This window comes from Bombus vosnesenskii, unplaced genomic scaffold, assembly GCF_011952255.1.
Source record: "Bombus vosnesenskii isolate JDL3184/JDL3185 unplaced genomic scaffold, Bvos_JDL3184-5_v1.1 scf7180000013368, whole genome shotgun sequence".
Classification (NCBI taxonomy): Eukaryota; Metazoa; Arthropoda; class Insecta; order Hymenoptera; family Apidae; genus Bombus; species Bombus vosnesenskii.
Window position 1 is genome coordinate 206,931 of NW_022883001.1, and position 144,179 is coordinate 351,109.

Consider the following 144,179-nt stretch of genomic DNA (forward strand, 5'->3'; position numbering starts at 1 on the left):
AGCACGTGGCAACGATCGCGGACGCCTAGCAAATGCATGGACGGTGGGGATGATGAGGGATGACAAAAGAAAGTAATCGGATCCGATCGAAAGTAAAATCATAAGAGTCAGTCTTAGAAAGTCACGCCTAGAGTTCGGAAGTAGATTGTAAAGTGTATTGATGTTAGAAAAAAAATAAAGTTTTCTTTTTTTATTTTTTACCTCAAATTCCTTTTTTATTTTGTTATTTTACGTGACACTAGCATCTTTTTCTAACCACCAACGTGGAAATTGACCAATTAACAGCAACGTCAATTTCCCTCACTTTCTGAACGAGGGCTATCCTCGACGAATCCGTTGATCTCGTGTCCTTAGACACATCCCATCATAGTTTTCCTCTGTGGCATCATCGGGACGGAAATTCTTTCTTTTCTTGCGATCTCATTGATGAAAAGAGTAACGCCTTACGATCGGTGAATATTACGCGTCTTATTAACAAAGAGTCCGACTTAGAGTTTGTAAGCACGTACATCTATCATCCCGTTGACCGCGGATTCGTTATTGAACCTAGGATCATTGTCATTAGCTTCTCGAGTATCTAATTACCACGGTTACTTGTCAAATTCTGTAATAATCGTATTTGCACTAGTCAATATCTTCTCTATTGCATAACGACAATGCGTAATACAAATGAAGATTTGTTTCACGCCCCTAACCCTAATTCTAATGTAAACTCCGACATACGTATATAATCTTTTATAACATATCATTTCAAATTCTTTTTTTTTCTATTAGGCAACAAGTAAGTTATTAACACTCATCATGGGACACTCTAAGATATTGTAAAATATCGGAAGACATCATGTATTGTGTACGCATGTAAGTTAGTTGCTTTTCTTCCTCTTTTCATGACCTTAAATTGTCTGTTTAAGTTATTTATAGATTGTGTTACTATTTTCTGAGTAGTATGTATATATAAGTATACAATTCAGTACTTCCTTTGCGATTATAGAATATCCCTTCCATATTTTATTTGTAATGTCTTAGAAGACTTTAGCTTTAATTTTAATTCAAGCCGCTACTATATCCAATCGATAACGTCGCATGTGACATAAAAATGGTAAGGACGTCAAGTGACCTCCAGGCGAAATACTATTGCCTGTCTTGTCTTTTCTATTCTTCGCCTGTAATGTCAAGCACGTGTTGCCGGTATCTCATCGGCGAGGAGTTAATGCGTATATGCATGTAGGGATTTTCTTAATTTTAATCAAGCAGTTTGTATACCTTGATACCAGTGTTTGATATTTGGACTCCCTTTGTATTAAGAAATATCGGCAGTTTACTGACGTAAACAATACTGACGTAAACAATACTGACGTAAACAATACTGACGTTTTAATTATAAAATACAAGCGATGGATCACTTTACTACACGAAGTGCAAAGAATCGTATGTATTACATACTAAATATCATATTTATGATATTTCAAATAAGCTTTGATAATTTTGTGTCATTTATGTCATTAAGTATACCTAAACTTACGTAAATTCAATATAATTAAAAGTTAGAAATGTCATAATATGGATCAATAGTAATAAATTATTATTCTAGATTCAACTCAAATAAGAACTAAGACTAAAACAGAAAAAAGGAAAATGTTTCCCAAAGAAAATGTGTATCATAATTTACAGTATATGAAGAAAGAATTAACTATTTCTTTGTATAATACATCTTCATGTATACCAAGTTATAAAAGTTATACAAGTTTGAAAGAATGTCTTTTCAACAAGGCAGAGACTGGAAAAGAAATATATCAGTTTATTGTAGAAAGAACTATGACAAATAATATCGTTGCTGATTATGAAGGTTCTATTCCACTTGTTTCTCCGATTTTAGAGCAATTTAAAAAGAGACATACAAAATTCCATTATTTTAGTGTTCTGAAGCATTTAACCCAGAAACAAGAATCTAGTGAAGTAAAGTCAGAATGCGAATATCAGGTTAACAAGAAGCAATTAAAGTTATTTTTTGATCTTATATTCTCTAAAATAATTCCTCTGGGCCTGTTTGGAAAGTTACGGAATTTAAAAAAAATAAAACTAGCTATGTTTCACTTATTGGACACACCGTGCTTTAAATCATTTAATTTGATGCCTTTTATTAAAAAATTAGATGTACGTAACAGCATCCTTTTAACAAAATTAATTACATTCAATGAATTTGCAGTATTAAAATATATGTTTTAGATCTCTAATATTACATGGCTGCAAGATATTGAAACTACTAGGACACAATGGTACATTATAGCAAAACTTGTAAAATGGCTTTTTGTCGGATTTCTTTTAAAGATATTGTACACTTATTTTCATATGACATTAGCTTCTAAAAATAATGAAAGATTATATATTATGCGTTCAACTTGGAACTCCATTCAAAGGAAATTTATTAAGAAAGGAAAACGTTCAAATACCTTGCAACCTGATATTAACTGTAAGGGATGGAAGCCACCAATAGGCAGATATGTATTAATTCCTAAAAATTCTGATGTGCGACCTATATTTAAGCTAGAGTACGTTAAACCAAGGTATGTAATCAAATTGTATTTAAACATGAGTATGTTGTTTCATATTCTAGAGAGAAAATTGATTAAAAAATTATGTTCTAGATATTATACCATTGACCATAAGAATCCTGAGACAAATCATTTGAATCTAATATTTAAATTTTTAAAACAATTGCATACTACAATATATGGAAACACTAATTTTAGAAATGAATGGGAATCAATTGTTCAACATAAACGTAATGAAGGAACAACACATTTATATTTTGTGTCTTGTGATGTAACAAATGCTTTTGGTTCTATAATACAAGGTATAATTATTCTCAATTTTAAATATTTAATACATTTACAAATAGGCGCTAACATTTTTATTTTATACTATAGAGGAATTATATAACATTATACAAACACTCTGCAAAGATCTTCCTGAAAATTTGATACTCAAGTATTATGCAGTTAAAAGTAAAAAATTTGTGGAGGAGATTGTATGTTATAAACAATATTTCTCTGATCCAAATTTATTATTACCTTTAGCACCTGGTACATTATATTCAAATACAAATATGAGATGGCAACAAGTAAAAAAAAAATGGCTACTAGAAAAAATTTCAGAAGTTATTTTTCAACAAAGAGTATGAAAAACAAAATTTTATAAAAATTATGTAATTAAAATACTATAAATACTATTTAAAATCGTTGTTTGAAGCTACAAAACATAATATTTTGATTTATAGGTAAAAATAAATGAGGAGGTTTATGTTATAACAAAAGGAGTTGTTCAAGGTGCAATTACATCATCAGTTTTATCAGATATATATTATAATTTTATATTACATAAAGCAATGTCAACATATTTAACAACTGGAAAAATTATAAAATATGTGGATGACATTTTATATGTCACTGAAAGTGAAAGTGTTGCAAGACAGTAAGATACAAAATCACTTAATAAGTTCATAATTAAAAAGTTCAAAAAAATATATTTTATTAATCATTTTATTTTGTGGAATAGATTTTTACAACTTACAAAAGAAGGAATCCCACAGTATAATTGTTACTTTAAACCATCAAAGACTCGTACTAATGTTGTGACTTGTGATGGAAACATAACGGTGGACAATATTACTTACATTGGCTATGAAATTAATTGTACTACTTTAGAAGTAGAATATAAACATTCACATACCAATTTTAGTCATACAATAAAAGTTTCTAAAAAGGATGATCTACCTCCTCTAGTGTAAGTAATTGTGTAAACACATATATTACGAATATTATGATAAAAAGTATACTACTACATAATTAGAATATATATATATTTTGTAGTATTTCATAGAGATTTTAACTGTAAATTTTTTTTCAGATATTTAAGAAAGCGGTTAAGTAATATAGCATGTTTAAAATTATCAAAATTTATTTTGAACAGAACAATTAATTCTGAAAACACTATAATGAGAATCATAAAACGAGCATGCTTATTACAGGCAGAATATACTTGCATTTTGATAAAAGAGTTATTTGATAATGAGCCAAGAAATATCCAAGGTATACTTTTAGTTATGCAAAATATTGATAAACGAATTGCAAGACACATTATAAAAACATCTTTAATAGGTAAGATATATTATTATGCGATGTTAAGAAATATTATTATCTATAGTTACTCACATAACCGATCAAACACTATAAAACAGAATAAGGTTTTAAAAATTGGAACAAATGTCTTGAGTTTTTTTGAAAATTTAGGAAGAATAGTCTACTAGATGACGTATGAAGAAAGTTTTGAAAACAATGTGATTGGTCGGAATCGCGAAGAAAATAGTAAAGATCTCTTTTTGCAAATTTTGTATTTGAACCTGTAATGAAATTTAAACCATACGTTAGCTATATAAACGTTAAATATATAATCGCAATCGATTATGGTTACGCCTTTAAATGTCTTAATTTTCTTCTCTATGATTTGTACAAGGTAAGCTGCTGCCTATGTACCGTTCGATTTAAGGATCCCTGTGTTATCCCGCTGTTTAGGTTAACCTACTTTCGTTCGTGTAAGGAGGTTTGCTCATGTACAGGGATATTTCGGCCAATTGTTAATTGTCAGTAATTAATAAAAAACAAACCTGATAATGCAATTTTTTTTGTTCTAGATTTTCATCTTATTTCAGCTTCAAGAAGCATCCCTTAAAATTTTTACAACTACATCCGAACACCCATACGTATACACGTACAATTGACATAAATTTAAAAAATCTGTAGTTTAAATATTCATTACAATTATTTGGGCAACCTCTACTTTGTACTTTGCGATTCTGATCGATTGCAATTTTTTCAAAATTTTTTTTACGCGTCATCTAGTAAACTATTCCTCCTAATTTTTCAAAAAAGCTCAAGTTATTTGGTTCAATATCCAAAACGTTATTCTGTTTGATAGAGTGTTTGATCGGTTATGTAAGTAACTGTACATAAATATCAATGTTTATTTTAGGTGAGATAGAAACAATAGATAAATTAAGTTTCAACAAATGGAATCGCAAAATTTTACACATCTTATGGATGTCTTACAAAACAGTCTTTATGAAGGACAAAATTTTACAACCAAAATTTATTAGATACTTTTCACAACGTAAAAGAATACAAATAAACAAATCTCATAAATTATAGTATTATTCCAATATATCTATATATTCTATATTTCTATTTTTATAAAATTATATGCACAGTATTAAATATATGAATTTACGAAATATATTAAATATATTAAAAAATTATTATCCAAAATCATCCATAAATTAGACAGCAGGATGCATATGAAAATTTATACGCTCCCGTCGATTCTTGCGTATGTGACATCAATCACATCTCAACCTACATCAGTGATAAGACATCGACCGCCGACCTTCGGACACTTTTGGACACATCACCACCTTATCATCATAGCATACACCAAGGCTGTGACGCACCTTAGTCCACATCAGAGATAGGATATGGACACTTTTCCACATCATAACCTACACCTTGCCCCTCAACATCCTAAAACCAAAACGTATGTCGGATTACGATTCGAATTTTGGGCACGCGACGACTCTTCATGTGGACTAGCCATCGTTTCACAAAGCCGAGATTTTATTTACACGTATATACAGGTCTATCACTAAGCTTAACAAATAATAAGTACAACTAATAATAAGTCTAACAAACACTAAGCCTAATGAATAATACGATCTACGAATAATTAAATTAAATAATACTATTAGCAATGTTTGAGTTCAAACGAATCCACGGTCACCGGGATAACTCCTTACTAAGCGAAACTAACTTAGACGCAAATGCGATCGTCGAAAATGCTCGATGTATCACTCTCCAAGGCAATCGCAAGAATGCCAGCCTCGTGGAGATTTTTCTCCCTGTACGATTGCACTTGGTTTTCTATACCCGTTTGGAAGCATCGAGAAGGTTCCAAACGCCGTTGCTAGGCACACTCGTTGGAAGCATCGAGAAAGTTCCAAACGCCGTTGCTAGGGAGTTTCTGCCTGGAGTTTTGATTACTAATACAATGTATGTCCCATTGCATCGGCATCTCCGAGGCAACATCACACGTGGCTAGGCCCGCTCTCGAGGCCGCATGCCGCCACAACCACATTTCTCGGAAAACACATACAACCACTCCAGACCTCCGTTAGATAAAACATCCATCCCGTGACCGTGGCTACGTTCAGCGACCGATTGTCACCTCGAACCCAATTTCGCTTATTACAAATCTTAAACAATTACAACTATAATAAAATCTAGGCTAAGGTACTAGAGGATGTTCCCAAAATTTCCAAGGAAAGCCTTCGGTTTTCCTTTCATCTCCGACACGTATATAAACCGAGACTTTACCCAGCTCGGGCAGTTCTTGTACGGGGCAGTACTCATACAACCCCTTTTCTCCGGTTCGGTGTTATTTTGTAAGTAACATTTATAATAAAGTTTTATAAAGGAAAATTAGTAGTTGGGTTACGACTCAGCCTTCTTACTACAACCCAAGTACCAACTTTACGTGACATGTACATCGCATCTGCATAGGTCCAACTCTAGAGTATCGATTTGCTATCTATGACAATGTCGTCGATCAATATATTATTATCAAATAATTATGATTATAATATATGTATTATTACTATAATTATGCTGCGTTGTTGCAACGTCCACGTGCCACGTGATAGTCTGTCTAAAATAAAGTTTCTATTAAAAAGAAAGTGTAACATCAGTCCACATCAGAGACCACGCCACACACCGCTGGCAAGATGGTAGCCATCCTTGGCGCGTACTATCAATAGTCTTAAGGACCCAGCATGGGTCTTGGCATTTTCATAGTTAAGGTCCTTCAGACCAAACAAGTATCTTTTATTTTAAGTGCCCCTTTACATTTATTGTTTACTACGGGTTGACACGGGAAAGTTGGTTTTTCTCACGTTCGGTATCTTCCGTTAGCAACTTTCTCTCGAGGGCGGCTAAAACCCTTCCTGGTCCATCAACTTTCTTATTATCGAATCGGAAGCGGTGTCTACTATCCTCACTTTCCTAACCAAAATTGTCATCAACAAATCCGACGGTCCCGTGTCCTTAGACACACCCATCCCTAGCTTTCCTCCGCCACAACATTGTCACTAAACTTCACTTATTCTCTATCTTTAGAATAGTCAACATATCTTTACCGGTTTCTACCCTTAGACCAGTCGCGTACTTGATTTATACATACCCATCAGTGTAACTAGGTTCTGTATAAAGTTGTTGGAGTGAACTGTGATTGTGATTATTGAATTCATAATAAAGTTTAATAAAAAAAGAAAGTTAATAGTTGTATTACGGCTCAACCTTCTTGTTTTATCATCTAACCCTCAAGTTTACGCGACAAAAGCATCGTTTTAAGCCGGCTTCTTTTGTTTCTTCGCGAAATTCTTTGACAGAGATCCGCAGCTTGCTGGTTCAATGATGAGGGCGGGGATACATCCATATGAGTCACCCTGTTTAATGATAGGCATGCAGTGAGCGAGACCCTGATCAGCAAGTCAGGGATAGTGGGAATCAGGATCGAGAATGTATATTGCGTCGGTCGGTACTGTTCCCCTAACATGAATAGGCACGACTTTGATGCCTATATAAGGGAGCTCGAAGAAGTATTGAAGAACGGTAGGAAAAGAGCTCCGGCGTTGATGGTGGTTGGGGACTTCAACGCCAAATCATCGGCATAGGGAGGCAAGAAGACGGAGTCCAGGGGAACATACCTACTAGAAGTGATAACAAAAAATGAATTGATACCGATTAAGACGATGGAAAATTATTCCTTCATGAGAAATGGAAGGACTAGTTTCCCGGATATTTTAAGCGTTAATCGACGAATGAGGCTGAGTTGGAGGAAGAGTACGGTGTTAGATTGGTACTCAGCCTTTGACCATTATTATTTATTACACGTGTTTGTAAATAATGTCAAGCGGGCGGTAGGAGGGAATTTTAAATTGTGACGAAAGACATGATGTGGATCGATTTTTAGATAAATTTGATAATAATTTTAATTTATTGAATATTGACGAGACGGCATGCGGCGACCGGCTGCAGAAGAGCCTGGAACGTACGTGTGTCGAGGATCTAAAGAAGACGAACGCAGTAAAGATGAGTGTTCGAAGGGGTTTTGTGCTACCCTGGACCAGGACCCGTGAGGTAGGCTGTATCGAGTAGTGAGAGCAAAAATGATGCGGACGATACCAGCTGAGCCCCTTGGGAGGGACAGGGTCGTAGGGATCCTGGAAAACCTCTTCGTCACCAGACAGGAATCGCGGCCGGAGATGTACCAAGAATTACAGATCCCACCTGGGACAGCCGACGGAGAAGTGGACCTGGACATCGGCAAAAAAGATTTGAAGATAGCCGTCGGTAAGTGTGATCCCAGGAAAGCTGTTGGCGTGGAGGGGATTTCAGGAGGAATTATAAGAATAGTCGCGGAACAACGGACGGGAGTGCTCCTGGATGTGATCAACGAAATAAATAATACAGGAAGAATACCGGCGGTATGGAAGGTGGCTAGGGTTGTCCTTATACCCAAGCCAGCCAGAGACCCGCTGATTTCATCGTCGTATAGACCGATCAGCATACTGCCGGCATTGAGCAAAGTTTGGGAGCACACACTTAAGATGCTTATTGAGAGGAGCATCGGTAGGGATTCCTTCCACAAGGATCAATACGGCTTCAGGAGAAGGAGAGGAACTCTGGAAGCCCTTGATAGGACGGTTGCGATTGCCAAGGAATGTAGAAGGAAGGGTTCGGTGTGCGTTCTGGTCGCCTTGGACGTGAAGAACGCCTTCAATACCCTGAGCTGGGGGAAGATAAGAGAGGAAATTAGAAGAATGCAGCTACCAGGAAGACTGCAGGAGCTGATTTGGGATTACCTGGTCGAGAGGAAGATTGTCGTACACTGTCGGGATGGCGTTGTAAGGAGGAACGTGTACGCGGGGGTTCCGCAGGGGTCGGTTTTAGGACCGTTGTTGTGGAACCTTGTGTATGACGGGCTCCTGAAGACGCTGGACCGTTATGGACGCTGGATTGCATAGGAAAGATACTGGAAAAGTTATAAATAAGAGATTAGTAGACGGGACAGTAAAGAATAAAGTAATGAATGGAGAAACAGGGGCACAATGGAAATCTATGTAATAACTGATGGATTCTTAGAGTAAGGACAAGTAATGATGGTAGGCTCAAAGTTTAATGTATTTTAATAAGTGATATTCAACAACAAGAGGACCGACTACAATATCGTCGCACGTCGATGCACACTCTGCGTCCGCTCAACTCGCACTTTACTTCTCGACTAACTCTCTGGCCGTTGTAGCATTCTTGTGTCTTTTGCTAGGCCCACCGCACACGTGTTCCGCAGACGCTCGTAGCCAGGGTCACGTAGGTCTTTTCGGCGAAGCTATTTATTTGAAGGACCCGATAACGCATTGATGGAGCCGACAGCGCCTCGGCTCTCGCGACATTGTCTGCAGTTAGCTCGACGTTTCTTAGGCCCTTCTCCCCGATACTACACTCGGCCATCCTGCAGTAACATCTGCCCTCAGATGTTGTGTTCATTCTCGCTATCGTCGGATGCGTCATCTTCGGCGTTCAGGACCCAAGGCTTCATGAAATCGGCAGTCGTCGAGGTGTGCGCGGGTCCCTCATGCTCTCCTACTTTCCCCACGGTGTAGCGGTCATTCCGCATAGCTCGCACTACCCGGTACGGACCCAAAAATCTACCCCCGAGTTTTAACCCTGCGCCGAACTGTGTTCTCTTTATGGCGACAAGGTCCCCCCTTCGGTACTGCTTCGCACTCTTTCTTTTTTTATTGTAATTTCGCCGATTCTCCTCTTGAGTTGCGGCGATCTTCCTTTTCGCGTCCTCACGTAGCTCGCGGCGTTGTTCTTCGAACTTCGCGGCCCACTCTTCGTCAATCAGGCTTTCTAACTTGCGCATCTTCCTTGACTTGCATTTCGACCCCGACCAGTAGCTGGAAAGGAGTTTTCCCCGTGCTTCTGTTTACGGTGGAATTCAGGTATTTCTGAACCTGGTCGATATGTTTATATCAATCATCGAGTTTAGGGGCAGTCAGTTTAGTTAGTAATGGGTATGAGAGTCCTGTTTACCCTCTCTACCTGCCCGTTCCCCCTCGGCGCCCCCGTCGTAATTAATAAATGCTTTATATTTTCTCCTTCGCAATACTTTCGGAAAGCGTTGGATGTGAACGCTGTTCCCCGATCGGAGATGATTCGTCGTGGGTTCCCAAAAATAGCCGCTTGCTTCTTCAGTCGGTCGACAACATCCGCGGTATTAGTAGACCTAGTAGGATAAAGCCACGTGAACTTCGTGAACGCATCCACTATTACAAAGATGTGCGCGTATCTCTTCTTTGTAGCTATCATGGGGCCCACATGGTCAATATGGTAAGTATCTAACGGCGTGTCGCCTTTGTCCAGCGGATTAAGATATCCCTCTTGCTTACCTAATTTTCGTTCGGCTAGGATACAGTTAAGACAGTTGGATACCACGTGTTCGACCTTTTCGCGTAGTCCCTTGAACCAGGAGTCCTTTTTGACCATAGCCTCTGTTTTGGTGACCCCGAAATGCCCACGCTCGTACGCTTGCCTGACTACTTGAACCTGCATCGCCTTCGGTACTACTATTAGCACATCGTCCTTACTTATACAACATATTGTTTCTTATTACATACCCATCGGCCTGACTGCACGTTGCGGCGTCCAAAATCCTACGGACTTCAATGTCCTTGTTCTGTGCCCTTCTCAACCGTGCAATCAGCCCGTCTTCACTCTCTGTTACATACATAGTGCTCAGCAGGGGGTTCCTACTCAGAGCATCCACGTGCTGCATACTTTTCCCCGGCCGATGACACACCTGATACTTAAACTCTCCCAGTAACAAGGCCCATCTAGCCACACGCACACACAAGTCTTTCTTTCTCATCGTCATGGCGAATGCTTGACAATCCGTAACAATAGTAAACGGCACACTTAACAGATATACCCTGAACCTTTTCAACGCTTTTACTATTGCTGGCACCTCTAGTTCGTAGCTGGTGTACTTCACTTCCGCGGGAGTTGTTTTTCCACTGGCAAAGTAGACCGGATGGAATTCACCGTCGTTTAGATCTAGTTGCATTAATATTGTTCCGTCACCCTCTGCGGACGCGTCCGCATGCAACTCGGTCTCTGAACCTATTCTATAAAGTGTTAACACAGGCCCGCTGGTAAGCGCTGCTTTCAAGGTTTCGGAAGCTTCTGATTCCCGATCCCCGAACCTGAAGTCTATCTCCTTTTTCAACAGGTCGGTTAAGAGTTTGACAATCTTCGCGTAGCCTCTAATGAATTTTCGGAAATATCCCGTAAGTCCCAAGAAACTTTGGACTTTTCTAACCGATGTTGGCTTGGGAAAGTTTGCAACGGCCTTGGTTTTATGAGCGGACGGCTTTGTGGTGTTTCCCGAGACTATGTGCCCCAAATACTCGATTTCCCTTTGCATAAAACGACATCTCTTCCAATTTATGACTAGCCCATACTGCCTAGTTAATTCTACGACCATCTGCAAGCGTTCCCATGCCTCCTCTAAATTCTTTGCAAGGATAATGATATCGTCCATGTACACGATGACAATACCCTTATCCATCAGTTCTTTGTAAATCTTCGATATATACTTTTGGAAGACAATAGGGGAAATTTTCAGACCGAACGGCAACTTCAGAAATTCGTATTGCCCCGTTGGCGTCACAAAAGAAGTATACTTCTGGCTATCTTTGTCTAGACTTACGTGGAAAAACCCATTTTTTAGATCTGTCGTCGTAAAAAGCTGGGCGCCCTGCAACGCATCTAAGATGTCTTCAATTAAAGGCAACGGAAAATGTGGACACTCAATGAGTTCGTTAAGCTCACGAAAATCGACGCAAACCCTGATGGAGCCATCTTTCTTTCGGGCTACCACTATCGGACTCGCATACTCCGAGTCTGATGGTTTGTTGACGCCCTCGTTTGTCCACGCTTCCATCAAATCGTCTACCTCCTTTCTTTCCGACGGCGCCAGTCTTCGCAGTCTTCGTGCTACGGGTTTGTCGCTCTTCAGAACTATTTTTGCGGTTATCCCGACGTCTCGCTTCTTCTCCGGCCTATACCCTTTAATGATATCGCGAATGGCTTCACGGTAATGAGGTTCTCGTACATGCGACAAGTCTATCTCGTCGGTTTGTTCTATCGCGTTTACCCTCAGTACATCCGGCGCGTCCTCGTGACTGTCAGTCTGACTGTCGAGTCGTAAAAAGGTCACCTCGCCCCGTTTGACTCGCAACTCTACCTGGTTTAAGAAATCAGTACCTAACAGCAGGCTGTGTCTTGTCATTACCTCATTCGAGACAACATGCAGGGTGACAGTAAATTCGTACCCGTCGACCGTTATTACCTTTGTAAACTCGCCCCAGGTACTATTGCCAGCGGAACCAAAACCATCTGCAACTAAGTTTGCAGTTTCCCAGAGGTGGTGATCCTAACCTCGCATACTCATCCGATCGTATAAACGTGAGGTCACTACCTGTATCCACTAACGAGGCAAACCTGCAGCCATCTATCGACACGTCCTTCAAGTACTTTTTCCTCTCCGGTCTTGAGATTACGTAAGTCTTTACTTGTCGCGCTGTACAATTCGCCGCCACATGTCCAAACTCGTTGCATTTGAAACACTTCATACCTTTTCCTTTCTCCGGACACTTAGCACTTAAGTGATCCGCACTGCCACAATTGAAACATCTTCTCTTATCACTCGCTGTTGGCCTCGGCTGGCTTCGCACTTCCGATCGTTTTCTTTTATCCTCCTTGCGTCCCCCAAACTTTGTCTTCGCCTTCATGTCCCTCCTCATCGCTTCATACTGCTTCAGGCGTTCTTTCGGTTGTTGCATGTTCTTGGCTCCATACAACACGGCCTTGTTCGCGACCTCGTCGGGGATGCCTTGAATGATATAGCTGATTTGCGACGGTATATCGACTGTTCCCTGTCCCGCAATCTCACGCATACTGTTCATGTACTGTTGCAGACTCTTATCTGGTCTCTTCATTCTATTTGCTAACTCCTGGTGTATCTGTTGGTCACTTACTGTGTCTTCGAACTCATCTTTTAACGCCTCCCTTAGCTTTATCCAGGACTTCGTGCATCGTTCTCGCTTCACGACGGATTGAGCGGAGCCCGTGAGCAGTTTCTTAGCGAAAGCTACCATGTGGATGTCTGACCACCCACACACTTTTGCCATTTCTTCGAAGTCCTCGATCCATCGACTTACACTCGGCAGACCGTCCCCGCTGAACTTCTCTAGCGAGTCCTCTACGTCTCTGAACGTTAACAGCATGCACCTAGGCTCGTCTTGCCTCGATCGTCTTAACACTGGAGTTACCCGAACTCCGTCGTCTTCACTATTGAGATTGCGCTTTCCTGGGCCGTTAACGTCCAAACGGTCCCCAACCACGTCAATCTCATCGTCGTCGTCGTCTTCTTCTGAATCGTCGTCGTTGTCATCCTCTGGATCGTCTTCTCGTGCACCGTGTTCCCGTTCTACGCGTAACGCAGCAAGCAATCGTTCTACCAGCTCGCGTTTTCTGCCCGCTAGTCTCAGCCGTCGTCTTCTCAGTTCGTCTTTTAACTCAGATGTTCGCATCTGGGCCACCTGCTCGTCGGTCAATCCTGCTTCTCCTGTATTGTAGTCAGCCATTGTTTTCAAATACCACTTTCACGTCCACCCGAAATGCCGCTGATTGGAAAATAGAAATTAATTTAAATATAGTCATTATAGGTATCATTTTGTTCATAAGATTTTCGACAATCCAACTGAAACTATCTCATAACAAAGAAGTAAAAAATATAAAAGCTCTGTGTTTCTCTTATTTCGGCTACTTATTAATAATTGTGTCATCGTTGGTACGAGTCATAGGTAACACCGGGAATTGTTTCGCGCAATCAGTTCTATGGAATAGCCGCGATAGCTAGCAAACCAAATCGTTTAAAGAAATTTTGTATTTGCTGAGTGTGTATGAGTATAGAAAATTACGACCTCAGACAGACTTAGATAAAGTTGAACGATCTCGATCGAGACGAAAAGAGCCGAAGGGTAGGGTTACTCTAATTTGTATGTCGTAAGTATCGGCTCAAGACCGCCTGACTTTTTCCAAGTCCGTCCAATACCGAGCGGTTCGAAATAAATCTTTGAGATGACCTAAAATGTTATTATTAAATATACATCTGCAATGGAGATTGTATTGGGCTGTAAGTCTCATTACAATGAGCAAATAATAGTAGTAATTTTATATATATTAAACTAGATTTTTTTATTACTTGAAAATGTTTTTGTTTAACTTACAATAATAGTTTTTCATTTTGTGATAAGATTCAATTGTAAATGTCCCATAATGCTATGTATCCATCTTTCGCAGCTGTAGCCATTATAAATTTATTATCATATGCTTTTATTCTTTCTATAGAATAACTAATATCATGTACAGTATCCTTATGTTGATTTAAAACAGCTAATGGTTTCAAAGTTTTCCAAGAATATAGTCTAATTCGACTGTCCCATCCTCCTACTGCCATAATTTTAGCATCAGGTCTAATTGTAATTATAGAAGTGCCAGGATTTGTCATTGTTATTTTGTTCTTATTATGCAATAAATGATCAACTGATAAACTAAATATCTAAAAATGTAAAATTTATATTAATATAAGAAAAACCAATCTTAGTTAGCCTTCTATTTATGAAAGTGTTCAATGAAAATAAATATATTTCCAATTCAATTACTTATATATTTTATGCTTATTTCTTAATTTGTACCTGTATATTATTAGTAGGACCAGCAATAGCACCCTTTGATAAAGTAGTATCAAAGTCTAAAGCCATTGGACATGTCTCTACTGTTAAAGAACTTAATACTTTACTTTGTCGAACATCCCATAAGATTAACTCTCCTGCTTCATAAGCAACTAAAACTAATTTTTCATTTTTTAATGGTTTGATAGCCATTATTTCTCCCAAGTTCTTGAAATTGCAAGAATTCAATTTCAATTCTACACTAAAAGTATTTAAAGACAATATTCCAACAGTGGATTCTTTAACCGGCACGAATATTTCATTTTCAGAAAATATTTTAAACCTGTTACAGATATTCTATGAATAATTTATTTTATACAATAAGTAGAATATATATCAAGTAAATGTAACTAATTTTCCATAAAATATTACATTTAATATTTTATGTATACATATATACCTGCAAAAATGACAATATATATTAATGGATTTATATGCAGTCCACTGAGTTTCTCTTTTCTTATATATTTTCATTAAACCACATTTGTGTTGTACAAGCAAGGTATCATTTCTTAAGTTTTGCAAATTTAAACAAGAATCTTCTTCTGATTTAATTTGGTACAGTTCTCTGTTTGTCTTTAACACGAAGAAGCTGCATTACAAAAATATCAGAGAAACTTTATCCTATTACCTATACATTTATGTCATAGTATCTATATCTGTCTTGTTTCAAGCTATAGCAAATTTAGAAAGTCATTTGATAAAGTGTGAGAAAAGTATCAAAGTATTTTATTTACATTTAAATCCCAGATATGAACATTGCCTTCAGCAGTGCCTGCATAGAGATTTTCCACATTAGGCGCCATTTGAAAAAGAATACAATTCACACAATCCATATCACCCCGGAAAACATATTTTGGATCCGGTGAAGGTATTGCCATTGAAATAAGCTTTATATACTTTAATGTTTGTGATACAGTATAAATAAAGATTTTAATTACAAGTTTTATGTAGGAACATGTATAAATACACAAGCGAATAAGATAAATACATAAATTTATCACATTACAGTAATTTTTACAAAAGGATATTTTTTAAGTTAAATGTTTATAGCAATAAACTTAGTTTATATATTGAAATAACCACATAAAAATTCACAATTTCTGGTAATGAAGAGGAATATATTAATCACCAAGTTTTTAATAATGTACGTGTTTCTACATTAACAATAGTAGAGATAGAGAGGAAATGAGAGTGCTCACGCTTTAGTTGTTCCCGGACTAGTGCTGCACCATGCGGTTAAATGTTGAAGGCCTTCCACGTTAGCATATATAAGAACTTATAAAGCTAGGAATCTGCCCTGTTTAATTCTACGCTAGCATATACAATAACCTATTTAATTCTACCACAAACAAGGTATATTCGCTGTGGTTCTACGCTACAAAAGCCTATTTCATTGTAGGGTTCGACGAAGAAGTTCATACTTTTCTATATGAAATAGACAAATATGAGAATAATATAATCGCGCAATAATTAAACTTCGTTGCTTAAGAAAAAGAAATTGTTTATTATATTTTTTTAAAAAAGGAAAGAAAGTCTTGTATTTCAAACGATAATAGATCAATGGATTGATGCGTGAATAAGTAGCTATGCTTGTTATTAATATAGAAAGAGGACATTTTTATTCATTTTAATGCCTTCCTTTCATTTTAATTCTATTACCACATATTCAGATATGTATATATATACATATATAAATACATATACCATATATATGTGCTGAATAATGTAATAATGTTAACAGGCATAAAAAACGGCTTAATAATCCCAGAATACATCCAACGTTTCTATAATAATAATCCATACATTAATGTATAAATAAAAACACTGATTTATGAATTTATCTACATACACATATATACATATCCTAACTTAAACCTTTTTAAAATTTAGTAGCTACATCTGACGATAAGATTCAGCTATCATAATCTGTGTAAGAAAATATAAAAAGTGAAACTAAAACAAAGATTAAAATAAAAGTCAATTTAGTAAATCTTGAAAAAGTTAAAATTTGAACGAAACGTAAATATATACACTTATACTTATTAGAAATACGTATTAGAAATTGTTTCTAAGTTGGTACTAGGCATAAAAACTAGATTACGGATATTTCTGCAATTATGATAAATACAAATATACAAAAATATGCAAAGTATGCTACATATTCAAGAATGTACGAAGTATAAAGACGAAGAATTTTATAAAACTATAATTTTGCATAAATATCAGCAGTCTAAAACTCTTCATGCGTTATAGTTACTTATTTCACCGTGACACATAAAAAAACCACATATGTATATATAGAAGGATATATTATAGATTTCATAAATTTCGTAATCTAGAATTGCTCTATAATGCCTGTAGAACATCTCAGCTGCCGACCTAACCAAATCGAATCCTTACGAATTTTGTTTGTAGAGTTAAATAGACCATATCTTTCCGATGTACAGCACATTCGTTTTAGATAAATCAATTTAGATATATTTTATTTATAGCTTTAGATACAATCCTAAATAATTTATCCAAAATAGACGTTTCACTGCGTAGTGCCGGATAAAAATAATCGAATATAGCATTTGTAACTTTGAAAATGTTATAAAAGTTATTAGATGGCACTAATAAATGTCCGAAAGTAATCGCATCATTAACAACATATGCGCGAAGGGCTATTACTGTTTGTTCATCACGCGGATGTTCTCCACTTTTACCAACAAAATAATTAAAGCACCGATTTATTATTATTTAGATGTTTATTATTATATTTATTATTATATAAATTTTTATTATTATATTTATTACTATTTAAATATCTCAGTGCTTTTTTTGACAATATATCCGACGAGATATTCTATAACGCACATCTTTAAAGAGCACGTTGACATCGACAATACTGCTAATTTATTGTCAATTTCTAATTGTATATTTTCACTTTCGATGTCAATGTTCTCTTTTTCCATTTTATTTAATGGAACATCGTCTGACGTGGACGTAATGAATTGGGACAAGATTATATCCTCTTCTAATAAAGTTGTGTCACAATCAGGTTGACAATTATTGTTATAAGAATTACTATTCAAATTCAACACCATTTTTTCTGATGGTGGGGCGCACTGCTTCTACAGGATTCCGATGGTATGTGTCACCATGCATTCTAAGAATTAAAACAAAATTTTTTAAAATATATGTATTGAAGTGAGAAATCATTAAAAACATTACATTTTTCTTTTTTAAATCATGACAAAGCTTACAATGACATTTACTAATTCTTGCAATCTTAAGAAACGAGGCGGAGTTTTTAATCCAGAAGATATCATTACTAACCACTATATAACCTAACATTAGGCATACTCCGTAATTGTGTTGATATACATCACGTGGAGATTTGCTATTTAAATTATCAAACAAGTTATTGAAGGTTTCGAAAAAGCTGGTATGATGCTCGGTTTTATACAATTAGTTGAACATGCAGTGAACAAAGTAAAAGAAACTCTTTTGTTGAACACTTGGAATTCGGGCTTACATTTCATTTTATCAAAATCACCTGGCTTTTTGTTTTTCGGTTAATTTGTAAAATGCTCTTGTAACTTCATTTCGTTCTAAATTCTATAACAATTATTCTTGGCGGTTTTAAGCAAATGTAAATAATCGAATAAAAAGTGAATTTTTTTATTTCTAATAAAATAAGGATTTTGAATATTAACCCGTCTTTTTGTCATTCTTTAATTACTTGTATTTTGATTGGAAACAATAGCTCTAAGTTTCTAACCTGTGCTGTGTAAAACATCTAGAATAACATTTAATATATTTGGTAATTGATTTGTTCTAATTCCATTCTTTGAAACATTGAGTGTTATTGGATGTTTTCAATTACTGGAATTAGAAAAATTGCACTTGTTTAAATTATAATGTTTCCTTTTACCTTTTTCATGTTTCATTGTATCTAATACTAGCTTATATTAACTAACTACTATTGTGAAATAAAACAAGCAAAGAGAAAGAGATTAGTTAATTAATTGCAAACAAAGTAATTGTGGAAACTAATTAAAAACAACCAGAAAATTGGAAATTTAACCTACTTATCTCTTTGCCTGTATCTTACTGTTGTTCCAAATAATCTTAGATTGCAAATTATTTTGTAGATTTTTATCTTTTTAAAGTGGGTATCGTTCATGTGACAATTTGTAATCCTTACTACAGTAAGCGGTACAATCTGTTTTGTATTCTGTTGGTAATGTTGGGAGTGACACGAATATGGTAATAACATAGATGAGCATACAGCAATACAAGAATATCCTATTTTTAGTCAATGGTAGTAGGGCTCTAGAGTTTCAGGATTTCGGGCCAAAAAAATATATTGCATGATTGGTCTATCCTCATATCTCGTCTGTACCCTAATTTTATAGGTTCTTATACATACTAATGTGGTACAACACTTGGCTGTATGGTGCAGCACCTGCATTGTGAAACAACTAAGCAATGGATGGGAGGACTCTCATTGCTTCTTTGTTAATACTTAAAATCAAATATAAACATCAGTCGTGTGCTACATGCTAGATAGAAAACAGCAAAAATGTCTGAAAATTCGGTATATGATATGGCCTACCGCGGCAAAACCACAGACGTTAAAAATTTATTAAATGAAGATGAAAGATTAAAAACAGCTAAAGATGGTGTAAGTGCATCGTTGTTTATATGAAATATTTTTTAAGGTTATGTTATTAGCCAAATTTATTTCTTCAGAATAGTCGAATGTTAATACATTGGGCAGCACTTGGAGGACACGATGACTTAGTAAGATATTTATTATCTCTTGATGTACCGGTAGATCCTACTGATGATGTAAGTAAAATAAGCCATTAGTAAGTAATTTGTCATATAATTTTATGGTAAACTGCAAAATATGCTTTCTTATATCTTACTAGTTTTATTGAGAGTTACCTAACATTTATTTTAACTATCTATTATTTCTAAATAAACCACGATATATATTTACTTATTAGTATGTTACATATAATAGTACATATAATAGGCAATATTTACCTAAAGCAGATTTTCTACTGAATTGTTTTCAGTAGAAAAGTAATAAACTAAACTAAACTGTTGAATTGTTGAGGGATTTCTTAAACTTACTATGTGAAAAGCATTTTAAAGTCGTTTAAATTTGATATTATATGATATCTTATAGGAACTAAAATATTGTTTTCAATTTCATTGAACATGTTATTTCCTAGTATATACAATAAATATATAGTTTATAATATATATAATAACATATATATATTATTTTTATATATAAAGTGTTAATGTTATGATTTATTACATAAAAACATATTTAACCGTTTGAATCCTAGGGGTCATTGAAAAAATAGAGCGAAAAAATCCCGAACAACACGATAGCGCTTGTCTTAATCGATTGCGAAAAGAAACAAGCGGCACAATAGCGCTCGTGATATTTATTACTTATCTATATTATTATATATGCGTACTATTAGTTTATAAATATTTCAAGTTTTGTTCAATTAAAAGTATGGAGAAGATAACAATGAGATACAAAATACCGTCAGCATGGGACTCTTCGACACAAAATCTAAACAGCGCGATCGCGCTGCTTGGAGCTCAAACGGTTAAAAACGATATAAACAAAAAAATATGTTTCTATGAAATAAAATTTTGGTCGTTTAAAATTAATATTTGCACTGTTAAGTAATGAAGCTTATACTCTTGTTTTATATTTATAATTGCCTTTATCTCTTCTTTTCTGTGAATTTTAGTGATACGCAATTTATATAAATCTAAACTACTATACATAATTTGTAATTTATGATATATGTTATTGTATTTTCGAAAAGTGAAAAATGATAGAAATTAACAGATATTGATCATGTATATTATTATGTATATTATTATGAAAAATAACAAAAATTGGCAGATATTAATCTTGTACTATTTTGTAAAATAATATTTGTTTACACCACAGTTATTTCATAAGAAGAAGATATAAATTTTAGGTCATTGAACTTATTTATGAAGTCAATATTTTGTCTACCATATGTAACTTTTTTTGTTAAATTGAAATTTGTGAAGAACACTGTTTTGAATAGCATACCTTGAAATAAATTTTTATATATTAAACTTTTGATAATGTAATAAAAGTACAAAGAGATAATGATTTAGAAAATAATTATTTTTTTATTATCAAGATTTCTTGCTTTTCTAATGTTAGATACAAAAAATGCACATTTTCAACTTAGTATGAGAAATAAATACCTATTAATAATTGTTTTATGTACATATGTATATATGATGATATTTAAGACATGAAATGTATAATACTACATTTAATTAGCCTGAATCTTTCACGTAATACACTATGAAATGGTTAATAATAAGTAATTACATATTTATAAAAACAGTCATACAATTTCTAGATCTTTATATTATCTTTTTATATAATCCTTTGTGATGAGGACATATTTTAGGCATTATTTGAATTTAGATTGTTTAGATTTTAATTAATAGCAAGATTCATTTTATAACTCAAAAGATATTATAAGAAGATCTCTGAATACAATTTGAAAGATTAAAATTTATGCTACATATCAATGTGTATATACATGAGACATCAGATGCAAATTTGATACTTTAAAATCTACAAGCACGACTAATATTTGTTGTCTTTTATACCTTAGGCCTTAAATGAGAGATTATTTGCCACATAAGTATTTTGCGACTATTATTATTATCTAGTCTGAATTAACATTTAGGAATGTAAGCAAATATTTTAGCAATGATTTCACTTATGAAATATCGCTTCATATCATAAAATATAGTAATAATAGAATATAATATTTTGTATTATATAGAAAATACATGAAATTATAGTATAACTAAAAAAAAAGTTTCTTCATGCAAAGTTAAAAATATAAGATAAAATTCGTCTTATCTCTTTAAAAAAAATTGTAAGGTAGGCTGACATATGTTAAATACAGCTTTCTTTATTCATCTAATCTAACTATTGTTAGTTCCTGTTTGTATTTATAAACAATTTAGAATAAATTACTAACTCTATTGATAATGTAATTTTACTTCAAAAAGAAAACCTAAAAAATCAATTTCATATCAAATATATCATAAGTAATAGTTTAGAAACATTCAAAACTAGATATTATTCAAAACTACACTACTTATTTTTACTACTACTTATTTTTAGTTTTTCAAGTTCTAATGTTGTCCAAAGGCTTATAAAAATATTGTAGGGTAGCACCTAGCATCAACTCATTTTTACATGAGGAATCATCTACTCCTTAATTGCATCATGTTAAATTAATTAAATATTTTAATTGTGTTGTTTAGATGGATATGACACCATTAATTTTGGCAGCATCAGCTGGTCGTGAGAAAGTTGTTAATACCTTACTAAATGAAGGTGCAAATGTTAATGCCAAAACTCAAGAAGGCCATTCAGCATTGCAATATGCGGCATCAAAAAATTGGAAATCTATTTGTGTTGCATTACTAGAAAAAGATGCTTATATTAATATTACCGACAAACGTGGTGCTACACCACTACATAGAGCCGCATCTAAGGGCAATATTGCTATTGTGAAACTTCTCATAGAATATGGACGAAATTTAGATATCGGTAGATTTTTATATTAAAATCTTTGTTTAATCAATACCTATTTCATCTAATTTTCTAATAATCTTTAAATAGATGTTTTCATCTAAAAATAGTAAGCTTTCAACAGCTTAATTTCTTAACAATTATGAAGATTATTATTCTACATTTCTCTGAACATCAATTTAGATGTTGTGGTTTTTAAGTAAATGTAATTAAATTTATTTTTTGAATTATTAGATAATAATTTGTATGAGTTATAAATATTAGTTCTATGATGTATATATTTTACCTAGGAAACTTTTTTTTCTAGATAGTAAAGATGTTGATGGCAATAGTGCATTACATTTAGCATGCGAGGAAAATCGTGTTGATGAAGCTAAGTTGTTAGTGAAAAATGGTGCTACCACAACACTGATGAATAAACAAAAGAAAACGCCTCTGGATTTAGCAAGTCCAGGATTAGTACGGCAACTGAAAGAACTACAGGGAAATTGACCTTTAATAATAAAATGAAGCATCAATGTCATTGGCTCAGTGATGTTCAATCTGCGTTTTTTTAGCGTTAATGCAAACTTAATATTTGATAATATGAAAGGTGTGTTATGTTAATTTATTCATACAAATTCGTACAAATAATTTTGTTATGTTAAAGATAATACAGATATGAGATATATATGAATGAATTCCTATATAGTTTTTAAATAACAAGTATTCAAAAAGAGGAAGAAAAACAAGAACTTACATTAATTATAGTTAGCATCTCAATGTACAATAATTTTTATAGTTGTAAGAGATACAAAATGAATGAAAATAACATTAATGTTTTCTTCAACTTGAAGATACAGCGTTCTTCCATACTACATGAAAATGTTATCAAAACAAATTGTTTATATGGGATAATGTTCAAAATGTCAATATTCAAAATAATATATGGCATATAACTAGAAACTATTTTATAAGATTGTATTAATTAATTTGCAAACAAAATTTAACAAAATCATTTAATCTAAAACCGTTGAAACTATTTCATCTGCTGTCTATCTGATATAAATAATTTAACATATTTATTTGAATAAAAAAAGTCAAACGAAGGTGAATATTTCTTATAAAAGTCTTCATCTTCGTAAAAATATGGATACTAAATGGAACAAACGTTTCTCAATAATGTTAATATATAATATATAAATCTCATTTGCTTTTTATATATTACACAAAATTAAAATCATTTATTATTATAAAACTTCAAAATCATGTGTAAATAGTTTAAAGAACTATTAATTTAAAGAATTAGTTTCCTAGCTTAAAAAAAATTCTATTATTCAAAAATTTGTGTGTTTATAACATTCTTTTCATATCTTTCATGTATGTTAATTTAAAAAATATATTAAGCAATAATAACAAATATATTACATAATTAAATATTCGATGCTCTTATATCAACAAATTTCTCTGAAATTCAACTAATTTTTTAAATTACAGTTTTTTAAAAGGATGCTAATAATAATATAAAATTATAAAGAAATAATATACCAATCATTAATTAAATAACAGATTGAAAATCACTGACCATAACACTTTCTTATTATTCTCAGTTTTCAGCATTTATTATGCTTTCTCTTTAACATACTTAAGTGTTATTAATATTTGATTTATACCTATATAAAATGTATCAAAAAGATTCATTATTTAGCTGGTCAAATCCTATTATCGCTGTCTCCCATTTTTTACTCTTCCAGTTAATTTATTTTTTCCATACTTATCTGTTTCAACCCCATTGGGATTCATACTCTTAAATAGAGATAACATTTCCAATTCCAAAGTTAATTGCTTAAATAAAATGCACCACAGTTGAAAATTATTTTCTGTGCTTATTTACACAAATTCACAGCAGTTCACAGATAACATTAGATGGTCTAGATTTCCTTTTCCTTCAGAGAAATTTTGGATGGTTTATAAAAAATATGTTATTGAGTTTTTAGTTTATTTTTATATATAAATTTTTTTAATAATTTGTTATCTTAGATAAATAATTTGATATAAACAAATTTTCAATTTAAAAAGTATATACATATTATAATTTCTCCTACTAATTCTATATTAAATTTACACTCAAATTAGAAACAAATAAGATAATAAGAGTTATCTTGAAATATTAATTCTTTTCAAAATGTTGAATGTATTACTTAAACATCTTTGATAACGGAATATCAGAAAATTTGGTATTTTTAGAAGATATATATATATATATATATATATGTATATATATGTATATATGAGTATATTAAGAATAAGAAATAAAATTCTGTTTTTACTAAGTATTGTAAATTCATTTCAATAATTGAAAAAGGAAATAAAGGAAAAATTAACAAAATTTTTATTATGGCTATATTGGAGATATTTTAGTATAATTGTTATGTTGATTGAATTCCTTTTACATTATTTATTTGTTATATCTCTATTTATTATTTATAATAAAAATAATAATTATTATTATTGTGGTGTGATTTTGCACAATTAAAGATGTATATTTTTTACAATCATCCAAATTTCCATCAAAAAGAAATGCATTTGATGAAAAGGTTGTCGACGTTTCAGTGTTCGGTATTCAAGCTTTCTATACTTTATAAAAGATCCTGAGGTTCAGAGCTTTCACCTATGTTTCCAGACCTAAAAAAAGTACAAATATGTATATGTATCCTTTTACATTTCATTTTTGTATTCTACTCACACATCGTCGACATTTCTATTCAATAGATATAATTGAATACAATGATTCTTTTTATGTATGAAATTATAATTTATTTCTTATTAAGTAAATTCGTCGAAAATGTGTATAAGTTTATTAATTTAATCAAAAGATTTTCAAATTTAATTCATCATCATTATGTGGAGAAAATAGTCCACGATGGTGTGAAGTGGCAGTTCAATTGCGAATTTGAAAAGCCCGCCTAAAAAATCACTAGAAAGTTGTTTAATGTAAAAAACAGGCCGGTTTCGTCCAGACACCAATCACTTTGCCATATCAAAAAATAGAATATTCCGGACATATATATAAAGTATGCAATAAAGTATGTTGCACTTAGGAAATAATATTTTTGTACAAAGTATATTTTGTTTTTGCTCCAGCATCGGTTACGAAGTAATCTAGTTGTTTTCAATATCGAAATTGATAGTACACGTTATATATTAGGTACTTTTATCGCAAAAAATACATATCTATTAAGCTTTTTTTATGTTTAATTGAAGAATGAAGTAAATCCGTAGAAAATAAATTGATCAAGTAGTATCATTCAATTTTTTTATAATAATTTTTTTCGGTATAAGACTTGTTTACCAAATACCCCATACTTTACGATACTCTGTATACGTATACATATGTACGTGTAATACATATGATCGCTCATTAACCTCCTTTTATCTTTCATTCCGGGTTGTAAATACCTTTAAGAATATTTATCTGTGTAATCAAATAATGAATATCTCAAGGTAACAGGGAACATCGCAAGTACATATAAAGTCGTTTGCCTGCTTTAAATTCTTTTCTTTGTTTAAATCTTTACAAAAGGAGGTTAAAAATGCGCTTTTTCTAATGCATGAGAAATGCACATGTCATAAAAAATGCATATATAAAAACATTGCTGGCTTTCTCTTCTTTCTTTTTTAAATTTTGTTTTGTGATTTTCGACGATTCAATTTTAAATGCATAAAGAAATTCATTAGAACATTGCTTTTCTACCTAAAAACATTACCGGTAGAAGTAAAGTAGTCCTTCGAAACTGTTTGAAAAAGTTTAATATGTATATATAGCTGTAAAAAATTGACGTTTATTAGTATGATATTTATAAGTTCATGCAGATGGTAAAACAATGATATGAAAACATACATCGACTTTTCGATGCATTTAAAATTGAATAATACGAAACGAAAAAGTTCTCGATCTACGATCGACCCTAAGTACCAATTGATAATTCTCGATCGTCGATTTCTAGTTCGTTCCGTCAGACGAGTTGGAAACAAAAAAATTGACTATACAATGATTATTTGAAAGAAATCAAGAAGAGCAATTATTAACACATTCGACCGAAACATAAAGAATAAAATTTTTCTTAAAAATAATAATACTACTTTTCTTCGCTTTGAAATTTGATATCCGAATAAGATATCTTTTTCTGTGCAAGGTATTTAGACATAAAAAAGCAAGTTTTCTTAGACGTTCTTTAGCTTTCGATCGTTTCAATCTGCTTTAATTTCCTTTAGAACTGTCCTTAAACTTCTGTGAAACATAAAAGCAATTTTTCTTCAGAAGTTTTAAATTTACTTTTTATTCGTTTGATTCGATGCTGTTAATATATTATTTAAAAAACAGTTTCTTTAAACACTTTGATTAACAAAAAGTAAGTTTCAGCCTTTCGAAAATTCTATTAATCTCACATCTTTCGGAACGATGCTAGAATCGTCCGCCATTGACTTGATTATTAAAAATAATTACAAGTAACATATTACGATATTTTTCGCGATAAAAATAAAAACTGCGGCAATATAATAATTAATAATAATAATAATAATAACTATAATATAATTATAATAGATATTAATGCTGCCTAAATGCGGTGTTAATTCGTTATCGATTATGCAGCCCCAATAATATATTTCTAGTCTGAATCTTACCCGACTATGTGGTAGCATTTTCCAAAAAAATGACGAACATCTTCATTGTAAGATATAATTGAAAGAATGTCAAATATGAAGTGTGTATGGCATTCAAGTACTGTTAATGCATTATAGCATTAATATACATATTTCGTAAGCGTATATTTTGCACATTGAATTTATCGCAAAAAAAGGTCGATTAAATTTACTTGTACAACCTTCTTTTGCTGTTTGCTTATTAACATTGAAAAATGTTAATAAGCTTGTTATAAAATATATAAGAAAGACTCGCTCATATCAGGTTGACCAGAGAAAATTCGTCATTTTCTGTGGAGTTCCGGAAGAAACGGAGATAAAATACTACTTAATCGGCCCTGTCGGGTTTCTTATGTACAGAAGAAAGCCGCCGCCCTCGTGTAATGGCATCGTTGGGTGCACTGGAATCGACTTCTGAACTCATACAAAGGAGTTCTCCGATTCGAACTTAACTTTGATCGAAACGGATCTTGCACACACTTCTTGGACCTGGATATTTTTATGAGTTTCCTGCGTTGTGAGGGTTCAATAAGTGGTGTGTTTTCTTGTTCAGTTGACAGTTTCCTCACCATCGATGCTTTCATCCTGTGTCGTCGAATCGTCGCCGGATCCACCGGTTTGAACAGAGCCGCGTTTCAGACGCGTCGAACTAAGGCTTATTGGAGGACCACCTCGTCTGTGCAGACATTTCATACAGTTTTAATCAAATACCCTGCTATCTAAGAAGGACGATGAATAGTTTCATAAAAATAAACAAAACGATTTTTAAATTATCAAAATTAAATGTCGTTTTTCAATCTACAGATGCTTGGTATACCCTTTTCCCAGTCAACCAATTATATACGCAAAACTAACAAAGTAATAACAAATTATATGATAAGCATTTTAAAACAACTATTTTAAAGTCTCTTAGTATGTTTGAAGATGTTTGAAATTACATAAAGAAACAGAAAACGAATAAGTAAAGTTAATGAGAATGTAACTAAAATTATATATGTAATACACACGTATAAGATTAGTGATATATCTTTAAGAGGGAAAATAGATTTTGGGATAAAAGAATCGTTAATAAAATTAATCAAATAGTCAGGAAGTAAGGATGCACTACAAAATAATATACAATTAATAAAATAAATAAATGGAAAGTAGTAATAGTCACAACTCACATAGTATAATGGAGAAAAAAGGAAGTAACAAGACAAAGGAGAAAATTATTTGAAATATTTGCAAGAAATATTCTATATAATTGAATATTTTATAGTTCAAAAATATATCTAAACTATATGCATATGTATAAATGACATGATTCGATATTAAAAGTAATTTAATTTATAGACTAACCAAGACTCGAGGAATGCTTGAGACTTGAAGAAATTCCGCTTTTTTCACGTGGGGTATGAACTATTCTTTTTCCCTCGACGCCTAAATATTTTAATATGTATAGTCATTTCTTATTTTCAAACCAATTTTCAGTAATTTAAATAAAAGGCAAAGAATTAGAACCTTTTGTCTATTAAATATCTTGACATATTTATCTTTCTCATAAGAAATAAATTATATAATAAAATTTTGCAACAAGTGCAGAGAATTGACTATTGTTTATAAATATCAAACGGTTTTTATATAATCGATATATATTTATTTATATTTGATTTCACGTTTATATGAATGCCAGAGAGTAAACACCTCACATTCTATTTAAATTCTATTCTATTATAAATATAAAACGAATAAAACGAAAGATATAAGTATTTAAAAAATTGAACGACTAAAACTTACCTTAATTTATTTTTAAGATTTGCAACCTCTCTGGTTAGCTCTTCTTGAGATTCAAGCATATCATCCATTTCTCTTTGCGCTTTCCTTTTCATTGCTTTATGCCTGCTAATTTCTTCTTCAGCTTCGTCAAGCTGTCTCTTCAAAGCTTTCATTCTAGCATTCACTTTTTCTGCTTGTTCTTTATATTGATCTGAATTTCTCCTTTCGTCTTCTAGCTGTAAACTTAATTCCTTTAGCTTTTTCTCCAATTTTCTATTAATCTTCTGCTGTGCAAATCTTTCTTTTGCTTCAGTTTCTAATTGTTCATCAAGATTATTAATCTTTGATTCTAATTGTTGAATGGTAGCTTTGGTCTTTGCTCTTTGAGCAGTTTCTAATTCTGTGAGTTTCGCCTTCAACTCCTTATTTTGCCTTTCTAATAACAATTTGTGCGATTCCAATTTCTGTGTAGTTGATCTCTCAGTCGTTAAATCATTTGTTAGTTGTTCGATAGTTATTTGCGCTTTTCTAGCTCTATCCATTAGCAGTTCACCATTTGATTGCTCTTCTTCTAACTCTTCTTCCAATGTTGCTATTCTAGCTTCTAATCTACGTTTTTCATCCAACATTAATGTACCCTTATTAGCGTTATTATTGAGTTCTTCCTGTAATTCGTCTCTTTCGTTCTCAGCAGCTCTTCTAGCGCGTTCACTGCTGGCATAATCTTCAGTTAATTGCATCAAGTCTGCTTCTAAACTCTTTACCTTTCTCTCAGTTTCTTTAGCACTTGCTGCAAGTTCATCTCTGGCAGCTCTAGCTTCCTCAGTTTCTCTAGTGCAATCTTTTATTTGGGCTTGAAGTTTTTTCAATTGTTTCAGTGCATCTTCTTTTACCTTATTGTGCATTTCCAATTGCTGTTCAATATCTTTATAGTCTGCTTCCATTTTTTTACGTTGTGCAATAGCGGCAGCTCTTTGTTTTCTTTCATCCTCTAATTCCGCTTCAAGATCGCGCAATTGTTTCACCAATCCTCTTCGTTTCTCCTCAGCTTGTTCTTCTTTAGCTTGCAAGTCTCGCTCGAATTGGGCTCTTAGAGCTTGCATATTTACTTCTAGACGCAACTTTGCATCTTCCGTAAATTGTAACTCATCCTCGAGCTCTTCTACTTGAGAACGTTGCTCCGCTAATTGTGATTCAAGAGCACGTTTTGCTTTTTCTAGTTCATGCACATTTTTGTCTGCTGTTCCTTGATTGTTTACGAGTTCGTCCAATTCTGATTGGAGACCTCGACGAATTCGTTCGAGTTCTTCAACTTTCTCATTCATTTCGTCAAGTTCTCGAGTTAAGGATAAGACACGAGTTTCTTTTTCACGGGCCTCACGTTCGGCAGCATCACGTTGCTCTGCATACTGTTCAGAGACCGCTTTTTCTTCAGCCAGCACCTTAAAAATAATAATAATACTAAGAGAAAGAGAAGTTTTAAAATTGATCATACTAATTCTACTATTACTTTTGAAACTTATTAAATGTTTATTATATCTAAATGTAACGTAAAAATGAATGATATTTATATTACTGGTAATTAACATCTTATAGACCGTGAATAATCTGTAAGAAGCGTGCAAAAAATCATACTGACGATTACACATTGTGCTTTAATAAACATCTTTGTGGAAGTGGAACTTTTGAAGCCATATAATGTTATAATAAATTATATCATGATATATAATTATAAATAGAATTACTAGATAATATATACAAATAATTATATCCGATTAAAAATTTGTGCATAAATGGTCCATAAGATATTCAATATTGCGTAAAAATAAAAAATGGTTCAGTGTAAATAATTTTTATATTGTTATTGGATACCAAATTTTCTACATTAAATATTATGAATCATTAATAATGATAATTGAAAAACTCACAGAAAGTTCCCCAAACTATCGTTAATAATTAAAAAGAAGTAACAATTCTATTAATTGCAAATTAATATAGAATTAAAGAATAAAAATTAGTTATAGAATAATAGAACAAGAATATATCTAATTATTCAGATATCGTTAATAATAGAAACAAATAATCAGTATAATATGAATATTAAGAATTTATTTGCTAATACTAACTAATAAAACTAATAAATTGGAATTTATTGTACTGTATATAAACTAAGAATTATTAGTATTAAATTAAATATAAATTAAGAATTTTAATTTTATATTTTTCCAGTTAATAATCAAAACTGCACCCACAGTTACCTTATCGAAATTTTTCTGTTTCTTCTCCAATTCCAGCACCTTTGCTCTTTGCGCTTCGAGCTCAATGATACTATCTTCTAATTCTGCTTGAATCTTTTTCTTTGATTTGTCTAATTTATCATTAGCAGCTTGTAGTTCTTCAACTTGTCTTTGAAGTGCTTCAATGTCTTTCATGCACCGTTTTCTTGCTTCTTCCAATGCTGTAGCAGCTTCAGTTTCTTCCTCAACTCTTTTCTTTGCTTCAGCCAATTGTACAGTTAAGCCCATGACCTATTTTAAAAAACAAAGCTGATAAATGAAGGTTTCATTTTTGTGATTTTTTAAAAGCATACAAAATTTTTTTGATTAACACCCAGATATTGAAAGTAACGAACTTTATAATAAGCAACTACAATTAAAATTAGTTAAGTGCACCTACATTTAAAAAGTTTTAAATCATCAGTTAATTAAATAATTAGAAATCACACCTGTTTATCTAAACATCTCTTTGCCTCCTCTTCTTCTTCTAATTGATCATGCAGACTTTCCTTTTCACTTTCTAACGCTCTCAATTTTGAACTTAAAGCTAATTTTTGTCTTGTTTCCTCTTCAAGTTGTTGCTGAAGTTCTGTAAATTGAGATTCGCAAGTTGCTGAAGCTTTCAAGGCTGCAGAAGCTTTCAACTCTGCTGCCTCTAATTGTTGCATAATACTTTCCGATTCTTGTTGTAATTTTGTTACTCTTTCTATCAGTTCCTGCCTGTTTCTTTCCACTTCTGCAAGTTTTGCATTTACTTCAGCAAGTTGTTGTTCAGCCTGTTTTCTTCTTCTATCTGATTCTTGCCTGCTCGCACCAACAGATCTAAGTTCTGTAGCTAAATCAGCATTTTCAGCCTCCAACGTTCCCTTTGCTTTTTCTAAAACAGCTTTAGTTTTCTTCAATGCATCCATTTGTTCATTCAAAGCAGTCAATTCCTGCGTGTGCTTATGACGCATATCCGCCAATGTTGCTTCATGTATTGATGTTTCTTCTTCTAAATTCTTCTTTAATGTTGCTAATTCCTGTTCTCGTTTGCTTCTTAATTCTTGCTGTGCAGCAGTTGTATCTAAAGAATCTAATAATTCATTTTTCAATGCTTCTAATTCCTCATTTAAGTCTCGTTTTAGTTTTTCTGCTTTTCCCCTAGCAGCCTTTTCAGCTTCTAAGTCTTCTTGAAGTTCGGCCAATTGAGACTCTAATTCACGAAGTGCCTTTTGAGCTTGAGCTTTAGCTGCTCCTTCTTCATCCATTTTTGCCATTACTTGATTTAATTCTTCTTCACGTTTACCAAGTTGCAGTTGAAGTTCTTCTACCTATAAAAATTTATATTATTACTATTGTTTTATACATTTACTTAAAAATATATTTCTTACTTCAGACTAAAATTATTCTTACTTTTTTCTAATGTGCTTTTATTGACAGAAAATAGGAAAACAGAACTTATAAAAATCACTATACCTGTGTCTTCCTTTCTGCAAGTTGTTCCTTCAAATCTGATACTTCAGTTTCTATTTTCCGTTTTGATCTATCTACTTCCTGTCTTTGTTGATGATCTTTCAACAACCTTTCTTCAAGATCTGCAATCGTTGCTTCATGTTTTGCTTTTAATTTGGATAAGTGCTTCGCTTTTTCTTCTTCCTCAGCAAGAGTCTGAGATAAATCATTTGCTCTTTCTTCAAGGATCTTTTTCTCCTTCAACAATTTTTGATTTGTATCCTCAGAAAGTGCAAGGTCTTCCTCAAGTTTTTTGATTTTTGCATCACATTGTACTTTCTCCAATTGTAATTTCTGTCTAGCAGCTTCCTCCTCCTCTAACTGCTCTTCAAGATCACTTATATTTAATTGCAATTTCTTTTTTTCTTGAGTCAATCCAGCACTTCTTTCTTCTTCCTCTTCAATTCTTGTTTCCAAATCATGAAGAATCTCTTCTAGTTCTTGCTTTCTGGCAGCTAATCTCGCTCGCATTTCTTCTGCTTCTGCACATAATTCGACTTCAGCTTGTAATTGTTCTGCTAACATAGTTTTTTCTTCCATAGCTTGTTGATATTTTCGTTCATATTCTTGTGCAGAATGTAATTGCATTTCTAACTTGTCCCGTACTTGTTTCAATTCATCTTCTTTTTGAGTCAATTTTTCCTCTTGTTTTGTCACTTCCAGAAGTGGTTTCACCTTCGTATACAAACGCCACCATTGCCAATTTCTAAGTTTTAAATAAGCAGCACAATTTCTTTGTATAATTCTAATAGCATTTAACTGTTGCAAACGTTTCTGATAATTTCTGCGAGCAAGAAAACCACGACAGAATGCTTGGAAATTAACAATTATGTCAGTAATTTTATAATCACGTTCTTCTTCAAGATGAGCCAAAACTCCAGCACGGAAGAAAATTTTTGATTGACCAACGCGATAAAGATTAGGGTCAAGTTCAAGAGCTTGAATCTGAAATATAGATTTTGTGAAATTACATATACATATATGTTTTAAATTTCTAGAACAATTAAGAGCAAATAATAAATTATATTATGTATATGAATACATATATATATTATTGATTTATATATGTATATATAAATTTTAAATCAATATAATCAATATTTTACCAATTTAATATTTTATTAATATTGAATATTGTATTCCATCATCATTATTATTATTATTGTGATATTCATTCGTAGTAAAAAATGCAATATATAAACAAGATTACATTTACCATTTTCTCACAAGCTTTCTTTCCATCCATAAACCCTTTAGGAATAGCATTTGGTGTTAGAAGTTCGTATCTTTGTCTGAATTCTTGAAATGGTATTCTATTTGGAAATCCTTGTCGGCAAATTCGAATTCCTTCTAAAACTCCATTACATCTCAATTGATCTAGTACCAATGGTGCATCAATTTTTCCAGCCTTCTTTTCATGATTTGGTATGATGCATCTTACAAAATTAGGATTTGTGTTTCTTAAAGTAACCATTAATTTTGCTAATTGTTCTTTGTACAGTTGAGAAACTGTTCTGAACATGCCTTTTCTTGTTCTTGCACCAAATTGTGTATCAGTTAATGCTTGCTGAGCCATTCCAACAATTTCTGCGTCTTTCCAAATATGACAAACGAAAGGATCTTGTGAATTTTGTAAAAGACTAACAACATTTTCATTCAAAGGATCCATATTTTTCATTAACCATTTGGCAGCTGAATAATCAACTTTTCCAGCATAATGTATGATAGCAAAATCTGCCACACCTCTGAAGTCTGTTTTCATGAATTTTGGATGTACACTATGTGCACCTACTAATTTTTCAACAAATGTTTTATCTGTTGCTTTAGGGAACCAACATTCTTCATCCAGTAAAGCCATGATGCCTGTTTTAAATTAAAATTTGCTTAAGTTATTGAAGAAGGATTGACGATAAATAAACATAATTTGTAAATAACAAAGTTTCCAATAGAAACAAAAGTAATTTAATTTTAAAACATTGAAAAAGTAATATTAAAATGTATACAATGTATTATTTAAATTTACTAGCATGTTACTTCGACCGACTGACTTCAGAAAGAAAATGTGGAATGTAGATATGTATTAAATGTACAAGCTACATTAAAAAGGAGCATTAAGTAATTTGAACATACCCATCGGTTTGTCAATCAAATCAATAGTTGGTTGCAAATCTAATCCAAAATCAATAAACTTCCATTCAATTCCTTCCCTTTGATATTCTTCTTGTTCCAAAATGAACATGGTATGGTTGAATAATTGTTGTAACTTCTCGTTAGTATAATTAATGCATAACTGTTCGAAACTGTTCAACTCGAATATTTCAAAACCAGCCATATCTAAGATACCGATAAAACTTGCTCCTTGTCTTTTTGTCCGATCCAATGATCGGTTGATTCGGTTTACAAGCCACCTAAACATTCTCTCATAGCAAGCTTTTGAAATTGCTTCTACAGCAAATTCAACTTGCTCTTTTGTTTGTGCTTTCGTTACGAAGTCTCTACCCACTTTAATTCTTGGTTTTAAAAACGCTTTTGTCATTTCTGTTACGCTCAAACCGAGTAAATGAGAAATTTTTTGAGCAACAGTATTGTCTGGTAACGTGGCTTGATCCGAATTCCTTTCTTGACGGAACTGCATAGAACCAAATAACATTACCGCAGACACGATACGAAAGATCGAAGAAAAATCTTCATTTGTCATGCCCATGATATGCATGGACTTCACGGTTGAGAAGAACTCAGCTGAATCGTCCACTCCTGGAACTGGTAATGCGCCATTGGAAAGGAATGGATAGTGTTTCGGATCCTCCAAGATAAATTCCTCTGAAATTTTTTAAATATCGAATCATTTTTGTGTTCTTTTTTTAAATATATTAAAGGGATAATTGTAGAGCACAAAAGAGAAGATAACTGTTATTTATTATCTTTAATGAACTTAATGAACTACTATTTTCTAACTATAATGAAACATACAATATAGATAATATTTAGTATTTCCTTTTTTTGAAATATATTCATTTTGAATAACTCAGAATATAATAACTCAAAAATTTGAATTCACTCAGAATAACTTATATCATTGAAATTGATATAATAGAAGTCTACTGATTCTTTTCTCTACTTATGATTTTTTGCTCATACAGAAAGAGTTCATGCTCAAGTAAGTGCACTAAACTGACAAGAGTATTTAATCTACTGACTACAATTTTGTTGAAATAAATAAAGTTCATAAAAACGGAATTCTACTATACTTTAGTTTGCTCTTTAACAACAATAAGCATGACAAATTATTTGTCCCATGATCTTGTATAATCAAGATCCAGTATTATTGGAACTTATAGAGAATGAAATATTTAATTGCATATAATTGCATTTATTCTGAACTTATGCTAACTCGTGCTTGAACTCGTGATGAACTCGTAAACGAATAAAGATCAAAATTTAAAGCCTGAATATATACTCAAATCTGTATTTACAAAATTAATTTTTTATTTCAATTTCTCCCTTTTCTAGAAATTAGATTCTAGAATTAGAATTAGAATCTAGAAATGATTCATCAAAATATGTCATTTTCATCCTCCATCTGCAGTGTTGCTCCAAAGTGCACAATGAACGGAGTACAGCTGAGCTTTACAGAATGAACGATACACTCATAGTGAAACGCCACTGACAAGTACATATAAACGCATGTTGAATGCATAATCGAACGATCAGTTCGCATTTCTATGATACACATCGTACAAAATGAATATGGAAACGAATGCGGATAAATCAGAATTTTGATTTTTTGCAAATTAGTGAATATAATTATTATGAGTATTTGCTTATACAAAATGTTTTGCTAAGGGTAAACGAAACTTTGCAAGTTATTTTGTGGTGTTATTCTAAGTAGAAAATATCTAATAAGCATATCATTACTCCTAGTGTGCTAAAAATGCCTCTTAATGCAATAAAACTAATTATTTATCCGCAGTGCTCATTTGGAGTCTTCATCTGAAGCATTCATCCAGTGAAGTTGTGTAAATACTCTGGCTTTAATCCTTCATTTTCTCTATGGACGAATCATCGCCAGTGGTTCTCCAATGTGAAACAGTGTAAATTCGGTTTTACTACAATTTAGCCATTTGCATTTTGTCTCATACACAATTAAATTTCATAACCGTTCTATTTTATACGTGGCTTCCATATTGCATCAATTCCATTTGGGATAATATATTCTTCCAACCTTTAAGACAGAGATTTATATATGCCATTTCATAAACAGAAATTTAAACAGGAAATGGAGAACAAGGACGTTCTAAATTTGTATTTTGACGAATGAAGAAACTGATGCATTCATCATAGCGTTACGTTATTAAACGACGTCCAAAATGATTCGTTGCCTGACATTCCACGCATGAATAATTGAACTTCAAGTCAGGTAGCACAGCTGAGTCATCTATGAAGAAGGTTGTTTCAATTTGTTCGTATCCTGAAAGAACGGGCTTAATCGGAGAATAGATTCGGCTATGGATCAAAATATCCCCAACAAGTACAACACATAATGGGCGGAAACGTTCAGTGTCTCGAAGCGGGAATATCGATTCACTTCTCCGTTGCGAATAGTAATAAACAGTACGTCCTATGGGCTTGGCCTGAGTCAATAACATTTTACACGGCATAAACGTGCACAGAATAAACCTATATAAGACAAGTTGAACTGATAATGAACTGATAATGAACTGATAACATATATCATCATTTCCATGAATCTCAATCTCATATTGTTATTAAACAAATAAATTCTAAAATACTTCTTGCAATCTATTTACGAAGTTATTCGTGGAAATGAAGCTGTTCCCTCAAATATCATTTATCTTTACAGTTAACATATTAAAGCGAAAGAACTGAAAGAAATTTGTGTCATAAAAGGAAAATTATGAAAAGTGTAAATGATTTTTTTATTACCAATGACAAATCTCGACTTACTTTTTTGATCAGCGGAGGCACCCGCTAGGAGTTGATAAAATATGTGGAAGGTTCTCTCATCTTTCGCTTGTCGAATTGCTCTTGACTTTTCCAGAAGATAAGTCTCTATGTTCGCACCGGCAATGTAACCCGAGGCATCGAAGTTTATTCGAATAAATTTACCCTGTTTCATAAATTGTCAGTTATTAACATTATTAATTATCATTAAGGCAAATTGTTTGTTAGGTACAATGCACTACTTAATATTTTCTCCTTTTAGATTTTTATTTAAAAAGAATATATATAGATATACTTTAAAAATAAAATATATATTTTTATATAATATATATATTATAATTAATATAATATATAAGTATATAATTAATAAAACAACAATAACAAATAAAAAATATAATTTATATAATATATTTAATAATAAAATTTAAAAAATGATATATATATATATATATACACGTGCGTATATTTTTTCTATTTTCTGAATCACAGTAGAAAATATTAATTTCATTGTATTATATCTGTTAATAAGTACTTATAAAAAATACTTGTAATAAAAATAATTGTTTTTTATTATGTAACTTTAGAACAGTATATGCAATCAATTTATAGAAATAATTAATTAATAGTGTATTATGTTTCTTAAAGTAAATATTTTACCTGAAGAAACAAAAACGTTTTTGTCGCATAAAAGGTTTAATTGAAGACGAATATTAATTTTGAGAAAATGTTATAAGGAAAAAGAGCAATATTTGTTGAACTTACAAATCGGGATGAGTTGTCATTCTTCACTGTTTTAGCATTCCCAAAAGCTTCTAAAATTGGATTCGCTTGTAAGAGTTGCTGTTCCAATTCACCCTATCATCAAAAATTAATCACATTAGTAAACATAAAAATTGTTAATTTATCTCGCAACGTATGTATCTGTTTATGTATTGTTTTTAGCAAGATTGTATTCTCTGATTTTATATTGTCAAACGCATTTCATAATACTTTAAAAGTTCGGTGGAGAAGTTATAAAATATAGACGTATCTAATCTACGAAGTTACTGTTAACTGACATTGATAGAAATAGAAAAAAAGCATTTCCTTCAAATGGATCTGCAAATAATAGTAAAACTGTAAAATGTAAAAATGTTTTCAAAGCACTTGTAGAATTGTAGATAATTTGTAAAGATAGTCATAACTTTATTATATAAGCAATAAACGCTTCTTATAAGTTAGTAATATTTAAATAAATAATACGTCGTTAAACGAATTTACAGCACGTGCGCAAATACAATAAATTTTTAATAGAACAATAAATTCATTTATGTACACTTTAGGAAATTTGCAAAATAATTGCGATAAATAAAACATGAGCAATGCATAAAATGCAACAAGAATTATGATATAAACAGATATTTTTTAAAGAAATATTATATCATAGTTTGTTTCACTACAACTATACATGTTGCTAATTAGCTAATAATTGTCTCGTCTAAATCACCAAACAACCAAAATAATAATGATTATTTCAGAACAATTAATAACGTAAAAGCGTAATTTATTACCCATTGTATCTAAAGGATACAGAACGTTGTATATTATCTTAAATTGAAGAGTGCTTGGAAAAAATACAATGTTTGTAAGAAACAAGTATTAACGTGGACCAAATTTATGAAAAAGAAAAGCGTATCTGTAGGAAAACCTATGTGTGCCACTTTTTAGTTATAAAGAAAAATCAATGTTTGATTCAATTAGATAAATGGCATAGACAAAAGCTAAGGAACAATTAACTAATGTTTACTGGCACTATATATTTTTCTGTAAAGGAGACGTTGTGACACCATCTTCTAGCATTATGGATAATTATTTAGTAAGGGAAATTGCACCTAAATTCTATGCTATGGCTTTCTCAGTGGTACGTGGAATATTTTCCAATAAAAAATCCAAGTTTTTCAATCTTGGCACCTACAGTATTTTTTACAGGCACCTTTCAATTAAATAACAGAATTTATAAGTTTCTATTTAACTTAAGAATCAATATGAACATTTTAATAAATATAGCAATCAATAGGAAAAAATGGCATAAAGCTAATTTCTCAGCTTGATTTATCTATTTATAAAATCTATGTAATCAAATCAATAGTTGATAAAATGGCTAAATTAGTTATAATCGTGTTTAATGTTTAATATAAAGAAAACATTGATCTCCGATATTTACCATTTCCATTATTATAAAACAAAGAATATCGTTACGTTATTTAAAACTTCATACGATTAAGCGCAAAGTAAAATATGTGGCAAGCATACAGCACACGCACACACATACATAAACACGACAGCGAATATATTAATAAATAATTTAATCAATCGACTCTCACGTTAATTACCGCAAATTTATCCGAAACATTTCCGGAACCCTGAATCCAGCGAGCAGCAGTAAAAAAAAAAGAAAAAAAAAAGAGTAAGAAGAACATGTTAGAACTTCGAAATACTTTGTTTCTTAATCGACTAAAAAGCTATCGTGTTAAAGACAATATTTTGAAATTAATTTTTAATTAACTCTCCATTTTATTAGTACGTAGAATAAAATACGAAGGAGGAGAGAAGGACGAAAGGGAAGAGAAGGTGAAAGAGAGAACAAGCCAGATTACGTTTCTATTAAGATTGGTAATATTAAATATAGTTAATTTACATATATCATTAGGTAGAAATAAGTATCAAAAATACCCGATAGATGAAACGAAGACGCAATAACATATATATATTTTTACGTGCATAGAATATACGAAGAAGTTAACAAAGTAATGGGAACAAAACTTCCAAAACCTGGGAATACAAACTGTTAGTGTTAACCAAAGCTAAAAACAAATAGATATTACAAAACAGAAAGCAAAAAGAAAAATAAGAAGGAAATATAAAGAAGGCAGACAGTAGCGTATATATCGCGTGAGCGGAATGTTGATCATTTTGTTGTTGACTTACTATGATTAATGCCGGACTTGGTGTCTAGGTATGTTGTAGCCGCCGAAAGTCAGCACCGGGAATGAAAGAATTTATAAAATTAAATTCACGAGCCTTAGTTCACGAATCTAATTTTCATTCGAAGTTTTGGCAAACTCAAACAACTGAAACACCAGCAAATGTATATCCAGAATCGCTCGGAGTGAATCAGTGAAATCCGAGTAAAATTCAAAATATTTGAAAGTTCGTCACGAGTAAGACTACGCAAAAAAGAAAAAAAAAAGAAAGAAGGAAAAATCCTGTTTCCATTTGTAATTACTTGTTTGATACGTGTCATTGAAGGTAACTCGAGTTTGATTCACAACAAGTATAACGTGGATTTTTTTTTCTACGTTCGTAGAAAGATAATGTTTCCATCTAAACGCCATACACAAGCTATTTTGAACATAATTTACGTTAAATGAGGATATTCAATTCTTCAACTAAATATTCTGACTGTGGCGTGTCACGCATTATAAAAGCTCTCGGGACTCCTTCTTAATGATTTTGCAGTTTAAACGAGATTCGTGCCGTTGTTAATGTCGAATTATGAAACACGTGAAAAGGGAACGACGATAGTTTTTTCCTATATAAGAACACAAGTTTCGAAGCATACGGTGACTCAGAACAGTCCGACGAGAATGAGTCAAAGCCGAGTTAGGCCGATAAGTGGATCGTTTCACTGAAAAAGGAAAGATCCTTCGAGAGCCAGTGATCTACGATGGCCTATCATTATCTATCGCGATCGCAAAACAGTCGTATAGTATTCGATGATCGAGTTTTTAAATAGTTCACGTAACCCTTGCACAATCAACATTTACTGTACGTATTTGTCCTTTGTTTCGTTTTCTTTTTTTTTTTTTTTTTTTTCTTTACTATATCACGTGTAACAACACGTTGACGACATTTTCAGTAAATCACGTTCGTTTGATTATACAATTATTAGTATGTAAATACAACTATGTATATACTGAATTCTTAGTACTATATATAATACATTCTTATTATATGTAAGATTATTTTGAACGAAACATATCTCTGAGTAAATATTGTTTATGAAAGTTGTTTACATTATGTAATCAGACTGGTCAATGTTTTATTTTCTACAATTCATTAATCAGTTTTTCAATAAAGATAACTTCCAATTTAATCGAGAGTACTAAAAATATATCTCTCCATATACCAAAATATCACAGTGCTTTCCTTGCTTTAGGAAGTTCGGTATATTTTATCTTCGTAGTCAAATTTTATCTACTACAACTGCGGAAACTGAGGCTGAATTTCCTTCCTGTGTCATTGTTCACGATATCGTACATGTATTAATTTGCACAAAATTCTAAGATTATTACGATTACATTGATATTTTTTAATATTAAAAAAATGTACAAAATACGATTATTGGAGAAAATTTTATCGACAAAATTTTTGATATTTACATTTTTATTTACTGGAAAAATTCAATAATTCATCATTAAAGGTCAATTTTAAAATAACTTTTTATATTATTTTAAAATAAATGTTTGAGATAAATAACAATTTTTTGAATAATTGAGAAAAGCTTCACCTATTTATTAACACATGGATTCATATAATTTTTATTTCAATTGCTTAATAATAATTTAATTGAGCTGAGAGATTTCAAACTTCTATATATATGTAAATATTATTTTCGTATTATATAAATTTCCTTTTGTATAATTTGGTTTGATATGTGCATTACGTATTTGTTTATATTCGTATGAAATTTACGAAGCATCATGCACGAAAAAAGAAAAGGAAGAGTATTTACAGAAACTTTCATGCACCGGGTGAAATTTACAATGCTCTCAATTACTATGTAAATAAACTCTTTCTAAATTTGAGTCCTTTTGAAAAACATTCATTGGAATATATGGAAGTCAGCTACTTTCCTATATAATCCAAACAATTGTATAACAAATTTCAAAATAAACCGTCTATCTAATATAGAATCATTATTCCAGGATATATATTCGAATTATGAAACTGAAAGTAAAATTATTACTGAAATATTCACCTATAAAACCAAGATAAGAGTTCCATACATGATATAAATTTTATAATTACAAGTACTGAATGGAGCAAACAACTGACATGGACAATAGATTATTTGTAATCATTTGCTATTGATATATCTTTTATAACTAATTTTAACATTATGATTTTTGTTTTAAAAGAAAAGATATAACAATGTATTTGCATGTTCTCGATAATTAGTTTCAATGAAAATAAATGTGAGAATATTTATATCATATACACAATAAACAATATGTTTATAAAATAATAATTACATACTACTTATATATATATATATATATATATATATATATATATATGTGAAATCTTTTATCTCAATAAACTCTCTTTCATGGAACATTTCATACTTTTCAATTGATATAAAGAATTTGATTATATTACTATCTATTTCTAAATAAGATGTAAACATCATATAAAGATATGACATAAATCCCAATAAGCTTATAAAACAATTTTCACTATCCACGATATTAAAGATTAAATAAAAAAAATAAGCAGATTGACTTTGTAATATCAAGTGTATTGTCGATTGTGATGTCATAAAGTTAAACGTGTATACATGTATATTATTAATGAATAATTCATAACATCTATTACACATCAATTAAAATTGCGGAAAAGACACTAAAAAGTAAAGATTATGTTGTTTGTTGAATGAAATAGTATTTAAACGTAACAAGAAGATTCACAAGTCTATCAGTTTATCAATTCTTAAATTACAAGAAGTTATTTAGAATGATAGATATAAACATATCTGTTTCTTCTAAGACTATAAAGATATCATTGAAGACAAAAATATATAATCTAAGATATAAAATATAATAACATGAGCGATAATATGTACTTTGAAATATCTTTTTGAGAGTTTTCATAATCACTAATATTTTTGTACAAACTCAACTAAATAAAAAATAATCCTAGTAGAAAAAACATATCAGTTTATACTTATAACGTATAATTTAATTAATATAAAATTAAGGCTACAATATTTTGCTCGATATTACGCACTGAAGTTCTTTAAATTTTTAAGGATGTAAAAAAGAGGAAATATATAATTTCATTTAAGAAGAATCGAATAATTTATGAGAGTTGCGAACTAAACGAGTATCTGTAAACGATTTCCCTCCAATACCTATTCCCTTTTATCACCAACAAAACAGTATATATTCTTACAGCAACAAAAATATCTAACATCTTAATGCTAACATTGAAATGCTGTACATTGCAATAGGTTTCGTTTATTCTACATAAACATAATAAAAAAAGATCAGTGTACAGAGAAGAATGTATCCCTTCTATCAGTATACAACATATATACAGTTATTTATTTTATCTTGTCAATGATTCCTTTTCTTTACTGGAATATTTTAAGTGCTGAAAAATTCTTTTCACATCGAATCTCACCAAACATCGAGATATTTAGTTATTAACTTACCGCATTTGATTTTGGTTTCGAAGCAGCGACGTATGCCAGGTATTGAATTACTTTTTTCGTGTTCTCAGTTTTACCAGCGCCGGATTCACCGGTGCATAGAATGGACTGGTCTTCGCGATCTATAAACAAAAATACGTACAAAAGATCTGGTATTTCGAAGTAATAATACACAAATACGCCTTACCTTCAAATTCAATAACAAAGCATAATCAATTACATACATTTTATTTTACGAGTTGGCCAGTAAAAACATTTAAAAGATCATAAAATAATATAGAATTACCGATTAATTACAAACAATTAAATAGAAGACTAAATGAAATATCAAACAACCAGATGTCTCGATAACGCTTAATGACCAAATAAATTAATGGATGACTGGTCAAATAAGAAAACTAATTACCTTGAAGCATAGAACGATATGCAGTGTCCGTAATAGCAAAAACATGAGGTGGGACCTCGTGTCTCTTGATACCCTTATACCTCTCCATTATCTTTTCCGTGTAAATTGGCAGCCTCTTGTATGGATTTACCACCACGCAGAATAGTCCTGAGTATGTCTGCAATCATACCAACGAATCGATGAGTGGCCTGGCTACGAATCACAGAAAACGAATTTCAATCACGTTGATTTCTACCTCGAATATCTTGAAAATCGAATAGCACCGTTCCAACAATATATTTCACAGACAAAAGTTACAGACAGCAGCATGAGTGCAATTTGTAACTGAATAATTGATTTTTGTTCTTTTTTTTACAGCCTAAAGGAATTTATAAAATTTAAAATAATATATTTATAATTCCAATGAAAACTTTTTAACGTTTTCTACGAGAGTTATATTTTTGTAGTACGTATTTGTATTACGTACGTAAAAAACTAGGCTATTGAGTGAACTATATCGATAGAAACGAAGCTGGACAAAAATTTAATCGGTTAAATTTGTAAATAAAAGCTACCAATGAGTAATACTTTCTGCTGTGTAATTCGCGTAAGAAATTTCTTTATACATCACATTTAACGCGATGGTTTAAGGTAAAAGTGATTTGGTGCGTTGGTGAATTATAAAATGAAACTGCAGTTATACTGTTCCTCCCTCAGCCAGACATTTCTGTATAATTCCAAGCGAGTAGCATTTCTCTTGCATTTTTCACGTAACGAGTTCAAGGTTAACAAGCAGGCACATATAAATTATTACTTAGAGAATATACTATAAAAAAGAATATTTCTTTTTTTCTCTTTCAAGTTTTTAACGTGATCTAAAATATACAATGAAAATTAAGAGCTTCAGTACTTTTTCTGTGCGTCGTTTATCGTGAGAATATTCTCCCTGCGCGAAAATATTTCTCACGCCTTTTAAACAGCAGTGTTTAGTCGTTATTTATACAAAAAATGGACAAAATCGCTATTGTGATTTTTTGTTTAACGTATCAGACGAAAGAAACTGACGATCGAGGAATCGACGAAACGTAAAAATAAAATAGCGCGAGGGGAAGAAACCAGTTGCAACTAGTTTAACGAGAATAGTATCGCGTTAAAGTTTATTTGGAATTCGATTATCAATTAACGAGAAAATCACACGCAATGAGCTAATCAATAGATTCCACTGGCGTTAATAATTCACGTAACAAACGTAATATATAAATCGCAGTTATACCGCAGGCTAACGTATAATCAATATCAGAAGAATTCCACTAATCCAATGATATCGACGTCTCAGTCTAATTTTCATCAAATATTAGCTCTTTTGTTTCAACAACTGCTTAAGCGTTCAATTACAATGCATGTAATTCATGCGCCAGACACTTATAGAACTTACGTAGCGTACAAACTTGAAGCGATTTGCTACGCACGTGTTGTACTTTAACCATCAATAACCCCATAAATTGATAAACGGCTATACTATGTAAGCAGATAAACGAACGGAAGATCGATTTACATATATTTTGTTGAAAAATCTGAGCAGGCTAGTGTAGCGGAAAATGTGACTCGTATTTGTTGTTATTTCTATATTCAGAGATAAGATCACAATAGTTATTATTTTATTCCTTGGATAAATCTACCACTCCGTTCTGAGCCAAAAAATCCTTTATTGCACATTCTTACATGGACTAGGGATAAAAACAAAAGACCATCTTAAACCTATCGATTAAATCTATTGATTGTAACTAGAACTATCTTCTAGTTACTATTTCTTGTAACTAACGCATCTGCATGCGAATGGCGAGCACGAACTCACGTTGTCGTTTTCAACAGTATTCGATAAAGGGCTGAATTATAAGCCACATTTTGCAGTACGTTCATGTATTTGGTAATAGTTTCCTTTTGATAAATAATTTACAAGTTAAACGGAACGAGAAGCTGAAGGTATGCGTCACCATTCGGGAAAGATGAGCAAGCGGGTCGGTTTACACTTTCCACAAGTTCATACCGATGTGTAATCATGAAAAAATGTCAAGTAGGAAAGAATCTTGGAGATTTTTGTAGCCAGACTTAAAATTGTAACTTTCTATATGTTGCCGGTTCATTTTTCCATTACTGTCGTATAATAGAGCTACATAGAGCGTAAGAAATATATTCGAATGAAGTCTATGTTAACGAAAATGTTGCAACAACTCATTTTACGATATAATAGTACCGGTAGTTGTTCGATAAGAGGTTAAATAACTTTGCTCTGTTTTAGTATCGTTGATAAGAGGATGGCGGTGGATTTGCGGTACATTCACTGAAATAATGAGACGATGACCTAATAATCGATACAAACAATCGTATTGTTATGTAATATGAGTCAGACAAAAAATCATATAATAAAAATCGCAGGCTTGAAAGATTTTCGAGAAAAGAAATTAAGAAGTTTGAGCTAAGAACATATACATTGTCAATACATTGTATTAAAATAAATTTTTAATTTAAATTCTACAGATTTCCAATTTAAATTTTTCTATTGAAGAAGGAAGAAAAAAATGATTCCAAATGTTTAAAATCATAATAAAGAAAGGCATATCCTTTTTTTAAATATTTTATGATATTTAAATATATAATATATCTGTATTATAAAAACCTAGACTTTGTCTCATCATTATTTATTCATTAAATGTTGAAAGTAAAACGTTCATCGGACATTAATGAATTAATAGCAAGAGCAATGTTAATAATAACATCCACTTCGTTAGAACGTTAGCAATCCTTAATTCTGTTCAACAAATGTAAAGCTTTTCGCGCATAAAACATTGTACATTAAAATTTATTATCCTCTTCTTTATTGTTGAAATTGTATCGTCATAAATTCACTACTTTCTGGTCTTCACATTTTTTATAACAATTTCGCAGTCTACAAGTTGCAACTTCATATTTATATTGTTCGTTAAGGTCAATTGCAGAAAAACATTTACAGTCTTCCCTTTTTTTCAAAACAGATGAATCTAAACTAAAGAAAGATGAACAAAGTCTCAATGCAAAGTAAGGATCCACGGCTATTTTGTTCCCTTTTTTTTTTAAACAGAACTCTCTCCTCGAAGGTCTCCAAAACCGGTCTTTGAGAGTGTCGTGTCGTCGACCTGCCTAACATTCCTGGTTATCGCTCACTAACAACCACTGACTCTAACTCCCTCTAAAGGAAAATTGCATGTCTTTCTTGACTTGGTGACGTAGGATAAAGCTAACATCAGTTTTCATATCAATTCAGAAGAAATGAATCATTCACATTGATCTTCTTTGAAGCAGCACAAGGTGATCACGCTGTTTCACTTTGTCTTTCGTTTAATAGCTGACTTTTTTACTTTTCTCGTTTTTAATAAAAAAAATTTGCCAAAAAAGAAAATAAAGAACAAGAAACCAAACAAATATGAAGACTGAAAAAATCACGATAATTGCACGACTAATAAAAAGGGAATGTTCTTTGTTATGCTCTTTCATGCGCGGTATATATATTATTTAATTATAATTATTACGATATTTATAAACGAACATGTTTATAAAAATACAAAAGGCATATATCATGGAAATAATTCTGCATTCATTTTGTTGATGCATATAAGAAAACATAATAGTGCTGTGTTTTCATATAATTAATAGTCATCAAGCTCTCAAGTTGTTGACTATTAAAATTGGTTGCGCGTGCAGAAATCTGTAGTAATTGAAGCATATTAAAGTGCGCCGTTTTCTGCACAATTTATCACGAGTTTTAGACACACGCATCAAGATCACGACACGATGCTATTATACGCGTATACAGATTGTCACGAGAAAAAGAAACGTATTTATTATATTTTCGCTGTTACGTGTCACTTTTACTATCAGAATCATCGACGAACATATCATGTACTTTCTATTTCCTAAAGCTTCGCAGAACTGTAACGCACAATAAGCATTTATGCTTATAATTATAATGACGCATAATAACAATACATAATATGTTTCATACCCAGTCGTACGAAAATCGGGTATTAAAATCAGACTCGTACATATTTCAAAACAATATTTCCAACCATTCTTCGCTTTAAACCCGTTAGAGTTCAGAATAGAAGAAAGAATTGGAGTTAAAGTTCAGATAAAAATAAAAATAAAAAAAAAGAAAATAGAAGAAACGATACTGTTCACGTGAAATAAAATAAAAATCAATTTAATGTTACATTATACGAACTTCCATTATACAAAGTTGTCTGTATGAAAATAAAGTATCCCGGTTTTCAATACGCTCCGAATTAGTAGACACGTAGGCATTTTTTTGGTATGACTTTCCGATTTATATTCGAGTAGAAGAGAGTGAAAAAGAAGAGGGAAACAGACGAAAATCAGAGAGAGGGAAAGAAAGATATAAAGGAGCGCGGTCATAAAAAAGAAGAAGGAGAAAGAGCAGGAGGAAGAGAAGGAGAAGGAGAAGGAGAAGGAGAAAGAGGAGGAGGAGGAGGAGGAGGAGGAGGAGAAGGAAGAGAGGAGGACAAGGGTATATGACGAAGCGACATGTTTAATCAATCCCGGAATCTGTACGGTTTCATCAGAGTTCGGTTTCTTTCCTAAGAAGACCGAAACTGCGTCTTGACTATAAAAGGCACGAAATCTTCAGCGAAACTGGCTCTTTCTCTTTTCCTCTTTAACTCGTCACTGGTATATTACATCGGGACGTTTACGGTACCGCGAGGAAGCAGGTTAAGGACACTCGTCCTTATAAGGACTCCTCCCTGATCGTTCTCTTTCTCTTTTCTCCTTTCCTAAATTCGATAGAGAAGAAACGCCAATACTTCATATATAAATTTCCTTTCTCGCTCGGTCCTATGTTAATAGCTTTTATCACGGTATACTTCAATTTACTATCCTTTTATGGCAATTGCATGAAAATATAATCAAAGCACATATAAACAGGATCGAATGTTCCAACAGCGAACGAATGTTTGCAATAGCACTAACAAGTATTTAAGAACCAGACGAAATTACGGCTCAGTTTGGTATATGGATTCATTCGAATTCTTATAATATACCATAGATGTTGATAACAGATTTTATTTATTGCGCAAGGAATAGAATTTCTTGTTTTAGTAGCAGTACGACGATTACGATCGATTGTGAGCTGAAAGATTTTGATGATTTTCGGAACGTTGCACGGAATGTAATATACCGCGGATTGAAAGAAGAAAAATCAGCACGTACGAGGCACATGCATGACGTCATTCTCTCGTGTCCTAGAATGCTTGCCATACGTAAGCAGATATTTCTATATCGTAAGGCCCAATAAAAACCGCAATTCTTTTAATTAATATCGACCGATAAAAGCCAGCACGATCTTCAGTTACGATTCCGTTGAACTGTTTATCGAATTATTAACGAAGAGAAAATTTGAGCGAAAATGCCTACAATTTTCATACGTTTACGTCTATGTCATCTATGGGGAAACAATTTTTGAAATTTACTTGCCGAATTTTTATTGAAATATAAAACGCAAAATGTTTCTTGTCTTTTGCTTCATTTTTTTGTTCTAATTATTCGAAAATTTCCTATTTGTCAATACTGCGAATGACAAGTAATTAATGTTACATCTTAGCAAGCGAAAACATTCGTAACATAAAATTAAAAGATCATATTATCCATTAATTTGTATGAATCGGTCCACATTTTTCTTGTTTTGATTTTACAACTTGGTTTCACAAAATTTTGAACGCAACCTTCAAAGTATGCTAAAAATTACGGTGAGTCAATGTGCCACACGTACGTGGAAATGAGGTATGGCTGTTATCAGCTTCAGATAAGAGTCAAGAATGAACTACAGTTGTGCTATCTATTAACATTGGAGTTCCAGCCTTCTTTGAAGTTTCGAGATCCTATAGCTCTCTCTGTGTCGATTAAATTATTGTTTTCCAATTTTATTGAGTTTATTCTTTATTTCTATATAATACCAAAATGAATAAAACCACGTATAGGGATTATTTTTTCTTCCATATTAATAATTTGATAATGACAGTAAATAAAGAAATATTATTTACACTGGTTCAATAAACGTTAATCATATATGGATAAAATTCAATGTAAAATAAAACGATTATTCTTCTAATTTTTTATGTATTAGAATATCGTCCATTTTATATTATAAATGATATAATGTACGAAACGACGGTATGTTTTACCATAAAACGATAATAAGTTATTAAATAAATAAATGTATCTTTAATTATACTGTTTATAATTTCTTCTGATTTACTTTCATAAAAGATTTTATTGTGATAAATATTCTCACACAAATACTTTTCACTCTCTTGAAAAGCAAATTATGCAATCATTTATACAGCGGAATATTTATAAAATATTTCAATTTAGATATACATCAATTACGAATAAAGAAATAATGTTTAAAGATTTTCGACAGAGATAATTATCAGCTCAATACCATTTTTTAATTATTCTGTTTTTATATCATGTGTTCCTTTACAATTAAGTTTTTCTAAAATAGTAATGTTAATTCATATATGTTTATTATTTTGAGTAGGAAATTTGAGAGAAAAGTAAATGCAACGGTTCAATGAGAGTAATCTCAGAAATAGAATACTTTTGTTTATTGTTAGAAACGTACGAGAAAAAGCTTGATCACAACACTGTGAGATAATCAAATTCAGCGAGAGCCTTGGGTTAGGTCAGTGTTACGTTTACAAATCCTTTTGATTTATTTTGGATGTTTAGCTCGTAATACAACAACAAAAAAACAAAACAATCGAATGTAACATTAAAATTTAATAATAACAATTGCTCGCGTTAACTTTCAATCAAAATGAATGTTTGGATTGATTTACTTTCTGTATTCTTCCGGTTCATGCAAGAAATTTGTTAACTGATTTGTACTAACTAAATTAGATAGCAAAAACATAATTAAAAGAAGCTTTAGCCATTTATAGCTTATAAATATTTGTTAAAGATATTTTTCGAATTCGAAAGACAAAAATATTGTAAAAAAATAAATATTTGGTATAAAGAAATTAAATTTTGATATTTTGATAATTATGTAATTAATATTTGTATAACTGTTTATGGTAGTATTAGTATACATATAATGGCATTACATGATTTATATTAAAATAATCACAATTTTTAGTATAGACTGCATATTATTAATTCAGTATACTGTTTCCAGGTAATATTTCATTATAGTTCAATGCATACAATCTATATTATATACTAAATATTTGCATATATATAAGAATATTATAATATTTAAACAAAAGGAAGACTAGAATTACTTTAGACATAAAGTACTATATATCCAACTGTATAAATGACATAAAAAGTTTGGGCCACACCTTAAAATTAATTACACAATTAATATTAAAAAACCCCAATTTATGCATATGAAAATACATAAATTAATATGATTGTTATTTATATCAGATAATGCTAAATGTATATGACTGTTGCACAGGCCATAGTCTTACAAATTTCTGTCCAATAATCCATACACAAATTTGTGTGTGTGTTTGTGAAATATATTAATATTTATAATTTATTTATATACTTATATACAACAAAATGAAAATTATGCATTCTTATTATTTGCCTTAGCTGTACATTCCAGTTCAATCTTTTTAAATCAAAGCAGAAAAATCTTACAAAAATCACTTCTAGTTTAAATTTAAAAGTATTATGCTAACTTTATACTTTGTATGCATGTATATGTGTGTACATATATATATATATATATGCTCAGTTCTTTGTTTACAATATAATTTTCCATCTAAGTGATAAAGAAAAAATACTTTTTTAATTTAAATAAAATCTACTGAATAGTATCAAGATAATGATAACTTAATTTTGATATCTGATACAATTAATTTTTCTTTTTTCCCATTGATATTAATCTAATGAACAAGTAGATTGATAAGATATTTATAAAAAGAAATATAAAAATTAATTAATATCAGAAGCAAATCATAAAGAATTAATTATGAGCATATTTGCATTTGGAAAGAATGTTACTTACCATACAATTCAGAATAATTATACTTTTTATATTATTGTTATAAACAACAAATATATATTTATAAATTAAATAAATAATTTGTAAACAAATAAAGATTGCATAATGATAAAATAAAATTTTACTAAAAGCGTTTATACGCTGACAGACTGCATGCAAAAAAATAAATATAGCATTTATAGTAACTCTACAATTAGTACACAGTAGTTTAATAGTAAAAAATTAATGTTATCAATAATTATAGAATTGGTTTCTTTGTAATTGATCTTAATTTCTGCTCCATTTGAAATAAAAGGATGAGAAAGAAAACTTTATCACTAAGGCTTATCATCAATCTTTTATGATCTATTTGTTATATCCCCCTCAAGAAAACTAATCAAAAAATGAATCATTGGCTTTTATTTGACAGTATTAGTAATGGAAAAAGATAAAATCTATCAAACTCACGTAAATGAGGCCGGAGTAGTATCTGTCTTTGAGGTTATGCAGTACCGAAGCTTCATTTAGGCACGTTAATTCAGCCATGTCTTCAACTTTATCAAATTTCGGTGGATTCATCTTCTGAATATCATCTTTCGCGACAAGGACCCGTTTTCCAGTTTCGGCAATCTCCACTTCGACCTCATCACCCCGTTCACCCTTTATCCCGGCTGCAACGAAACCCTGAGTTTCGTGAGGCACCCAAACCAGCTTTTTCTGCGTCCATTCCGCCTGAGTTGCAGGATCATTGAAATTATTCCTGTCAACGGAAAGGAACCGCAATTCGGGATCCGAATGATCCACCCTCGAGTCGACGTCCGCCATTTTTGTTTTCGAGATCACTAGCTCCTCGAGCCGGCTTCAGGGACGAGCGATTCCAAGGACGATCCTCGACAGACTGACCTCTTCGTAACAAGGACACACATGTAACTATTCAACACTCGTTTTCCCGTACTTTTCGAGTGTCTATTGTCTAGTGGTGGTTAAGACAATCTGAAGTTGGAGAGTTTTGGACGATTCGTAGTTCGTTCTCCTTCGAGGCACCGTGTTCTTCTACCACCTTTAACGCTCTTCGAGATTGTTTTCTTTCTCGCTCCTCGCGGCCATCTTCTTTTCTCCTTACCATAAAATGATGGTGGGGTTCTGTTTTCAAGGTAGACTGCGTAGTAGCGCTCATGTCGCTATATGACGCGTCTCAATAGAAAATTGATTGGTTAGCAGGTAAATATATTAATGCAGCAACCAATCAGAAATATTTCGTATACCATGAAAAAGAGTATTGGTTTAGACCATAGGTGAGGTATCCTTATTTCATTCTTTTCTATGTCCTGATTTTAAATATACACCTGACGATTCTTAACCGACAACTCATAGTAGCGCAATTGAAATGAAATATAAATATATCGATGATACACAATTTAATTATTCCCAAAATGTTTTTATAGAAATTTCACTATTCGTTTGTTATGTAAATTATATTTTTATTTCCTAAGTTTACAACATAAAGACGTCTAATTATATCATATAATATATTAATTTACAGTGTTTTCCAAATTAAATGATATTTTACTTTTTATGTAAGATCCGTATTTAATATAAAAATAATAATGGTGAAATAATACATTGTTTTTTACATATAAAATTTCTATTCGAAAGTTACAATAAAACAATGTAATATTTTAATAGAATCAGTTGATAATTGATTTAATTGTTAGGGATTCTCTATTATACGTATTTAGTATAAAGGAATCTTGTTCATTTAAAATTATGTAGATATATTTTTGATGACATTTTTTATATACGCCTATATATATATGTACGTAAAATGTAAATTTATTAAAATTCTTTGAAAAATTATTTACTTTCCATGAAATTTAGACCGTAATTAGATATTTTTCAAAGATATATGATTTACATATATTTTTAATATTTAATAGCAAAAATAATTTAAAGAGATGACGATTTTTAAGATTGAATTTCTTTTCTTTATAGTCTTCTTTAATATATTAACAGTAAATATTCTTTTTATTTCTACTTTATAAAGTGACTTATGAAGAAATATATTAAATTAATAAATTATGTAACTAACTTTATTTATTGCAATAGATAGACTTCTTGCATGTTTTGTTTATAAATTATATACATATATACACAAATAATTTGTATAAATTTAAAGAAACTATAAACAAATAAACAAAATTTGTTTATTAAACACAGGTATATAATACTTTTTCAATTTAAAAGTTCCTATAATTTATCTAACGAGACAAGGGAATAAACGTAAACAAAATGAGATTACTACGGCTGCAACTATTGGTCAGACTGATGACTCTCGATTGTCACTAGTTGGCGACCAATAGTTGCAACCGTAGGAATTACATTTTGTTTATAGTTGCTGCCTTGTCTGGTCGGAGCAACTGTAGAATATTCCTTATTAATTTTTTTTTGTATGTTAATAGGAATACAAAAGAAGGCACGATCGGAATGGGATCGCACGATAAAATATCGCCTGTGTGCGTTCAGGGTAACGTTATCGGTAATAGTCAAATATAAATGAATTCATGAAGTCATAAAAATAAACATATTTAATTTTATGTTTTACATAATGCAATATGTAATCTTGTGATAAATATTCTTTAACTTTTCTAGCAGGAAGGTAAAGTGCCAAAAGTGTAATAAAGTATTCTACGCAGAAACATTGTGTAATAGAACGTGAAACGTGCACGATCAAATTTTTGGCTAGTATAAAACGATATTAATAATATCAACGATAGATGTAATACGTTAAAGTAAGGATATCATAGTGGTTTTTATTGTTCTGTATTTTTTGTTGTAAATTTAATTTTCTTTCATATCTAATTTTCAATTTGCAATTAAATTGTGTTAACTTATAAAATTTCTTCAATATAATAATTTACACAGCAATATATATCTATTTGAAAAAGTATATAATTTTATAGTTGAAACATGTATTATGATAAAGGTTATTCATATGCAACTTATGACAAAGATAAGGTAAGAATAAGTATGTATATAAAATTGAATCAAACTTTAGGGGATCAAAAATTATTGATTTCTTTTATATGCAATCCTATAGTTTTTGATGCATAGAATCTACTGAAATGTAGATTTAAAATTATGGAATAAAGTGGTCCAAAAGCTAGGAATCTATAAAACTAAGTATTTTAGGCTATCTTAAACGTTACTTTGATGCTATATTGAGCTATATATCTGTTTTCTCCAATGAGTGAAATCTATTGAGGCACTGAGTGAACGTGGTTGAGTTAAATCATATGTGTTTGGCTACACGTATTTTGAATATGTTTGGTTTTTTGCTCTGACATGACTCAAGGCAAGCGCATAATAGTTTTTAAATGTGTCCAAAGTATTCACTTTTTCTTTTTGTATTGTTACGTTTCATCTGGTTTAATTTCTTTTTCCTGCCATTTTGAAATTTTTCTTGTTTTATTTTTTATTACTCTTTATTCCATATAGAATAGTCAATCACACCATGGAATTTATAGGTAAGTGAGGTTGATTATGATTTGCGATAGTATCTATTTTCTAACTATTGCGGCCAGTTACGTTAATACAAAATAATTCTTCGCGAATTTAATTACAACAAATACCCTAAAAAGTTTTTAGTTATAATTTTTGATCTAGTGGATTCTGCAATTTAAGACTTGCATTTTCAGATTCCATGCATTGAGAACTATAAGATTACAGACAAAGAGGTCAATAATTTTTGGTTTCCTAAAGAACAACCTACGATTCTTTCAATTTTCTGTTTGATAAAATATAATAATCAAATCTTTTCCAGGTAGTAGTTGTTGATCTTCGGAGTGATACTTTAACAAAACCAACCCAAAAGATGAGAGAAGCACTATCCAGTGCTGAAGTTGGTGATGATGCTTTTCAGGAAGATCCAACAGTGAAAGGTATGAAAATGTTGTTCTGAAATATTATGTTTAGTATTAACACATACACATACATATATATGATTTTTTATTTATAAATTAAATATTTTAATTGCTTTGTAAAGTAACTGTAAGATAATACATTAAATAACCAAGAAAGTTTATGCCATTTTAATTAATAGAGATAAACCTAAAAGTGGCATAAACTTTTTTGCCTACATGATATAATTATTAATATCAACAATATAATTGTTACATACAATATTATTAACAGTAAATAGGTTTTGTAAAGAAGTTTTTGGTTTTCAGTATTACAAGAAACAGCTGCCAAAATGGTTGGAATGGAAGATGCATTATTTGTATGCTCTGGAACTATGGCAAATTTAATTGCAAGTAGGTATAGCAGATTATATGCACATTAAGTTGTACTTTTATTCAAAGTAGTACAAGTTTTATTAATTTCATTACTTAGCTTAAAAGGATATTAATTCATAAACAATACTGTTAATTCAAATTGTTATGTCTTTAATGTAGATTTAAACTTTATTAATAAATAAGAAACATTGAGTGGTATCTAATTGTACTTTCTTAAGTATCTAACATAAAGAAGATTTTATATTTAATTTTATCAATCAATTTTAATTTAATGATTATTTTATATTTAATATTTTTCCATTTATATTTTATTTCAATTTTATATTTAATGATTATTTGTAAAAATATAAATATTTCCAACTCTTTAAATGATAGGTATATCATTGAATATGGAGCTATAGATCATGGATGCATATAATATGCATGTAAACACTGGGAATGTTTGAAATTTTATTTGATTTTTATATAGTAATATAGTATTATAAAAAGCTAAAATTATAATTTAAGTATAAACTTTAGATATAATTTATACCTTACAAATATAAGGAATAGAAATTTATGTTCTACATGCTGTGTTAGAATCTACAATGTTTAGCAATTAAAGAATTCCCTATATTGCAACATAAATATTCTCTTTAATAACAGTAGCTAACAAATTAATTTTGGTAAATATATATCACATACATACACATTGCATGTATATTATAATCATGTTGATAGTAATAATTGTCTACTATATTTTTTACTATTTTCTATGCAAATTAATATTTAGATTATATACTCATCTCAGTCTCTGTGTTGTATCTATTATTTCCTCCACTTAATTAACAGTCTAATTAAACTTTAATCTAATTGTAATTTCTCCAAGAATGTTTTTATCTTTAATTGCAATGAATACTTTTGTTTTCATACAAGATGCTTTATTTATATCTTATAAAGGTGTTGGTATGTAGCTATATTGGTAGAATGAAAAAAAGAGAAAAGGGCTAGGATTGTATATTATACTTTTTCTTTTCAAAAAAAGCATTATATTTTACACTACTTTTAAGCTACGTATGATATATTTCCAAGACTATTCAAATAATCTTTCTATTTTCATATTGATATATAAAAATCATCACTTTTTGTTTTACAACATGGTGTTAGTATCAGTTATATAATTCATGACAATTACATATATAATAAACATATTATAATAAAGATAATAAATGAACAATAAGTAAAGATTTCTTTTATTTTATTAGAGATTTTATCAGAAATATTGTAATTAGATACATATGTAATTTTTTATTCCAAACGTATATTTTTTAATTATGAATCTTAATTAGAATTAATTAGAAGATTACTACAACTTTTTAAATTGTAATATGCAGAAGTTAATTACAAATAATTGTTACAAGTATTTGAAAAACTCTAATAATGAGATATCATTGTAATACTTGATCTCACAACAGTTCTTAGGGAAAGATTTATATTTCAGAAGATAAATGGAGAAACTTTACTCTTAAACTATTTATCATCTATTCCTGAAACTAGATATAATTAATGTTTTTCAATCAATACTACTGTGCAGTTCTATCAAAATGTTAAAACTATACTTTGAGAGTTCTTCTTAGGAAAACAGTTTTTACCTTATGACCAAATTCGTTCTCAATATTTTGTTGTTAAATATTTGATTAATATATATAATCGAGTTTAAGAGAAATTGGAATCTTTATCCTTTTATTCATGTTAATTTTTCATAGAATATAAGTGCAATATTTATAATACAAATAGAACTACAAACATAATAGAAATACAAAAAGATACATAATAAATATAATAGTTAATTTAGAAAAAATATATGAGGCAATATAAATAGGTTTGATGAGTACTCACGTATTGATCAACCCATAAATTATACTAGATAGCATATATTTTCATAAAGTATAAGATGATATGAGAAACCCGATAAGCTTCGAGTAAAGCATTCAAGGCAATGAAGCATGAATCAACAGCCGTTTGTAGTGACTCAGAAATGCAATTTTTTCATAGTAAAACATAGTCAAAGCAGATAGTGTGAACAAAAAAGGCACGATACGCAATTACGTGCTATTGAATTAATACTAAACATTGTTGATTCGAAGATTAAGTTCGTTGAGGACGAGACAGTTATGCCAATTGCAATATTTTCAATATTTTTTTTGCATGTCATCTAATAATCTAATGTTTCGAACTTTTCGAAAAATTCAAGTCGTTCAGACCAATTTTAAAGCGATTATTCTATTTTAAGGCTTGTTCGAATATTGTTACATGAGCCACTGTAAGTCTAATTGTTCTTAATCGGTGATCAAGATGGTGTGATATATACAGGCTGAATATACAGGGTGATTCGATTTACATGATTGTCACTATTTTCAGCGATAAATGTTTGGATAGATGTTGAATGGTTTCGAAGGGTACATATTCTGATACTATTAGATTTTTTGTAGATGGACGCATTAAGGACCTATAAAGAACAACTTTGATTTTTTAACACGTTGATTGCCATGCGTGTTTTCAAAGAAATCTCCGCCAGGCCACGCGTACAGCAGTACCAAGCGTTCTCTGCTAGGTGCTCCCATCGATATTTTAGTAATGCGAATCGCTCAAGTGTTGGTCTCAAGAATGATCTTTCGTTTCATTTGTTCGCAATATTAAAACCACTAGCTGTTGTTGAATATAATGAAGGAAAGTGTGGTATAGATTGTTCCGACCAAATGGTTTCTTATGCCACCACAATTAGAAAAGGAAAATCAAATGGTACAGAAAACTTGGCATTTAATGCTTTCTGGGAATTTCTGTTGTAAACGCTTTGACGGTTTACAAAATTGCAACAAGAAAACATATAAATATTAGAATATTTAGACAATTGTTAGTTGCAAAATTATTAGGGTTGTCTGAAAATACAAAAAATCCTTGTCTTTGACGGAGTCAGCATAATATCGTTCGGAAAAATGATTCTGGAAGAAGCATTTGACGCGCATGCAAACTATGTTATGCAAATAAAAGACGTCGAATGGACCGAACAAAGACACAAAAGAATTTGAAGAAAACAACTTTGCTGACACCCGAATACGGGTGTCGTGGCAGAGTCAACGTATTAAATGGTATTATGCATTTTTTTAATGCACTAATATATGCAGCTTGTCATTTCCTATACGAAAGTATTAGCCTATTTGTATCGAAAAGTTATTAGTTTACCAGATATTTTAACCTCAGGTTGTTAAATTTAATGCGTGTGTATATCGCTTACATTGCTTTATCAGAAGAATATTTAAAACGGACAAAAATGTTGCTTGAGACTTTTGCATATGCTTGAGAATGTATAAAATAGTGATCAACACAATTAAATGCTATTTTGTAAATTAGTGGTAAAATTTTTTGGTTATTTGATGGTATGCAAATACTACTTAAGAAGCAATTAGGACATCATCAACATGGACAAAAAATATAGCTTCTGTATGTAAGAATTATCAGTTAAAATCTTAAATCGTTCCATGATTCTTATAATTACATCAAGATTATAGTCTAATTATTACTACTAATTTGAAAAATATCTTAACTGTGATTTTATCAAATTTAGTGTATGAAAGATAGGAAGCACATAAATAAAAAGTATTGCCTTGCATTTTTCCCTATAAGGTTCAAAATCATAGAAACATACTTTTAACAAAAATATGCTTTTAAAATTACTGATTACAATTTTTTGCAATTTAATAATTATAAATAAATTTTCAATCTCAAACTCCACCTTTTGTGTGAAACATCTTTCATAATAAAAGTCAGAAAAAACTTTAACATATTCTCAAAAAGAATGCTGTTAATATATAGGTTTTTATATGCGATGTATTTAGAAATTAATGCTGTATGTAATGAATCATACATGAGTTTCTGCAGTTAAGGTGAAAGATCAGTTGTTTTATTTGAACAGTTTTATTTGAATATAATATATTTTTTTTATTTTGGCTTCAAAGCCAAGAAAGGAGTTGGTTTATAATACTTTTTGCAATGTTACAAATATCTCGTCCATTCATTCTTTCCTTCTTCTACAAATTATTTCTTATTATTGTCTTACCGTTATTTGTTCCATTTCTTTATGTTTCCACATCTAATCTGCGCTATTAACTTTAGCCTTTCGCTCCTAACTTCTTTATTCAGGTACTCCGGTATCACTAACATCCTAAATATATTTGTATTTTTTGTTAGTACAGTAAAACCTTGGTAATCCTAATCTTAAGGGAAGAATTTAAATCTTCTATGAAGATTTCCACTTACCAAAATTTTGATAGAAGCATATTGCCTTTTGCAATGAAGAAGAGAATGACATTGGTGATTTTCCCTGCTCTCTTGCCTCCTTTTAAAAAAGTATGCATTTTTGCGCTTGAGTTTGATAAAATTTTAGTTTTTGTTACTAAAAAAGAAAAACTTCTATGATGTAGTATGCATCCATGAGGAGCGTAAGAGGATATAACTTCATAATTTTTAAATGTCTTGGTTTTAACTTTGTTTGGTAAAATGATTCTTCAGGAAGACCAGTGTCTTAATAACGTCTTAATACTCAATCGGCTGCAAATTTTTGTAATAGTGTTTCCTAAAACAGAAAAACTCTTTTGCAAGATATTGATGTTGGTCTATATAGTCAATAAAGCATTGCATAAAATATCCATATTGTTACTTCTCTTTCCTTCCTTTCCTTCAACACTTTAAAACTCTTTGTCTATATCGAATCTTCTGCATTTGATTTGTTTTAATTCATTTTAACTTTTGATGCTGTTTTGTAAGTTTTCATATTCTTTTATTTCATCTGTTTTTATTTCACTCTCTGATTCTGAATCACAATTAACAATTTGATCTTCATTTCTTTCTTTCTCAATGAACAATCTTTTAAATAGCTGTTTTGCACAATTTTTCACTACATGTTTGGATGAATAACTCAAAATTCATTTGTATGGAGATATAATCACCAATGTAAAAATACAAAGAATGATAAAATGTTTTTATTTCTCCGTTTCTCAATTTCACTTTTTACTACTTCTAATAAATTTAGTGGCAGTTTAGTATTTATGTATTTTAATTTATTGAAAACATAGAATTGTTCCTTCTGTAGTCATTAAATTAGCACTTTCTTTACTTAGTTCCTGAACTGTTAACACTGTTGGCTCTAGAACAATTAATATATGATTCTACATACAATATAATTACAGTTAATATAATAAGAACAGTAATGTAATTTTTGGCAAAACATTGCAAACGAAGATCGATTAATTTTTTATTTATGCAATCAATTAATTTTGAAAATCTATTTATAGTTGATGCAAATGTATTCCAACGAGTTCTTACATTTAAAATTAGTCTTAAATTTTTTTCTTCCTTTTTGTCTTACCATTTTTAACATGTTTTGAAATGTTTAACGGCCGCTGTCCCGTATACATGACTTCGCTGTGTCATCTGTTGTTGGTCGCTGTTACCTTTTCGTGACCCCAGGTTTTTTATCCTTTTAGTTTGTTTAATCGATACTTACACCTTAGACAAATGATTCCTATATTCGAAAGTGTTCTATTGAAGTGAAATGATTTCTAAATGCACTGAGAAGCGGCAGTTTGCGAGTCTAATGTTCTAGTAATAACGAATAGTCAGAAAATGATTATAATATCTGTAACTGTATGGATCAATCAGAACATAAATAAATAAACTCATATATGCATAAGTGCACAAAATAAATTAGGGCAACACGGCAAAAATTCAATAATGATGATGCATTCAATGCAATTTTCTTAAAAAGTGTCATAATTATACTAATAAATATAATAATAATAATGATATACTAAGCGAAAAATGCCGACGATTGGCAATAAGATCTACGCGAAACGTGTGGTTGAAGTATTAACAGGATTTCAGGTCGAACTGATAAATTTAAAAAAAATTTGGTTAATTTTCGCATTGCGTTTAATGCAGGTTTTATATAGCAAAGTAATGCATAATTATCAGAATTTTCTTTGTCTATTAGATTTTCGACTTTATTGTTTAGGACAAGAATTGTTAAGGCGTTCTAATTTTGGAAGAATTTACATATAAGAACTATATCGGGGTTTTTGCCTCAGTTCTTTTGTTTTCGGTTTTTTTCTTGCGTTTGTTTTTCTAATATACTGGTGGTAGCCAACGGCTTCGTTCGGCAATTTTCGGCTTTGTTGACTCCGGTGTTATCGCCCAATCGGCAAACTTCGCACGGCCATTGTTCTTCTACGGGGCGTCTCTCTATCATAGCGAACAACGGCGGCTGCTAATTGTTTACGCTTCTATGTCCGCCGTTAACCTTCTGTACATTAGCCGTTCAAACGGTTTTGACCTCTGTGTTCAAAACAATCACAGATGCACGCAGTATAAATCGACGAGCCGCGTTCGGCTGCGTCATTGTTAAATTACTCAGCCTTTCGGCAAATTACTCGGTTTTCGCAAATTTACTTAAGAAGATTTAAGTGCGTGTTCGCCTTCATTCTTTTGTATTCTATAATACCTTAACTTTGAACCGTAAGTCTTGCTTGATTCACCATTATTTCTAATTTCATGGTTTTGTTGATATTTCCCGGTAACGAGCACGATTTTTTCTCGTTTATAATATTTTCTGGTGTAAAAAATCGGCACTCGCTGAAGTTACCGGAATACATAGAAACTAGAAGCTTTCTGGCTAATTGCGAAAATTTTGAAAGTTATTACTTCGTCACGATTGCTACCAATTTACGTGGTCAAGATTATGTCCAATTCCTGATTTATCTCCAACTCGGTAAGTGATGTATCTTCAGTATTCTGTGTTGAGTGTTGAGTAACAAAATCTAAAGCTGTTTCTCTTAAATTTGTTTCATTTTGCGAAGAAACCGCTGTATCATGTAGCATCTTATTTACTTCTTACCGTATTTCATATCGACATACAGTTACTCATATTACTATACTATCTTTATAATTATTTCTATCTTTAAAATTATAGGTATCTAAAATTATAGGTATTAAAAATTTATAATTATTGCTGCCTGTAAGAGGAAATTTAGATATTATACACTAGACTACTATATAAAGCGAATTCCTATTTGCTATGTGCTAAATAGCAATATACAGGATTTAGGAATTAAATTTGCTTTATCTCAACATTAGATTGTTTTCTTCATCATCACCAGCTACTTATGTGTTTTCTTAAGTACATACCGGTTATCTTGTTGGTGGCGTGGTTGCTATTAATATTGTATTTGATAAAAAGGATGAGTGAAAGTTGGCTTACCAATGATCACGTTACGAAAAATTAAGATATTAATATTTTATCGCATGCCCGTTTTGTTTAACGACCTGAAATAACAATTTGGGCATATTAAAAATAATTTTTTGTAGATATTCTGAAGAACTAGTTGCCCATTCTTCTTTTAGTCTCGTTCGCAATTCAAATTTTGAATTTATTGGAAATTCTCTAGCTTCTCCTCTGGTCTAATGGAACCCATAGATTCTCTATGGGATTCAAGTCCGGAGATTACAGAGGTGGATGTAAAACTTTAGGACAATTGTATAACAAATATTCCTGTACTATTCTCGCTTTATGTTTTATATCGTTGTCCTCATAAAATTTGAAAGTACTTTGTATTCTCATATTGTTTGTACTTTTTAGCAGATTGTTTTTTAGAAGGTCTAAATATTTATTCTTATCTAATATATGTTGGATAAACACCAGTTCAGCCACACCGGCGTTCGAAATCCGCCCCATATTCTTCTTGCTACACGACAATTTAAGCTATTGCATCTGATTATTCCGCGTGCTGTTTCAGCACTGACTCTTTTTCCTAATTCCATGACAAATTTCTGAGACCAATTGTGTTTCGCTACAATGCGAATTTTATTTAACTCTCCATATTATTCTTCTTACCACCTCTGCATAAAAAATTCGATTTGTTTCTTTCTGTTTCTTAACTTCAGCACGGTCTTCTTCTTTATATCTCTTACCTCTTTGTGATGGCTCTAATTGTGCAATTTCATAATAACTTTTACTTTTTTCTCTATGAAAAATAACAAGTTGTCTATTATTAAAACTGCTATTCTGTACTTTTCGTAGCGTATCAGATTTTGAATATTAGCACTGAAATATAGCTCTGTATTGAGATAGAGTTATATTGTAGCAGTTTGTATATAAAACAAATCTATTTTGCACTTTACCTTTTTCTGAGGACTACTAGATTACACAACATACAATACAAACATTAATGTAACATGAAAATGTGACAATTTTTATTGTTTAAAAAGTAATATATAATTAAATGTTATTGTTAGATTGGAATAGTTTATATATTTTTAATCTACAATAGTTTATTCTTTCGTAAAATAAACAACATAATATTTGAATCATTCCCGCTTACACACGGCAATAATTACAAAAATAATATGGTGTCCATTATTAATGTGTGTAACTGTATAAAATCTAAAGCTGCTTCTCTTAAATTTGTTTTATTTTGCGAAGAAGTCGCTGTATCATGTAGCATCTTATTTACTTTCTCTCGTATTTCATATCGACATATTTCTATTTTAAAGTCGAAGTTCTTACAGTGAGACATAAATACAGTATTTTTTGCATAATCGATAGAAAATCGAGGTTGTAAAAATCGATTATCGTGTATGATTGCATGTAATAAATACGGTTCGCCATTTTGGTGGACTCAGAAAAATACAGCGCGAGTAAAAGAGAAAAATGTTCGGGAATGGGCTTGATGAAAAGAAACATGTCGGCTAAGCAATGTTTCCAACAACGGAACTTGTTTATTTCCAAGTTTTATTGAATAAAACTTTGACCAATGTAATTATGAAGCTTTTCTGATTAAAACAAGACCAAACACAATGTAATTAAAGAGCATATTTTCTTATTTAATGATATAAACTTACTTACATAATGACATAGTAGCAATAATTAAAGAATTAGAAATTTAAAGATTGTTATCATTTTGAAAAAATCTAATATATACATTGGTAAAAGTACGGTTTCAAGGAAATAAAAAATAAAGAAATATCATTATTGTTTCACGAATAATCAATATTTTCATGTTAATGTTACGAACATGTTAGCTTTTGTGTTACAAAATATGCGAATTAACCCGAGTACTCAATTTAATTATCCGATTAATTTTATTTACTATTATCTACTATTTACTATTATTTAGTAAATTAATTTAAAACTCGGATAAATAACTTACTTGTCGGATAGTCGAGTATATGAGTATTCGGGTTGGAGAACTTACGTATAACGTAATTTTTTCCTGGAAGCATCTGAATATCCTAAAATGTATGGAAAATACGAGAAGAAAACTGTCAAAGCACAGTTTATTATAAGTAAGTAGTCATCTATGAATTGAAAAGCTATAGCTGTTCATTCTCATAGCAGAAATGATAATTATAATTTTAACACTTAATATGTATTAATTTGATCTTTAATTTCATTTTAGTTTTTAAAATACAGCAAAAGTAAATTTTCAGTTATTCAGAAAATTTAAATTTTCAGTTATTGTTATTTACATATATACAGGTTTTCACTCATAAGAAAATCACTGAAATCAACCATCACACTTCATTATTTTTAGCAGATTTTGCCAAATGAATTAATTTCTTAGAAATAATAAAGTGTGTAGCCGATGAATGTGTGAATTTTCCTTTTGTCAAAGGAACTCCATTCATCGACGGATTTTGTAACTGATCTTTTATTTTAGTTTTATTTATTTTTATTGCTGGATGCTGGTGGCTGCTGATAAATGAGGTAGGCATAATAAAGCTTTAACTAATTTTTTTTACATTGGCAAATATTTGTTTTTGTTTTATATTTTTCATTTTAAAAACGTTACTGCAAAAAGCCACGAGTTCTTGATCATTCTCTAATGTTTCTGTGGCTTTGAATATTTATTCGCATTGTCCTTCAAACTTTCTTCCAAAGTTTTCAAATATTTCATCTTATTCAAAACCCCATCGATTGATACGAGATTTCCAACGTTATTCGCCTGCCATGTAATCCGATGCCATCGTTGATCTACCACCATATTTTACCGTGGCACATAGATTCTTTGAATTTAATTCTGTATTTCATTCCTCTATACAGATTTACGAACGTAGCTTTCAAAAATGTCAAATTTATTTTCATACAACAACAGATACTGTGGAGAAAAATACCATACTCCAGTGAGTATTATCTTTGTTAGTAGATTCATTAGCATATTCTAAATGTAATATTTTATTCTTCTTACTGTTATGCCGCGGCTTCTCAGCAGAGGTAGTTTGAAAAATGTGAAGATTCTTCGTAAGAAATTTACGACATTTCTTAGAGACAGAGTCCCTTCTGGTCAAAGTGGTTCAGAATTTCGAAGACAAATGTTAAGAACTTGGGTTTTCGGATGTGTATTCTTAACAAACTTGGTACGGATGAATGAACGAACGAATTATCGCATTTACGAACTAACGAACTCCTGGCGACCTCACTAGTGGTAACTTTATATCAACGTTCGCTATCTGTTTTTGGGACAACAGCTGGTAACAGAGTTGGTGTTTTGCTAGCCTTGCGAAACGCTACTAACTCCAGTGCTTTGGAACTAGGTTAAAAATGTGCCGATACTGTGGTATAAGGTGTTTCCAGGTTAGCGATTCTTTCCAGCATTACATAACATTATTAATAAACGGTCTTTTTCTCACAAGTCGTACATTTAAATCGCGTTTTCTTAATAATCTCCGATACAATTCTGTATGTACTTCTTTATCGTACTTCTCGTATTATTATTATTATTATTCTGTATTATTCTCGTACCTCTGAATTTCGCAAATTATTCATATATATCATCCAGGACGACCTTCTTCCCTAGAATATAATAAATTGTAGAAATGTTCCTCTCTAGGAGCTTTGCAGTTTCGCTTGTAGATTTTCTTTCCTCGTACCACTATACTAATAATTTTCTTTCTGTTTTATTCGCTTCCAATTTCTTCTAAAATTTCATTATATGGGCACTCGATCTTGGGGAAACTACAGCGTGAATTCTACGCAGTATTTCTTGCAGACTAGCTGTCTGTAAACTAGCCAACCTTTGTTTACGTTCTCTGACCCACCGAAACGAAATTATTATGAAGATCCTATACAGATTTTCAACACTTTTGCGATTGATGTTCTGCTACTAATTGCAATAAATCATTCTATTTTAGATGTGCGTTTCCCAATTTGAATGAAACTTATACATAGATTATCCTCACATTTATACCCATGCATTATACATACGGAAATTTCAAAATATTTATTATCCTTGTTGGATTCCAGGATCGTATGGATCGAAGAATTGGACGGTTTTGATACGATTTCACGTGTATCTAAAATATACGCGTACACGTGTAATTAATATATCCGCGTTTTAATCCATGTACTTCTCAATACACGGGTACACGTGTATTAAAATACAGGAACGCACGGATCATATCTATACATGTAGTTGTACATGTACTAAGGTTCACGAATACACATATCGAAATGTATAGTTTCACGTGTATTAATACGTACTTTATGTTCTATTTTATAATTAAATATCAAAATATTTAGATATGTAAATTGTTTATGAGATTTCATTTTTTGGTTTGCAGGTGAAAATAAGAAACATTATGGTTTTGGTTAATAAAGTTTAATTTATTAATTTTCTGCTTCGAGATAAGGAAGCTAAAATATTATCATTTTGTGCAAGTAAATGGTTTATTTTTTTTGTTACAATATTTTCAGCACATGAAAATATTCGCAAGTTCGGAAATTACTGGGTATTTGTTTGCGCTAGTCTTCCATCATTCAACTTAATTTAATTAAGTCAAAGCGTTACTGTGGCTCGGTCATATATGTTTCTTTTTGAATATAAACGTTATTCTTATCGCTGATTTCGTCATATAAAAATTCAAGAGCAGATTTTTCGTGCGTCTTCCTTACATTTACTGTGTATATTGCGTTTATTATATTCGAGTTTTGGAGAAAACGTTTGACTTCTGTACGAATTATTTCTTTTACTGTTCACTCAAGTTTGAAACGTCTCGTAATATCCGAAATTATAGCTTCTTTAAATGTATGTGTTCGCTGTTATCGACTGTCGGACACCTTGAGATTTTAAGACAGTGCATAATAGACCTCAGTAGTAAATATGTATCTATTGTTTTTCTTAACATGTTGACGCCGGTGCGACCCATCGGCAGGTCACACGTGTCTGTCTATATTATTTTATCTCAACATTATAAGCAGACATACAATAGTAAAAACATAACAATTCAATATTATAAACTTAACATAACTACATAACTTCCTTTCTTCATACAATTTTTTAAAACAAGTTAGGCGGAGTACCGGCTGGCTCTTACAACGATTACAATATATTTTTTGATTCCTTTCACGGTATACTCTCTACCTTTTATTCTACAAATGCGTTTACAACTTTCTTTACACCGCCGTTTCGTTTTGCTCGCAGGCCCTTGGTATGACTGCAGAAAATGTGATCGTTTTTTTGGCAGTACTTCATTGTCACTTGGCATTTTTTCTTTGTGGGGATTCACTATATTTAAAAGGTGATAAATAATTTCTCCGAAATTTAAAAATTTGTATACTTTTAGTATCCCATTTTCTATGTGCCATTGCCACGCATTTATGAGGCAAGTCCCACATATTAATTCTATTACAATTTTTTTATACCATTTTATGGTTCTGCGCAAACAACTATAATAGGATGACGTTTGATCGGACAGATCAACCCCCCCTTTTTAGCATTATTATAAAAAAACAGTGTCTGGCTTTAATTTACTATTTTTCCCATGAACAATAACACACCTATGATTTTTGGAACTAGCTAGCATACATACTGGCTTTTTGTCAGTCCATTTTGCGTAATCTAACGCTATTTTCGTTGTTCATGTTCCTTACGCGCGCCGTTGTTCTCCGACGGACATGCATGACTATTGTTTTTTCCTGTACGGAATTGAAAAATTTTTTGATTCGCGCAATGAACGTTTTTTATAGAAAAATGTACACAAAATTACGTGCGATGGTCAGAATTCACGTCACATCTCTACTTTTTAAGAAAATTCGGAAAGAGTACAGAATTAGGGCCAAAGCTGGTCCCGTCAGCTTTACTTAACATTTATAGATATATGCAAATTGATATTGACAAACTATTGTATATTAATGTATTAGTTGAAGTCCACGGAATTCAATGAACCCAACAGGAATCATATAACTTTCTTAAATGTCGTATAAATTGAGGTCAAGGTTGAAAAATTGCAGTCGTGTCGACAGGTTAATGTGACCCAGCGCGGCCCCACGAAGCAGACAGTGAATTCATCAATGTGTCAACAGGATTAGAATGCCCCGTTCTCACACACATATCACACACGATATTACAAATAAATATATACATATGCAACCATGACTCAAACCTATGTACACATACTGCCATAACTCAAACACACATATAATATTTCCTACCCTAAACCTGTATTAACCAAACATTATCTCTACCTCTATCTTTTATTGCCTTCACCTAATCCCAATCCGTGTTTTAATTCTACCATACTTATAGTTAGGACATTACTAATCAACTATGCTATTTTTTTGGTCTAACCACGTCAGTTTCCAACGCTTCATCCACTCACTACGCCTTCTTCCTCCAGATTCTCTAGCTATTTTTCCTAGACCTTACTGGTACTCAGTAGAATGTAAAGACGACCGAGTTAGATGTAGAAGCGGGTATTTAGGGAAACGAAGAGAAAAGGGCAATATTTCGCATAGTTTGAATTGTGGTCTCAACTAACGGGATTTCGATGCTGAATATTAGGATATTGTTGTTATAGGCGATTATTTAATTTATACAATTTAATCGTATTTGTGCATGCCGGATATGATAATGGAATGGACCAACTCAGCCCCCTCCTGGAGAACGATATCGCTTAAGTCGTTGAAAAGGATTCGGGAAGATACTATCTGCGTGTTCGAAGCGAGTCTTGTCAAAGTAATGGAAGATATAAATAACAGTATTTATCTGGTTCCGAGAACATCTGTGACAGGGGCAATACTTCTTCGGAGATAAGATATCGTTTGAAGATTTCGTTCAGGTAGTTAGTAACAGTAATGGAGTTTGTAAGACTATTACACGCTTCTATATTTTCCTTAAGTTTATCCTCGTCCTCTCGCAGAGACTACGGATGGGCGAGCTAAAATTTTGAATTGCATCTTTAGTGATTGCAATTTGTTGTCTCATTGGTATTTGAACATTCCTATCTTTGAAGAGAGTCGAGTCGATCGTCTTCTTATGAAATTTAGCGTCTTCGGTATCGGGGGAATAACCAAAGCAAAACGTACGATGCGCCGTCAAACGCGCCCTCTTTTATTTATTTTATTTCCCTTGTTCGATTTATGTGGCTGTCTTGTATTTGATAAGTTTGATTCTATTCACAGTTGCGTGAGAACGTTCAGATGCGTGACTGTATATTTCGAAGACAGCTCTGACCAAAATAGACGTTGTTACCGTATACCGCATGTTCGATCTTGTGTGTACACATATTTACGGATCTTGAGTGGCATTTGGATAATCGGTCGAGTTTTTCGCCTGCGATGGTGAGATCGAGGTAGGTTAGTAGAATTTCCAGTTTCGCGTTGCCTAATTGGTTGTGATGTAATCCTACTTGATTGTTTAAGCGGGAGATTTTGTAACAGGATTCGATAATTTTATGAGCATGGTTAAGGATGGTTGAGACGAATGTTATTAGGACAAACCGGAATCTATTATCTTTGTGTTAATAATGTCTATTACTCGTTATTGTCGCCTAAAACAAAGGGTTTCAGAAAACTGGCGTGATAGGCTGTTAACTTTCCGTTCTTCAAAATTTGCACGGTATTATTGGAATTGATTTTGATTATTTTGTAAAGAACCTTTGTCGTTTGGTGGCAGTATTTTTATTTAATCTCGGCGTATTCTGTTTGTTTAGGATATATACTAAATCATCGCCTTAGTTGTAAGTAAATTTTTAATCGAATTAGGTTATCTCTAACTATTTTTTCCGTATAGCTTAGTTTCCTTTTCAAGTTGATTCTATAGTCCTCATAATAATAAGTTGTTGTAAGACCCTTGAATTATATTACTAGATATGCTTTAGTTCCGAAAAGCATTTCATATTTAAGATTATTTCAATTTAAACACGCGTACGTAGGCTAACGACGCAGAGGTTATGAATTCTAGTAGTTATCGTTACCTCATGCACCTTATCGATCTCGACGATTTTCGAATATGTTGTAGAAATCTATATTACCAACAGCTTTTCCCTATTCGTGTAACCACCGTTCGGCATTAGTTTCCGAGATATTGAGAAAAAGTTGTCAGTATTGCTATAAAATTCCGAATTCTGCTTGTAATGGTGCGTCTGTGACAGCGCATGTGCTGGAGTATTGGTTAACATTAGACAAAATATCCAAACTTATATAAATTATGAACGAAAGATAATAAATAGGTTTGGATTAATCTCTTAGCTATTAATGCCACTGTAGTGCCTTTCGTGTAGATGATCTTTTCGACAATCTATATAGTGACTTTCGCTTATGGCATCTTTTTGAACGAGACGTCACTACAGTGGCTCACCCTGTCTGTAGATATGTGTAAATTATCGCACGACCGTTATTTGTTTAGTTTCGCATTTTTTCGCTCAATACACGTTTCTTAACGGTATATAAGCGAATGTAAAAAAGTACTTCTGCTAGAGATGTCAACAGGCCATACAGTATTTACTTTTGAAGACACCAGTTATGAGTACTGTTTTTTTATTTTGTTATGTGTACCATTAGTCGATAACCTTTTTAACATTCCGCTTCGTATATTTATAATTTTGTAGAATTCTTAACCTCTAAATTCTTGAGTATATCAATACAAAACAGAAAGCAGGGAGCAATTAGTGATGGTCTCGAAGTGGACTCAGGATTTAGAAAGGCGTCGAACAAAAATATAAACGATAGGAAACGTGTAAGAAAATTGCAAAGAAAGATACTGAGTTCAAATACGTAGATTTAACTCGATTAATTCTGGAATGAAAATACAAATTAGTCGATTTGCTACTCCGTTACGATTACTTTGAACTATTCTATTTCTGAAGTATTAATATCGTTTATTGTGGAATAAATAAATCGGTATTGTAAATACAAAAGGGAAAATTCTATGTGCTCTTTTGTAAAACCTCACGAAGGAGAAACAACTCTGAGTGAGATGTATTGCTTTTTTGCAATCAAGTCACTTACGTCGCCAGTAAAAGAGTTACATTATTCCGAATATCGAACAAAGGTTAAATTTTTGCGTACTGATATTTTCGGACGCATAATGAATAGAGATAGATATCCTTTTTTTGTTACGAATGCTTTATTTTAACGAAATTACGACAGCTAATTCTGATTGGCTAGTAGAAGCAAGAGAATTCTGTAGTAAGTTTCGTTTTTCATTTGAAAATTATTTTAGCCCATTTAGTAACTTATGCATAAATGAAGGTTTATCATTACATAAGGCGAGATTATCATTCAAACAGTATATTCCATCCAAACGGAGTAATAGATTTGGCATCAAATCTTTTATACCGTGTGACTGTAAAAGTGGATACGTATTACGTTTTCTTGTGTATACAGGAAACAAAAATAAATGAGAAGCCTCTGGGAAAGTCAGGCGAAATTGTAATTTCATTATTAGAATGATATTTAGCATTAGGAAAATGCCACACTTTGTTGATATTTGGTATACCAACCTGGCTTTACCAACCAGCACTTATCTCCAAAAAAACCTCATGTGGTAAATTGTCAGAGGAAAGGTATTCCTATCACGAGTGAAAAATTAATTGGATGTGAAATGTATTTCGATCTTCGCCAAATATGTTCGCAGTCAAATGGCAAGACAAACGCAAAGTGTATATGCCGTTCACTTGTCCCTCTGCGGATTTTATAAATACAAGAAGACTAAATTAGTGAACGAAAGAGGTTATCCAAAAATCGTCTTGAACAGTAAATTATATTGCAAACATGGGTGCGGCAGATAATCTGTCCCTATTCATTATGTCGTAGATATAGCAGTACACAAAATATTTTTTCCATCTACTTGATGCAGTCATTCAGAATGCGTTTTGTTTGTACAAAAAAAAAGAACATTTTAGCTTCAATTAATTAAGGAAATCGTAAAGAAGTATAGAGAGAAAAATAACGATTTTAACAATCGGCATAAATCTATCGCAGGCCAACTTTGCTGGAAGACATTTCCTGTCTTTTTGTAAAACAATAAATGCACAAAAAGAAAAAAAAAGAAAACGTTGAGAAATTATGTTATACGCACAAAAAACGATATAAGGCGAAGGTCACGCTACGAATGTTAAAGTTGTGACGCTGGACTCCGCGTAGTTCCTTGCTTCAAAATATGTCATACAATATTGTATTGATTTTTTAAAAATTTGTGTTACTACTTAATAAAGTATACGTGCCCATATTATCTTACTATGTTTTCTTCAAACTCTTTGCTTGAAAATATCTAAATAAATTATAATCTGTTCATCTATAATTTTATTCGTATGTAATTTCATAGTTACATACACGTACAGAATTTTGCAACTTTCAATGAGCGATTCTTGTAGAGCTAAACATTTTACGAGTTAAACACGAATCTGCCAACCGTCCTTTCCTAGAACCTACAGTTTTTGAAAAAATCAGTTTGAAAAAAGATGTGAAATTTTCAGCTTTCGAGATGTTTTTTGATTTTTACTGTAGTAGCTATCGAGTTGCTGCCAGTTTGTTTCAAAAACTATAGTAAAAAGCATAATACGCGATACAGCAGACAGTTTTATTGAGAAATACCGAGAAAAACTAGAAAATTATGTTTTGATTTTGATGTAAAAGCGATATAGTTTGACAGAACACGTGGCAAACTTGTTGCATTTGTTTTAACACAACAGTGTTATGGGCAGAATTCATTGTAGTAACATCGATAGCTTTTCTCAAAAACTAAGACCGAGTGGCGATTATATGTGTAATAAAAAGCATGCTCGATGGATAACGAAATCATAAATCATCAAGATCGGTGAAGTGGCTGAGATATCGATAATTACCTGAATTCGTCACAATCCATCTGTTTTTCACTAATGTAATGTTTTAGTTAATGCTGTAACCTTAGGCGACCTCTCCATTTGTTTGAAGCTGATAAGGGAAAAATAACACATGTTTGGTGTTGAGTAGTTCCGTTCAATCAGTTATGCATTAACTTTGACATAAAATCGATTCTTTGATCGCTGAACGATCTTGTCATATTTTATTCACTACGTACGAAAATTACGTACGGTTAATTTTACGAAAGTTCAATTTTTAAAGTAATAATCTTTATGATTCCAAGAATTGGTAATGATAACGACGATGCAACACTGATTTGAGTAATTCGATATTTGAACATTTTTTTACTAATTATGTAAATGAATTCTGGAAACAAAAATAATAGACACGTCTCCTTTTTTTAAATATTAGTAATAAAAGTGTTATGAGCAGTTCGAAATGAAAGAAGTCGAATGTTTCCGACCGCGCACCGAATGTACACGAAGTTCACGTGACGTCACAAGTCTGCAAGGGCGCTACATACTTTTTCTTAACTCGCTATATAAACCCGATAACCGACGCGTTCACATCAAAATACGATCGTGTATCTACAGTGGATCACATAGGAATTCACACTTCAGAACAGAATAATTTTGATAAAACTGGACCAGGCGATTTTGACTTTTTTTGAGAAGTTAGAAGGACTTATTGACATTGTGTAGAAAAAATTTCGCATTAATTATAGCTGGTCGGAATCGCGAAGAAAATGGTAAAGTTTATGTTTTATAACATTTTTATCTGGGCCTGTAATGAAAATTTAAACAACATGTTTTTAAGTTATACCAGGTATACACATGCTGAAAATTTCATTGAAATTTGATGCAGAAACAGACAACAGACACCAAAAAATAGAAAATCGTAGAAAACTGTTATTTTCATCACTTTCAACTTTCGTGGCTCATAGCAATGTTAAACGATTTCAGTGAAATTGAACGAAGTTGGAAGAACTGACCTTTACTTCTTTCTTGACGATTCTGATCAGTTGCATTTTCTTCAAAATTATTTTTTACATGTCATCTAGCCAACTGATCCAGCTAACGTGTCAAAATAGCTTGAGTCGTTTGCGCCAATTTTAATTTTAATACAGTTATTCTATTTTGAAGTTCGAATATCTTCGTAAGTCACTGTGCATCGGAGAGACAGAGCTATGACGTCACAAAGATGGCGGCTAAGAAACGCGTGTTTCTACGCCGCTCAAATATCAGCGACGTTTTGATTTAATTATTTCGATTAATAAGCAAACGTATGTAACGGAAATATTAATTAACAGTCTCTAATACACCGAACTTTTGTTTCCAGTAATTTTTCTATTTATAAAAAGATGTTCTAATACCGAATTGACACCCTCCTGTATATATTTTTGAGGATGTTTCATTCGTTGCAGCGGTCCACAATAATCGATATGAAGTACACCAAAGAGATATCTATCTCTTAACCTGATTCGCCATGGTTGTAAATGTTATGCATTTGAGACAATTTGAAATATTCTTCTGTATTTTATCTTTCGTAAATGGAAACCGATATACTTGACTTATATATTCCATTGTCTTATTAATCTCTTGATAAGCGAATCTCTTCGTGGCTTGCGCATATAACATTTTCCGTCGTTGACGAAACATAAAACAATATTTTCTCAGTTGCATTACGATGTACTAAACCATTGCTTAAATCCAGTATTATTCTCATTATATTTATTCTCATTATATTTATTCTCATTTTGTTCCAATTTCGCTTCAATTCGACAAATATTCGCATCTAAACTTCGTAATATTTTTACGATTTAAAAATTTTTAGATTCTATTCAAAGCTTTTTTTGATGGCAATTAATGTACTATGTATTTTATCAAATTCGCTACTTGGATGTTCCAACACATAATTATAACGAGTAACTAACTAAATATAATCGCCTTTCTATTAACCACGTGTTTCTATACTGAACTTCTACACAAACATATGTAGAGAAAAAAATTGATAATATAGCTATTGCTAATTTTTTTAAACGAGCGAAGGATTGGGGAGTTGCATTCCAAATTCACATTTCCTCTTCCACATTCTTTTTAATTTGCGCTCAATAATGGACCATTTCCACTTATTGGGTTGTTCGGAAAGTACTTTTGTTATTTTTTGATTTAGATGTCGTTAGTCGTATCTTTAAGCAGCGATCTTCATGCTAAAGTTATTGAACAAGTCATGACACGTCTATAAAATCGTTATACGCTTTGATACTTGATATTTCAAGCTTCATTTAAAAAAGAATTATGTCTGAATCTATCAAGATATGTTTGTTTGTTGTCATATCGACGATGGAAATCAGGGTAAACATTTTTATGGTTTGCTCTTTTATTACTGTAAGGGTAAACTTCACTAATCCTTATATAGTTCAGCTGAACGATCCTGTCTTGTGGAATTAGTATTACGACCTGTATAGTTTTTACTATTCCGGCATTCTTAAATAAATAAATTAGTAGATGTAGAGATGTCTCAGATAGATAAAGTCTTCACCGCGATATGCTGCGATTTTTGCTTGTCCTTCTGATGTTAAGGTTTTGTCTTGTGATATTTACGTTTCACAGGAATTATTTTAAATATCACTGTATATATTTAACCCTTTGCGGACTACCGCGTAAACCATCAATTTGGCCGAGGAATTCATATATGCGTTCGGTGGAAACAACTGATAGAACTAAAAGATTCACATGTATGTCCTTTTATTTATCCTGTTGAGAATTTGTGCATGTACATATGTCTACAATTTGACATCTTAGAGTGCCCCACAGTACGACTTCGAACTGTCCTGTCCGTAAAGGGTTAACAAATACGATATTATAGCAATGACAATACCGATTCTCTTGAATGTCTGTCGCATAGAGGTTCAGACGGAACTAAGTAAATAACATCCTTCTTATAGAATATACGAAATGACCGCAGCCTACAAGCAACCTTTCTATAGATAACATCAGAAGACACGAAGCTTTGCTTATACAAACTGTTCCACAACAAAGAGATTTTAGTGTTCGTAAGGTTCCAGACCTGCAACTATTACAATTTTCGTTCACTTCAGCGCACACCGTTACAACCACGGTTGCCAACTCCAGCGAACTTGATGATTCTCCCTAACATTCCCAAAGAGGACTGGTGTGCATTTTAACTGTGTTTTTTGTGGGAAAGGGTGACGGGGTAAATCAACTCGGACACTTTTTCTATATATTACTTAATATCTTATTAATGCTATAATATTACAATTTAATGTCAATATACAAGGTCATCCACTTAACTTACGCAAAATCTTGAACCCGCGCTCGCGAGAACATGAGAATGGTAACAGTATAACACATATGCTTATTACTACGCTCATAGGATTCAGGCTATTCACTGCTATGCAAGTGCTAAATTAAAGCAGTATTGCCAAATTAATTTCTATTTTTTCAAACTGGTCTGTCTTGTTTCGTTTCAATTGTCTTGCTTGTTTCTCATTCTTACATTCGAAGCATTCACAACAAAGCGATAATAGAAATCAGCTAATAGCGATCAATTTGCAAAAAGTTATCGTTTATACATTTTGAAGTACGACGTAGAAAATAACATTCAATGCCTTAGAAATGAAAATTACCAAATATAGAAAAAGAGAATTTTTTTTTATGTATTATGCACAATTTTATTGTAATTCGTTGATAACTGGCAGTTGAATACAATTTTAAATAAAGAAAAAGTTACATAGTAATTACATTTAGGCGGGCCTAACCTCAAGAAAGGGAAATGAAGTTACATGTAGAAACAGAATAATTGGCTGCGCTTGTTTCCTTCGAAGCTTCGGGAGCACGCAAGAACATGAAGTCGTTGCACGAAAATCCGAAGCTGGCCTTCTCAGTCATCGTCTTCTCAGTCTTGTAACGTACAATGTAAAACATTCGGTGACTATCAAACTGCTTTATGTCCTCGCTCTATATTTCTAGCAACAGCTCATAGTTGGCCAGCAACGTTTGATTGTGGTAGTATATGGTAGGTCATATGTTCTCACCAGCGCGGGTTTCGAGTTGTGTGGATAAGCCTGTATAGACCTCTATGTACACGTAACATTCGTCTCAACTCTCAGCCATATTCCGTCATTTTCACATGAGTTCATACATTTTTGAGATGCATTCTCAATAAACACAATAGCACACTTCTTTCATATATTTCCCATCACTGGAAGACTCCACGTGTTTGGTAATTACATTTGAAGCAACTATTGGCGTGGCGATTCGCACATACATTACCGCGGCTATGGAAACGCATCTGCAAAGCTGTCCACCTCTACATTTCGTTTGCTTATAGTCATCCCTGCCTCAATGGCGTGAGATTATGTGTCGGAAAATCGGCAGATTCTCTGCCATGCCTTTCTGCTTGCTAACTCATGAAGAGCGAGCTAACTCATTTCAAGCCTTCGTACGATCTATACCTAGGCATAAAATAGATAAGAAATTAAACGTCATTTCTGTAAGAATATTGACACGAGAGACACTGCTCGAAGCGTATTAGCGGGACATCAAGTGCTCGGTAAGAAAGGAGTTCAATCCGAACAAGGAAAGATCGTGCTGTTTCAATTTTGATAGGTGGAATACCTGCTGTGACTGTATTGTGGTGACACATTACTCGATGACACTAGATGAAGGTTAACATGGTTATCAGTGTGGGCGATTTGCACATACACTTCCACGGTGTGCGGCTATTCCGTGGCATCCGCGATTCTGTATTTCTTTGCATGTTGTATGCTTACAGTCAAGTTCGTTCAGGGGATGGCTGATTATCGGCAGATTCATCTATCTTGGAGGAGAGGAGGTTAGCTCCCAGGCGATTTTAGGTGTACACAGCTCCCGCACGAAGATCTCCATTATCTGATAAACGTGCCTTAGGAGCGAAGTCATACTCGTTGGAATTAACTGTCCAACTTGTTCATTGTGCAGTTCAAAGTGCAAGGTGTCAATTTCATCCACATAGTTGCGGAATTTGTGGAGGAATAATATATTAAATTATCACGAAAAACGTAGAAATTATAATATTAAGAACATGTAGTTCTACCATTACGTTTAATCACTTTGAATATTCGATTCTCCATACTATAAATTAAATTCTATAATCTTTTGGTCTCGATTTTGCTCCATTCAGTTCTTATTGCCTATCCGATCACCTTCCCATAGCAAGCACTTTCTAATATTGCTTATCGTGCATTACTGGTGATAAATCGTAAATGCTTTTGTCAAATTCACGGGACTGTCATTTTTTGAAGTGTGAATTGTCGCGTTGTGTCGATAAATGGCTTTTTCTTTCTGAGTTTCTTTGACAAATGTAATGAAGTAATCTTCTAATAAGTCTGCGTATTGTTCCGAATGCATTCATGTAGAAATGTTACAAATTGGTGTTTTTAAGAAACAACTAAATGCTACTCATAATATCAAACTTCTTCCATAGAAATTTCCATTTATGATATTGTGTCTATTGATATTCTATCTGCGCGTATGTCGTATCAGTGATAGTTAAATCTGCCTAGATGGACCTTTTCCATTTCTTACGCTGAAACATGCTATCTCGTGCGAATTCCAATCTTGTCCTTTTATGCTCCTGCATATGTTTCCACGAGGTTTTGTTCTGTGTACCTCTACACTTTGTTTGTTCAAAGTGTACAACTGAATTCACACGTCCTTAACGAATCATTGTCCTGCATTCCTCGATGGGTACACGTACCCTTGTGGGCGAAGTCATTCTCGCTACAATTGACTGCCCACCTTCTTTGCCGTGATGTAGATGGCGTTCCGATCTTTTCAATGTCTCAAATCCTCAAAAGTGTCCTATAGTATAGGTCCGTTTTTTTCAGGCTCACGGATGAATCTTGATAGTTCAGGGTGTCAACTTCATTATGGGCTTCAAATTAGCGACGTCCAGATTCGCACGAAGTTCTTCTTCGTCACGTGGTTGTGCCAAACAGAGCGGCGGCTTTGCCTGTGTTTTCTTTTTTATTATTTAATTTATACTTTACAATTTGTCTATTTGGTAAATTGCCTGTGTTGATGACAAGCTTTGTACAGCCTTGTTGCGTTAGGTTTTCTTTTCGTGGCGTCGCATCGATATGCTTTGGGTATTTCGGCCCAATACTGCGTTTGGAGTCGAAAAGGTGTTTCGCCTAGTGAAGGTTTTCTACATTTTTCGTAATTGAACACTTTGTACAATTACCTCTGTTCCACGGTTTTTCCACAGTATCAGGATGAGGTCATTCGATATTGACGGGGCGATCAGTTTCTTCAAGTCCTTCTAGAACTGGGGCGGTTTCCGGTGTCTCATCTCTCGTGCTGTGCGAATTGGCCAGTTTTTTTATTACTTCATTTTTCAGCTTCTCATATCGTCCTGTCGCCCGCGGTTTTACTACTATGTTCCCGACTAGATTTACGTATTGATACCCGATGTTCGCGGCGAGGGTATTAAATTTCGCATTGTCCGGTCGGAAGATCAGTTCGAGTTGGCGCGCATCAGAAGCGTTCAAGCGCTTGACCTTCCGACTAGACGAACCACAGCAATATTTTTTGCGGCTCTAGTGGAGGTACGCGGAAGATTTGATTAACTATATCTTCGCCGTCAATGGCGTTCGTTGCACGCACTTCCTCGTTAGCGTTTCCAATGATGTCGATTTTTAATATGCAGATACGGCGTCTATGTGACCCAAACACCTTCATCTCTTTCGCTCAGATCACGTCGGGGCCATCAATTTGAGGTGGTAAGGACGTGTTGGGTGATATCAAATTACTCCGGTGTAGAGCTATAACAATGTTTATTTTGGCGTTAATTGTGCGTCGTTTTAGGTCGTAACGGACGTGCGTTGAGCTCGGATGAGCATGACACAGAAGTGATACAAACACGCTATGTCTATCTTCCCGATGGACCAAAAATGTAGTTACCAACAACTACTGTAAACTGTTATGTACTATCAACTATGACGGGCTAAAACCGACTATCGAAGCCTGCTGTTCCTCATTCCCCTTTTTATAGGATGCCAAGGTCCTCGGAACAGAGAGTTTTCATCCGAGGTGGGGATGGAAAAATCCGTAGGCGATAAAACGATAAATTTTCCTTTCTAAGGCACATGGGTTTTTTTACTGAGTCCTAGGATTTATTCTTTTACGTCCTGTCCTAGGACGTCGTTTCGCGGGCCACGTGGCCCGGGCCATGTGCTTTTCTAATCCAAACTCATCGTCACGGTTTAAAACTGGAATGTACTTAATTGCCATCTTTTGCTGATAACATAGTCTGGTATCGCGGTTCATTGTAGTCTTGATATTCGCATCAAGGTCAAATATCGTTTCGGCTGCGCTTGCTACAGGTGCACGATCCCTATTTCTTGATTTCGCGATTTTTTTTTGTGGTGTTAGTTACAAATTCAAAATCTTTGGTCATAATTGTTTCTTGGCTTTCTATAGCTAGCTTTAGTTCGGCAACTGTTTTTCTTGCAGTTCGATTTCTTTAGCGAGGCTTTCTCTTCGCTTGTTTGTTTGGTTAGTATTTGAATTCGTTGTAGAATTTTGGCGGTAGTTCTCGCGTGAATTTCGTTTGTTTCTATATTGCTTCTAATACCTGCTTTAGACTAATTTCCCTGTTTTCACTTGTTGATACTTTAGACATTTTCTTTCGAAAATTGCTACTTCGTCTGAGTCTTTGCTGTCAAAGCTAGAACGTCTATATTGAACAAAAGAATCAAACTTTACCTGGTTGTGAGTTTGTCGTTGAGGATGACCCGAAACCCAAGTTGAATCCTTTTCTACGTACGTAGGATATCTCGTTTTCCTAACGAGTACTTTTCACAGTCCGGGCAATGATCGGCAAAATGTCACGTAAAATTTACGATAAATTTATCTTGACCGTGTTTTTATAATTTTCTGGGCTTTTATTAAGTACCATATTACAATGAAGTTCAAATCACGGCCAAACTGTACACAAGATTAGACTCAAGACTAAAAAGACTGTTCTTGGTCGAATGCTTGCATCTTTTATAGGTTGAGTTTGTAGGCGTTGAGGGGAAGGGGCGAATCCTAATTGCCCTTCGTAATGGGGAAAATGTAATGTTAGGCCATATGCAGAGGTCAAGTCAAAACCTAACGGTCCGCTGTTAGGTAGTGTGGAATGACGTGGATTTGAATATAGTTGTGGTCACACCTAGGACGTCGTTTCGCGGGCTACGTGACCAACACATGTGCTTCAACCCTGGAACTTCCTCTACGGCCATGGGCCGCTGTAACATTATCTACAACGTAGCGTATGATTTTGTTGACATCCGAATCAATTGAATTTTTATAAATGTTTAAAGTTAACTTTTGTCAGTGAAAGTAAGATCTTGTCCTTAACGGCACCTTCAATGTTCTTATTTTCCAAAATTATCGGAAAACCGTACCTACGGTCGAAGATAATCTATTTTTGTATAAGTTGGCATAAAAACTTTCTACTTTGCAAAATCCAATCACATTTGCCACCATCCCACTATTTTGAAATTTTATATAAGAAAAAAAAAGATATGAACACAGAGTCAAGATGTTGCTGAAAGGTCTCTACAAATATCTTTATCCTTCTCCGAAAATTTGTAGGCAAACAAAATGTTAGACTTATCGTAATGTTCTAGGCCTCGAGAGTTGCATATTTATTTAAATCTTACTTTGCATGTTAATTTTCAAGAAAACTTGTTTGATTATTTTCTAAATTTTCAGTAATGAACCATTGCAACGATCGTGGATGTGAGGCATATTGTGGCGATTCTGTTCATATTTTGTTACATGAACAATGCGGCGCTGTTCAAATCGGAGGAGTGAGTCTTAGATCGTTACGCAATAATGACGATGGCACTTTCGATCTTTCTGAACTGCGATCAAAGCTGCGCCATGACAGAAATTACGAGCCCATTTCTAAGCTGGTAATTGTGGAAAATACAATTAATGGAAAAATTGTTCCTCTAAGCTGGATTAAGGAATTAGTATCACTGTGCAAAGAACATAACTTGAAGTTGCACATGGACGGATCCAGGCTATGGAATGCAAGCGTGGGATCAGGAATATCCGGGAAGGAAATTGTTTCGGGCTTCGATTCAGTAACATTCTGTCTCAGCAAAGGCCTAGGTATATATTCTTTTACTATTTCTATGTTTAGAACGATATTTTCTATGTGTTTCTTTAACAACAATTCTCTTTTCTCACATATTTCATTTAACATCCTTTAACAATTTGAATGTTAATTATGTCTCACATAAATTGATTGGAATACGATTACATTTTTTAGATATATTTTACTTTCTTATTTTTTTTTTTTTTTACAAAAACTAACATAACTTAAGAAAGCATATCTATATTATCTTAACAACTATGGACTAATTAGCATTGCAAAAAAGCAAATTTGGGCCAGTGGTTCCTCAATTGTTCAGTTGTAGTATTTAATGATGTATATTTTCTTTGGACGAAGTAAAAACGCGTTTACTCATAATCTTAATTTGCTCTTAATGTTAATCGAACAAAACGTGTGCTATTTGAATCTGCACACCTTTCTCAACCCTACGATATCGTTAATTTTACACTTCTGTATTTTCTACAATTTGCAAGAAACATACCTTCTGCCACTTCTTCTTTGGGATATTTATTTTTCAAAGGATTATATGTACACGATATATATGTCGAGTCACGATTCGAGTCCGGGCTCGAGTCGCTATCACTGTGAGGGCTTGGGATAGGCAATGATTCTTCACTGAAGCTATCCATTTTCTTACAGCACGGGAGTGATTTTTATTGACACAAATAAAAAGATTACAAAGTTGACGCAAACCCACAGCGGTCACACACTCGCGACACTAGTGACAATGGCCTCAGGGTTCGATAACGAATCCACGGTCAATGGGATGCTAGATATACTCGCTCAACAAGCGGACTCAAATGTGTAATACTCCCAGGTCGTAGGGCACATATATACAACACGAATTCGTTCTAAAACAGCGTGAGAATTGGGGAAGTCCCGTACAACGAATTGGTGAAATTGGAGAAATCCATACACAAAGCAACGTAGCAAGAATTTTTATGCGCGAGTCTTGTCATTCGATATTTCTTAATCGACCAGCGTGATGTGTCGCTTCAGATTTCCGTGTGGAATTTTTCAACATCGAAATTTTGTATCCGTTTTTATATCTTGGGGCATCAATCGTTTGCTCTCGATCATTTTTTCGCTGTGGGGTAGTAGCAACTTCAATCTTTTCAGATAAAAAGTTGGTGACATTTTTGTAACGCGAATAATATTAATATCGAATAATTTAAATTAATTATCGATTATTTTAATCAACATATTTCTGTTAGTTACGAAAAAAACAGCATATGTACTTTTCTTAACTGCTATAATTTAACCACCGTTTTTCCATTAATTTTTCGTTTCATATAACGCGGTTCCGCGTGACATTTTTTCGTAACTTAATTACCCTGTTCTGCGCGGGAGATATTTGTATATAATTATACGCTATAGAGGTGAAAAGATCTGACATTTCTAGACATGCTAATGAGCATTTCTAGGGCCGGCACTACCCAGCGCCCTCTTCCTGGAGGGCGCAGAGCGTCTATGAAGGTTTCCTCCACGAAAAAAACAAAACGGCCACCAATCCAATAGAGTCCGAGGCTCCATCAGATGAGTCATTTCATATCTGTCCCCATTATACGATGACTCATCCATATTAGTCATTGATAAAGTATTATATCAGTGAGATTTCGGATTGTAATCGCAGAATTGTGATAGCTCCGCTAATTAAATTGCAGGGGAAAGTAAAGTAAAAACGAAATTATTTTCAAGTTTGAGGTGAAGCAAAAAATGAATATTTTATAACTTGGACAATTAACATATTAAAATGTATTAACTATGGATAATTAATCAAATAAAAATAAAGTAGAATAATAAATTAATATGTTATAACCATGAAAACATTATCGGTTTTTGGGGTTAATTTCTGCTTTCAGTGTATTAACACGTTCACTGTTCTGTGCACTGTACATGTATGATCACATGCATATGCATCATATTTGATGCACGCACGCGATCTATGTTCAGTGAGTTGAATTATTTCGCATATGTCAAATGAGATAAATTATTTCGCATATTTTCTTTCCAAGCATTGTAAACGTATGAGGCTTTTTACAAATTGATTAAGTACTCTTGTTTAACTCTCTTCTCTTTCCTTTTTACATGCGTTTTCATCATATTTTGTCAAATTACCAAACTGCAGAATGTACTGGAACAAACTGCAACTGCAGAACCGTACTATGTCGTTAATTCAGTTTTGACCAAAATGGATTAGACGCTTATTCTCAGTTGGTATTCAAGTAAACAAAGATAGGAGCGACAAAAAGAAAAATGAAACAAGGAGCAGTAATAGTTACATAATATACAATACAAAAGCTAAATTTAATGCAATTACAAAAGTTCTATAATTAAAAACACGACTGAAACAGCACGTAAAGCTCTATATAAAGATGTCTTGACACAAAATAAGTAAATTACAGAATAAATCGATCTTATTCGTAAATGTATTGGCTAGTTTCAATATTCGATTAATTGGATCATTTGAACTATATTTAGATTTTACGGCAGTGGGCATAAAATATGTGACTTTTTCTAAAAGTTTCTGAACGAAAATACAAATAAATTAGTTATAATAATTGCAGAAGATGGGACTTTGCTATTTATAATTTGAAATAAAAAAGGAAGACCATTGACAATTCTGCGTTCAAGTAATGAGATCAAATTAAGCATATTTAACAATGGTTTATAGTTGCATAGATAGCATAAAGTTGTTTAAGCGAAAAGCTATTTTTCTAAGAAATTTATGCTGCACTCCCTCAATCATCAGGTTGTGTTTTAACAATTGAAAAAGCCATTAACAATTGAGAAGCATACTCTAATTGACTATACTATATACTATAATTAAAGGAACTAGCTAAAAATACAATGACTCAATAGCAGCAATGTATTTAAAATTAGTAGAAAAATGAACGATAAAACCTAACAATTTAAGAATAGTGCACACAATGTTATAACAATTTATTCGGTCTTTACCAGCCTCAACCGGCCTTTCAGAACGTGGCACATTTGTAACGACGAAATTACCTTTTAATTTCTGCATTTTCTTATTGGCACTGCATTTACGTCTTTACGGTAATGAAGAGCACACGATGAAAACGCTCACTTTGGTTTTCCATTTTTAATACAACGAAACAAACAAAAACGACTTGGCACACGCAAAATCAATTCTGTTTTTAAATGAAGTTTGAAGTATTATTTGTGAAAACGTGTAATGATTTTATAGGTTAGGACGAAGTTGGCTGCTTAAAGATATGACTAGAGACATCCAGCGACATTTCCGAACAATGCAATATTTCACGTATCCTTGAACAGTCATATTGTCGGTATCTTCAGCTCGGCGACTTCGAGTCTGATATCGACTTTCCAAACATTCATACACGCACGCTCAGTGATAAATTATTGTAAGGCTAAATAGCGGCAAGCTATTCGCCATAATAACATTACGAAAATGCGTTGCCACTAAGACATTGCTTTTTCGCATGGATACAACATAGAAATATACTGATTGTAGATTTACATTACTTCCAATTCAAGGTGCTGGTCTTTCTTATAAACGCAAGATTGACACGTATAGAAAATTGAATATATTCCAACATGAACTACATTGAATTTTTTACAGATACCAATTTTGTGTTTATTTATAATTCTAACTTCATTACATTATTACGAATTACTTACTAATTCCCCTTAATTTTAACGCATGCATTATGAATGCTTTGTATTAATTTTTAGAACATACATTAATCCCTTAAAAATGGGGTGAGAAGTCGTTCGAACAATATACGAACTGTGTGCACATACATACTTATCGTTTATCAACAGCAGATAATGCAATAATAACGACGTGTAAATTTGATAAAAGTAAATTTGGATGAAATTTTATAAATGGCACGTTCAATCTTTCACCGATTCCCCGCCTCTTGATTAAAGTTGACCGGCCGACCTCGATCAGATATTCTTCTTGTTTATCCTGTGTGTATTGTCTCCTGAGCGCGTCAAAACTCTTCTTAAATGATTATTTTTTCTCCCGCAGCCTGGCCTTAATAGCTATGGGCATACTGCCCGTCACAACACATAGGGCCGCGTGTGACACTTTATCTTAGCTATTGTCTTGATAGCTCAGCGCAGATGCACATATTGGTGCAGCGTAAAACACCACCGACTCTCATACTCCATAATGCAACTTCCTAATGGAGTTTACGTTTACGTCCGTTTACGTTCGGCAACAGGTTTCTAATGGGGCCAACGAACGCCCTTACCTTGCCACACACCTGCACCATATGAGGAGAGTACTTCCTAGCGTTGACCAATAAAACATCCAAATATTTCACTGTATTAATGCTGAAATTGAAGGAACGGAAAAATAAATCTAAAGGCACATTTTCGGGACGCGCTTCCCTGTCAACAGTATAATTTCAGTATTACCTTGGGCCCGATAAGGGCCCGTGTCTGCGCACCATTCTGTGATGACCTTCGCGGCTTCCCAAATCCTATCATCGATGTCTTCCAGCTTTCTCATCGTAATAACTAGGACCAAGTCATCGAAAGCTATGCCGCCCAAGTCCTTTATATGGTGCAGGCCGTCGTAAAAGTTATTCAGCAGCAGTGGGCTCACGGTCGATCCCTTTGGGACTCCTGTGTGTATATGTGTTCTGACTATATTGTCGCCGCAATAAGCTAAAATTCTTCTGTCCGAAGGTAGTCATGTAATAAAATGCATGGATTACTTATATAATCTTTTTTCATCTTAAAGTGTTGAAGGCGTTTCTGACGTCCATGGCGTCAAGAACGCACATCAGGCTCCGTTTCCTATATGAATCCCCAATCCAACAAAACTCTACCAAGGACGTCTCAATCGTGCTCCTCTTTTCTCTGTATCCAAACTGCTCCACATGGAAGGAGTCTCCAGAGACGCCCCCTTCCTTTCGATGGGCATCATAAAGGTGTGTTTTCACATCTTGCACAATGCTGGTAAGATACTAATGGGTCTGTAGGATGATGGGAGTAACGGGTCCTTTCCCGGTTTCGCTAGTAGACCACCCTCGCCACCTCCATACGGCCAGAAGTTTTCCAGATCTATTGATTTTATCGGACAGAGCTGCCTGGGTTGCTGCTCCGCTAGGATCTTCGTAGTGTATCAGGGTCACCAGATGACGCTAACCGTTTTCCTCAAGTCAATCCTTCTCATGGCATTCATCAGTTCTTCTTCAGTGATTTATAGTCCTAGCCCTTTCTTCATCGTCAGTCTGCGAGATTAGCTTTCGTGTGGTAACCTACTTCTGCATAGTATACATAAGTCATTGAGTCCGAGACACCTACATGTATGCATCGTGCATGAACCCTTTCCATTCACTCGTCTCATTTTCGTTCAATCTCATCGGGATTCTACTTGTGGCGGCACTCGACAGCAACTATCATTTGTTATGTCACATGCGATTCCAAGGAGCGAGTGTCAGTTATTGAGCATAATCTTCAACGTATGTCCACCTGCTGTCCTCCATCTTCCACGGTAGCCTATCCATCATCAGATGAATGGTTTCAGATGAATGGATGACAGATGGACTCTTGAGGATATCCACACTCTACCTTTTTCCAAACAGCCCCTCTCATTCTGATCATACATGAGGTCCTCTGCTGAGAGTAGCTTTTTCACAGAGCAATCTCGTCGCACCTTATTTCATTCAATTTCTCAATCACCCTAGGCAATTCCAGGTTGCCAACGTCTTCCTGAAGTCAAGAAAAATCCCCAATGCATACTTGCATTCACTCAGACGAAGGTAGCCTTTTGCTCTTATCCATGAATTCTCAGTCGAACTATCGCGATGAAATCCACGTTGAGCATCATTAATTCTACCTTCCACCTTCCGTTCAATCTTTTTCATTATCACTCTCTCAAACGCCTTGTTCATCAGGGATATTTTGTCGAGGCTCCACGATACGCCAAGACGTTTAGACTAAAAGAAGAATACTTAACAATGCGTATTGTAACAATGTTGAACTTTACTTAAACAAAAACTCAACGACAGTACACAGCACGAAATTTAGTCTACTTTATATTTCATTAGTTCATTGTTCATTGATTCCTTCCAAGAGTAGGTGTTTGTGACGTTGAAATCAATGTAGCGGTAGATACCGCAGGCAATTCCTTCAGCTTACACGATTACAGAGCATCGCGTTTCCTTCGTTGCTTGTATTTGATATTCTTAATTGTTCCGATTAAGTGAAGTTATTTTACTGTTTTCGTTTTCCATCAATGCTTCACAATGCTCCCACGATTACTTCTTTTTACATTGATAGGTTAACAGGTTGCAGTAGATTTATCGGGCCTTACCCACCAACTTTCTAGCAGGTTCTGTGGCGCCTGGACTCTAACGTTGGTACCTGCAGGGTCAACCGCACCAAACAGACTCATGACACCGCAGGGCAGCTCGAACGGGGGAAACCCCGCCAGCACCGCCGCTGCTGTCACATAAAATCACGTCACTATCGTCCCATGCAACTTCCTGCACAGCAGGAGGCTGCGGCGGTTGGTCTTCTAGTCCACCACTCAGATCGGAGCCCCGTAAAGGAAGTTTAACCGCACTATCCCGGCATACAACCGGCGCCCCCAGCCTCCGGGTTCGCCAATCCGTGGCAGCAAACATCCTAAGGCATTCGCTGTGTTCTCGATATACGGTACCAGACGCACGAAGTGGTCACCGAAGGCCCAATGGCTGTCGAGGATGAGAACCAGATATTTCATCTGACATTACTGATTCCGGCCCAACCTAACCCCAGCCTCAGACAGTACCCCGCTGGAGGCGTCGCGTCATCTGCCCTGAAACAAGAACCTCAGGGCTTCGGTCTTCTCAAGGGACACCTCCAATCCCAATCCCATAATGAAGACAACCAAACAGGCTACCGTCGCTTCCGGGTGACAGATAGTCCGTCCCCACATCAAGCCTCAGACCAGCACCAACGTGTCGTTTGCTGGTCACGTCAGTGTCGATTCCGGGCGCAATTTGTTGTCCAAAACACAACGTCGTACGTGAGGTTCCAGAAGACTGGTTCTAAGACCGACCCTTGCGGTTCTCCACGGTCTCTCCAACTTCTTCTACTTCAGCTCAGCGACTTCGAGTCTGATATGGACTTTCCAAACATTTATACACGCACGCTCAGTGATAAATTATTGTAAGGCTAAATAGCGGCAAGCTATTCGCCATAATATTATTATGAAAATGCGTTGCCACTAAGAGATTACCTCTTCGCATGGATATAACGTAGAAATATACTGATTGTAGATTTACATTACTTCCAATTCAAGGTGTTGGTCTTTCTTATAAACGCAAGATTGACACGTATAGGAAATTGAATATATTTCAACTTGAACTACATTGAATTTTTTACAGATACCAATCTTGTGTTTATTTATAATTCTAACTTCATTACATTATTACGAATTACTTACTAATTCCCCTTAATTTTAACGCATGCATTATGAATGCTTTGTATTAATTTTTAGAACATACATTAATCCCTTAAAAATGGGGTGAGAAGTCGTTCGAACAATATACGAACTGTGTGCACATACATACTTATCGTTTATCAACAGCAGATAATGCAATAATAACGACGTGTAAATTTGATAAAAGTAAATTTGGATGAAATTTTATAAATGGCACGTTCAATCTTTCACCGATTCCCCGCCTCTTGATTAAAGTTGACCGGCCGACCTCGATCAGATATTCTTCTTGTTTATCCTGTGTGTATTGTCTCCTGAGCGCGTCAAAACTCTTCTTAAATGATTATTTTTTCTCCCGCAGCCTGGCCTTAATAGCTATGGGCGTACTGCCCGTCACAACACATAGGGCCGCGTGTGACACTTTATCTTAGCTATTGTCTTGATAGCTCAGCGCAGATGCACATATTGGTGCAGCGTAAAGTACCACCGACTCCCATCCCCATACTACCCATAGTACAGCATCCTAATGGAGCTGTTCGGACCGTTTACGTTCGACAACAGGTTTCTAATGGCGCTAACGAACGCCTCTGCCTTGCCGCACACCTGTTCGGAATGAGGAGAATACGTCCTAGCGTTGTCCGATGAAACATCAAAATATTTCACTGTACTTTTGGTTTGTTTTTCCGTTTAATAAATTTCAGTATTTTCGGGACGTGCTTCCTCGTCATCATATCAAACATCAAAATATTTCACTGTACTTTTGGTTTGTTTTTCCGTTTAATAAATTTCAGTATTTTCGGGACGTGCTTCCTCGTCATCATATCAAACATCAAAATATTTCACTGTACTTTTGGTTTGTTTTTCCGTTTAATAAATTTCAGTATTTTCGGGACGTGCTTCTTCGTCATCATATCAAACATCAAAATATTTCACTGTACTTTTGGTTTGTTTTTCCGTTTAATAAATTTCAGTATTTTCGGGACGTGCTTCCTCGTCATCATATCAAACATCAAAATATTTCACTGTACTTTTGGTTTGTTTTTCCGTTCAATCAATTTTAGCATTTTCGAGACGTGCTTCCCCGTCAACAGTATCATTTCAGTCTTATCTGGTGCCAGATGAAGGCCCGTGTCCACGCACCATTCTGTGATGACCTTCGTGGTTTCCCGAACCCTATCGCCGATGTTTTGCAGCTTTCTGATCGCAATAACTCGGGCCAAGTCATCGAAAGCTACGGCGTCCAAACCCTTTACATGGTCCAGGCCTTTGTAAATGTTATTTCGCGGGAGTGGGCCCACGTAGTCCCATTTTTCTTTCCACGATTCTTAAGTTAGAAGAAAAAGCAGCAGTACCTCCCAGAGCCATCTACAACAGCAGTAGCGCTATTATCACCTGCCCCTCACCTCACTTGTATTTGGTATTCTTAATTGTTGCGATTAAGTGAAGTTATTTTACTCTTTTCGTTTTCCATCAATGCTTCATAATGCTGCTACGATTACTTCTTTTTACATGGATATGTTAACAGGTTGTTGTACATTTACGTTTCTCGTTACATATCGTATCGTCTTATAACGTCAGCTACACTTTTTATGTATAGATCTAGCACTGTCTCTTCTTCATTTCGAAGTACTGTCTATGCAGTGCAAATGTACATATTCTTGCTCGTGGGATGGTGTTCTTCGCTGTAGGGATTTGTAAGATCCCCTTTAAAGATTCAAGCTTTCAATCGAGCTCTCGTGATGAATTAAATCATCAGTCGACCCACTCGCCGCTTTTGCCATCTCCCTTACAGTTGTTTCATTACGTTCCTTGTGACTTCTCACTAACCTCGGAATTGTCCTTCTTCTTGTTGAACGACGCTGTTGCATTCCTTTCACTCAGTCATCAGTTATCGAATGATTGTGTTGAATATAACACTATCTCTTGTTTCTCGGTATCTCATGTGATGTAACCGATGAACATCGACAGACTATGCTTTGAGACTTTAAGGCATTTTATGGTTAAAAACTGCGGGGTCCGGTTGAGTCGATATGTGGAGGATAGGTCTATTCAAGTATCGCGAAATAAAATGGACAAACTGCTGTCGTATGCAATTTGTTATATATATTTCGTATATGAAAATTAGTTCAGCACAAATTACAAGTCCTGGTACGATATAATGCTTCTGCAGCGATCGATGAACTTCACGCTCGTGATTTCGTCTGTTTACTTATACTGGTCTGGGGACAGTCGGAAAATTTGAACTCGACTGCGTTTGACGGTTGAAAGTAGCGGTAACATTGTTTTGTTTGGAGTTCATTACTCCTTGCAATACCCGTGACCTAACGGTCATGATACTCCGAAACAAAACAATAACAGGATTTGAATTGTCCTGCTCGCGTGCCGCTACATTACCCCCCTTCCAGTGATAACGTTTACGTTAAAATTTTTTTAGGATATCTACGAAGTTTGTCTTGTCGTCGCTATCTTACTATCTTTACACCTATCCGACATATTAAGGCGTCTAGTCGAGACCTGCCTGGAACCGAGCGGGAAAACGAACTCTACGTCCATACCTCATAACATACCTATTACTAGTGCTTTTTGGCGTTGTTTTGCCACTGTCTGCGCTGTTTTCATCGTGCGCATTCGCTTGCTTCACCGGAATAAGTATAGCGCGAGGTTCGGCGGTCTTTTCTTCAATATCGTCTGGGACACCGAACGCCTGTTTTAGACGATCTATGGAAACCGTTACGTCGCGATCGTTTATTCTAATAATATGATTTTTTCGAGGCGTTTGATAACCTTGTACGGTCCGTCGAACTGAGGCTGTAAAGGACTTCCTATGGTGTCATGACGCAAGAAAACATATGGCGACGATTCTAATTCCTTAAAAACGAAGATCTTTCTTTCGCCATGACGCGTAGCCGGATGCGGTCTGACCTTCCCCATCTGTTCTTTAAGCCGTTTCGCATACTCCGTGTTGGCTTGCTGCTTAGTTGCGCTGAAAAATTCCGCCGGCAATCGTATGTCGGCGCCGTAGATCATTTCGGCGGCCGTTGCGTTTAAGTCTTTATGCTTTATCGCGGTTCGGATGCCTAACAATACCATTGGCAGAACCTCGACCCAGTTGCTCGTGCCGTGGCACTTTATCGCCGCTTTTAACTGTCTGTGTAGCCGCTCTACCATCCCGTTGGTCGCGGGATGATAGGCGGTCGTGCGTATATGCTTGGCGCCGAGCAACTGGCACAACTCTTCGACCAACCGTGATTCAAATTGGCGTCCTTGGTTGGTCGTGATTCTTAAAGGTACGCTAAAACGTGCTATCCAAGTATTAAGGAGGGCCGAAGCAACGGTTGCCGCTTCCATGCCGACAATGGGAATAGCCAACGCGTGAAACGATCGATACACGTTAGGCAATATCGATACCCTTGTGAATATGGCATGACAAAATTGTCTAAGTGTATATGCTCGAACGGGCCCGCTACCGTTTTGAACGTTCCGACCTGCGAGGATACGTACCTGGTGACTTTGCAGCGTTGACATGGTATACACCGTCGCGTCCAATTTCGATAATCTTTATTGGTGGACGACCACACGAAACGTGTTGTCACCAATTTCTGCGTAGCACGTATTCCGGGATGGAAAAGACCATGCAACGACTGAAATACAGTGCAACGCAACGGCTCCGGTACATACGGTCGCGGGGTTTCGTTTGTAAGATCACAATAAATTCCAACGTCCTGATCGGGAAATTGTATTTTTTTCAATTTCAGCTCACTAGAGCCTGACTTAATAATTTGATGAGGCTCTGCGGCATCCGCTTGCGCTTCTGCTAATGTTTGGTGATCGACGGATTTCCCGATCGCCTCCATTCGTGATACGGTATCGGCTACTGTATTATCAATTCCCTTAATATGTCGGATATTTGTCGTAAATTATCCCACATAGTCGAGCTGACGGAATTGTCTTGGCGAACATTTATCAGGATTTTGCTCAAATATCAGGGGTGTGTATGATCCGTGTAAATCGCGAAATCTCTCCCTTCAACAGTGTGTTTGAATCGCTTTACCGCCGTGTACATCGCGAGTAATTCACGGTCGTACGCGCTCTGCTTTCGTTGCGCGAGGGATAAGGATTTCGTCATGAAACCTAAAGGTTGCCAGGTATCATTGACGCGTTATTGGAGTACCGCTCCTATTGCGTAATCGGAAGCATCGACCACGAGGCTAACGGGCGCGCCAGGAGTCGGATGCGCTAACATTGTCGCGTTAACTAAGGTGCGCTTCGACTCGTGGAAGCTCTTTTCGGATTGCTCGAATCTCTCAATAGTCGCATTGTATTTCGTAGTGCCTTTTAACAAATCGTTGAGCGGTTGCAGTATTTGCGCGACCCTCGGTATGAAACGTCGATAAAAGTTAATCATGCCGAGGTATCTTCGTAGTTCTTTAATAGTAGTGGGACGCGGTACTTTCATAATCGCTCCAACGCGTTCAGCCAGAGCTTTTATTCCCTCCGCGGTAACGGTATAGCCAAGGAATTGAATTTCGAATTCCGCCTTTGCCGGCTTGAGTCGATCGGAGGCTAGGCGGCGTGGTTTCGCGTGGACGGGGGTACCAGGTATCGTGCAGATATGATGCTGCACTCCGTGCTTTATCGTACTTCGCCTGAAGATGGATGGACGAGTCAACGCCGGAAATTCTGTTAATAATCGATGGTACGGGGATTCCTTGTCGATGGTCCTAATGGATCCTACGTCGGTCTCAGCTGCGGATCCCCTTGTAAACAGCTGGATTGTCTTGTCCAGGAGTCGCCTGTTTCGCGGGTCGACAAGTAACCCGTAATAGCCCAAAAAGTCGACACCGATGATGAGCGTTTTCACGTCGGCTATCAGAAAACGCCACTTAAAATCTCGACGCAAGCTAGATCGAGGGACAAGGTGATAGCCCCATATGTCGCGATACGGGTTCCGGTTTTTCCATAGAGTAAGGATGAACTTCTCCGAGGCCAAGGGACTGGCCAGCTTCCTCAGATCATGGTACAATTGAGATGGCCTACTGTCACCCATCAGCTCTTTTTTTACTAGCTTCTTTACCTTTTCGCTGTCGGATTCTGCTAGACTCCGTATCAGCTCCTCCCTTAACCGGTCATACTGACTGCCGACCGAGGAATCCAAATCAACATTATCCAGTCGCTCCAAGTACTCTGGTTCGAGGCACCCGAGCAGAATGGTGGCTTTATCTGTCTCTTTCTTGACTTCCGCTACCTCGAGCTGTATCTCCAATAAGGAGAACCAAAATGATATCTTCTGCGGCTTCATCGGAGACACGCGGATTGGTAGCGGAGCTATAAGTGTAGCGTTTTGCTTCGCTATCTTCGATCGCGTCGGGGTCACCAATGTGGAGGATAGGTCTATTCCAGTATCGCGAAATGATATAGACGAATTATTGTCGTATGCAATTCGTGAAATATATTTTGTATGTGAGAATTAGTTCCGCACAAATTGCAAGTCCTGGTACAATACACTGTCACGGAATAAATACACGTTATCTCCGAGAAACTGAATCCGACATATTAAGACCTGCTTGAAACCGGTCTGGAAAACGAACTCTACGTCCATACCGCGTAACATACCTATTTCTTGTACTTCTTTTTTATGTTTTGTCGTTGTCTGCGCTGTTTTCATCGTGCGCATTCGCTTGCTTCACCGGAATAAGTATAGCGCGAGGTTCGGCGGTCTTTTCTTCAATATCGTCTGGGACACCGAACGCCTGTTTTAGACGATCTATGGAAACCGTTACGTCGCGATCGTTTATTCTAATAATATAATTTTTCTCTAGGTGTTTTATGACCTTGTACGGTCCGTCGAACTGAGGCTGTAAAGGGCCTCCTATGGCGTCATGACGCAAGAAAACATAAGGCGACGTTTCCAATTCCTTAAAAACGAAGATGTTTCTTTCGCCATGACGCGTAGCCTGATGCGACCTGACCTTCTCCAGCCGTTCCTTGAGCCGGTTCGCATACTCTGTGTTGAAATGTACTTATGTAGAAGTAATGTAGAAGATGTATCTTGTCAAATATCACGAATTACTGTCTGTATGTTTCTGAGCAATTTATTACAGATAATAAATAAATAAATTGTGTTTGACACAAAACACAAGTCCAGGTATAATAAGTTTACGAAATAAATACGCGTGTCAAGAGACTCCGTATACACGCATGATACGTCGGTATGCTTATGCTGCGATCGCTGCACTCTGTCGCTCGTCATTTCGTTTGTTTATTTATAATGGTCGGGGTACAGTTGGAAAGTTTGAACTCGACTGCGTTTGACGGTTGAAAGTAGCGGCGACATTGTTTTGCTCGGAGTTCGTTACTCCTTGCAATACCTGTGACCTAACGGTCATGATACTCCGAAACAAAACCATAACAGGATTTGAATTGTCCTGCTCGCGTGCCGCTACAGATAAGACACATACGAGTGTATGGTGATTGCAGGCAAGAAATTCTGAAAAAATGAAGATTAAAGTAATAATAAAATGGAAGTAGAGCGTTCTCCGACTGTGATTATCTGGTTCCATAGTCTACACTTCCCGTCACATTAACCCATTACAACCTATTAGAATCACACCGAAACTCAAACACTCCTACGTCCTCGTACATACACACAGCTAGCGGAAGCAAGCCGTCAACACGTCCGCTCTCCAACTCGTTCCAAGTGAGAATCACCAGGAGCGGCCCTGGAACCGCGAGAACATACTCACGAGCCTCCCCCCACCCCCGCCTAGCACTATGACAATCCTCTCTCTTCGATGGTACGAAGTGCAACTAAACGCCCAGTTTGGCAGGATAATCTCGACAACTCTATGTCCGTACGCGGCCGCTGTCTTATTGGGGCTTACCCAACAACTTTCTGGCAGGTTCTGTCGCGCCCGGACTCTAACGTCGGTACCTGCAAGGTCAACCGCACCCAACAGACTCATGACACCGCAGGGCAGCTCGAACGGGGGAAACCCCGCCAGCACCGCCGCCGCTGTCACATAAAATCACGTCACAACTCAGATTATATAAAAACAAGAAGGTTGAGCCGAAACACAATTATCAACTTTCTTTTTGTTGCACATTATTATGCACCTAATAGTCACAATAGAGTATACACTGAGCTGACACGTACAAATTACTTTACTCTGACAACTTTATCTAAATTAAGGAGGCGACTGATCTAAGATGGAAAATCAGTCAAGTTCAGTGACGATATTGTGGCGGAAGGAAGGCTGATGAGTGGGTCTAAAGAAAGGAATAAAACTGATTTGTTAAGGACAAATTTTCATTAGGAGAGTAAAGGAAATAGACTTCGCTGTCAATTGGCTAATTTTCTAGGTTGGTGGGTGAGGAAGGGTGCTAACCGCCCTTGAGAGAAAGTTGCTAACGGAAGATACCAAACTTGAGAAAACTAACTTTTCCCTATCTTTTCGTAATAGAGACACCCGAAATAACACTCGAAATGAAAGATGCTTGTTTTTGGTCTGAAGGACTTTAACCATCAAAATGCTAAGATTTATGGTGACTCCTTAAGAATATTGAGGGTACGCAGTCAGGATATGAAGACTATTCGTTAAGTTCACTGCTTAGATCGAAGCCCCGTAAAGGAACTTCGACCGCACCACCCCGCCGTACAACCGATGCCCCCTACCTCCGGCCTCGTCAATCCGAGGAAGCAAACATCCTAAGGCGTTCGCCGTGTTCTGGACAGTCGCAATGGACACAGAAGGCCCAGTGGCTGTCGAGGATGGGAGCCAGATATTGCATCTGATATTCCAGGCTCAGACTCAACCTAACTCGAGCCTCAGACAGTACCCCGCTGGAGTCTTCCCGTCATCTGCTCTGCAATAAGAACCTCAGGGCTTCGGTCTTCTCAAGGGACACCTCCAATCCCAATCCCATGATGAAGGCACCCACACAGGCCACCGCTGCCTTCGGGAAACAAATAGTCGGTCCCCACATCAAGCCTCAGACCAGCACCAACGTGTCGTCTGCGTAACATGTCAGTGCTGATTCCGGGCGCGATTTGTTGTCCAAAACACAACGTCGTACGTGAGGTTCCAGAAGACTGGTTCTAAGACCGACCCTTGCGGTTCTCCACGGTCTCTCCAACTTCTTCTACTTCAGCTCAGCGACTTCGAGTCTGATATGGACTTTCCAAACATTTATACACGCACGCTCAGTGATAAATTATTGTAAGGCTAAATAGCGGCGAGCTATTACCTCTTCGCATGGATATAACGTAGAAATATACTGATTGTAAATTTACATTACTTCCAACTCAAGGTGTTGGTCTTTCTTATAAACGCAAGATTGACACGTATAGAAAATTGAATATATTCCAACATGAACTACATTGAATTTTTTACAGATACCAATCTTGTGTTTATTTATAATTCTAACTTCATTACATTATTACGAATTACTTACTAATTCCCCTTAATTTTAACGCATGCATTACGAATGCTTTGTATTAATTTCTAGAACATACATTAATCCCTTATAAATGGGGTGAGAAGTCGTTCGAACAATGTACGAACTGTGTGCATATGCATATTTATCATTTATCAACAGTAGATAATACAAGAATAACGACGTGCAAATTTAACAAAAGTTAATTTAAATGAAATTTTATATAAGGCACATTCAGTTCTCCACCAATTCCCCGCCTCTTGATTAAAGTTGACACGGCCGACTTCAATCAGATATTCTTCTTATTTACCCTGTGTATATTGTCTCCTGTGCGCGGCAAAACTCTTCTTAAGGGGGGGGGGGTAAGGTTTAAAAATCTTTTTTGCATTCTTTTTTATTTTTTTTTTTAATTGAATGCATAACATCTTAAAAATCCTGTGCCATAATTTCAAGTCGATTGGAGCAAAATTGACGAAGTTACGAGTATTTTTATACATGTCGGATGATATTACCTACCCGACCCGAGCATGCTATTGTTACTTCGCAGACATTTTTTTCTCTATATAATACCTCATCTTACACCCAGATCTATTTATAGTACTTAACGACTTAAGTACAAACCTCCTTATACCTGTACTGTATATTTTGTCAGTGTAGAGTAAAAAATTTAGTGTAGGAGTAAATATTCCATTTTCATTACGTTTTGTGTTAAATTATTACTAAAATGCCTAAAAAAGTTACTAGATCTGATAGACAATCAACTGGTTCGAGATTATATCGATCTAGAAAAATTGTACCTCCGCATAAACGTAAATACGAAGGCACTTCCACAAGTAGCGCGTCAACGAAAAAAATAAAAATGACCGTTGAAGATCAAGTTACGAAGGATTGTGAAAAATATTGTATGATAATTTACTTTTTATTAGTTTTTTCAACAATTGCTACGCTAGTGAAGAAGTAAGCCGATAAAATTTGCTTATGAACGTTGTATACCAGATTTTTTAGTGTTCAAAATTTTAAAGCGTTTTCCCCACAACTCACGTTTTCAAAGTCGGTGCCCTCGATTACTTCAAAACTACTCCACTGATCCTTTTGAAATTTTGAAGACTATTTCTATACATGACTTACAAGGTAACGCTGTTTTTTATTTTAAAATAACAAATTAGCCGCAAATTTTCGCACAAAATCGCGTTTTTCCCTTCAAAGTGTTCCAAAAAAGTGAAAGATTGAAATTTCGAAAAAGCCTTCGCAGCGTTACCTGGGGAAAGCTATTGCCTAACGAATGAACTTTAACTTTTTGATTTCTGATAATCCTGCACCAAGTTTTGAGGGGCACCGCAATTATACTTTTTTCCGAGACATGTCCGAATAATTGCTGCCATTGCCGTATTTTTTAATATTTCTTCGTGAAAATTTTACACAATATTCTTCGGATGTCATACTTTAATGTACTATTGGTTTTAAAAAAGAAATTTTAACTGTATCGTCATAAAAAATTCACAAATACATGCCTTTTTTTGTTCGAATTAACCTTACCCCCCCTTAAATGGTTATTTTTTCTCCCGCAGCCTGGCCTTAATAGCTATGGGCATACTGCCGCTCACCACGCATAGGACCGCGTGTGTCACTTTATGTTAGCTATTTTCTTGATAGCTCAGCGCAGATGCCCATATTGGTGCAGCGTAAAGTACCACCGACTCCCATACCCATACCACCTATAGTACAGCATCCCAATGGAGCTGTTGGGACCGTTTACGTTCGACAACAGGTTTCTAATGACCCTAACGAACGCCTCTGCCTTGCCGCACACCTGCCCAGAATGAAGAGAATACGTCCTAGCGTTGTCCAATGAAACATCAGAATATTTCACTGCGCTTTTGGTTTGTTTTCGTCGTCAAATTATTTCATCATTCTCGGGACGCGCTTCCCTGTCAACAGTATAATTTCAGTATTACCTTGGGCCCGATAAGGGCCCGTGTCCGCGCACCATTCTGTGATGACCTTCGTGGCTTTCCAAATCCTATCATCGATGTCTTGTAGCTTTCTCATCGTAATAACTACGGCCAAGTCATCGAAAGCTATGCCGCCCAAGTCCTTTATATGGTGCAGGCCGTCGTAAAAGTTATTCAGCAGCAATGGGCCCTGTACGATCGATCCCTGTGGGACTCCTGTGTGTATATTTGTTCTGACTATACTGTCGCCGCAATAAGCTAAAATTCTTCTGTCCGAAAGGTAGTCATGTAATAAAATGCATCGATTACTTATATAATCTTCTTTCATCTTAAAGTGTAGAAGGCGTTTCAGACGTCCTGGGCGACAAGAACGCACATCAGGCTCCGTTTCCGACATGAATCCGCAATCCAACAAAACTCTACCAAGGACGTCTCAATCGTGCTCCTTTTTTCTCTGTATCCAAACTGTTCCACATGGTAGGAGTCTCTAGATACGTCTCTCCCTGTTCCTTTCGATGGGCATCATAAAGGTGTGTTTCCACATCTTGCTCAATGCTGGTAAGATACTAATGGGTCTGTAGGATGACGGAAGTAACGGATTCTTTCCCGGTTCCGCTAGTAGACCACCCTCGCCACCTTCCATACGGCCGGAAGATTTCCAGATCTATTGATTTTATTGGATAGTGCTGTCTGAGTCGCTGCTCCGCTAGGACCTTCGTAGTATATCAGGGTCACTAGATGACGCTATCTTCTTTCCTTGAGTCAATCCTTTTCATGGCGTTCATCAGTTCTTCAGCGATTTATAGTCCTAGCCCTTTTTTCGTCGTCGGACTGCTGGATCAGCTTTTGTTTGGTAACTTACTTCTGCATAGTATGCACAAGTCATCGAGTCCGATACACCTACATGTTTGCATCGTGCATGAAACGTTTCCATCCTCTCACCTCATTTTTGCTCAATCTCATCGCGATTCTACTGGTGGAAGCATTCGGCAGCAACTATTACCGGACGACGGCAGTGTCACGTAAATTCACAAGTCACAACTCAGATTATAGGGAAAACGGGAAGGTTGAGACGTAACAGAACTATTAACTTTCTTTTTATTACAGTGTATTATGCACTTAATAGTCATACTTGGGTATGCACTGAATTAACACGTACTAATTACATTTTACTCTGACAACTTTATATTGATTAAGGAGGCGACTGATCTAAGAATAGGAACCCGGTAAAGAGATTTTAATTGTTTGAAAGATGGAAAATCTGTGAAGTGTAGTGAAGTTACTTTACTGTTTTCGTTTTCAATCAATGCTTCGTAATGCTCCTACGATTACCTTCTTTTTACATTGACATGTTAACACTAAACCTACCGACATTTCGTATTACCTATTCCTATATAAAATGATGATCTGTCAGGAAATTTCGTCCAAATTTACTTTTAATTAATTTCAATTCTAGGCTTAAATAAAATTACACTTTAATTTATATAGAGATATCTTATTCATCTCCGCTGCATTTTTTACAAATTATCTTATTATCAAATGTACATTTGCCGCATACATATTTCCCTCATGTTGGACAGATTTTCGTAGTTTTGTAACCTTTACAATTTCTCACTTGTCAAGTTTTTCGTGATAATGTATCTGAACTTGTTGATAGTTTTATAGCATGATTTTCTTCCCACGATTCTGTATACTCAACAGCGAGCTCTGTAGCTAATTGGAATAAAAATTCCTGTCTTGAAATATTTTCACCTGTTGTTTCTTTATACAAAATCCAGGCATTTATTCCAGCTAGGTCCAAAATGTTAAAAAATACTTGGAGGGGCCACCTACAAGATTTTGACTTCACGATGTGTTTCCTTGTCATCTGATTTACAACTTCCATTCCAAATTTCGTATCATTATAAAATCTAATCGTTTCCGGTATACGTTTATTGCTTTTTTTCAATTTCTATCGCTTTATGCATGGAATTCAGCATAAACACTTTTTTTGTTGGTTTGCATTTATACACCGCAAAAGAAATTTGATTCGAAATATAAAATTTGCTTGAAAACAGAGTCATTTTGTCCTTTCGATCTTTGACTATCTTTGGCAGTTCCCGTTTATTTTCACGGATTGTTCCAACGATTGTAGTTTTTCTTGCGAGTAGCTTTGTAGCCAGTGATGCACTCGTAAAAAAATTATCTGTTGTTAGGTTCCTTCCACATCCTGAATGGTTCCATCAGCTTCACAGCAACGAATTCTTCAAATGGAATTGAATTTTCTCTCTTCTCATCCTTTCCCAAATAGGGAAATCCATTTATTATACACTTACTATTGTGCTATACACTTACTATTGTGATCGTGCTTCGGGGGTGTGTTGCCATCGTGTGCCCTCGAATCGTTCCTCTACGGTCCTGAGAATGGAGGGTCCTAGTTCTCGGACTACTCTTTCCAGGGCGTCTAGACGCGTCCTGTCGTTTCTGCCTTCCCGCGGAGGACGGTCGTATTCGGGCGTCGCGTCGGTGCATCGCGGGCACTCGTGGTCGCGAGCAGCCAGTCTCCTCAGTTCCTGGCGGAGGGCTGCGTTCTCCTCTTCCAGCACGGACAGTCTCGTGTCTACGTTGTCGGTGTCTCGCGCTGGCCTCGTCCTCCTCGAGGATTCCGTGTTCCAGGCGGCGGTGATGTAACTCGTCGCGTTCTTCAGGGATCTGATGTAGGTCCCCTTGAGGTTTGGCGACGTTGTCGCAACGTGCATTATCTCGGACACGTGCATCGTCAGGCCCGCGCTGATGTCCGCCGGGGAGCTCGTCCTCATCTGCGCCTCTAACTCTTCGGACACCTCCGGGGTTGTGGCTGCTATTCTCCTCTTCTTTCCCCTGGATGCCGCCGAAGCCGAGTGCGAGGTGATCGAGGCGACCGACTCCTCGTCGTCGGACCTCGCTCGCGCCCGCGATCCCCCCGCCATCGGTGACGTGCCATCGTCCAACATGGCCGGTGCGAGAAAGACGCACTCCGACCTGTCCGCGGCTCTCAGCGAACGTCTCGTCACCCTCCTCGGAGACTCCTCCGCGGTCTCCATCCTGCTGTCCTCCGGTTGTCCTCCTGTTGTCCTCCTGTTGTCCTCCTGTTGTCCTCCGGTTGTCCTCCTGTTGTTCTTCTTCTGTCTCCTGTACCATCGCCAGGCGTGGAAACGCGTCCGGGGGCCTGGTGGTCCACCCTCGAACGGCCGTGGTCGCGAGATGTCGACGCAGTGGGTTCAGTGAGATAAATTCATTAATGTAGTATCGTGATATAATATATTTACAAGGAATGGATGATACAGATGTTAATCGGATGTTAATTGTTGTTCAACCTGAACTATTCACACCAAACGTACAGAAAACAGCACAACTAAATAATTAGATAACGACTCGACCTTCACAAAATGCAATCAACACTTTCTCGGCAACGCCACTCGCAAACTCTGCTTCTCGACCAACACTCATTGTTAATTCGTCTTTTTCCCTTAGCGTTCCTTTGTCTATTTTCTTAGACCCACCACGCACGTGCTCCGCAACCGCTCGTGGCCAGAGTCACGTAGGCCTTTTCGGCGTAACTATTCGATCGAAGGACCGACGATACATCGTTGGGCCTGTCGGTACTTCGACTTTCTCGCGACATTGTTTATAGTTCGCCCGATATCTCTTAGGCTTTTCGTCCACGATACTACATTAATGATGATTATACATCATAACATACCTCTTGTAGGTAATATTTCAGCATTATATGTATCGGATAATAAAATATTCATCGTGGCGCCACGGCCAAACTCTTGTAAAACTGGCATGGCATTCAAAGTGTTAAATAAATCAAATCACTATATGTAGTGTAGTATAAAACGCGTTTCCATGAAATACATCACATATCACAAACGAAAATTGAGGTTATATTATATTATATTATATCATATTATAATGAAATTATATTATATATTATTGCATTAAGATAAGCAAAATTTGAATTATAAACAAAATCGTAAAGCTATTTTTAATTTAAAACATATTTATTTTAATTCAGGTGCTCCTGTAGGTTCTCTTCTGTGTGGAACTAAAGATTTTATCACTAGTGCAAGGAGAATCAGGAAAGTACTTGGTGGGGATATGAGACAAGTTGGTATTCTTGCTGCAGCTGGGCTTGTTGCTCTTGAAAATATCCCCAAATTAGTTCACGATCATAGAAGGGCTTACGCTTTTGCATCTGCGCTAAATGAAATCCAGTCGTCTATATTTTCGATTGATTTGAGTACTGTACAGACAAATATTGTTTTCCTGAACATCGAATCTGATACCATTGACACAACGAAGTTCATTCATTGTTTGCTAGAATTTGATGATGCCGAGAACGAACACGTTGTCGTCAAGTGTTTGGGATTGGCCGATTCACTTATCAGGTTTGTATTTTCTTTCGAAATTACAGACGATGATTTGATGTTAGCTATTAAAAAGGTTACATCCGTTATTAAAAAGTTAGATCCTAAATTCTAATTATTATAGTCAAGGGTGCCTAATTGTTATCTAAAATATATTTATTGGGATACGCATAATTCCTTTTTGTTATATCAAACCTTTTTCAATCAGCCTCCCCCTCTCCTCATGATAAATGATTTTCCAAATCGACCAAATCTAATCTGAGAAAAACATCTAAAAGAATAAATCTGAAAACAAAAATTCCCTATTATTTGGCCTACACGCTTTAGAAGCAGATATTTTATTATATTCCCTTTTCCAAAGATTTCATCATTCGTTTTAAAGAATGTAAAACGCTCAGTTGGGAGATGTTTGCGCAGCCCATGGCGTGCCATCCGAAGGTCAAAAATCTAACACCAGATATGCTCATCGCTGTGCTAACACATTTCGAAAATACTAGTTTTTGAGACAGAGACATTCTTTTGCAACAAAACGCAATAGGTTACAACGTCTTTTTAACCGACTGAAGGATAGAAAAGCATCAGATCTACTCAGTTCGATTCGGTTGATGCCACGAAAGTTTGCGAAGATGTTTGCCAGAAAGGCCCGTCTGCCAGACGTGCGTGACCTAGTGGACCAATTGCTGAGACATCATGTCGCCCAGCGGATTATATTGAGGTGGGCAGGATGTCTAGTGAACGTCGGCCCGTCCCCAAGAGAAACAGTAATCGTGAAGTTGCCGTTGGATCGCTAGCCGGCCGGAGAATCCTCGTGAGATGTGGGAATTCTACCTTCTGCCACCAACAATTTTTACGTTGCAATCTCGTTATGAGGTCGTTAAGTATTGAAATACCTTTTTTTATTTTATTTCATTTCTATTCAAATTTAAAGTACAAAAGGCATTCAGCCGCTGCTGTCAACAATTATTTGTATTACAAGCTAAGCTGCGATTTGATTTATTCTCGAGCTAAATTCTAATCTCCTCGTGGCTTTTATTCTCCATATTTTCAAGGGAGAAATTGACGTCTCCTTCCAACACATCCTTCGAATATATCTTATCAAAAATTCTGTCCTATTCGAAATCGACAGCTCTTCACAAACAGACGGTATACTGGGTCGCCTGGTAAGTTCTGCGGAGGATAAGTCTGTTTCTGATGTAGCGAAATAACGAAGACAATCCGTTAAATATATTTTCAATTGAATAATTAATTACGGATAAATTGCGAGTTCGCTGGTACAATTTTAAGACACGGAATAAATGCTCGTTAGACACTCAGAGAAGCTTCGTAGATCACTGCGATGCTTGTTTATGCGTCAAAATGCTTCGACTCTGTTCGATGAACTCCATCGCTCGTGATTGCGTCTGTTTATTTCTACTGTTTATTTATAACTCGACTGCGTTTGACGGCTGTAAGTAGCGGCGACATTGTTTTACTCGGAGTTCGTTACTCCTTGCAATACTTGTGACCTAACGGTCTTGATACTCCGAAGCAAAACAACAACAGGATTTGAATTGTCTCAATTCAGGAATTGAATTGAACAGCTCGTTTCGATTAACATTTCATTTTATGTTCGTTTCTTACATGTGTTTCTTGAGTTATGTAGGCGCCATTTTGCTGCACCTTTCTCCATATGAGTATAATTTGAGTATTTCATCTTCACAGAATTTCCCAACATTCATTGACCAATTACTATCGTCTGTAATTTGTAAGTGTCAACAGCGAAGCAAAGAAGAAATTATCGTCTATCCTCGTCGCTCTTATACGAGAAGCTATCGTTTATCAACGCTGTATAAAAATATGAAACTGAACTTCCTGGTATGAAAGAACCAAGGTTTCCTTCAGAAAATTAGCGTGCCTCAACGTGAATCAAAACTTATCAGATTTTAACCAGCTCCGCTTTAATTTCTGTTTTAATTATATCTTCGTTGGCAAAGAAGGTTTTTTTCTTTTTTTTTTTGTTTATTTATTTGCATTTTACAATTTGTCCAGTGGGACATTTGGTAAAATATTATAGCTTAGTGATATAGCAATATAGCATGTGGATGGCTACCCCCAGTGGAATACCATCTTCGATTTTGATTGATTTATTTCTTTAGTGTGGTGAGTGATTATCTGTTAGGTTACGTCCTTTGTGAGATCTGTTGGGTGTTTCCTTTCTTTTTTTTTTTTTTTTTTATTTATTTATTTGCATTTTACAATTTGTCCAGTGGGACATTTGGTAAAATATTATAGCTTAGTGATATAGTATTATAACATGTGGGTGGCTACCCCCTGTGGGATACCATCTTCGAATTTGATTGATTTATTTCTTTAATCATCTCTGATAGTACGTGTTTGTTAGGTTATGTCCTTTGTGAGATCTGTTGGGTGTTTCCTTGTTAGTCTTCTTTTTATCCTAGGACGCTTCCTTGCGGAACTCCTGCCTTGATTTCTTTAACTTCAGAGTATGTGTCTTTGATTTTTACTATGAAGGTGCTGCTGCTTAAGTATGATTTGATTAATTGGTATATCTGCTCCGGGAACTGTTTCCTGATTGATTGGAGTAGGCTAGTGTGGTTTATTTTATCGAATGCTTTTTCGATGTCCATAAAGAGTGCCGTGCAGTATTGTTTTGTTTGCAGCTCCTGTATGATTTCATTGACGAGTCTGTGCGTTTGTTCTGTTATGGAGTGTTTGTTTCTGAATCCGAATTGGTGATCCGGTATTAGTTGATTCGTCTCTGTTATAGATTTTATTCGGTCGTAAATTACTTTCTCTAGTATCTTAGAGAACACCGGAAGTAATGAGATTGGTCGGTAGGATTTGATCTCGTGTAGGTCCTTGCCTGGTTTGGGTATCATTATGATTTGTGCCAGTTTCCAAGTTTTTGGAAAGTATTGTATTCTTAGTATTGCGTTAACTATTATTGTGATTTGTCTTATCGCTTTTGGTGGAAGGTTTTTCAAGATTTTGCCGTTAATTAGGTCGATTCCTGGTGCTTTATTATTTTTTGTTTTCTCAATTATGTTTCTGATTTCTTGTGCTGTTACTTTGGGTATGGTGTAGTGATTGTCAGTTGGTGTACTAGTGGTTAGCGCATCCTCGTCCGTATGACTATTGTGGTTGCTGTTGTTGATGTTATGTGGGGTAAATGTGTTGCATAGGTGGTTGGAAAATTCTTCAGCTTGCTCTTCGTTGCTTCTTGCCCATGTGTTATCTGCTCTTCTGATTGCTGGTACCATTTTTATTGTCTTCTTTATTTTTTATGTGGCTTTCCATAGGGAGTAGTTGTAGTTTTCGTGAGGAGATAGTGACTCGATGAACTTTGTGAACTCGTTGTTGTTGTGCTCTTTTATTTTGTTTTTTATTTCTTTTGCGAGTTTGTTTAGGTGTTTTTTGTTTTCTTTTGTTCTGTGTCTTTGCCATTTTGCTTTCGCTTTTCTTTTTTCTCTTATTTTTTCGAGGATGTCTAGTGGGACTGTTTCTGTTTGTCTGTTGGTTGTTTCAGGTATAGTGGTTGCCCTTGCTGCTTCTTGGATAGTTTCTGTGTGCGTTGTTACTGTTTGATCGATGTTTTCAGGTGTTTTCAGTGGGATGTTGCAGCTGATTTTGCTCTCTATTATTTCTTTGAATATTTGCCATTTAGTGGTTTTATTGCATCGCGTCTCTGTGCTGCTGTAATGGTTTGTTTCCGTATGTAATTATTATGAGCGTATGGTCGGAAGTAAGCTCGAGGCTGGGTGCTATGTTTAGTTTATTTGCGTTTAGTCCCTTTGTAACTGCAAAATCTAGCAGGTCAGGTATTTTGCTCAGGTCTGTCGGCCAGTATGTCGGTCTTCCTGTGGATAATATATTGAGGTTATTATTTCTAATGTATTTTTCCAAGGTTCTGCCTCGAGGTGTGGTGATTCTTGATCCCCATAGTGTGTGCTTTGAGTTATAGTCTCCAGCTGCACTTGTCACCTAAGTGTGGAAAGTACTCTTCCCACATTTGCGATGTAATTTTGTGTCGCGGCGGTACGTATACTGCTGACAACTGCAGTTGGTTGCTGCTAGTCTGTACAGTAACGGTGGGTGCTTGTATATGTTCCTTACTGACCTGGCTGTGTAGGCGATGTTTAATGTCGTTTTTTATTACTACTGCCGTCCCTCCATGTGCTTTCCCTGAGGGATGCTTGGTGTCGTATATGGTGTAGTGCGGTATTTTTATATAGCTTTTTATTGTGAGGTGTGTTTCTGAAACGAGTAGTATATCGATGTTATTGCGATACAGGAATGTTTTAGTTTCTAGGGTCCTTTGTTGTAGGCCATTAGAGTTCCAGGCTGCTATTTTAAGCGTGTCTATTTTTATTTTTTGTCCATCATGTTAGTAAGTAATTGTAACATGACTGTTATCTGCTGTTTGCTGTCTGAGGAGTTCGTTTTGTTCGCTTATAATTTTTATGAGTATTTCGGTGTTTTTTATGGAATGTTTTATTAACTCTTTGATTTCTGTACCGTTGCTGTGGTTGTTCTGTTCTTGACTGTCTAAGGGTGACGACCGGTTGACTACTTGCGCGTAGCTTCGATTTCTAACGGTGTTGGTGTTAGTGTGGTTATTATTCATTACATGCTGTGTATTTGGTGTTGACATAGATTCTGTGTTATCCTGTTGCGTGTGGAAATTGTTGTGTGTCCTGTTTCGAATCGGCGGGAAAAGTTTGCTTTGTAGTTGTTTTCTGACTACGCAGCCTTTGTAGCCGGCTGGGTGATTTCCACCGCAATTGTGACATTTTACGTCATTTATTTTTCCCGTGTGTGGGCAGTTTACTGTTAGGTGCTTACCTGCGCATTTGACCCACGCCGTGTTTCTGTTGCAGGAGTTTTTTGTGTGTCCATATTGTTGACACCGCATGCATTGTGGTATGTCTTTTTTATGTCTGGGTGGCTCAATTGTGATTATTGTTTTGAGATTTTTTTAATTGCAAATATTTCTTTGTTGTTACTTTTCGGTTCTAGCTCTATTAGGAATAGCGGTAGTGGTTGCTTAGTGTCAAATCTGGTTATATTGTTGATCGTTCTTACCTGATGTCCGATCTTGGCCAATTCCTCGCATATTTTGTTTGTATTTGTTTTAGGGTGTAGACCTCTGATTACTGCTTTGTAGCTTTTGTCGGATTTGGGTTGGTAAGTGTGATACCCAGCGTTTTTTCCCTTTAGCGCTTTTGTTACTTTCCTGTGGATTTCTGGGTTATTAGTTTGTACTTTCACCTGATCCAGTTTGAGCTGTTTGATAGTATAGTTTTCTTTTCCTGCCGTGCTGTTTAGCAGATCAATGAGGGGGTCTATTATTTTAGCGTCTATGTAGATTGGTGGTGGCTTGGGAGTGTGTGTTCTTGGTTTTTCTGTAGGTTCTGTGTCCATCTCTTCTGTCAGTGAGCTGAAGGAGTTTTGTGTAGGAATTTCTTGTAGCCATTGTTGTCTTTCTGTTTCTGTGGTCCTCCTATCGTTTGTGTTTGTGTTTATTTTTCTTTTTTTGCTGGGAGTTGCAGTCTTCCAGCTTTCGTTATGTTGTGGTAGATCCTTGTTGGTATTGCTCTTTACGTCGTCTTTTTGTATTATTTCCATCTCTATTTCTTTTGTATTTGAGCAGTCCTGTACTTCACTTGTCGTTTTATTTGGGCTCTGTTGGTCTACTGCCCTGTTTATAGCGTATGTTTCTCCTTTGTTTAGTATTCCTATCGATGGTATTTTTTCCATCCTTGATTGGTTCTGTTGCTCTACTCTTGTCGCACAATGTCGGAGTCACTAGATTTCACGTCCGCATAGCTCGACTGCTCGAGCAGAACTCGTTTTTGTCGGTGAAGTGGGTTTCCGATACCAGCATTACGTCGATTTGCTGGTGTTTTAGGAAGAGTTCAAATTTGTGTTGCGCTAGACCGTTGGCATTCCAAAGAGCTATGCGCCTTGTTTTTATTTTGCGTCGGGGCGTATTAATTTATCCATGATGAGTGTTAGTAGCGATAGTAAATTATTTATTTGCTCTGATTCGTTTCTCTATTAGCTTTTCACGCCTAGAGACGTTGTCTGTGTTAGGTGAATTGGGGACGCTATTTTTAGAAAGATCCCTTTGGCTATTCGGATTATTTTGGATGCCTTGTACTGCTTGGGCATAGGAGGTTGAGGTGGTAATGAATTTGGTAGGACTGGGTGTTTGGTTGGTTGAGGGGATTGGGGTAGTCGTGAATTTCGGCGGGCTGGGTGTTTGGTTGGTTACCTCTTTTGCTCTGAGTTTAGGGTACCTGTTTGTGTATAGGGTTTTATAGGCTGAACAGCCTTTGTAGTTGGCAGGATGGTCACCTTGACAGTGGATGCATTTCGCTGGGGTTTCCGGTGATTTGGCGCACTGGTCAGTGGAGTGAGTGCCTGCACATTTAACGCAGCAGAAAGTATGGTTGTAGTATTTCTGCGTATGACCGTACCTTTGGCACCTCTTGCATTGCACTATTTCTTTTTCACAAGCGGTGGTTCGAATTTTACTATCGCGTTCATTAGACGACTGATATTGTAGATTTCCTTATTGTTAGGCTTCACGTCTGTATGAATGTGCATTGTCGTAGACAACACGTTTGCGAAAGAAAGACATTTTCCGGGCAACCTAATATTAGGTTAAGTTTCTTTCGTTTTATGAGGAGAAGATAGACGTACAGTGTTTTTTGCTTTATATTATTTTGTCGAATTACGTACGACGTACGTAACGTGACATTTCACAGACTTGGCTTCACGTCTGTATGAAGGTGCATTGTTGTAAAAAAGCATGTTTTCGAAAGAAAGACATTTTTCGGACAAGCTAATATATAGATTAGGAGTATTCTGCCACGTAGACGACGATTTTCTTTCAGGTAGCTATAACAAAATTCCGTCTATCCTCATACTGACAGTCGTCGATCAAATGGAATCATGCAATAGCCACAATACGTAACTAGTGTAGGAATGTAGTGTAGTATCGTGAACGGATTGTTTGGGGGATATCGGGTGTGTGTTGTCAACGTTGTCATGGAGTATTTTCAGCGTATTTAAAAAAAGAACCGTTGTAATGAAGTCAGTTAGTGACAAATAGTGATTGCATAAACATAGATTGACGGAGCTTCAAACGATATTGTAACAATCATACCGTTATCAAACCTACTAGCTCTATATCATTTTTCTACACTAGTGTAAAAAAATTGGCTGGGTAGGTAACCGCTGATACATCCGCGTGAATGGACGAAGAAAATTCTAAACTTTCTATTAGATGTACCTTGGAACACGATGCAATTCATCACGATGAATTATGAAAGCACGTGGCGTGCCATTGAGCAAGTAAGCATATTGATATATACATATACATATTCAATTTAATCCAAGAAATATTAGAATTTTATAGGACACGAAGCCGCTGTTCAAATGGCAAACACGAGGCACGAAAATGAAGCAATCAAGGACTATCGTATCTTTGGAGTGTAAAGCGAAGAAATCGCTGGACCAAATCGTGAAACTGGTGAACCTGGAGGCACTGGCCGTGTCGGTAGACCACATTTTGCGTGAGATGAGATCTTGACGATATTTTCTCTGATCGACTGTGATCCTTATGCTAATTCGACGGTGTTCAGAACATCGGATAGACCAGATGGTGAAAATACCAGACGTAAGCAAATAACTGAGCCACTTTTAATTGTAATTTCTAAAATCGGAATTCTTAACTGATGGATCGTGATCTCCATTTCCATCAATCAATTCTCCAGCCATCCAATTCTTAGTGAAGCATTTTTTTTTTTTTAAGATGTTAGCAAACGGTGAAATACAAGGAGGTAGAGCGCGCCAGTTTTCTCTGGAGAAGCTGATGGAACTGGCCAAGGAGAACAAGGCTATCAATGCCCCAAACGAGTGACCTCGGATACATCTTCCCGTAGAACCTGTACAATCTCTGTGTTGCCTAACAACGACCCTGAAAGACCTAGTAATAAGAAAAAGCGTTAGATAGGTGTGGTCTTTTTTATCCGAAATTAATTTTCTGGCTATTCAGATATTCAGAAAAAGATGTCTTCGCCACTGCAGTAAATTATAATTGCAATTGTGCGTCTGTATTGCGCTTGAATTAATTTTTTCATTTCGGCTGCAAGCCATAATATACAAAATGATATTAAGTGACCGGCGATAGCAGCAAGATTGTCGTTAACTCACGCTACAATCGTTATAGTTATTAATATTAAATTAGAAATGGAAATAGGCAATATATTTGTAGTATTTTTAATTTTGCACCACTTTGGAGAAAGTTGCGATGTGTTTAGTATGTTATTTCGTAAATAAATGGTTAATATAAACTTTATTGCATACGTGCCTAAATAAAATGCAAATAGGATGAAAATTATTTCATAATTTTTGGCGCTTTCAAATCGGTCATACTTTCTTGACAAAAAATTTTTTATTTCACATTTGTTCGTGAAGCGATCAATATTAAAGAGCCAACTAAACAGTAAAATTGTTTTTGTAGTTATTAACAATTTATTTCTGTCTATTTATTATGTTACGTTCGGTGATTTTCTACCTAGACCCCTTTTGACGGCTAAGATTGCCACCAGATGTCCACACACCTTTACTTTGTATGTCCTACTGGACAAATTGTAAAATGTAAATAATTAAAAAAAAAAACCTTTACTTTGTAGCCTCAATAGTCTTAAGGATAGACTAATCTTGACATTTTCATAGTTAAGGTCCTTCAGACTAAACAAATATCTTTTATTACAAGTGTTCCTTAAAGCATTCCTTAGGCTTACTGTTCGTTTTTAAAAATCAAGAAGAAAGTTTATTATTTGTCTGCCAATTTAACCCAAATAATAGAAAATTTGCAAATGGGGAAGAATAAGAAACAATGTATTTCTGCTATCGTTTAAATGACTTTTATTTAAACACAAAATTTTACCCTTATTATAAGTGAAATTGTATACTTATTTATTATTTCGTATGTAAATAAACTTCTGACCAACACTGCCGTGAAATAATGAAACACTGTGCTCGTGCTTGTAAATTTACATTAAACAAACTTGATAACCAACGAATAATTTACAAATGAACACAAACTTGTGGCGACACTCGACAACAATGTATATCGGCGAAGCAAAATGCCTAATGAGCCATCAATATCCCAACGGTCTTTCCGTCGAATGTTCGAGAAGAAGGCGTGCGTGGTGTCACGTAAAATAAAAAAAAAAAGAAAATCTCAGATGAAAAGAAAAAATAAAATATAAAAAAATAAAAAGAGAATTTATTTTTAAACACTTGATTTACGCTAATTACGATTTGGCTCTGAACTTCAGTCGTGACTTTCCAAGATGAAGCTCTTACAATTTGACTTTCGATTGCATCTGTTTCTTTTTTTCTTCGTCATCCCACAATATCCCCACTATCCGCGACCGTTACCACGCACGCCTTCTTCTAGAATATTCGGCGGAAGGACCGTTGGGATATCGATGACTCATTAGGCACTTCGACGATGTACATTTTCGCCGAGTGCCGCCACATCTTTATCTCCATCATCATTCCATCGGGCTTGAAGTGTGCCGGACGTGACAGTGGCAACAAACGCGTGGATAGTGGGGATATTGAAGGGCGAGAGAAAGAAAGGAATCGAATCTGATCGACAGTCGAGTTCGAACCTGGAAGTGAGAAAGTCGTGTTGTAACCGCGCAGCGAGATTGACTAGCGAAACCGAGAGCGATACGCGACGCGGTGAAAAGAAGGCACTTATTAATAAATATATTGTGGACCTAAACACCGAGTGATTATTTAACGAACTACACCCAATATTACCTTAAATTTTAACGAAATAAATTTCCAAACAAGTAACTCTATCTTATTAACTAATTACAAATTGAGAAAAGATTCAAACCATTACACTTTTTGCGCTTTTAAGAAATACATCCGGATATTGAGCTTAGTCAATAAGATAGTAATAGATAATACAAGAATTGCAATCAATTCTTTTGTTTTCTTGTCGTTGCTCGTCTATTTATATCTTCTAATTTTACATAACAAAACGTGATTTATTTGTAATCTAATAAGAAAAATGTATCCTCCCTGCCTTGGCTAGCATTTCCTAATTTTAGCAAAAACTTCAAAGAGCTATTCAACGGGATAAATATCGGTTCGTTTAGCTATCGGATAGCTTTGGTAAAATACCAAATATTTGGTCTAAGATAGTTGGTCTAAGTCGCAGGTGAATGCAACAGCAATGTAGCAATGCCACGTACAATTGGAATATCACGTTTTACATTTACTTTATCCTTGATGAGAGATTTGTTGCAATGATAGAAAGTAATTAGCTTTCAATTATCTAATAGACTTATCTGAGACTTATTTTTTTATATTTTATTTTTTCTTTTCATCTGAGACAATTATCTGAGAATAATAGGTGCAGTGGGTAGTACCTTAGGTTACGAACGTTCGTGACCCGGGTTCGAATCCCGGCGCCCGTAGTTCTATCTTTTTTCCATGGCTCATAAATGAGAAGAAAGCAGCAGTAGCTTAAGGGGGGAGGGGGGTAAGGTTTTAAAATTTTTTTGCATTTTCTTTTATTTTTTTAATTGAATGCATAACATCTTACGAATATTGTGTCAAAATTTCAAGTCGATTGGAGCAAAATTGGCGAAGATACGAGTATTTTTATACATGTCGGATGATATTACCTACTCGACCCGAGCGTGCTATTGTTACTTCGCAGACATTTTTTTCTCTATATAATACCTAATCTTACCCCCAGATCTATTTATAGTACTTAACGACTTAAGTACAAACCTCCTTATACCTGTACTGTATATTTTGTCAGTGTAGAGTAAAAAATTTAGTGTAGGAGTAAATATTCCATTTTCATTAAGTTTTGTGTCAAATTATTACTCAAATGCCTAAAAAAGTTACTAGATCTGATAGACAATCAACTGGTTCGAGATTATATCGACCTAGAAAAATTGTATCTCCGCATAAACGTAAATACGAAGGCACTTCCACAAGTAGCGCGTCAACGAAAAAAATAAAAATGACCGTTGAAGATCAAGTTACGAAGGATCGTGAAAAATATTGTATGATAATTTACTTTTTATTAGTTTTTTCAACAATTGCTACGCTAGTGAAGAGGTAAGCCGATAAAATTTGCTTATGAACGTTGTAGACCAGATTTTTGAGTGTTCAAAACTTTAAAGCGTTTTCCCCACAACTCACGTTTTCAAAGTCGGTGCCCCCAATTACTTCAAAACTACTGCACCGATCCTTTTGAAATTTTGAAAACTACTTCTGTACATAATTTGCGAGGTAACGCTGTAGAGTTTTTTCAAATTTGTTAATTATTTTTATTTTAAAATAACAAATTAGCCACAAATTTTCGCACAAAATCGCGTTTTTCGCTTCAAAGTGTTCCAAAAAAGTAAAAAATTGAAATTTCGAAAAAACCTTCGCAGCGTTACCTCGCAAATTATGTACAGAAGTAGTTTATGTACAGAAGTAGTACAGTAGTCTAATATCGTGATATAATGTATTTAGAAGGAATGCACACTAGAGATGTTAATCGGACAGAAAAAGACGATTGTTGTTCAACCTGAACTATTCACACCAAACGTACAGAAAACAGCGCAACTAAATAACTGGATAACGACTCAACTTTTACAAAACGCAATCAATACTCTCTCGGCAACGCCACTCGCAAACTCTGCTTCCGCTCAACTCGCACTCGGCTCCTCGACTCGCACTCTGCTCCTCGACTGACTCTCTGGCCGTTTTAGCACTCTATTGTCTTTTCCTGGGCCCACCGCACACGTGTTCTACAGACGCTCGTAGCCAGGGTCACGTAGGTCTTTTCGGTAAAGCTATTTACCTGAAGGACCCGGTAATGCATTGATGGAGCCGACAGCGCCTCGGCTCTCCCGACATTGTCTGTAGTTAGCTTGACGTTTCCTAGGCCCTTCCCCCGATACTACAGTAGTAGTTTAATAGGGGAAAACTATTGCCTAACGAATGAACTTGAACTTTTTGATTTCTGATGATCCAGCACCAAGTTCTGAGGGGCACCGCAATTATACTTTTTTCCGAGACACGTCCGAATAATTGCTGCCATTGCCGTATTTTTTAATATTTCTCCGTGAAAATTTTATACAATATTCTTCGAATGTCATACTTTAATGTACTATTGGTTTTAAAAAAGATTGGTTTTAATTGTATCGTCAGAAAAAATTCACAAAAACATGTCTTTTTTTGTACGAATTAACCTTAACCCCAAGAGCGACGTTTTACATCAGCAGCAGCGCAGCACTATCGCGATGACTACTGTTACACCTCATTAGAATAAACCTTTGTGATTCTCGGGTAGATTGCTCAGAAGATGTATCACTCACTTTCTATCAATGTGTTAATTACATTAGTTGTAATTGTATTGGGACTGTTTTCACTGGCGAAAAAAGAAATTTTAGATAGAATGAATGCAGTACTAGTAGCAATAATTCAATAATTAATATCAATAATTGACAAATTTGCTAAATAAGATGATTTTTCTTTGTATTTTCAGCATGGAGAAATGTATAGAGCCTACACGAGCTACAGGAATGTAATTAATTGAACCATTACTAATACTTATACATAGAACAAATAAACACTCATATATTATGACCGTGAATACCATTTTGAAAGTTAATTTTTTCATTCTAGGCTTGCATCCATCTCAAAGCGTTGCAAGTACAATGTATGTGTCCTTTAATAAAATTAGAATTTAATTCTATTGTAACACAAACTTACTTAGTACTTAGATTTCTACACGGAATACTACTATACTTCTATGACATAAATGTAAATTGCAATGTAATTGATAAAATATAAAAAGTAATACATGTATAAATATAAATGTGATCTAATGTTAGCTACATGATATGTGTATGCGCAAATTAATGATATAAATATCTATATTACCTTCTTTCATTACTAACATTTATGATGTTAATAAGGAAGACAAAAACATAATTGAGTCTAGAACGGAATAATTTATCCTATACCTGTAAGTATAAATTGGTATAAGTATCGATAATTTATGCCACAATTATTATGCAATATGTAGTAAAGTAACGTATGGAAATGGTTCCCCGGCTGAGAATATATTTTTGATATTGTTGAATTATAATAAATAATAACATATAATAAATAATGAAATATAAAATAAAGAATGACGTATGGTATTGCTTACGCAAATTAATTAGAAGAATTTTTAGGATACAATGATATTCTGTAATTATTCATAAATGAGGATGTACGTCAGATTTTAGTGAAATCTAAATTTGTTGTAAAGTTCAACATTCTGAACTGTTCCCTATACATAACCGTCGCTCGGCCTTAGTTTTCGAGATATTTGCAAAAGATTGTTGCTACTATCACATTATATGCATGTCCATGGCAACGTACGTGTTCGCATTCTACGTCTACTTAACTATTGCTTCTAAAAACACATCGCTGCAGCCTGCAAACAACTCCTATAGCGCACAAACATTTCAATATTTTTTTCTTTCTTTTACTAACCTGAAACTACTTTGAAAATGGAAAAAGGATCTTTTAGACGCATAGATCTGACATGTGTTGACAGCCGCTATTAAATGGTAAACAAAAGAAAAATGAAAAATACTGACCAATCCGGCTGTCGTGAGGAAGTTGGCTATCACCGGACATTAATATCATTTTGTTCACTAAGACAGTCGAATTGTAAAAAAAATAATCCATATCCAATACAGATAATAAATATTTTCATTTTCTTGTAACAAGGTTTGGGCTTATGTAGATTGAAATAGCGGGCGTCAACCTCTGTGAGTGTCACACGCTCAGAAACAGTAACAGGGCAGACAAAACATCCTGCATGCCACAACCATAAACACAATAACCAAATAGTAACAGAATAGCCGTGTCTGATGTACACCCGACGATAATTCCTCCAGAGGGACCAAACCTTAGTGTAAGAACCCTCCCAAATCAGCACTCAGCACTTTTTTTGTTATAACACTCTGAACCGTCACTCTGTTGTATTCGTGCAATAAATTTTAGTACCATATCTGAAGTTCAAATTTTTTACCTTACTTGTGAAACGTTCGAACTAAGACGCGAGCAGATCACCGGTGATCTGTTAATTTCGCGATTTCTTGTGTCTCCTACGTAACATGAGCTTTGCGTATTCAAACAAAGTATTTCTCCACGACTTTTGAACCAATCCACATTTGATAACTTCTTATTCCTAACTGCAATCATTGCCCTTTAAAAAGTATTTCTAGTCTATCTTTTTGAAGTACCTTGTGGAAGAATTAACTTGTTATACAGACAGTTTTCCGGCGATCGCGATGTGTTAATAGAAACAATAGATAAGCGGTTGCACTATGCCGACGCAAACGTTGCCATGAACGTGCAAGTATAGACAGGATTCGATATAGTATCAGTAGCAGTAATTTATTGCAAGTACAGGAGACATTTGGTAATTGCTGTGTTATTATCTGCATTCCGAGGGAGGGGGGCTAGCTCTATGACGCACAGGAAAATTCGAAATCCCGCCGCGTAACATGCTCCAATGTCAGATACTGATGTTAATGACAGATGTCACAATGTACTGAAGTACTAATACAAAAGCAAAACTTTTTTTTATTGTTGACTTTTTAAAAATGAGACTCCTACTAACGTATTTGTGTGACATTTCTGATTAATACGAGACCAAACATGATATAATTTGAATTATAGTTACTTATTGATATGTATTTAATTATTATTTATTGTGTAAGCTAATATGCTTAAAAAAATATATATGTTTGGTGTCATTTTAATCATAAAAATATAAGGAGGAAAAATATATATTGGTAAAAGTTTCAACCATCACGAATCAAAAATAAGAAAGTTTGATCTTTTAATTAAAGAACTCAGGTTATCGCGGGCATTTAATTAATATTTACTGAATGTTTCGATATTCAGTCTCTGTTTTTCTTCGTTTCCTATATCTCGGAAACTAAGGTCGAGCGACGTGTGCATAAAAAAAGTGTTCTTCATAATGATTTTCACAACATATTTAAATTTGATCGACGTTGAACGCTTAGCCTCTTTTACGCATAACTATCTTTAATGCATTTAGCTACCAAAGTTAGACTTTAATCGTAATAGCAGAATTTTCGAAGCAATCATCACTCAAGATTAATGCCCTACACAGAGTTCACAGGGATTAGAAATAAAGAAACAGACATTACAGGAAAATGGACACAAAGAACAGATAACAACCGATGAAAAGAATATACAAAGCAGGTAATCGCTATACAATACACTTGTTGTTGAAAATGCCAACGGTGGCTGCGAGACGAAAAATAATAACCGATCGCCGTTGATTGTCTTGACAATGCGGCGAGCTGTTACTATGACCTTGAACCGTCGAACTCTGACGGAACCAGCGGGGAACCACCGCTAGAATTTTTTTCCTTTTCTATTATTTAATTTGCATTTTACAGTTTGTCCAGCTGGACATTTGGTAAACTTTTCTAACTTTTTTTTTTATATTTTACGTGGACGAAATCCGCACGGACGCCAGGCCGCTTCTGGGAAAAGCGGCATGGTAGTGTCGGACTCCAACCGACTAAAACCTCCACGATAACCCTCCCGGCTGCGATCGAGAGGCCCGGGAACCGCTGTGAGCGTCGCACGGGGCCTCCCCCACGTGCCTAATACCACCGCTGTTGGAGCGGTGTGTGACCATTGTCACACCGCGCCTCGTCGCCAGAGCCGCCGTGCCAGGTAGTCCGGTTCCCCTACCGGACTGCTTGGCGGCCCCGAGGCGCTGGACCGCCAAGCGCCCAAGCTCGAACCCTGGCAGCGCGTTTCGCCAACGCCACACGGAGACCCAGGCGATAAATTTTTCTAACTTAATTGCTAAATAACTGTGGCGGCACTCGACCACGGAACGTTGCAACGGCTTCGCGACACAAAGCGCTATACCTTCAAAGCGTAAGGCCGATATGCCTAATGTATATCCCTACGGTTTGTTGACTGCTGATGGTTAATAGTTTAATAACCTTTTTTGTTGAACATCAAGAGTATTTCTTGTGGGCACCTTCATCAACAACCACCTCATAACATGTGGATGCCTACCCTCAGCGGGATACCATCTTCGAATTTGACTATTTTATTTCTTTCAGTGGGGTGTTTTCTTTTAGTCTTCTTTCTATGAGAGTTTTGCTCTCTTCAGCAGCCAGCTGGTTTGGATGTATTGCCGTTCTTTCCTTGTATTTCTCTCCGTATCCTTTTTTTTCGCACGTGGAGAAATCCTCATGGACACTCCGCTGCTGCTAATAATCGGTAACAGCAGAGTAGTGGAGGAATCGGACTCCTACCGACTAAAACTCCACGATGACCATCCTACGCGTTTGACAGGAGTGCTGCAGGTACCTCTTATGAATTATCTTCTGTTGCACCCCTTTCCCGCGTCCTGTTGTTCGAGCCAGTCCTAATAATTCTCTGACTGTTGAATTTGGCGTTAGGGGGGGCCATTGCCTCTAGCGTTATCCTCCTCCCCCCTTCTAGTCGTGGTCCGTTGGGACGGTGATGAAGCGGCTCTAGGCCGCCTGACTGCCATCCTCCTCCATCGTCTTATCCTACAACGGTGAGAGTTTGTCTTTCTCTCCCTTTCTGTTCGCTCCTTTGCAAGCATAACTCGCTCGCAGAAGAGGCGGACAGCTTCGTATTCCTGTGGCTCGCTCAACATCGCTTCTACAATCGCCGAAGGGGACAATCTTTCGCCTATGACGTGCTGCAGGGTGTAGCAGGACAGCTCCCACGCCGAACAAAGCTCCAGAGTGTGCTGCGCCGTGTCCCTGCCCTCCCCGCAGTGGTGGTAGATGTCCGTCGTCACCCGTTCGATTTTCCTTAGGTACTCGCCGAACACGCCATGTCCTGTGAGCACCTCGGTCATCCTATAGATTTTTCTGAGTACCTGCCGATCTCTTCTTTGATCATTGGTATGTTTAAGGGAGGGGTAAGGATAATTCGAACAAAAAAAGGCATGTTTTTGTGAATTTTTTATGATGATACAGTTAAAATTTCTTTTTTAAAACCAATAGCATATTAAAATGTGCCATACGAGGAATATTGTGTAAAATTTTCACGGAGAAATATTAAAAAATACGGCAATGGCAGCAATTATTCGCACATGTCTCGGAAAAAAGTATAATTGCGGTGCCCCTCAGAACTTGGTGCAGGATTATCAGAAATCAAAAGTTCATTCGTTAGGCAATAGTTTTCCCCAGGTAACGCTGCGAAGGCTTTTTCGAAATTTCAATCTTTCACTTTTTTGGAACACTTTGAAGGGAAAAACGCGATTTTGTGCGAAAATTTGCGGCTAATTTGTTATTTTAAAATAAAAATAATTAACAAATTTGAAAAAACTCTACAGCGTTACCTCGCAAATTATGTACAGAAGTAGTTTTCAAAATTTCAAAAGGATCGGTGCAGTAGTTTTGAAGTAATTGGGGGCACCGACTTTGAAAACGTGAGTTGTGGCGAAAACGCTTTAAAGTTTTGAACACTAAAAAATCTGGTATACAACGTTCGTAAGCAAATTTTATCGGCTTACTTCACTAGCGTAGCAATTGTTGAAAAAACTAATAAAAAGTAAATTATCCTACAATATTTTTCACGATCCTTCGTAACTTTTTTCGTTGACGCGCTACTTGTTGAAGTGCCTTCGTATTTACGTTTATGCGGAGGTACAATTTTTCTAGATCGATATAATCTCGAACCAGTTGATTGTCTATCAGATCTAGTAACTTTTTTAGGCATTTTAGTAATAATTTAACACAAAACTTAATGAAAATGGAATATTTACTCCTACACTACATTTTTTACTCTACACTGACAAAATATACAGTACAGGTATAAGGAGGTTTGTACTTAAGTCGTTAAGTATTATAAGTAGATCTGGGGGGTAAGATTAGGTATTATATAGAGAAAAAAATTGTCTGCGATGTAACAATGGCACGGTCGGGTCGGGTAGGTAATAAAATCCGACATGTATAAAAATATTCGTAACTTCGTCAATTTTGCTTCAATCAACTTGAAATTTTGACACAATATTCTTAAGATGTTATGCATTCAACTAAAAAAAAAAAAAAATAAAAAAAATGCAAAAAAAAATTTTAAAACCTAACCCCCCCCCCCCCTTAAGTGTTTGCGTATATCCTCGTTTCTGACATACCATGGGGCGTTAACTATTGTTCTCAGTATCTTCGATTCTAGCGACTCTAGTTTATTTATGTGGCTCATTGCTGCTATCCACCATAGCGGTATTCCGTACGTCCATATTGGTTTTATTACCTTTTTTTAGTTTATTTTCCATGCTCAAATTTGGAGTTTCGACTAATTAGCTAGTTCATCTGTCTTCTTTTTATTCGTATTTTGCCTATAATTGATTTAGTATGTTGTTTCCATGTAAGTTGTGTGTCTAAGATATGGAGTCCTAGATATTTAGTTTGCCTTGTTTGTATTATGTGCCACTCAATTGGATATTTGATGGTTTCCGTTTTCTTAGTGTAAATGTAATATGGTTGCATTTATTGAGCTTTGCTTTTATTTCTTTATCTTGTAGTCATTTTTCTATTTATGGCGGCATTCGAAGACGGAACTTTCCGACGGCATCGCGACACAAAGCGCTATACCATCAAAGTGTAAGCTCGATATTCCTAATGTACCATCCATATCCCTACAGTCCTAGCGCCGAATATTCAGAAGAATGCATTCGCGGCAACGGTCGCGGACGTCTAACAAGCGCGTGCGTAGTGGGGATATCGGGGGGTAACAAAGAAATAATTCGTCAGGTTTTGAACAGGAGATCCATTCCGTTTCGAACAGTGAAGTGCGTAGGGTCTAGTGTAACAGCAAAGCAAATGCATTCGAGAAGCATGATTATTGATTGTTGATTGTTGACTGTTAATTGTTAAATAAACTTTATTGTTGAACTTCGAGGGTATTTCTTGGGCACTTGCATCCAACAACACCTCAAATTTTTGTGATGTGCTCTTGTAGTAATGTGGCTGCTGTTTCTGGATTAGTGTGTCTGATTAGTACAGCTGTGTCGTCCGCGAATGTCAGTATTTTGCTGTTGGTAGAGGTTGGTATGTCGGCCGTGTATAATATGTATAATATTGGGCCTGAGACGCTTTCTTGCAGTACCCCTGTCTTGATGTCTTTTACTTCAGATTATACATTCTTTATTCTTACTACAAAGGTTCTGTTGCCCAGGTATGATTTGAGTAAGTGGTAAATTTGTTCCGGGAAGTATCTTTTGATTGTTTGCAAGAGGCTTTCATGATTCACTTTGTCAAATGCTTTCTCAATTTCCATGAAGAGGGCTGTACAGTATGAATATGTAATAAAACTAATTCATTCTTGTTTGAGATGTATAAGAGAATATAGCGGTGTTCATTAATATTTTAAGCTATTATCTTACATATAAAATAGTTATTCTGTTATATATAAATTTTGTATTTAATAAAACGTTATATATTATTACTTTAACAAAAAGTTTTATTGTTGCATTGTTGCCTCGTCGATATCGACAATACGAGTAAAATGGAAGGAGGAACTGAGAATCGAAGTGATCGACAAATATTGGGTTGGCTAACTACTGATTGATTAAGTGGTAATGACAAAATTTGCATCTCTTTATCTTTTCTCATAGCCCCACCACGTACGTGTTTCATAACCGTCTGTGGCCATGGCCTTCTTTCATATAACTATTCGACTGGAGGATCAAGGACATGGGATGGGCCGCTCGGCCCGTTGAAGTTTCCAGACCCTTTTGGCCTGTCGGCAATTAGGCTTTCTCGCAACATTGTTTATGGTTCACCTGATATTTCTTAGGCAATCATTTTTCGTTATAGGTCAGGCTGCTGTTTTGGTATCACCTCGATATCCGTCTAATAATTGCGGAGCAATTACTAAACATATGTAAATGAAATTGGTAAAAACAAATTACAATTATAATAGTTAACAATGAATTTTGCGATAAGAATAGTAGTCCCAGAAGATGCATAAGATTTTATTCCGATAGCTTAATTTAATCTTTAGTAACCGACAAAGATACGTAAAAATTGAATTTTCACAAAAAAAAAAATTTACAAAACACAAATGCAAAAAAATTTTCTAACTGGACCAAAGGGAGAACATTCCCTATACGATGAATAAAGTTCCGTTTAGTCAAGTCATTTCAAAGAAATCGGCGAACATACATAAGGGAAAAGGAAAAATACATGTCAAATTGAGATGCTTCCTTTTTTCTGAAGTCGGCATAAAAATAGAAATTATTTCATATTTTTAGCGCACTTAATTTGTGTAAATACAATAAAAGTTATTTTTCAATTTTGAACGCATTTGAAAGTCGGTAATATTTTTCTTGGAAAAAAATTTTTTTCAGATATTTTTCTTGTTATACAATTTCTATAGTATGCTTAAAGTACAATTAGAAATAACAGTAGTATATACACATTATACAATATGTAAATCATATTGCATGTTACGTCGGGCCACCCTCTACCTAGACCAGGCCATACACCGCGGGTCAGACGGGAACCAGATGTCCGCTCATCCTTGCTGCGTACCCTCAATAGTCTTAAGGACCCATCGTAAATCTAGGGAATTTTCTAGCTAAGGTCTTTCAGACCCAACAAACATCTTTTTTCTAAATCGCTTCTTTTAAGAGTATTATCTACTACGGCTTGACACGGGAAAGTCCTAGTCCACCAACCTTCGTTTATCCAATCAGAAGCAATGTATACTGCCCTCACTTTCCTGACCAAAAATGTCATGAACAAATCCGATGGTCCCGTGCGCTAGACACACCCATCGCTAGCTTTCTTCCGACACAGCATCGTCACTCTACTTTACTTCTTCTACATCGCTAGAAAAGTCAACAACTAAGTACAAAATTTAACGCCTAACGTCTAAGTCTAAGCATAACGCTAGAGGAGTATAACTCACATCAACTAAGTCGGTTCTCGGTATTGTCGAACATTCACCTCCTCTATTAAGTATCCTCTAGTGCTACGTCCACTAACATACTAAGTTCAATTATAAGAGCCTTGCTCTATTGTGTATATCTATCTTATATTCGTGCGACAAGTTGTTATCTACGATTTATATCCACTCAACAGTGTAACTTAAGTGTTAGAAATCTATAATTTATAATTCCGTGAATCACAGTGTTATACTAACTGAATCGCCCCTATTATCTTAACCGAAATCAGGAGATCGATCAACTCGTGGTGTCGATTATTATAATCGTAACAGAAATTTACGACTCCCGTTGAGGTCTCCTCTCCTCGCGATTGTGTCTCCCCGCGATTGGTCGAGAATACATTGCGTAAGCGTTGCCTATTCGTATTCATTAGTTTTCTTGACCTTGTTGACCATGTAAATGCTAATAAATATGTAAAAAATGATAATTGAGATGGAAGTATCTGAATCAAAGTATATATTTTGTCTCTTATTATGATCATGTATCACAGCAGTTTCAAATCTTTTACGAGTACGAACAGTGTCCTAACGACCGCTAAATAACAACAGTTAAGACTGGATGCGGTGCTATCAAGAGCCCTCGATAATACGCGTAGGAATTAGCAGTCATCGCAAGAACTTCTATTTTTTTACCTTTGTAATCAACAAAAATAAAATATCACTGTGGAAACTTAAAAGTGACCATTTGATTGTGCAAGAAAACCTACAATGAAGAAGCTGTATCTGTGCCTTGTATTGGAATTATGCGTGCTGACCATGTCGCAAAGAACTGCCTTGGATAAATCGATTCTCAATTACATCTATCGTGGATATCGTAATTGGTTAACGCAATCCTACGGTATGTCTGTTTTAGTTTATTTCGTGTTACGTCTTTATGCAATAATATCACTTTCTTTTGGTTAGAGAGATGCTTTTTGGAGGAATTGAAATATTGTGTATCTTATTTTTCATAGACTAAGGTTTCATTGTGAATATATATATTTTCGCGATAAAATAATAAGTTGACGAAATTTTTTTCAGTAAAAGTAGACAAAAACTTATACAGCACGGATCATTTTTCTTTTAACATATAAATATTGTAGAGATTATATTTTCAAGTAACATGCGCTATGAATTCTGTGGCACCCTCTTCTGGTTCTTGAGATGGGGAATTTTGTAAACAGTACTTATTTCGAAATTCGTAACGAAACTAAACAGCAGTCCTGAAGTGTATTAAAAGTGACGAACTGCTAGGTAAATGTGAAATCTAAAGATGTCTGTATAGCATTTCCATTTGTTCTTAAAATACTGGTCAGTCTTGTTCTACGAGTATAAGAGGCAGCAATCTGATTGTGATTTCAGATGGAAATTGGGTTTTAGTTAGATTAGCGACGGGTTGCAAGGGGTGGTGTTGTTACCCTTCGTCGCCGAATGTATTTACTTTATAATAAAAATCTTGAAAATATACAGTAGCTCATGAAAGTTTTCACGTGCTATTAAAACTCTAGACAATTAAAATACGCACGTTAAATTTAAGAAGTGAAAACAATGCTCTTGTTACTATAAGATACAAGTACCAAGATTATCTGTATATTTAAAATTTGGAACAAATCCGATAACGTTTGTAGAAATTATGAAATCTTTCATTGCAAGGATGTACAGAAACAGGGTCGCAAAAGTAATCGAACGTTTAGATGTTAAGCGATGTTAAACAATACTTTCGTATACAAAGTGGCAAGAAAACGTTGGCAGACACAGTTGGTGTAGAATTAAATTGCGCAGTGAGTTTTGTGCTTCGCTGTGAATAATATTAATCTCTGTAGTGATAATAAGTGCCAAATAATCAGAAATATAGACATTCGAAAGGAAATTGATATGAAAAGGACATAAAGATGAAAATTATAACAGCAGATCGCTAGAATCTGAGATAGATATGTTACCTATGATATGTTATATTATCACAAAGTCAGAAATCGAAGAAACAGTCACAGACAAATATCCTACAGGCAGACCAAGGAAACTAATTAGTAGAGAAGGACAAATTATTATAATTTAATGAGTGAAATAAAAAGTCACTCAAACAATTGCCAAGTGCGTCAGTAAGAATGTTTATGTGGAATTTTGTTGCAGTACTATTTATGTATCATTCTGCCTATTCATTTCTATGAACGTTTCATAACTTTTACAAACGTTACCAGATTCGAACGAAACTTTAGATATAAAGTCCTGATATCTTGTATCTTATGGTAGTTATAATATCATTTTCAGATCTTATCTTTAACGTGTACATTTTAATTCGAATTCTTTCGTGAACTACCGCATGCCAAGGTTAAGGTCATCGAGATTAAATTTCTCTTTCTAAAAAAACTATGTTTATAATACTTCAAAATCGCGTATTTTAAGAATCACAAGAGATAACATCAAAGTTGAAAACGTTTCCTACTTAAAAATAAATCGCCTAAGATATATGCCAAAAAAAAAAAACGGTCCGTGCTTTTTTAAGTGTTTTTATCAACTTTTACCCTTTTGCCGAACGATCGAATAATAGTAACTATTTATGCAACTATAAAACAGAAATTTATTAGCACCAGCCTGTCAAGTCGTCAGAGCGATATAATGTTTAATACAATTGATCGGTAGTGACGTTACTATAGTAATACACACCTGATAAGAACATAGTTTGGTTTCATTTGTCTGCCGTCATATTGTTGATTCTTCTAAACTTCATAAGATTTATTGATCTGTTCGCAAATAATACCATGTACGGTAGAAAAATATTAGATGATAGTAAAATTGAACATTTCATCAAAAAGTGTGAAAACTACATAAAATAATTAAATATTCTGCGGGATCTAATCTTGTGACAAACGGTTGAATGAAATTCTAGTTCCTCTGCTCGTTAAATAACAGTAGAAATCGAACTAGCAAACAATTATCATTAAATTTAAAACTGTGATTAAGGGACGATGACATTTCCATTAAATCTTACCTATTGTCGATATATACCACGGAAGAAAGAATAATTCTTACCCGTTTCATCAACATCACCCTTCATAAACTTTATTGCTTATTTTCATATCCATTATGCTATATTATATTGCAATTATTTACTTAAATTAAGACACCTCCTTTTTTTCCAAAGTCGGTATAATAAATAACACAACTTTAATGTGAATATTTCATGAATTTTTCTTTACAATTTATAACTTTTTTTTATACAGACATATTTATCATTATGTATGAATTCAATTAAGATAGGTTACATAACTTTTTGTGTAGCTTACAAAACCTTAATTATTCCTGTACATTAGTATCGTTCTTACCGGCCATCAGTAGTAATTTTGTTTTCTTTTTATTTAATTCATTTCATTCACAATTTGTCCAATTTGGACATTTGATAGAATTTTTTAGCTGTTTGATTATCATGTGAATGGCTATCCCCAGCGGGATACCATCTTCGTGTTTGTTAGATTGTGTCCTTTGTGAGGTCTGCTGGGAGTTTCCTTTTCAGTCTTCTTTCCATGTTTGAGGTGTTGATCGTTTCCTCAGCTAGCCAGTTTGGGTGTGATTATTCTGCGTATCTGCTAATTTCCTCTTTGACCGTTGGTATTCCCAGGTATGTCCTCGTTTCTAACGTACCATGGGACGTTTACTATTGTTCCATTTTGTTTCTATTTTGTTTATATAACTCATTGCCGCTGTCCCCCATAGTGGTATTCCATACGTCCAGATTGGTTTTATTATCGTTTTTTAGTTTATTTTCCATGCTCAAGTTTGGAGTTTCGACTAATTATCCAGTTTATCTGTCTTCTTTTTATTCGTATTTTGCCTATAATTGATTTAGTATGTTGTTTCCATGTAAGTTGTGTATCTAAGTGGAGACCTAGGTATTTAGCTTGCCTTGTTTGTATTATGTGCGTGCCATTCAATTGGATATTTTTATTTTGTTTTGTATATTTTTAATTTATTTTCTATGCTTCAGTAATAATTTGATAACGAAATATTACAGAATCAATATTGTAGATCAGTACATCATCTATAGCAAATAAACATAAATTTTATTAGTATTATTTTTATCGCGAACCACACGCATCGCCATATTTTCACCGGTTATGAACATATAATTTGTGTATTAATAAAAAAATCAATACATATATCCAATTTTTTATGTGCGATTGTGACAACACGTGCTTGTCACGACCGGCACACTTCAAGCCCGATGGACTGATGATGGAGATGGAGATAAAGATGTGGCGGCACTCGGCGACAATGTATATCGTCGAAGTGCCTAATGAGTCATCGATATCCCAACGGTCCTTTCGCCGAATGTTCTAGAAGAAGGCGCGTGTGGCAACGGTCGCGGATAGTGGGGATATTGAGGAGTGACGAAGAAAAAAAGAAACAGATGCAATCTTTTTTTTTATTTATTTGTTGAAATTACAATCAATTCTCGCGTTGAGAATTTTCAGTAATTTTTCTGGCGTGGCGCAATGAAAGAGGAACATCGTAATAAAGGGCGCGGAATGGGGGGAAGGAAAGCGATAACGGGACAATGTCAGAATTCATAAAGGAAAATATGAGAGTAGAGGTAGAGGTAGAGAGGACACAGAAGGTAAGGGTGGGAGAAAAGAACACAATAATAATCGCAACGTTGAAATCGTGGGAGGAGAAGACGAGGGCAATGAGAGAGAAAAGCAAATTGGGGAAGGGGATATACATAGATAACGACCTAACGAAGAAGGAAAGAGAAATTCAGCAAAGGTTAAGAACAATAGCTAGAGCAAAAAGGGAAAAAGGGGAATACGTAAAAATAGGTTACAAGAAGCTGAAGATAGAAGGTAGATGGTACAGGTGGAACGAAAGCGAGGAGAGACTAGAAGAAGAAAGAAAGAAAGAGGCGAGAGGTTGAGATAAGGAAAAAGAAAGGGGGGAGGGGGACACAAAGGGGTTGAAAATGTGCTTCTGAAACATAGCAGGGATAATGAACAAGGACAAAGAGGTATGGGAATATTTGAGGACATTTGACGTAATCGGACTCACGGAAACATGGACAGAGGAAAGCAAATGGGAAAGGGTAAAGCATATATTGATACGTCGCTAAGCAGAAATAAGAAAGTTTCATTTTTTCTTTATGCTGTGTTATACAGTGAGTCAGAAAATGTTTGTATACCTACCTTTTTGACTTTCAAATTCTGGTATTTATTGTATTATTTTTTCTTTTCACACATTATGAAAAATATTTCATTTGCACACTATTTCCGTAACAGTATTTGTTGGAGTATCGTTTGTTTGTTTAAAGCTCTTCGGTCATTACATTGAGAAGGGCACATCTTTCAATAAATTTGGAATATGTTGTCAAGGTCAACTTTCTGATCAACTTTCTCCTATAGTCATGTAGCCACCGCACGGCCTTCGTTCCCGAGATATTAAGAAGGAATTTTAATTAAATTCAGTTTCCATTACCGCTCGTTCTGGCTTAATTGATTGCGGTATCTTTATGTAACTTGAGGTGATATTGGGTGTAGTGTATTAAATAATCACTCGGTGCAGCGGTCAACAATATATTTATTAACCAGTGTCTTCTTTTGATCGCGTCGCGTATCGCTCTCGGTTTCGTTAATCAATCTCGCTGTCCAGTTAGGACTCGATGTTATTTGATTTCATGATTTGTTATTTATTAGAAACACATTACAGATATAAAATTTCTTATTTATTGTTAATATATATTTATTTATTGATATTAATAATAATGATTTAATTATAGTTGTATTTATATATATATTATTTATAATTAAATAAATAAATAAAATAAATTTATAAATAAAATATTAAATAAATTTATTTAATTTAAATGGCTTACAGTTTAGAGCATAATATTGAAAATATTAGGGAAATTAAATCAATTTTTAAATATTAAAAAAAAAATAAATTTAAAGTTTATATATACAGGGTGGTTGGTAACTGGTGGTACAAGCGGAAAGGGGGTGATTCTACGCGAAAAAAGAAGTCGAAAATATAGAATAAAAATTTTTCGTTTGAGGCTTTATTTTCGAGAAAACTGACTTTGAATTTTCGCTCGGTACGCGTGCGGTACGTTATAACGGATCTCACTGCAGATCGTTGTCTCGATGAAAAAATTAAAAAAGAAATTTTTTTTAAATTTTATTCTATATTTTCGACTTGAGTTCGCTGTGGAGTGCCGAAGCGTGCAGACGTGTCTCTAGTGCCCAGCGTAGTTCGAAAACAACACGTGTCGCCCAAACGTCGAAAGAGAACACAGCTAAGTGCCCCTTACCCCCTAGGGAGAAGAAAATCCCACGCACCTAACCCCAACACGAATACTAGCCTCACAGCCTCACGACTAGTTGTTCATTCCGAATTAACTAGCTCGATGATGGCCCAGCAACCGCGACCAGGCTCTCCGGAGCAGACTCGCAGCTACCCCGAGCTACCCCCCCCGTGGCAGAAGTGTAGCAGAACTCTCCGCACTAACGACGCTAACACTACAAAGAAGAGGAAAATAGAACCAGCAACGCAAATAAACACACACAACAGGTTCGCCGTATTGGAATCTTCAAACGACGCCATGGAAATCGTAGAACCGCCATCAAACCAACACTCACAAAGAATCCCCCCTCCCCCACCAATTTTTGTGGACGACGTCATTGACATACAGACAATGACCAAGTCCCTAGAGAGAGATACCAGCAAGGAGGAATATAACCTTAAGATAAGCAACAACAAGGTGAAAATACTACCGACGAACCCAGAAGCTTACAGAAAACTCACCAAGACACTCAGGACCCTGAACGCCAACTTCCACACCTACCAACTTAAACAGGAAAGGCCGTTCCGGGTGATCCTACGAAACATACACCACTCAGCAGATATAGACGAACTAAAATACGAACTCTCAAAACTCGGCCACGAAGTCGTCAACGTAAGTAATATAAGGCACAGAGTCTCGAAAGACCCGTTATCCTTATTCTTCCTAGACATTAAACAAAAACCGAACAATAAGGAAATATATAACATCAGTCGCCTAATGAACGCGATAGTTAAGATCGAACCGCCGCTCGTGAAAAAAGAAATAGTGCAGTGCAAAAGGTGCCAAAGGTACGGTCATACGCAGAAATACTGCAACCATACTTTCCGCTGCGTTAAATGCGCAGGCTCTCACTCCACTGACCAGTGCGCCAAATCACCGGAAACCCCAGCGAAATGCATCCACTGCCAAGGGGACCACCCTGCCAACTACAAAGGCTGCCCAGCATATAAAACACTATACACGAACAGGTACCCTAAGCCCAGAGCAAAAGAGGTATCCAACCAAACACCCAGCCCGCCGAAATTCACGACTACCCCAACCCCCTCAACCAACCAAACGCACAGTCCTACCAAATTCATCTCCACCTCAACCTCCTTTGCCCAAGCAGTACAAGGCATCCAAAATAACCCGAACAGCCAAAGGAACCTTCCCCAAAACAGTGACCCCAACCCACCAAACACAGACAACTCCTCAAGGCTTGAAAAGCTAATAGAGAAACAATCGGAGCAAATAAATCACTTGCTATCGCTACTAACACTCATCGTGGAAAAATTAGCACGCCCCGACTCAAAATAAAACCAAGGCGCATAGCACTCTGGAACGCCAACGGTCTAGCGCAACACAAACTTGAACTAGAACTCTTCTTAAAACACCAGCAAATCGACGTAATGCTCGTGTCGGAAACCCACTTCACCGACAAGAGCTACCTGAAAATAAATGGTTACAAATTCTACCATACCCAACACCCCAGCGGAAAGGCCCACGGTGGCACCGGAATAATAATCAAAGCAAGTATTAAGCACTACGAACTCCCATCATTCCAGAAAGACTACCTCCAAGCAACAAACGTAGCAATAGAAGACTGTCATGGCTCAATCACCACCTCAGCAGTATACTGCCCTCCCAGACACTCCATCGCCAAAGAAGACTTTGATAACTTCCTGGACACCCTGGGCAACAGATTCATAGTTGGAGGAGACTATAACGCCAAGCACATCCAATGGGGCAGCAGACTGGTTACAGCAAGAGGCAAAAACCTCTTAAACAGCATAACAAACAACAACCTCAACTACCTCACCACATACGAACCCACATACTGGCCCACTGACACCAACAAAATACCCGACCTTCTCGACTTCTTCATAACTAAAAATATCCCATCAAGACACGTCCAGATCAACTCCTCGGCTGATCTCTCCTCTGATCATTCTCCCGTGATAGCAACAGTCAGTTCAACAATCATCGAGAATACACCTAATGGCTCCATTCACAACCAACACACCAACTGGCAGCTCTTCAGAGAAGTCTTTACACACTCAACCTCAGCCTTCACCCCACTAAAAACAAAGGAAGATATCGAAGCAGCCACGGAATACTTAAACACGAGCATAATAAACGCAATCCGCCTCTCCACACCGACAAAGCCATCTAACAGCAAACAAGAATATCCCCATTACATACTAAAAAAAATAGCAGAAAAACGAAGACTAAGAAGAGTATGGCAGACCCATAGAACACCGGAGGACAAACGCAAACTTAACAACGCAACTAGAAAGCTATCCAGAACCCTAAGAAACTATAAAAACGACTGTTTCCATAAATACCTCGCCAGCTTATCCCCCACAGCCGACGCCAACTACTCACTATGGAAGGCCTCCAGGAAACTCACACGCCCCCCACAAATAATCCCACCTATCCGCCGTCCGCAAGGTGGATGGGCGCGAAGCCCCATAGAAAAAGCCGACCTGTTTGCAAAACACTTGTCAAAAGTATTCAAACCCCATTCCCCCCAAACCGCCGCGGACGTTACTGAATACCTGCACACCCCCTTCCAAATGTCCCCTCCTATCGAACCCTTCTCCTCTGCTGAGACTATAGAAACAATCAGTCGCCTAAACCCCAAGAAAGCAGCAGGACACGACCTAATAGGCAATAGAGCAATCAAGGAACTTCCCACAAAAGGGATAGCACTCATCACATCGATTTTTAATGCTATCCTTCGCCTGGAACACTATCCTAAGGCTTGGAAAATCTCATTGATTACCCTCATCCCTAAACCCGGTAAACCGATATACGAAACCTGCTCCTATCGCCCAATCAGTCTTTTACCTACCCTGTCCAAACTATTCGAGAAGATGCTCACGAACCGACTCCTTCCAATCCTAGAGAACTTGAAAACACTCCCAGATCACCAATTCGGCTTCCGAAAACATCATTCTACAGTAGAGCAAATCCACCGCCTAACTCATACGATCAGCCAAACACTCGAAAAGAAAAAATATTGCTCAGCGGTCTTCCTAGACATCCAACAGGCATTCGATAAAGTATGGCATGAAGGGCTACTATACAAACTTAAAAAGATCCTACCCCACCCCTACTACTCCATCCTAAAATCTTACCTAACCAATAGGCAATTCATGGTTAAATACCTAGACGCCACTTCCGCAACATTCCCAATAGAAGCCGGCATACCCCAAGGTAGTGTCCTCGGACCCCTACTGTACTCCATCTACACTGCCGACCTACCTATATCAAATGATATAACAATAGCGACATTTGCAGACGACACAGCGCTATTAGCTTCCCACGCTGACCCGGTAATAGCCTCATCCACTCTCCAGCGAAGTCTCGACTCCATGGAAAAGTGGTTTCACAAATGGGGCTTCAAAGTCAACGAAAAGAAATCCACACATGTAACCTTCACGCTCCGAAAACAAACCTGCCCCCAGGTCACCATCAACAATGCAACAGTTCCTAGCAGGGACACAGTCCGATACCTGGGCATGACCCTGGACAGGAGACTAACGTGGAAGACACACATCTCAGATAAAAGGAAGCAACTAAAGGACAAACTAAAAAAACTCTATTGGCTCACGGGCCGACGCTCCAAACTAAATATACAGAATAAAATTACCCTCTACAAGACCGTAATAAAACCTGTCTGGACCTACGGAATCCAACTATGGGGAACAGCAAGTAACTCCAACACTGAAATACTCCAACGCTTTCAATCGAAAACGCTAAGATCCCTAATTGACGCACCTTGGTATGTAACCAATGAAACAATACAGCGCGACCTCAAGATACCCACCGTCAAAGAGGAAATAGCAAAATATAGCAACAGATACAGCAAAAGAATCAACAAACACCGAAACCCCCTAATCACTGGACTACTCGATACGACGGACCAGACTCGCAGCCTGAAGAGGCACTACCCGCTAGATCTAAACGTCAGATTCATTTAATTATCCAAACTAAGCATATGCACTTACTTATAATACTTTAAATTATACCTATCTATAATAGTATTAACTTATTGTAAATAAACAGCCATGTCACTTCGCCACGCCAGAAAAATTACTGAAAATTCTCAACGCGAGAATTGATTGTAATTTCAACAAATAAATAAAAAAAAAAAAAAAAAAATATTTTCGACTTCTTTTTTCGCGTAGAATCATCCCCTTTCCGCTTGTACCACCACTTACCAATCACCCTGTATAAGATGATAGGGGTGGATATACAGTTCAACCTGTACCTACATTTGGTGTAAATAAAGTTCTTAATAGTAATATAAAAAGAGATGGAGGTAATAGTCAAAATCTAATATTATTTATTCGTGGAAAAGCTATGTCAGGTGCTCCTAATATTAATGGAATTAGATAATTTCCAAATCCTCCAATTATAAATGGTATAACTATAAAAAAAATTATTAAAAATGCATGTCTAGTTACTAATGAGTTATAGATTTGATCATTATTAATTCATATTCCAGGATGACTAAGTTCTATACGAATTAATAATCTTATTGAAGATCCAATTATTCCTGATCATATTGCAAAAATAAAGTATATTATTCCAATGTTTTTATGGTTAGTTGATATTAATCATTTTTTTATTAAGATTTATAAATGTATAATTTATATTGTTAATTTTGAAGATTAATAGTTTTTTTAACTTAAAATCTTAATATTTATATGTCGGAGAAGGATCACAAGGAGGGTTGTGGGCGTTTGGTAGATCTTCCTTGAAATTGGCCATCGTTGCGGTGTCACACGGGTACGGTCTACTAACACGAAAATGAACACTACCGACGCGACAATCAACAGCGGTGGTTGGGCACTCGCGAAACTCGTGACGTTGGTCTTAGGCTCGATAACGAATCCACGGTCAACGGGAAGATAGATAGACTTGCTCTAACTCAAACGTGTACTGATCTAAGGCGCTACTTCCTTCTTCGATGAGATCTCAGTAAAGAATGAATTTTCGTCCCAACGACGCCACTGAGGAAAGATCCTCGGATTGACGTCGCTGTCGATTGATCAATTTCGGACAAAGGCTGCCTGTCCGTTTGCAAAAATCTTAATTGCCGAAAAAATCCAGGTTTTATAGCGGGTCCTCGGGCTAACTGGACTTGCGCTGTGTACGTGCCTCAACATCAGGTATTCATTGTCCGAAGGAACCGTTGGCATGTTTTACTGTCAGGTACCTCTATGGGTATTTCTCTTAATGAGGGTCATAATATCACTCCACACCTTTGTTAGACGGAGCGCCCGTCCCGTTGACCGTGGCTACGTTCGGCGACGGATGGTCGCCTTGAGCCCAAGTTTATTATCGCAAATCGCAAACAAGTATGATTGGGTAGAATGACGGCAAATTGTTTAATTACCACTGTAAATTTTAATTACAATTGTACGGATTTTCCTGAGGTTCCAGGGGGGAGGCTCCGGTGTCCCTTCATCTCCGACATATATATATATATATAAATATATTGAATTTATTATTATTATTATTATTATTATGAATTAAATTGTATTAAATAATGTAATTCACATAATTAAATAAATTAATGAATTTAAAATAAAACAAGTATTATGTCTGAAAAAGAAATAAATTGTAAATTTATCAATGAAAATTAAAAATTTTTTAACACTATTAATTTATAATTAAATTTAATTTAATAATATAGTTTAAAATAAAATATTAAATTGCAAATTTAAAGATTAAGTATAAAATTTATATTAAATTAAATTAAATAATATAAATATAAAAGAATAAAAAAAAGTTATAATTGAAATAAAAGTTCTTATATAAAAAATTTCAATATTTGTTATCACTTTATTCAATTTAAATTTTAAGATAAGGTATTTAAGTAGAATAAAATAGTTTCATAATATAATTATTCTTGATAATAATAATAAAATAATTAAATTATTTCTAAAGTTTAAGTTTAAATTATAAATAAATTCTCGTTTAAATATAAATGCTGTATATAATGGGAACGATGAATATATAAATAATAAAATAATTATTAAATAATATGAATATGATGAAAAATTTCTAAAATTTGGATCACTTACATTAAAAAATTCAAAAAAATATATTGGTTGAAAATATAAATAAATAAATAAATATTAATAGAATAAATAAATTTTTATTTGTATGTAAAATGAAAATGGAAAATAATGAGTTAAAAATTGATGAACATCCAAATAATTTTTTAATAGAAAAATTTAAGTTTGTGTATAAAGCAATAAATGTATTATTTTTAAATAGCATAATAATAAATTTTGGAGTAAAATAGATTATGGATGAGAAAAAATAAATTGGAATAAATTTGATAAATGCAGAAATAATTAAAATTTGATTTCATGAATTGTTATGAATTGTCGCCCCTCAATATCCCCACTATCCACGCGTTTGTTAGGCGTCCGCGACCTTTGCCACGCACGCCTTCTTCTCCAACATTCGGCGAAAGGACTGTTGGGACATTGATGACTCATTAGGCGATATACATTGTTGCCGAGTGTCGCCACAAACTCAACCTAAATTTATCTCATTGACGTTAATCGTCTTTAACATAAATAAAAATCTGTAAAAATCAGTTATAGATTGGATTGGATTAATATTCTAATATTAGGCATGACTTAATTTTTCTTTCATACGATTTTGTAAACGTATCGCGAATTCGATTTATCAGTACTTTGCGACTACAAAATTCTGAGTTAAGTGCCGTCCGGTTTCTGACAATCCGCTTAGCAAAAAGCATCACTGCCTTTCCCACACAGTGGCCAGATCCTTTAAACAATATCCCTGCGCTCTATTCTTTATTCTTTGACAATGCAATGTCGGATCGCTTGCCATTGATTTATTTGTCTATCAACTTATCCTTCGTCAAACTGTTTTACATATTTCCCGAAACAGTCTTGCCATCGATACCTCATAGTTCAGTTACTTCGATTCGCCTAGCATCGGCTGTCCAAATATTAGCTCAAGCACCGAGGTTCTTACAGAGTCTTCGGTCCAGTCAGAAATTATCGTAAGACTAAATAGCGGCGGGCTATCTGTATTTGTAACGGTGAGAAGGTGCATTGTCGCTATCAAGTATGTACATGACGAACAGACAAGTGAGACATAGTGCAACATTTCGTATAGCAATAGATTCGCCGAAAATTATTTCACGATAGCATTATTCCACTACTCTGACCCAACCCATAACCCATTTATTTTTCTTTCTAATTTACACAATATTAGAAATGGTTATCCTGACGCTGACACTAATTCACATGGATTGAACTTTGTCTGATAGGCGAGCGGTTGAGATTTCGATATACCTTTTGCATTATTTGATCGGAATTTTGACATATCGCGTGCAACGTTATATCACAGATGAAGTATTTTTGTAAAATATTTTAAAAGGACTATTTTGCAGGTACAAGAAATGAGGAACGAGTGTCTAAATTACGGAATAAAAATAAATTTCAAGATGAAGTTTCAATAGACGTCTCTTTTCCTTGCAGCGTAACAGGTAGTTAACAAAATTTATGGTTATTGTTGTCAAATATTTTATGAAATCACTCGTAAATATTATATTATGATATTTATTCTTTAAAATTATTACTCAATTTAAACCACAGATTTTTTTTATTTCCTGTAATTTTTACAATTTGTCTTAGGGAACAATTGGTAAATTTCTGTGGCAGCAAACTACAGTGAAGAACGCTGTTCTTCACAATTTGTAGTGGCTACAAGAATTTCAATGTGATTTTGAGTTCATTCATAGTCTTGTCCTATTAATATCATTTTTTAAGATATGTAACATTACAGGCTCTTCAACCTACTGTAATTTAAGAATATTAAAATTGATGCTTATTTTTTGAAGTTCATATGTATTCTAATGTCTTTACTTTAATTTGTTTAGCTGGCAGGTCTTCGAAAGTTCCCGAGTCGGTTCACCATTTAAGACCAGGAGACATAGATGTCATTGCTGCAATGGGCGATTCTTTGACAATCGGCGCCGGAGTTACTTCGTTTACTATAGCGGAAGCGAACATTGAAGATAGAGGCATAGCAGGCAGTATCGGCGGTCAAGGAACTTGGCGACAGTACCTGACTCTCCCCAATATTCTTAAAGTTTGTTCATTTCTTACATCTGCTTTGTTTACGCATACCACAAATGCGAATACTGAAATCTTTCATAGTCCGATCTTTCTATACGCAGGAATTCAATCCTAAATTAGTAGGTTATTCACTTGGGGACGCTATAAGCACTAATCCAGCTGCGCAGTTAAACGTCGCTGAAGGCGGAGCTATGTCTAATGATATAACTTTCATGGCGACATATCTGGTCAATAAAATAAAACATGACCCGAAAGTAGATATAAACAAACATTGGAAGGTTCGTATGTTGGTAGACAAAGTAATTATATACAATACATATTTACTATATGGGAAGTGGTGTTTTCATATGCATATGATCATTGAAATTAACAACCGATTAATAGATTATAAATTAACATAAAATCTAAATTATTAGCAACGTTATTTCTTGCGTTACTAAATATAATCTACTATTATTAGCAATGTTACATTTACTATTTGTATTCAGATATTCAAATAGAAATTACTCAAGGCCTTTATATATTCATTACTAAGGAAGAAAGGTCATAATGAAATTATTGACATTATAATTAGAAAAGTATTTCTATGCAGTTCTGGTGAACTATTTTTAAGAGTTAATTACATTACCTTTTATTTACTAAAAACACACTTCAAATGTAATTAAAAATTATAACTGCAATTAAAAAAGATTAGATGCCAGTATGAAATTTGACAACTTTTTCTTTCTTTAATTAAAAATTATAATTGCATTTAATATTTAATCGTTTACGCAATAGTATCTACATTTTTATGTTTTACAGTTGATTTCGTTGATGATTGGAAGTAATGATTTTTGCTCTAATACGTGTGTAACTTCTCCATGGACTATGTTAAATGATCACAAAATGGATTTAATTAATACTCTTAGAATATTAAGAGACAACTTACCAAGAACTTTTGTTGCTCTTATACCACCACCTCACTTAAAGGAACTGGTTACTGCACACAAAGGAAGAGAGTCATTGCGGTGCTATGTGTCATCCATAGTTGGATGCCCATGTTTGTTTGCTTTACAATTTAGAAATCAAAGACCGGAATATTATAAAATAATGGAGAGGTTTGTATAATTTACTGAATTTATGAAGCATTTTAGATATTTTGTATTTACATATGCAATTTATAAGGATTTTGTTATATCATACTTTATATTTAATCTTAGTAATTATACATAAAAGGGGCTACTATTCCCATTTTAATGAAGCTTAAGTATGTTGTGAAACTCAACATTTTTCCTATAGGGGGTAAACTCACTTAGTTTCCGAAATATTTAGAGAAAGCTGCTGCTACTACTATGTTGAATCTGACTTATAAGGCATGGTGTGACCACACATCTACTGTTGTGTGTCTATAAACACATCGCTGCGACCTGCAAATAATCTCTATAACGGGCGAACTGTTTAATACTTATCCTACCTAACTACTATTCTAACTACCTCGAAAACGTAAAAAAACATTTTGAACGCACAAGTCTTACATATATCAGCGGTTGTCAAAAATTATACAAAACCGAACCCTATTATAGAAAAGTATCAATACTGAGCAATCCAGTCGTCGCACCGTGAGGAGGCTGACTGCCATCAGACTTTAACGACGACCTAATTGAAAGACCGATCTACATTCAATACGGATTGCGCTCTTGAACACGCATTTAGTTTTGCAACCTTCAACAAGTGATTCATGTACACACTTTTGAGCAAATACGAATTGGCCAACCATTTTTTGCTAGAACGCACAGTTTTTGAAAAACTCAATTTTGAGAAAAAATGTAAGAAAAATTCAAATTCGCAACTTCGCGAACGTTTTGTTTTTTTACATTAGTAGCTATCGAGATGTGTTTTGGACAAAAAATACTGTGAGCTCTCTTGAATAAAATGATATGTACTGTTATTGTATTATAGACATTTAAATATGTATAAATAATGATTAAAGCGAGAAGAACGCTTAGAACGTGTCATTTTTTTGCTTAGATTTTCCAACTTATTTCAAAAATTAAAGGTCTACAAGAGAATCTAACACTAGCACGCGATAGAACAAACATTCTTGCTAAGGACAGCTTCAATAAAGCCAGAAAATCATGTTTTGTTTTTAATGTAAATGCGAAGAAGTTTGACAAAACACGCGGTGACGGCAATGGTACTCAGTG

The 144,179-nt window shown here is 34.9% G+C and overlaps 7 protein-coding genes and 1 long non-coding RNA gene across 28 annotated transcripts in view; 4 read left to right on the forward strand and 4 right to left on the reverse strand.

Moving 5' to 3' along the window:
* Nucleotides 1-1,151: 1,151 nt before the first annotated feature.
* Nucleotides 1,152-5,270, forward strand: LOC117237283 (telomerase reverse transcriptase-like). Of its 4 annotated transcripts, none has more exons than XM_033501065.1 (10): nucleotides 1,152-1,319; nucleotides 1,350-1,428; nucleotides 1,592-2,154; nucleotides 2,227-2,564; nucleotides 2,646-2,854; nucleotides 2,928-3,175; nucleotides 3,278-3,471; nucleotides 3,556-3,783; nucleotides 3,907-4,157; nucleotides 5,029-5,270. In XM_033501065.1, exons 2-10 carry the CDS (start codon nucleotides 1,395-1,397, stop codon nucleotides 5,202-5,204), a joined length of 2,241 nt encoding a protein of 746 aa, XP_033356956.1. In that variant the 5' UTR covers nucleotides 1,152-1,319; nucleotides 1,350-1,394; the 3' UTR covers nucleotides 5,205-5,270. The 4 variants fall into 4 exon arrangements, with proteins under 4 accessions (XP_033356956.1, XP_033356957.1, XP_033356958.1 ...); XM_033501066.1 differs by lacking the exon at nucleotides 5,029-5,270 and adding an exon at nucleotides 4,204-4,428; XM_033501067.1 differs by lacking the exon at nucleotides 5,029-5,270 and adding an exon at nucleotides 4,290-4,424.
* Nucleotides 5,271-12,475: 7,205 nt separating this feature from the next.
* On the reverse strand, nucleotides 12,476-14,500 carry LOC117237285. The gene is made up of 2 exons (XM_033501069.1): nucleotides 14,462-14,500; nucleotides 12,476-13,855 (listed from the first exon to the last, which is right to left on the reverse strand). The coding sequence occupies exon 2, from the start codon at nucleotides 13,814-13,816 to the stop codon at nucleotides 12,542-12,544; it is 1,275 nt and encodes a 424-aa protein (XP_033356960.1). The 5' UTR covers nucleotides 13,817-13,855; nucleotides 14,462-14,500; the 3' UTR covers nucleotides 12,476-12,541.
* Nucleotides 14,413-16,140, reverse strand: LOC117237286 (guanine nucleotide-binding protein subunit beta-like protein 1). Its single transcript, XM_033501070.1, has 4 exons — nucleotides 15,703-16,140; nucleotides 15,366-15,541; nucleotides 14,930-15,248; nucleotides 14,413-14,793 (listed from the first exon to the last, which is right to left on the reverse strand). Exons 1-4 carry the CDS (start codon nucleotides 15,844-15,846, stop codon nucleotides 14,491-14,493), a joined length of 942 nt encoding a protein of 313 aa, XP_033356961.1. The 5' UTR covers nucleotides 15,847-16,140; the 3' UTR covers nucleotides 14,413-14,490.
* A 3,355-nt stretch (nucleotides 16,141-19,495) lies between these two features.
* On the forward strand, nucleotides 19,496-24,444 carry LOC117237296 (26S proteasome non-ATPase regulatory subunit 10-like). Its single transcript, XM_033501094.1, has 4 exons — nucleotides 19,496-19,637; nucleotides 19,706-19,804; nucleotides 22,319-22,607; nucleotides 22,897-24,444. Exons 1-4 carry the CDS (start codon nucleotides 19,536-19,538, stop codon nucleotides 23,079-23,081), a joined length of 675 nt encoding a protein of 224 aa, XP_033356985.1. The 5' UTR covers nucleotides 19,496-19,535; the 3' UTR covers nucleotides 23,082-24,444.
* An 868-nt stretch (nucleotides 24,445-25,312) lies between these two features.
* On the reverse strand, nucleotides 25,313-53,792 carry LOC117237295 (myosin heavy chain, non-muscle). Of its 12 annotated transcripts, XR_004493984.1 has the most exons (17): nucleotides 53,138-53,792; nucleotides 44,641-44,797; nucleotides 44,238-44,356; nucleotides 40,730-40,753; nucleotides 40,126-40,164; nucleotides 38,525-38,617; nucleotides 37,766-37,928; nucleotides 34,931-35,620; nucleotides 34,017-34,663; nucleotides 32,765-33,745; nucleotides 31,756-32,619; nucleotides 31,289-31,558; nucleotides 30,959-30,973; nucleotides 29,052-30,472; nucleotides 28,614-28,694; nucleotides 27,842-27,948; nucleotides 25,313-27,782 (listed from the first exon to the last, which is right to left on the reverse strand). XR_004493984.1 is itself a non-coding variant. In XM_033501085.1 (16 exons), exons 1-16 carry the CDS (start codon nucleotides 53,492-53,494, stop codon nucleotides 27,772-27,774), a joined length of 5,958 nt encoding a protein of 1,985 aa, XP_033356976.1. In that variant the 5' UTR covers nucleotides 53,495-53,792; the 3' UTR covers nucleotides 25,313-27,771. The 12 variants fall into 12 exon arrangements, 11 of the variants coding, with proteins under 11 accessions (XP_033356976.1, XP_033356975.1, XP_033356974.1 ...); XM_033501085.1 differs by lacking the exon at nucleotides 28,614-28,694; XM_033501091.1 differs by lacking the exon at nucleotides 25,313-27,782 and having other exon boundaries at nucleotides 27,810-27,948.
* A 1,248-nt stretch (nucleotides 53,793-55,040) lies between these two features.
* On the forward strand, nucleotides 55,041-106,659 carry LOC117237278 (L-allo-threonine aldolase). 7 transcript variants are annotated; one of them, XM_033501058.1, is made up of 7 exons: nucleotides 55,042-55,205; nucleotides 55,319-55,458; nucleotides 55,630-55,684; nucleotides 56,490-56,607; nucleotides 56,896-56,979; nucleotides 83,875-84,279; nucleotides 106,134-106,659. In XM_033501058.1, the coding sequence occupies exons 3-7, from the start codon at nucleotides 55,637-55,639 to the stop codon at nucleotides 106,598-106,600; spliced, it is 1,122 nt and encodes a 373-aa protein (XP_033356949.1). In that variant the 5' UTR covers nucleotides 55,042-55,205; nucleotides 55,319-55,458; nucleotides 55,630-55,636; the 3' UTR covers nucleotides 106,601-106,659. The 7 variants fall into 7 exon arrangements, with proteins under 7 accessions (XP_033356951.1, XP_033356949.1, XP_033356946.1 ...); XM_033501060.1 differs by lacking the exon at nucleotides 55,630-55,684 and having other exon boundaries at nucleotides 55,041-55,205; nucleotides 55,319-55,325; XM_033501055.1 differs by having other exon boundaries at nucleotides 55,043-55,205; nucleotides 55,322-55,684.
* Nucleotides 89,862-103,550, reverse strand: LOC117237282. Its single transcript, XR_004493983.1, has 2 exons — nucleotides 103,427-103,550; nucleotides 89,862-90,546 (listed from the first exon to the last, which is right to left on the reverse strand). It is a non-coding gene; the product is annotated as an uncharacterized LOC117237282 (long non-coding RNA).
* A 21,591-nt stretch (nucleotides 106,660-128,250) lies between the features above and the next one.
* The window catches only part of LOC117237280 (phospholipase B1, membrane-associated-like), an 18,190-nt gene continuing 2,261 nt past the window's right edge, over nucleotides 128,251-144,179 (forward strand). The window contains exons 1-5 of the mRNA XM_033501062.1: nucleotides 128,251-128,410; nucleotides 141,309-141,404; nucleotides 141,798-142,009; nucleotides 142,098-142,274; nucleotides 142,798-143,093. Coding sequence (XP_033356953.1) covers nucleotides 128,281-128,410; nucleotides 141,309-141,404; nucleotides 141,798-142,009; nucleotides 142,098-142,274; nucleotides 142,798-143,093 — 911 coding nt within the window. The 5' untranslated portion in view covers nucleotides 128,251-128,280. The remainder of the gene's footprint in view (nucleotides 128,411-141,308; nucleotides 141,405-141,797; nucleotides 142,010-142,097; nucleotides 142,275-142,797; nucleotides 143,094-144,179) is intronic.

Excerpts from the sequence above, each read along its gene's own strand:
- LOC117237286 (XM_033501070.1), bottom strand. The coding sequence starts at position 15,846 with ATGGCAATACCTTCACCGGATCCAAAATATGTTTTCCGGGGTGATATG. Across the intron at positions 15,542-15,702 it reads TTCATATCTGGGATTTAAAT|ACAAACAGAGAACTGTACCA; the intron begins GTAAATAAAATA and ends TTCGTGTTAAAG. Across the intron at positions 14,794-14,929 it reads GTCCTACTAATAATATACAG|ATATTTAGTTTATCAGTTGA; the intron begins GTACAAATTAAG and ends TTACATTTTTAG.
- LOC117237283 (XM_033501065.1), top strand. The coding sequence starts at position 1,395 with ATGGATCACTTTACTACACGAAGTGCAAAGAATC. Across the intron at positions 1,429-1,591 it reads TACACGAAGTGCAAAGAATC|ATTCAACTCAAATAAGAACT; the intron begins GTATGTATTACA and ends TTATTATTCTAG. Across the intron at positions 2,565-2,645 it reads CTAGAGTACGTTAAACCAAG|ATATTATACCATTGACCATA; the intron begins GTATGTAATCAA and ends ATTATGTTCTAG.
- LOC117237285 (XM_033501069.1), bottom strand. The coding sequence starts at position 13,816 with ATGGCTGACTACAATACAGGAGAAGCAGGATTGACCGACGAGCAGGTG.
- LOC117237295 (XM_033501083.1), bottom strand. The coding sequence starts at position 53,494 with ATGGCGGACGTCGACTCGAGGGTGGATCATTCGGATCCCGAATTGCGG. Across the intron at positions 38,618-40,125 it reads ATAAATTTGCGGTAATTAAC|GGTGAATTGGAACAGCAACT; the intron begins GTGAGAGTCGAT and ends TTTTGATGATAG. Across the intron at positions 37,929-38,524 it reads ATGACAACTCATCCCGATTT|GGTAAATTTATTCGAATAAA; the intron begins GTAAGTTCAACA and ends TTTATGAAACAG.
- LOC117237296 (XM_033501094.1), top strand. The coding sequence starts at position 19,536 with ATGTCTGAAAATTCGGTATATGATATGGCCTACCGCGGCAAAACCACA. Across the intron at positions 19,638-19,705 it reads TAAAAACAGCTAAAGATGGT|AATAGTCGAATGTTAATACA; the intron begins GTAAGTGCATCG and ends TTATTTCTTCAG. Across the intron at positions 22,608-22,896 it reads TGGACGAAATTTAGATATCG|ATAGTAAAGATGTTGATGGC; the intron begins GTAGATTTTTAT and ends TTTTTTTTCTAG.
- LOC117237278 (XM_033501058.1), top strand. The coding sequence starts at position 55,637 with ATGTATTATGATAAAGGTTATTCATATGCAACTTATGACAAAGATAAG. Across the intron at positions 56,608-56,895 it reads GGAAGATCCAACAGTGAAAG|TATTACAAGAAACAGCTGCC; the intron begins GTATGAAAATGT and ends TTTGGTTTTCAG. Across the intron at positions 56,980-83,874 it reads TATGGCAAATTTAATTGCAA|TAATGAACCATTGCAACGAT; the intron begins GTAGGTATAGCA and ends CTAAATTTTCAG.